The sequence below is a fragment of the Cyprinus carpio genome, chromosome B3 (assembly GCF_018340385.1).
Source record: "Cyprinus carpio isolate SPL01 chromosome B3, ASM1834038v1, whole genome shotgun sequence".
NCBI classification, from domain to species: Eukaryota; Metazoa; Chordata; class Actinopteri; order Cypriniformes; family Cyprinidae; genus Cyprinus; species Cyprinus carpio.
In genome coordinates, this window is record NC_056599.1 from 24,016,998 (window position 1) to 24,161,176 (window position 144,179).

The 144,179-nt window shown below is 37.6% G+C and overlaps 4 protein-coding genes and 1 long non-coding RNA gene across 5 annotated transcripts in view; 1 reads left to right on the forward strand and 4 right to left on the reverse strand.

Annotated features, from left to right (window-relative positions):
* Positions 1 to 9,061: 9,061 nt before the first annotated feature.
* LOC122136556 (voltage-dependent calcium channel gamma-2 subunit) lies at positions 9,062 to 79,785 on the reverse strand. Its single transcript, XM_042720351.1, has 4 exons — positions 78,040 to 79,785; positions 35,873 to 35,956; positions 13,960 to 14,100; positions 9,062 to 11,130 (listed from the first exon to the last, which is right to left on the reverse strand). Exons 1-4 carry the CDS (start codon positions 78,263 to 78,265, stop codon positions 10,586 to 10,588), a joined length of 996 nt encoding a protein of 331 aa, XP_042576285.1. The 5' UTR covers positions 78,266 to 79,785; the 3' UTR covers positions 9,062 to 10,585.
* Positions 79,786 to 94,636: 14,851 nt separating this feature from the next.
* On the reverse strand, positions 94,637 to 98,304 carry LOC109082237 (GTPase IMAP family member 4). Its single transcript, XM_019097132.2, has 3 exons — positions 98,111 to 98,304; positions 95,797 to 96,555; positions 94,637 to 94,958 (listed from the first exon to the last, which is right to left on the reverse strand). The coding sequence occupies exons 1-3, from the start codon at positions 98,142 to 98,144 to the stop codon at positions 94,870 to 94,872; spliced, it is 882 nt and encodes a 293-aa protein (XP_018952677.1). The 5' UTR covers positions 98,145 to 98,304; the 3' UTR covers positions 94,637 to 94,869.
* Positions 98,305 to 98,609: 305 nt separating this feature from the next.
* LOC109082234 lies at positions 98,610 to 100,145 on the forward strand. Its single transcript, XR_006154373.1, has 3 exons — positions 98,610 to 98,910; positions 99,577 to 99,702; positions 99,808 to 100,145. It is a non-coding gene; the product is annotated as an uncharacterized LOC109082234 (long non-coding RNA).
* A 7,037-nt stretch (positions 100,146 to 107,182) lies between these two features.
* On the reverse strand, positions 107,183 to 114,998 carry LOC109082233 (eukaryotic translation initiation factor 3 subunit D-like). Its single transcript, XM_042720352.1, has 16 exons — positions 114,860 to 114,998; positions 112,649 to 112,774; positions 112,478 to 112,523; positions 112,252 to 112,388; positions 112,057 to 112,142; positions 111,909 to 111,962; positions 110,888 to 111,019; positions 110,661 to 110,793; positions 110,382 to 110,529; positions 108,986 to 109,116; positions 108,809 to 108,894; positions 108,343 to 108,472; positions 108,120 to 108,262; positions 107,837 to 108,029; positions 107,426 to 107,519; positions 107,183 to 107,322 (listed from the first exon to the last, which is right to left on the reverse strand). The coding sequence occupies exons 2-16, from the start codon at positions 112,769 to 112,771 to the stop codon at positions 107,309 to 107,311; spliced, it is 1,650 nt and encodes a 549-aa protein (XP_042576286.1). The 5' UTR covers positions 112,772 to 112,774; positions 114,860 to 114,998; the 3' UTR covers positions 107,183 to 107,308.
* Positions 114,999 to 129,582: 14,584 nt separating this feature from the next.
* The window catches only part of sstr3 (somatostatin receptor 3), an 18,003-nt gene continuing 3,406 nt past the window's right edge, over positions 129,583 to 144,179 (reverse strand). Inside the window, exon 2 of the mRNA XM_019078607.2 lies at positions 129,583 to 134,190. Within this exon, the coding sequence (XP_018934152.1) occupies positions 132,714 to 134,147 (1,434 nt within the window). The 5' untranslated portion in view covers positions 134,148 to 134,190 and the 3' untranslated portion in view covers positions 129,583 to 132,713. The remainder of the gene's footprint in view (positions 134,191 to 144,179) is intronic.

Below are 144,179 nucleotides of genomic sequence, written 5' to 3' on the forward strand. Positions count from 1 at the left end.
GTGATAACTTGAAAGCTAGGCTGCCAGTTAAATAGGGGATGTCATATAATTAAGGAAATTAGAACCAAATGCCAGATTAACACCAATAACTGGGAGGTATCTGAAAATGATAAATCATCAGTGTTCTTTTTCAAAAATCTCCGTAATATTTTACTTCATATTATCTTTATGCATATCTCCATAGAACTTTAACAAAGCGTAAATTACAGTTCAAGGCAGTATACCACTCTTTTTCCTGTTTCAGTATTTGAGTCTCATTTGAAGAGACTCAGCTGAGCTCAGATCCCAGCTGAGCATCACAAGCTTGAGATACCCTCAAAAAACAGACACAGCACAGCTCTGTGTCGTGTCTCCTCCCTGACCGTTTGAAAGGATGATAGAGATACACTGAATTTTAGGCTTGTTGGACAGTTGGCTTTGTGGTCTGGGCTTATGTAAGTGTGGTCAGGGGCTGGAGACACAAAGGCAGCAGCTGTGGGATTGTGCCTTTAGTATTCCCAGCCAGAAGGGGACAGCATATTCCTCGGGTCTCTGAGAAACCAACCACACACACAGTCTCTCTCTTTTGTGCTCACTCTCCACTCTGATCACACAGCACTGCAGAGAGACACACAAGGCACGTTTGATCACCACAACAGGAGAGAAAGAGAGAGAGAAAGGAAACAGATATGCGTGGATAGACATACAGAGTGATGGGGGATGAGAATGGAGAGAGAGAGAGAGAAGAGACAGAGTGAGGTGTCAAATGGAGAGGTAGCAGGAAAGAGAAGGCTGGAGATAGGTAGACAGACACTGACAGGTACACAGCAAGGGGCTAATACCTAACATCATGTCTCACAGCAAGATGCAGATATTGACACTCCGGGTAAGAAAAAGAGAGAGAGACGGATAGAAAAAAAAGAGATCTAATGCAAAGACAATATTTGAAGATTCAAACCTCATTTCAGTGATTTTATTGATGGAGGTCACCAGGTCACTGTTGTTTCTTGCTGGAGTGCTGCATAACTGGCCATAGGTTTTGATAACCAAAAAGGAAATTTACCGCTGATAAAAATAAGATTTATTGCTGCAAATATTAAACGGGTCATATGACGTTACTAAAAAGAACATTATCTTGTGTATTTGGGGTAATGCAATGTGTTTATGCAGTTTAAGGTTAAAAAAACACATTATTTTCCACATAATCTACATTATTGTTGCTCCTTTATGCCCTGCCTTTCTGAAACTCGATTTTTACAAAATAAAACTTCATTTACAGCGATATCGTTGACTTGATTGCAAATTATTGCACAGATACTATTTCAACTGAACTGAGATGATGACATCACTGATTTCAATGATGAACCGCCTTTAACTGTAATTTTGCATTATTGACACGGTTTTCCTAATTAATGTTGTTCAGTTGCTTTGACGCAATATTTTTTGTTTAAAGCGCTATATAAATAAAGGTGACTTGACTTGACAAAGCTCATCGTTCTGAAAAGGGAGGTGTACGCTGATTGGCCAGCTATCCAGTGCGTTGTGATTGGCTGAATGCCTCAAGCGTGTGACGGAAATGTTATGCCCCTTAACATACTGTGATGCTGTGTCCCAGTGCGACGAGACAAAACCAATAAAACCCATTACAAACGAGCCATTTGTTGCATCCAGTGGGGACATAATTACTGATTTTAATGACTTATACTGTCTTTTTACGTGTTGCGTATTGCACCGCGTAAACATAAAACCATGTCTGCATTTGTGATCAGAGAAACAGCAAACAACAAGCTCTACTCTACACTGCTCAAAACTTGCGTTTGAATCATCAGTGGCAAATTCTTTAAATATAAAACATGTACTTACAGGCTGTGAGTCAGAAGTGCCCGACTGTCCTTGAAAAATTAGAACTGCCCCACTTTATAGAACAGCCTTTGAGCACAGACCCATTTTTGGCTACTCTGCAGGTTCAGGAAACAGTCCTCCATAAAATGTGTCACACAGCGCCGCACTGCGGGCTTAAGTGAGGAACAGCCTGTGGACTTGAGAACGGCGCGGCCGGCGGATTCGATGAAGGAGCGGCAACCACATGTGATGACCCCAGGCTGGAGTCCACTTCGTCCACGGTGAAAGCCGATCCGCCGATCCACAGTGCGAAGTTGATGTATTTCCTCAGTAACTTGCATGGATCAGCTCAAGGCATGACGAAGCAGATGTCGTCCTCTTTTGGAAGGCCAAACAAATTAATTTCGCTTTCACAACCAAACACACAGCATCTCCACAACATGGCGGCATGGCAGCAACAGTACTACAGCGAGAATAAAAGTTATGCCTCTCTTTGCGTGAACATTTGGGCAGTGTTATGCAAATCTTCCCACACAGTGATGTAGACATGCGGGGACGTGTTTAAACGAGGCGAAAAATTTAAATCGCATCATATGACCCCTTTAACATTTAACAGAAAAAAAAGAATTGTATATATACTGTAGCAGTGAATAATGCAATGTAAAGTTACAGCTCAAAATACCCCACAGATCATTTATTATATCATTTTTAAAATGCCTATTTTGAGTGGAAGCAGAAACACATTGTTTTCCGTGCCTGTCTCTTTAAATGCAAATGAGCTGCTGCTCCCCGCCCCCTTTTCCAGAATCGCTTGGACCAGCTAAAAACATCTGTTTTGGTTCTGATTATCATGTTTATAGCGCTGAAATCATGCGTTTTAAAACATATTAGTTTAAGCTTCTGATACAGGGTTGTCTGAGTGCACACATCTAAAGCACATGGACAGTAAGCGGCTGTCACAGCATGTGAGTACTAAACTAAGTTCTTATTCACACACAAGTTTACGTCAAAAACACACGATTACAAAAAAGTCGGTTATGTCTGTGAAGTTTTTAGATCTGTGTGTCAGCAGCACTATACAGTAAATAAATCAATAAATGCACTGCTCTGTTGTCTCCTCTGAGGATGGGTCTCTAAATAGCGTTCTGTGCTCATCTGTGCTGCGATGTTTTGCTCAAACTTTCACCATGGCATTAGAACTGCTACACCGTTGTTGCATGCAGAATCAAAATGAAGGCACCGTGGGTGGAGTGTTTGGGATTTTGGGTATTTAGTGTTGTTATTATATCCCTTTGCCACATCACCAAGGGAGCAAAATCAGACACGCTCCTTTTCTCAGACTCTTGCAGAAAAAGGCTTACCAAAACAAAGTTACTGGGTTAATCTTTTTCACGTTTCCTTGGTTGGTAGATGCACCGGGGACCTGATTATAGCACTTAAAACCTGTAAAAGTCAGATTTTCATGGTATGTCACCTTTAAAGGGTAGTCTGGCCAAAAATAACAATTCTGCCATCCTTTTACTCACCCTCCTGTCGTTCCAAGCAGTTTTGTTTCCCACTGACTAACATTCTATTTTTTTTGTCTATACAATGGAAGTCAATGGGAACCAAAACTGTTTCTAACATTCTTCAAAACATCTTTTGTGTTCAACAGAAAAAAACTCATACAGGTTTGGGACAACATGACGATGAGGAAAAGATGACAATTTAAATTTTTGGATGAAGTGCTCCTTTCAGAGCCATCCAAAAACTGGAAAAACTTCATAATATAATGAAATATGTGCAATTTACTTGGAAATGTTTTTCCATTCAAAGGGTGGACCATACATGAATTAGAAAATGATCAATGAGAACGAACAGCTTCTGGTCACTTAGTTGATGTAGTTCGCTGTAAGTGTGAACAGAGCTTCAGGCGGTATAGAGGGAAAAAAAGACACACTTTAGATATGGAATATCTCTACTTTTTATTACTCTTTTTAAGGGCTGACAGTTTTTGCCTCCCAGCCACAGAAGGGGATCGTTGGAGAGGGAAATGTAGGTCTCGCTGTATGCCTTCAGCCACATCGCCAATGTCCACACACATACACACTGACATCCCTGCAAACCCTGCACTCAAATCACCGCCTCCATCTCTGCATTACTGCATTCTGAATAAAGGATAGGGTCTCATTTTCTTTAGCCTCTTGTTTGGTATACATATTTGAATTGTGTACAATCCCAAAGGAAATGAAAATCATAAAGGAGACGTGTTTGAAAAAGTGCATTGAATGTGCATAAAAAAGTGCATTTGAATAATTTTTCCTCCTTGTTAAAAAAAACAAAACAACAACAACAACAACAAAAAAAAAAACACAATACAAAAATAAGTATACTTTTGAAAAATCCATAAAAGGCCAGTAACCAAAAATACTGAGCTCCCCTCTAATGTCTCCTTTTCCTAGACAGCAATACATTTAAAAATATATTGTATATTTAGCTTAAGTCTAATATTTCTTAATTATTTCTCATCATATTCTTTTATTATTTATGATAATTTTTTTTTTATGAGTTTGTCATATTTATTGTGTCACCAGTTTCTTGTTTCATTTGCATTAAGGAATTTTAGGGGGAAAAAATCTGAGACAAAAATTATTCTTCAAACTTTTACTGTGGGATTTACAGGAAGTTCTATTGTTTGTCTAATGTCACTAAAATATAACTCACATAAAATGTAATGGATATTAATTCAGTAGTTCTCAAACTTTTTGATTCCAATGGCCCTAATTGTCCACAACCATATTCAATGGCCCCATGACCTTTACAGTTGTTTGTAATTTATTAGATAAGATAAGAAAAAAAAATTCTAAATTTCTACCCAACATGACCTTTACAGTTGTTTGTAATTTATTAGATAAGATAAGAAAAAAAAATTCTAAATTTCTACCCAAATCAATTTCTTGTTGATTTGAATGTAAGAACTTTGTTATAATAATGTTAATATTAATATTCGTATAAAAGGGCTTCATCCCCTCCCTAGCCCCACCCCCAGTTCTGCTATCTCACATCTGCATTTACAAGATCACAAGTGAATTTTGCTACAGGAATATCATGAAAGGAGTAGCAAAAGTCAAAGCGCTAAGATCTGAACTTGATCTGCAAGATCTGAAAAGTTGTAAGTGCAGACTTGAGGTTGTACAGGGAAATTGAAGTAAAGTGCAAAAGTAAATATGTTGTACATTTGTGTTTCATTTTGTTTATGTGAATGTAATTTTACACATTTGTAACTCTTAATCTCCATGACCTTAGCACACGTGTGGTTTTGTTTACAATTTTTGGTTCACTTGCAAAAAGGGCAGTGTGAAAGCGAACCGCACCAAACAAAAAAATCAACATTGTATTTGGTCCGGACCAAAGCAAGTGAACTAGCGGACTTTCCTTGTGTGAATACACCCTTAGTCTAGCGCAGTATACGTAGCTATAGTGTTTTTTTTAAAGAATAGAATAGAATAGAGTAGAAAAGGTAAGTGCTAGTATTAGTTGGTCAAGTGCTAAAGGTGATGGTCCTTGTCCAATGCAAGCAGCTACCGTCGGATCATCTGGTTGGAATGAAAAGTAGAGTTGAGTGTCATCAGCATAGCAGTGATAAGAAAAGCCATGCTTCTGAATGACAGATCCTAATGACGTCATGTAGATGGAGAAGAGAAGTGGTCCAAGAATTGAGCCTTGAGGAATCCCAGTAGCAAGAAGTTGTGACTTAGAAGCCTCACCCCTCCAAGAGACCTTGAAGGACCTACCTAGAGGTAGCACTTGAACCACAGGAGTGCGGTTCCAGAGATGCCCATCTTTCTGAGGGTGGACAGGAGAATCTGGTGGTTCACTGTGCCAGAAGCAGCAAACAGATCCAGCAAGATCAGTACTGAGGATTTGGAAGCTGTTCTTGCCAGTCGCAGGGCTTCAGTAACAGAGAGCAGGGCAGTCTCAGTTGAGTGGCTGCTTTTGAAGCCAGATTGGTTGCTGTCCAGGAGGTTGTTCTGTACAAGAAACAGAGAGTTGGTTGAACACAACTCTCTCAAGTGTCTTTGCAATGAATGGAAGAAGGGATATCGGTCTGTAGTTTTCTAAAAGTGCTGGATTTTGAGAGGGTTTCTTAAGCAGTGAGCTTACCTGAGCCTGCTTAAATGCTGTGGGAAATGTACAAGTGTGAAGAGAGGTGTTGATAATGTGAGTAAGTGAAGGTATGACTGAAGAAGAAATGGCCTGAAGGAGGTGAGTGGGGTTAGGATAAAGTGGACAAGTAGTAAGATGATTGGAAAGGATGAGTTTGGAAATGTTCATCTCCGAGAGTGGAGAGAAGGAGGAGAGAGAGTGTGTATTAGTCGTTATGAAGTTATCATCAGTCTGTGGTGTGGGGAATTGGTCACTGATGGTTCTTGTCTTATTTGAGAAGAAAACTGCAAAGTCATCAGCTGTAAGAAGTTGATAAAAAGTGTGTGAGAGTCAGAACAGTTGTTAATTTTGTTGTGATAGTATGTTGTTTTCCAACTTCAAATTATGTACCCAAAGGAAAACTTTGACAACATTTGTTTTAACTAAAAAGAAACATTTCTGTTTGTTTATTTCACTTCAATTTTATTGCTGCAGTTCAAAATGGGATTTTCAAACAGACATACTGACCAACACTTTCATGAAAACCTGTCATAATGTTGTATGCACCTGGCAAATTCAATTTTGTATTACAGTCTAATCTAGTCCACCTTAATTAAATGTAGACAGGTATGCACTGCTGTGCTACTACAGGTATTTTGAACAATGCAACTTGAACTTGTAAGAAAAAAGTTGTGCAGGGTCAGACCCTTTTGCAATTGGGGCATTTGAAAGTAAATTACTGTTAAATTTAAAATAAATAAAAAATAGTCTTACCTCTGATTTAAACGTGGACGGGGCTTTCCTGATAACTTTCCACGATGCCACCATCTTTATTTTACTAACTTACTGCATGCAGAAGGTGACCCAGCTGACCTCACCAGAAAAAAATTCAGCACCACCATCCAGTGGGCTGTAATGGAATTTATCTTATTATTCTACCAAATAGTATAATAAATGATCGATACTTAGCGTCCGTGTATCGATACAGTATTGCCGTGGAAAATATTGCGATACTATGCTGTATCGATTTTTTTCCCCCACCCCTAAAAGTCATGCAGTCCGTGACTAACAGATCGTTAACACCTGGTGTTTGTGGTAATATAGGCGAGTTACATTGGGCAGGACATCCAAATGCTCGCCTATCATTCATCTACCTCAAATATGGCTTATCCTCTGAAAAGTATTAGCAACTTTACATGGCCAGTCAATCTAATGTTAACCCAGGAATTACAAATATGTCTAGCGAAATGTCTACTTTCAAATGAACCAATTCAAATGGAAAACAAATATTCTCAGATTATGTAATCCGTGTGAAACGTGCACACAGGTGCATCAATACTGTGGAGATGACGAGTCAGTGTTGCCGACTTCATCTCTTAAACCAAAAACAAAGAAAGCTAGTTTATCAATGAATTATTAAAATGTTAATGCAGCCTCCTTACTGTTTTTTCCTGACTCATTCATAATCATTACTTCTGCCGGTGCGTTGTGGCAAGCTTTATGTGTGCGCTTGAACGCTTAGGCTATGAAGGCAATTAAAGGCTGGGTATTATGATTTAAATGGTCTATTAATAAATGTGTGATTAGTCGACTAATGCTTCAAATGAACAACTACTAGTCGACCAGAAAATTTGTTATTAAATGTTTGATTAGTAGAATGAATATTAATATGACAAGTTATCATGTTTAAATCAACAAGCAACAAGGAGTGTTGCTAATGTTTTACCTGGTTGCAAACTAAAATCTGTCTAAAAACACAAAAGCACAGAGAAATCTGAGCAGACGCAGCAAACATGCCGCTTCAGTATGTACTGCTATCTCATAGTCTGTGAGACAGCGGCTCATTTAGAGGAAACTAAAGAGTGAGCTTGTTCATTCATCAGCCAGTAATCTTGATCTCGGGAACAAAGAGGCTATTACCTGATGATTGATTTGTCTGTTTAAATCTGTTGATTTTTTCCCCTTTTTCCACAATATTGTAATGAGGAGAGAGGGAGCTGGGGGGGGGGGGTTGAATTTGATTTGCCGGATGAGAAGAATGGGAAAGTTGATGTGAGAGACGTCGGAATGTGATGAAGGAGAAAAAGGACAGAGCGAGTGATGAATGTGCAACGGAGAGGAGGATAGATGTAAAAGAGAACGAGAGGAAAAGAAAGGGGCAAGAGCGATAGATGGGGGAGGGGGTGTAGTATGCAAGTACATGATTCACAGAGGGAGGGAAAAATGAGAGATTGTGCAGGGGAGGCAAATTAAGGACAAGCATGTTGGCCCAACAAGATGGAAGGAGATGGATGAGGGAATACATGGAGTGGGAGAATGAGGGAAGCATTTTAATTCAGAGAACTGAAAAAGGCATAAAACACAGCTTGCGTGTGATTGTAATTTCGCACTCTCTCTGCCTCCTTAGTCGAGGGAAGACTCGCAAAATGGCTGTCGCTTATAGACGGCGGATCAGATTTCGGCATATTTTAAGAAGGCATGAATCCAACATGTATAGCAGCAAAAAAAATTATCTGCCTGAGAAAATTCATTCCTCACAGGAAAGCTTGTTGTCTAGATTGACATATTCTCTTATTGAGCATGAATTCATGCTTATATGAACTAATTCTGAAAGTAAAACTCAAGCCCTCTGCGGCTCTCTGAAGCTATTCTGTCCTACGTGTAAATCCGAACCTGTTATGCGAAGGTCTTCGGAAATGAAAGTGATGCTTTAAGCATGCTAGAACGCTTGAGTAGGTCACATGTTTTATTACAAACCTGTGTTCTGTTTCTCTGGAACATGGCACACTTTCCCGTCACATCCTTTTTCCCTCCATTTTTCTGGGTCCGCTCCATCAGAGCAGAGCAAAACATGCCGAATCATTCACACTCATTATTAGCGGAACAGATACATTACATACTTAAGAGACCATTTCCCACATATAGATGATGAGCCTGGAACAGATGAGTAATTACGTGGCCTGTTACTTCACTTCCCTACTGTTACTTACTCACGTCTGACTCATTTGGAAAGCCTCGTGCTCGCTCACAACACGGCCTGCTTTCCTGCTGGTTTGAATGGCGCTCGAGACTTCGTCAGGTGCGTGAGGGTTTGCAAACACAGAGAAGCATCGAGTTTGTTCCCCCTTGGGTTTGTCTGTTTATTCATCAGGACTTGATGCATCCAAGTTTAGGATCATTCTGTTTTGGCACCTTTAGATTTCATTTCAAAGAAAATGACACATTTAAAATGAATCCATAGAAATACGAAATGACTAAGGCGTGTGATTCCGAGAAAAAGAAATTAGTAAAAGAAATACACGTGGATACAAAGAAACAACTCAGAATTAAAAAAGCAGTTTTGTCATAATTCCTTTGCTTGGTTTATCACCAAAGTATATTATTATAATGATTAATTATAATAATAATACAATTAATAATAATAAAAACAAAAACAGAAAGAGTACACAAAACATTAATATTTAACTTTTTTAACATTGCTTTTCCCTTTATAATTATCATTATCCTTTAAAACTTAAGTTTCAAGAGCAGGTTTGCTGTAAATTTATAGCATGCATTTAATCTTTGTATTCGTGAGTCACTTAGCTTCGTTTCTCGTAATGTTTCGTACTTTATTTGTCGCTTGCGTTCTTGCAAGTATTTATTAAGAGTTCAGCATCCTCTTCTTTTCCTCCCCCCTCCTCCTTCCTTTTTTTCGTCTTGGCAGTCGTTTCTGGAGTCTTTCAGCGAAGTCTGACCCCTTTTTGTCGCTTGTGCCAGCGAAGGGGTTTGCGTGTTTTTTCTGTCGTTCGCTCCCGTGACGACCGAATGCGAGAGTAGAGAAAAAAAAGGAAGCAAACAGGGACTGAGAAAAAGATGAGAAGGTTCTTTTAAAAGAATAGAATTTTGTCTAAGGTTGAATGTCTTTGTCAGTCTCGTTTTACAGCAGCTTTGCAGTGAAGATTCTCTGTGATTTCGTCAGTTGTCCAGCTACAGTTGTAGCTCAGGGACAGAGTCTCTTTTCCAACAGATCATTACCCAGCAAACAGTTTGACTTTTTTTTTGCCTCAGAAAAGTCTTGATTATTATGTTGATTTATTTATAAAATTAATATATATTTACATATATATATATACTATATGTATATATATTGTACCGTTTGTAAGAGATTGCAGACCGGGCTATTTCTTACTGAATACCTTAGCCTACTGCAGTAGTTCACAGTTTTTTTTTTAATGCAAATAACAAATGAGCAAATAAATAAATTTGATGAATATAGTGGCGAGGGGAAGAAGACTTATGAGGGAGCAGTAGCTTGCTGATCCATGTAGACCGATGGGTGGTGAAATGCTTCCTTAACAAAAACATGACAAATCAATGCCACAAGCTACAGCTCCCGTGTCACGGGCCGAAAGAACCCCTCTGCATATCTCTTATAGCCTTTCTCCATTTCAGAACAGCCTCATTTTGTCAATGGCAAATGGCAAAGTCATGCATACATGTGTAATCTTGATCGAAATGTAAAGATCCTCCCGGTTTCTCCAAATCATGAAAACGCATGGTACATGAAGTTTTATCTGTAATATTTCGGGCCTCCGCCCCCTCTCTGCCCTGCTCCCGTCTCCCTCGCCCAGCTATCTATATGGGGGGAGGTTGTGCCTCATACGGGGGTGGTGCGTCGGTTGGCTGTGTTAGTGTGGGATGAGTCTTTCAAGTCCTTCTGGATGCAGTTGTGGACCTGCAGGAAGTTGTGGTCCCTCTCCGAATTGTAGGTGGCAGTGGGAGTGCCGTGGCCGCCCTTTAGAGTGTCGCCCCCACGGGTGAGTGTATACATGGAGATCTCGGTGGAGGGCAGCGCCCCGAAACCCTTCAAGCCCACCGGCGAGGCGTCGCGGGAATGCGAGGGGTCTGTGGAGCGGGATGAGGAGCGGGAACGGCGCCGGTAGCGGTATCGGTAGCTGGGGATGCGTGTGATAGCCGAGCCCTGCAGGTAATCTGCGGCCCGCGCACCTGCCCGCAGCTCCCTGTGCCGGTCGATGAACATGTGCACAGCCAGCACGCCCACCATTTCAGCCATGATAAAGGACAAAGCACCAAAGTAGAAACTCCAACCATACGAGTAGCTGTTCTTCTTGGAGTCGCTCTTTGAGGGATCCCCTGCATTGGCTGATATGTACACGATCATGCCAATGATGTTACTTAGGCCTGTGGGGAACAGAGGAGATATTTTAACCCCATAGTCATGGCTAAAATGCTTTTTCACAATCTTCACTCTCAGAAAAAGGGTACAAAAGCTGTCTCTGGGGTGGTACCCTTTTACCATATTTGCCCCTAAAAAGTGTATATTAGTACCTATATAATATAGGTACTAATATACACCTAAATGGTACATATTGTATTAATACCCCTTGAAAGGGTATCGCCACAGTGACAGCTTTTATATCTTTTATTTTCAGGGAGTGTAACACGTTTTCATGTTCCTTTTATAAAAATTGCTAAAAGTGGCATCCTTTTGCTACAATATAAAGTCTCAGACTAAGGTTAATGCATGCTGTACAGTGATACGGGTCAATGACACACAAGCTTTTTGTGTTCTCAACATTTGAAGACATGCACTAAATAAACATTTGTTATTAAGCATTTTGCAAGCTTAAAAACAAGTAATGTTAAAAAAAAAAAAAAAAACCTATCATATAAAATGTTTTATAAATATTTTTTAAATAGTATATGCAATTTACCTGAGCATAGCCAGTTATAGTACAAAAAAAAAACAAACAAAAAAACACTCCCTGCCAGAAAAAATTTATCATAAAGTGTGTTTTATGTCTTATGTTTTATGCTTTTGAATAGATCTTAAACATAAGATTATACAGGGTTTGTCATATGAAGATATACAAACTGAGTTTTCTAAGAAAACATTGTGTGTTGTAAACAGATTATCATCAGAAGTGTATCTTTGATTTTTAATAACTCCTGTGAACTGCATGCACTGTGGATAAAACAAAGGATGAAATGGCTTAAATTAGGCCATTTTAATGAGAAAAAATATACCATTTAAATAATAGTTGAAAATAAGAGTTTCACAGCTGATACATTTTCTCTTTTGACTGGCAAAAAGTTAAGTTTAGACCCTGTATGCAGCTGAGGATGACAGAACCTTACTGTCATCTCTGTGCCTTACAAAATAAAGTGTAACTGCCCTCTAAATGGTAGGGTTAACACAGCCGGTTTCACAATATCCTTAACCCCTTAGCCATAAACTAAACGCTGAGTGCCTTAATTTGTCAGAGTGAGCAAGTAAATGAGGAGATCAGAGTGAAGAAGTGAGCTTATAACCGAGACTGGAGTGGGTGACCTCACAGGAACATGATCTGTGGCTCACCGCTGACTTCAGTCACACTCTGGTGGAGTTGTCTATGACAGAGTGAAACCTCCATGATGGATCACTGGGAAAGTGTGTCAGGGACACCATATTTTTAGAGTTTACTCCCAAACGGCCTCTCTAAGCCTAGCAACAGAATCAGGACCAAAGAGAGTGAGAGAAAAAGAAATCGACTTGCTAACTGGCTACTGTATAGCACTGAGGCAGCTTGTTCGAAAAAGTGTAGCGCAAGACTTTGTGTCTAAGTGATACTGCGCTGATCTGGGCATTAAGGCCAAAGCTGTTGATTTCAGAAAATGTTTGTTTTACAGAACTGCACTGTTAAACAGTATGCGAAAGAACTTTGTGTCAGCGGACTGAACAGCGCTACACCTTACACGGTTTGATCATGTGTATGTCTTCCAAAATTAAGCATCAGGTTTTCTTTTACATTTAGTTGCAATTTCTGATTGTCAGCTTGTCACCTTGGTAAAATTGACTAAGTTAAGGTTGAAAATAATTTGTGGCAGCACGAGTAAGACAGGTACGAAAATGACAAACTAATTATTAATGGTTTTATGAACTCAACTTGGAGTTTTTGTGTAACTGTATAATTTCCAGCTACTAATGCAAACTTTATCTTTAAAGAAATCTAAACATTTCATAAGAAGAAATTATATTGGTGAAATTTTCATATTTTAGTATATATTTTAAAATAAATGAATCCTTTAATTCAGCAAGGATGCATTAAATTGATCAAAAGTGAAAATAAAGACATAATTGTTACAAAAGATTTCTATCTTGAATGCCATTCTTTTGAATGTTATTCATCAAAGTATCCTGAAAATGTTTTAGTTTTTACAAAAATATTAAGCAACACAACTTTATAATAATATATAAAGTTTATAATAAGAAGAAATTAGCACCATATCAGCATATCAGTGATCATGTGACACTGAAGTAATGATGCTAAAAATTCAGTTTTGCCATCACATGAATAAATTACATTTTAAAACATATTAAAATAAAAGTGATGTCAAATAAAATAATAATGCTTGACAATATTACTGTTTTTACTAAATTATTTGATCAAATAAATGCAAATAATAATAATAATATAAAATAATAATAATAATAATAAAATATATATATATATATAAATGACTTCTTTCAAAAACATTTAAAAAAATCTTACCAAACCCAAACTTTTGAATGTTAGGGTATGTTCAAATCTAAAATGTATACATTTAACATGACAAGTATTAAAATTGGAGATGTAAAATTATGAATTAGCTTATAATATTAAGTTTTCATTAATAAAAATGAGTATTAAATCGCAGGCAAGTAGAAATTTGCTGAGTCCTTGAACTGGTGAGCCCTGATTGAGCTTTATGCATTATGCTGAAAACCTGTTGTGAGAAATTATGGTATATTTGAGTTGTGCAGGTGTTGTAGGAGTTGTAGCATGTGAGCATGTTGCATACTTTATTTCTAAAGAGTGTGTGTGATGCTTATCAGTGACGTACAGAGGCTCAACAAAGTTTTAAAATGGTCAAATACTGCTCAGAAATGAAAACAGATCAGAATGCAAACAAAAGCAAACAACAGAATCTGGGTGTACAATGTGTACAGTGACTTTTGTATCTCATCCTTGATTCATTCCATAGACTCACCTGCAGACACAAAGAGGATTCCTGCACTGAGGATGATATTGTGACGGGACTTGTAGAACTCGCTGGCAGCTATACACAGGCCACCCATGAAGAGCAGGATGACGCTGAGGATGGGGAAGATACTAGACGCTCGTACGGCTCCTACAGATGGAGAGAGAGAAGAAGAAGGTGAGATGAGTATAAGATACTTTGAATTCCAGACTGTTACTTGTTGAACAAATCTGTGTAAAAGGCAGTGAGAGAGGGAATGAGACGGATGAAGAAAGCTGTCATTTGGGTTGATTTTAGCATCTGTTCTCCTCTGAGCACATAGAGTACAGCCAATCAACACTTTGCCAGTAGAGTAAACAGCTCCCACACCCTGTAAAATGCTTGTGGAAGAGCAATCTGAGGTCAAGAGTCTCACCAAACACTTGTGCCTAACACAAACACTCTTGTACTCCAAGACTGAACAGGACCAGAGACATTTGCAGATGCTGCTATTCACGCGCATTAACAAAATATGTTCGTAGTGAGACTTCAACAAGAGTTGGCTTCATTCGAGCCTTGAAATGACAAGTGAATGTGTTAATGAATGTTTTTAGGACAGACTGCCAAGCCTTCAACTCACCAATTAGTTCTTCAACTCGACGTTTGTGCAGCCTAAAGGGACAGTTCACGCAAACATGACAATTCTGTCATCATTTTCTTATATTTTCATTCTTCCGTGGAACACAAAAGGAGATATTTTGCAGAATGTTTCTCATTCAATGAAAGCACAGTGACTAGGGGTTGTCATTTTATATTTACATTAGGCACATACATTGCATTCAAGGTATAGTAGCTTTGAATGAGTTTGATATAACAGACACCAGACCTTTTTATTTAAAAGGGTCATGTGACGTTGCTAAAAAGAACATTATTTGGTGTAATGCAATGTGTTTATGTGGTTTAAGGTTCAAAAAACACATTATTTTCCACACACTGTACATTATTGTTTCTCCTCTATGCCCCGTCTTTCTGAAACGTGTAAATCTTTACAAAGCTCATCGTTCTGAAAAGCGAGGTGTGCTCTGATTGGCCAGCTATCCAGTGTGTTGTGATTGACTGAATGCCTCAAGCGTGTGGCGGAAATGTTACACCCCTCAACTCTGTGATGCAGTGTGTCCCGGTGCGATGAGTCAAAACCATAAAAAAACAATTTCAAACAGGAAATAATTTCCCAACCATCCACTTCAAATTGCCAAGTAATTTCATATTTGGGCTGTGCGATATGGCAAAAAATTAAAATCTTGATTTTTTTTTCAGAACGTTTGACCGATTCTCAATTTTTATCTTTATTTTTTAACTATTCATCTTGAAAATGTAACTTCAACATTATTCAAGAAACTTCTTCTTTATTAACCCTCTAGTTAAAGAAAATTCTATTCCAAGTGCAGCACACATGAAGTTGTCAACATGATGTAAATGTTAAACAAATCACTTGTTAAATATCTTTGAAAAAAGATGGATGAACTACAACTACATCTTGTACAAACTTGTCTTATACATATCATATGTTCAGAAATAATATGAGGAAAATGCTTTAAAAAATCTCTAAAATAAATTTAATTCAAATTCAGAATGACTGAAGGTATAACACCAGTAGACTATTATTAACTATACATGTTCTGTAAAAACAACAGCAGCTTTTAGTTAACTATACATGTTCTAACATAAAATATCATTTTTTTTCACAGGTAACAGCAGCTTTTAGTTTTTTGTGCTGCTTTTCCATTGTTTTTTTTCTATTTTGACTTTTGCACTTTTGACTGTTGCGGTTGGATCTTTTTTTTTTGTTTATTTTTTTTATTTTTATTTTTTTAATTTGTCTAATTCTAACGTTGGTAATATTTCTATAAATATTTTATAGAAACTATTTATATTTATAAATTTTATAAAGTCCAGATTCCTCAATAAAAATAAAATTGTGGCAAAACATTAAATTCTAATTAATGGATAAAATCAAAAATATATAAAATAAGACAATTTTTTCTCTCTGTAGAAAGAACAACAAAATATGCACCTGCATTGATGCAAACGGTTCTGGCAACTGAAGTTTAAACAAGAACAAAAACACTTATCGTTCATAACTTCAGGAGAGAAATAGTGCAGATACTGGACAAATATGAAATTTTCCATGTGTCGAGTGCGTGTGTTTCCTCATGTTATTAAATGGAGTATACTTTGAAAGGTTATGCATCAGGCTGTACACATACTGTGTTCATGTCAAAACTGAAGTACTTTAAACTTTACTCTGCTTTCATCATATAGTAGTGTCGTCGTTTTCTCCTGTCCTTTTCCTTTCACCAGTCTTTCTCAATTTTTACTGCTTACACATCTCTTACCTCTCCTCCTTTCTCTCTCTCTCTCTTTCTTTGAAAATACTTGACATGCAAAGTTATGCTTTCATCAGGCTAGTTAAATTTTCACCACCCCATCTAGTCTGCAAGCTCAGCAGTTTTTTTCTCTCTCTTTCTCTCTGTCCCTCCCTGCTCTTGTGTAAATGCTGATGTGTTACAGTACTGTGAACTTTTGCTGGCTAAAATGGGGACTGAAGTTCCCCTTGAGAGGGTCATCTGCCCTCCTGCCCCCCCTGTCCTGCCCTCACCTCCACCCTAAAACCACTGCACTTGTGCCATCTTCTGCAGATTACACAAGAAGCCAAAGTCAGCTACCACAAAATTGTGTTTGTTTCACTGCTAAAGCAACTATTGTGCATTTAAGCTCATTTCAGTCTTTAACAAAATGCCACAAGATACACAAGATCCTACACTGTTAATTTATGAATAGTTCACTATGTAAATGCATTGAATATGTGCTTCGCTAAATGGCCATATCTCATTTGCTGCATGTGTTATATAAGGTGAGATTTTTCTAGTGCACTTGCCGCAGTTCTTCTCTCCCTCTCTGAGAAACCTAAACGAGACTTCACTCGAAGTGATGAATGGCATTTTAATTTTCTTGCGCTTTGTTCCGTCCTCTCCTATCGGTCTCTTTCCCTCTGTTTTTCTCTCTATCCACTCAATCTAACTGAGTCCCTAATAATTCCCGGTGTCTTGTGCTATCTTTTCCCACCGTGATGTTCCACTAGTCAAACCATATGAGGCCAGGAATTGCAATTTGTACATCTATTTCTGTTTGTATTCAGTTCATTTGCATCTAAGGCAAGGGTCTATTCTGAGAATGATTTGTTTGTCACAACTATGCAAGAAAGAATAAAGAATATAAGCTAGTGATTATTTTCAATAATAATTATAATTAAAAAATAAAATAATATATATATATATATATATATATATATATTTAAGAATATAAGCTAGTGATTATAGATATAGAGAGAGAGAGAGAGAGAGAGAGAGAGAGAGAGAGAGAGAGAGAGAGAGAGAGAGAGAGAGAGAGAATTCCTGACCTTTTACCAGAGGAAAGCAAAGCTTTGCCCAGCCTTACACAAAGAATTCAGTCAAAACAAAACTCTTGTGTTTCAGCGATGACTGTTTTGCATTTTTGAAATATTAGGCATACAAATAACAATAGTGAAAGTCTGCATATTATTAAATTTAATATTCTTTGCAAATAGTTTAAGTAGATTACTTAAATTGAATTAGCTTAGAATTTAGATTTTCTTATTTCACTTAAATAATCATTTAGTTGTTTAAATAGTCTTCCTCCTAATTTTCAAGACATGGTTACAGCCTTGCATATTAGCACCTTAAAGATACATTTTATTAACTTTCAGCTTTTGTACCTTATAGAGTATCACCCCAGTGACAGCTGTGGACCTTTTTATATTAATATAAATATTTATTGAGTGTATACACTTTATATTTATTATAAAGTCTCTTTAATATGAAGGCTCTAAAATATGTATTGCAGATTTGACTTGTATGCCAAAATAATGTAATGCTTTTAAATTGGCTTGATTTGGAGGCTTAGGGTTAGAAAAGATTACTATTTGCAATTAACTGTGATTGATTTGATTTATTCATCAGGATATTGTTTTATTAAATCAGATGCATTGATTGCAGTTTTGATCAATTGACAGCATTAGCATGGCCTGTAAATTTTCTCTATTCCGCTGCATTCAGCAAAAAGGTTAAATTTGGACACTGTTTGCAACTAAATAAAGGTGAATTTTTTTTAGATGGATGTCCTTGCAAGCTCTTTTTATCCTGTCTTCCTCTCTTTTTCTCATCCTTTTCTCTGTAGGGTGTAGAGTTGCTGGGAATGGTCTGATTAAATATTAAGGTGTGCTGGGTTTTGACCCCGGTCCTCTTGCCCTGTAGCAACCTTCTCCCAAATCACACTCTCTCTCTTACACACACACACACACACACACACACACACACACACACACACACACACTCACACTCACTCCCCAATCTCACATTAACCTGGGGATATTGACATGACCAGTCACAGCACAGAGAGGACACACCACTTCTTCTCATCCATCAGCCTCATTCACAAAGACACCACATGGGAAGGAAAGAATGTGAGGCAGGATGTGAAAGTGGGAAAGGAAAAGATAATAACCTAAATCTATTGATTGTTGACACAAGCGTTTAAAACGACGGGCTTGAAGGTGACAGAGGTGTCCTCAGAGACCAGGATGCCATCTTGATTTTCAACTACTGTGAATAAGAGTCTCAGCTAACGTTTTGATGCTTTAGAGTAGCAAATATTTTCAATAGACAGAATATGCTTTACAAAAATACCAGAATATGCATAATATGTTCTTAGAGTAAAACTTCTATATGGTCAGTGAGAAGATGAGATGGACAGGTTGTGGACGTTCCTAGAAATGGAGTGAATCTCGCACACATACTTCATACATTTCTAATCCGCCCTGTGGACACATGTGGGCTCATAGAGACATGCTTTCACTCATAAAAATCTCCAGCCTGCACACTTGCAGCTCTGTGACCTTGGCTTTGACCTTTCGAATCAGGCAGCAGCGCTGTATCCATGGCTGCAGAGGCTCTGGAGGAGGAAGAGAGTTTAGCAGATTCTCCCCAGGCTCTCTGCGCTGATCACAGACAGAGACTGACCAGCCTGAGGGCTTTTTCACACAGAGAACGAACATTTGTTGGCGAATTTTCACTGCAAACAAGATTTTGAATAGATATAATAGGTTTCTATTTTACATCATGCACAAACATTCATTCGTCATCAAAAAAATTTTTAGCCCATTAAAAAAACCTGCCTGACCAGTGAGATATGAGCTTTTGATCTATAGCAGTTGCAATTGACTTTTTGATGGATTTCATAAATGCTTCATAAACCTGGTCTCTTTTCAAAGTTTGCTAATATACACTATTACATTTATTAAAGATATTTATTATTTATCTATTGCTGTTTGATTGATTTATTAATTTTCCCATAAATACAGTGGTGTGAAAAAGTGTTCCTGATTTCTTATTTTCTTTGCATGTTTGTCACACTTTTTTGTTTTTGGTAAAAGATAACACAAGTGAACACAACATGCAATTTCTAAATGAAGGTTTTTATTATTAAGGGAAAACAAAATCCAAAACTACATGGCCCTGTGTGAAAAAGTGTTTGCCCCCTGTTAAAACTGTGGTTTATCACCCCTGAGTTCAATTTCTCTAGCCACACCCAGGCCTGATTACTGCCACACCTGTTCACAATCAAGAAATCTCTTAAATAGGACCTGCCTGACAAAGTGAAGTAGACCAAAAGATCCTCAAAAGCTAGACATCATGCCGAGATCCAAAGAAATTCAGAAACAAATGAGAAAGAAAGTAACTGAGATCTATCAGTCTGGAAGAAGTTATAAAGCCATTTCTAAAGCTTTGGGACTCCAGCGAAGCACAGTGAGAGCCATTATTCACAAATGGCAAAAAACATGGAACAGTGGAGAACCTTCCCAGGAGTGGCTGGGCGACCCGAAATTACCCCAAGAGCACAGCGGCGGCTCATCCAAGAGGTCACAAAAGACCCCACAACAACATCCAAAGAACTGCAGGCCTCACTCGCCTCAGTTACGGTCAGTGTTCATGACTCCAGCATTAGAAAGAGACTGGGCAAAAATGGTCTGCATGGCAGAGTTCAAGACGAAGACCGCTGCTGAGCAAAAAGAACATAAAGGCTTGTCTCAGTTTTGCCAGAAAACATCTTGATGATCCCCAAGACTTTTGGGAAAATACTCTGTGGACTGACAAGACAAAAGTTGAACTTTTTGGATGGTGTGTGTCCCATTACGTTTGCCATAAAAGTAACCGCATTTCAGAAAAAGAACATCATATCAACAGTAAAATATGGTGGTGGTAGTGTGATGGTCTGGGGCTGTTTTGCTGCTTCAGGACCTGGAAGACTTGCTGTGATAAATGGAAACATGAGTTCTGCTGTTTACCAAAAAATCCTGAAGGAGAATGTCCGGCCATCTGTTCGTGACCTCAAGCTGAAGCAAACTTTGGTTTCGCAGCAGGACAATGATCCAAAACACACCAGCAAGTCCCCCTCTGAATGTCTGAAGAAAAACAAAATGAAGACTTTGGAGTGGCCTGGTCAAAGTCCTGACCTGAATCCTATTGAGATGCTGTGGCATGACCTTAAAAAGGCGGTTCATGCTCGAAAACCCTCCAATTTGGCTGAATTACAACAATTCTGCGTAGATGAGTGGACCAAAATTCCTCCAGAGCGCTGTAACAGACTCATTGCAAGTTATCGCAAACGCTTGATTGCAGTTGTTGCTGCTAAGGGTGGCCCAACCAGTTATTAAGTTTAGGGGGCAAACATTTTTTCACACAGGGCCATGTAGTTTTGGATTTTGTTTTCCCTTAAAAATAAAAACCTTCATTTAAAAACTGCATGTTGTGTTCACTTGTTATCACGTGTTATCTTTTACTAATATTTACATTTGTTTGATGATCTGAAACATTAAAGTGTGACAAACATGCAAATAAATAAGAAATCAGGAAGGGGGCCAACAATTTTTCACACCACTGTATATTAAACAAACACAACTGATTTTTACATTGATAATATTGTGAAATGTTTCCTGAGCTCTAAATCAACATATTAAAATTATTTCTGAAGGATCGTGTGACACTGAAGACTGGAGTAATGATGCTGAAAATTCAGCTTTGCATCACAAGAATAAATTACGTTTTAAAATATATTACAATTAGAAGTTATTTTAAATTGTAATAATTTTTTTTTTCAATATTACTATTTTACTATATTACTATTTTTTTTACTGTTGATCAAATAAATTGTGAGAATATCAGTTTTCTTTCAAAAGCATTGTGTTATTTTTTTTTTTAAAAATTATATATATATATATATATAGAGAGAGAGAGAGAGACGTAATCTGGCATATTTTTTTCACAGATTGATATGAATTGATAAGTATTGATAAGAAATGGCATTAAGCATGTTAAAATGTTCATTTTGACATTCTGTAAACTGAAAGGTGCATGCACCTGTTGTAAAAAGACAAAATGTATTTGTCGGCCTAGTGTACAGGAGTGAATTTCATTATAATTTAGCCCTGTGAATATTTGTTTCATCTTGGTGTGCATGTACTTTATGTTTTTGGTCCAGCTCGCTATTTTGTCTGTGATCCATTGCATGTTTCACATTTGTTGTGGCTTTGGCTCCAGCCTGCAATGTGTCATCAAACGCATAGGGCTCTCCATTTACAATATGTATGAATATGTACATTTTCTTTGTTTTGTACGCTCTGCATGTGAGGCTATTGTGGACCGAGGGCTTGAGGATGGAGGTTTCTTGGGGAGCTGGACTGATAATGATGCCCCAGGGTAAGCGCGTCTCTTTCGGCAATCTGCCCAGACTCCCCAGGCATGACACTGGCACGGAGCACAGGGAAATTTTCACACAAGCCCTGTGTAGCGTTTGAGGGTCTGTCAGGGGCAGAAACACTGCCTGCGGGGTTGTTATTAACATGGTGGAATAGGCAAAGAGGAGAGAGGAGTCAGGGGCAAGTCCAGCCTGAGGCAAGGAAAAGAGAGGAGCAAAGCTGCAGTGATTATTGTTATGCTGCCTTCTATTAAAGCGCTCTGTGCTGGTGAATCGGGGCTTTTATCAGAGACTGTTCTCAGTCGCAGAGCTGCACACAGCCGGGGCTATTGCTTAAGTTTTATTACCAGTCCATTGTTTCATTTATGATTTTCAAAAAGGCCCCTGTAAAAATTAATCTACCCTTATAAAAAAGTACTGGGCCTGGGCTGTGTGCTATCAGATAATACCAGTGATTTAATATATATATATACCACAGTGCTGATTGATTGTCCTGTTCATGGGCCATGGTAGTTCAAAGAATATCATGGACACCCCTTACGAAAGTTAACCATGGTTTTACTACAAATAAAACCAAAAGAAAACATGGTTACTATAAGTGAACCATGGTAACCACAAAATGAACTATGCTACACAAATGTTTTGCTACACTAACCACAGTTTAATTATGGTATTTGTAGTAACACTGTGGTTATACAAAGGGTAATCAGTAAGTAAACCTATCTATCTATCTATCTATCTATCTATCTATCTATCTATCTATCTATCTATCTATCTATCTATCTATCTATCTATCTATCTATCTATCTATCTATCTATCTATCTATCTATCTATCTATCTATCTATCTATCTATCGTATCTACCTATCGTATCTACCTATCTATCTATCTATCTATCTATCTATCTATCTATCTATCTATCTATCTATCTATCTATCTATCTATCTACTGTACCTACCTATCTATCTATCTATCTATCTATCTATCTATCTATCTATCTATCTATCTATCTATCTATCTATCTATCTATCTATCTATCTATCTATGTCCTTCTGTCTGTCCATCTGTCCGTTTATCCACATGTCTCACTGTCCATCTATCCATCTGTCTGTCCGTCTAACCATCAAATCAGCTTTAAACACTTTTTAAAACTTTCAAACAAGGCTTTGTCATATCAGCAAAGTTTGGCTTTAGTAAAAAAAAAAAGAAAATACAGTCATTACAATTTCTTTGATTTTCAGTTACTTTTAATTTTATTTCCTTACGCTCAAATGGGAATTGTAATTTTGAATTGCTACCCGAAATTCAAATGCATTTCAAATTTAAAAGCCTTTCTCAATCCAATTTCTAAATGTCACACAACTGTTAACAATCTAATAAAATGTCCTTTAAGTGGCCCTTTTTCAAAAAGACAACCCTCATTCTCAAAGCAGTGAGAACGTAGTGCGCAGTGCGTGGAGAATGTCCTGTCACTTGCAGAGTCTGTGCCACAGCTAACAATGACCTGGGCCAAATTAGCACTCTCACCTCTCACCCTGCTAATGGCTGGTGAGGATGAGAGGGTGTGAACGGAGGTTCTTATCCCATTGCAGACAAGAGGATGAGAGATCTGATCAGGTCACGGTTTTGATTTAAGCAGAGGTCAAAATGCTGCCGGCTTGGGCAGACCCTTGAGAGTGAAGTACACATGATGATCAGTAGCTTTTTTCTTTCTTTCTTTTTTTTTTAAAGCACAGGACTTCAGGTTTAGCTTTCTGTTCGGAAAGCTATCTGATAGCATTCTCATGCACCTCAAGTTCTGATACTTCACAGGGCTTACCTGGACTATGCTTACCAACCAAACCCTGATCCCTTGAGTGCCGCTTAACCAACCAACTCACAGATGTGCCCTCATAATGCTGCATGTATGAAATATGTGACCAGCTGCTTGAGCTGCTACACATGGGGCATATATAGTGCTCTCTCACACACTGACATGAATGCACACACTTTCTTCCTGACAGTGGCTGTCTTTGAACTTTCGTTCTATCCGTTGCTCTCAGTCTTTCCTTCAATCTCTCTCTCTCATGCTCATTGACAGCATTGTGGAAGGAAATTAGCATTCCCTCTTAATCAGCCTCCCACAGGCTTGAATGTGCTGATGTGCAGGACAGGGTCATGCTAATCAGGTGCTTTAGCTTGCAGGCAAATTGATTGAATACTACAAATGCTTATTAATCTAGCTCTGCCCCAGCATCTTGCCCTCTCACCACAAACACACACACACTGCAGATCTATCATCACCCATCTACCTATTAAGGATGTGCAAAATTACATATTTTTCAAAACCAACTAGTCTGTGGGTTGTCTGAAGACTGGTCAATGACTCAGTGTCTCAAGACACCACTGTATAATTAGGTTGATTTTGGGTTTGTCTTACACTAAATGGACCTGAATGGTTTTTCAAGGGGTGTTCACACAAGATGCGTTTTAGCATCCAATACCATCTAGACAGGTTGCAGTAGAAGAAAACATAAAGCAAGGATTTTGTGACTGGTTTTTAAAAGTTGGACTATTTTTAACTTGAAATAGTCTGCAATGTTTGTGGCATGGACACAAAAAAAAAAAAAAAAACAGTGTCAGATTTGTTTGCTTGCGCAGTTAGAGAGGCTTAGATAGTAGATCATGTTGGTTGTCTACTTAGTCTATGTTGATATTTTATCTGTGCTGCTTTTAATTTGCATATTGTGCTTTAGCTATTACACACTTTGCTCATAAAAACTCTATTAGAAAAGTCTTTAAATCTTTCAGTAAATGTGAACTATAATTGACTCCATGCACCAACCCAACACAATATTTTCTGTCTCTTTATAGCTCTACTATATATACATTTACATTGTAACAAGTTTTTACTGTCATTCTTGATTCATCCTTGTTAAGTATATATATATATATATATATATATTTAAAAAAAGAGAAATCTTATTGACTCCACTCAGATATGTGCAATAGTTATATATTTAAAAAACTCTTGTCAGTGAAAGTGCAATTTCTGTGAACACAGCTTAAGCTCTTCTTGTCAGTTATTTCTGAGTAAGTGCGAACAGACACAATCGCATTGACAGTACTTTTGCATTAAAGCATTACACACTTGAGTTTGTTTTAAGGCAAGTGGTGAGTATTGCACTCAAGAAAACACAATTATAGTGAATTTCCTTTGAAGGTTCCTAAATTATAAGCATGCAGGACAGCCCACTACATATAGCACATGAAGGTAAAAGCTCCAGAAGCTGATTTGTAGTCCCTGAATGATGACATCACCCAGCTTTACTGGTCCACAATCTACTAGTCCCTGCTAGTAATGCCAAAAACATCAATAAATGCTATAAAATGTGCTTCATTGTCATTTTCAGGAAACTGTGCTATTTGTGCTTTGTGATGCTCATCTGTGTCATCATTAATTGCTACTAATATAATTAATCGTTTCCCAACTTTCACGTTACTTGATATATTTTTACTCTGATTTGTAATGTTCCCCAATAAAATGATTAAAAAATCATTTAAAGTAATGTATGTAATTTTTAGACACAAATGGCTAAAAATGACATGGCTGTCATCACACTACATTTTATGGACTAATTTCCTTAAAATTTCCTTCAGCTGACATAAAAGAAGTTATTTAGAAGAATGTTGGTAACCAAACAGTTGCTGTTGGACACTGAATTCCATAGTATGGAAAAAATGCCGTGGAAGTCAATGGCTACCATCAACTGTTTGCTTACCAACATTCTTCAAAACAGCTCCTTTTGTGTTCAGCAGAAGAAAGAAACTGGAGTAAGAGGAGGGTGAATAGATGACGACAGAAATTTCATTTTTGGTTGAACTGTGTGAAGTGGTGACCAAACATGAAAAGTATGAAAATCGTTGAAAATCTTAAAAGTGTCAACAAAAATCAATATTAAATTTGAAAATAATGGTTTTTAAAAATAAGTGGATGTTACACAACCTATCCGGCTTGTTTAATCAAGTGACATGTAAATGCAAAATGGCAATGACAATTTGCAGCAAAATACCAGAGTTTGATTTGATGCATTGCCAATGACATTAAGCAGTTTCTCCTTCCTTTTGAAAACATATTTATGTTGTTATATGGTAACTTCATTTTATTATTTGCATAAAAAAGAGCTGTGACCCATTTCGCCACCCACCAATTAAGAGGCACTAATGTAAATGATCTTTTTTTTTTTTTGATGCTCATTTCACACTAGATGCACATGCAGAGCGGAAGCAGCACATGAACTTTGTGCTTTCACATTGGCACTGTTTCTAGAACGCAAATGAACTGCTGCTGAGTGTGTAGCCCTCGATCCACAAGCTTTTGTTTATAATCATTAACACTCATGCATAACATGTTAAACCATATAACATGCTGTGTAGTGTAGTTTGTATGAGATTATGAGTCTTCAACTCAAGCTATACTTGTAGTTTAAATAATTTAAACATGCTTTTGTGGGTACAATAGAGCTTTTTCATTTACATTTTCTTTTTAAGTCATAGGGTGACTGTGAAACACGGTAGACTTCTCTCAAATGCTTTTATGGTGAAATTGCTAATTTTTTGTGTCAACCTAAGTTTAATTTGACCATGAACAATACACTGTCACTTTAATTTAGTGTTAACAGCCCAGCAAAAATAGATTCTGCGCTGAAAAAAATGCGCTGCTTACGTGGCTAGTGTGAAACGGGGCCTATAGCACCTCACAACTTTTTTCCCCTACTAGCCTAGAAATCATTTAATTAATAAATAAACTTGGAATTACTCCAAGCCCCTGTCACAATCATATCCTGTATTTACCCCTTTCAGTTACAATAAAGCATTTTATCTGTCCATTCAAGACCATTACATATCCGCTAATGCCTTAAAACACCCATATCATTACAGATTGCTCAGTGTACCTACTTTCTTTAAGTCTCCTTTACAAAATGATTACAAAAAATCCTTCACCTATTTCCACTGAGCTCCACTGATCTCTATCACAATATGCAGGATCATCCTGTATTTCGCCCCTCTCTAGCTCAAAGAGCAGCTGCTGCGGTCCCAGTAATGCTGTGAATCCGGTACAGTACACAGTGATGCAATTCTCATGACCTACAGGACAATTGTGGTCTAAATATATCAATAATGCAGATTATGGCCTTTGCTATTATGATCATGCGCCATTCGGCTGGGCGCGTGGCCTCTCTATAGGTTAAGCGATGTCATATCAGGTGACATAGGCAGTGGCCTGGACTCTCATGTGTGTGTGTGCATGTGTGTATTTGTGTGTGTGCTCTATACCCAGTGCCTTAGGCTTCAGAGGCATGTGCCCCATCCCCCCTGCCAGCCCTATGATGGATTGTCATGTTTGGAGTAAGAAAATGAGAGAGAGATAGTGACTGGAAGAGAGAGTGGTTGAACAAGAGGGAATGAGGATTCATTAAATCCCGCTTGCCCCAACAATCAGGCCATTCGCTGTGATGCCGGACGATGTATTCCTCTTTTATTGCCATCTACTATCGCACCAATCCGTCCTCTGCCTTGAGCTAACCTACTGCAGCCTCCGCACATGCAAACCCGTTGCTGTTCGGCCAGCCTCATTGATTTTATCGGGCAGCGTTTCGGCATTTGTGCATCTGTGTGTGTGTGTCTGGGTCATCCAGTCACAGCCAGTTTTGGCCACACCGTGTGCCCGTGAGGGTGAGAGCCGTACAGACACTGATACTCCAGAGCGCCTACTGTTAGTCGACATGTAGGTTCAGCTCTCTACACCATCTATGAAAACTACAAAACACTTTGTTTCTGAAATTTGCAAACACTTTGCCTGTAATGGTTCCTTTTGCGAAATTCTGTAGTGTACTGTTGTTGTGATACAATTAAATATTTTATTCAGTGTATTTTAAAAGGATAGTTCACCCAAAAATGAAAATTCTGTCATTAATTACTCGCACTCATGTCGTTGCAAACCTGTAAGACATTCAACACAATGGAACGGACGGAACACAAATGACGATATTTTTGATGAAATCTGAGAGTTTTCTGACCTTGCATAGACAGCAACGCAACTGGTAATAAGGACATGGTTAAAATAGTCCATGTGACATCTGTAGTTCAATCGCAATCTTATGAAGCTACGAGAATACTTTCTGTGCGTAAAGAAAACAAAAAAAAAATTACTTTATTCAACAATTCTTCTCTTCTGTCAGTCTCCGCTTTATGTTCACGAGAGTACCATGATGCGTGTGTGTGATGCTGCTGACGCCACTGTTCTGACGCAGAACCCAGATGCGCTGCAGCTTGTTTACGAGCAGAGGAATGCACATGCATGGTATTGTTGTGAACGTGCGTCGTCTGACCCGCAATATTTTAGCTTTCTTTGCTTCATAACATTATGGTTGAACCACTGATGTCATATGGACTATTTTAACAATGCCCTTACTACCTTTCTGGGACTTTTTTAGTTTAGTTTAGTTCTGGGTCTTTTTTAGCTGTGTTACTGTCTATGGAGGGTCAGAAAGCGCTCAGATTTCATCAAAAATATCTTAATTTTTTTTTCTAAAGATGAACAAAGGTTTTACGAGTTTGGAACGACATGAGGGTAATTAATGATAGAATTTTCATTTTTGGGTGAACTATCCTTTTAGAAGTGGCATTCTTTGATGATGCCAGAGCAGGGGTTTTCAAACTTTAAAACAGTGTATCTGATATCTGAGATTATACTTTAAATTATCATTTATTTCTGTGATGCAAAGCTGAATTTTTAGGATCATTATCACATGATCCTTTAGAAATCATTCTAATGATGATTCATTATCAAAGTTGGAAACAGTTCTGCTGCTTAAATTTTTTTCAGAACATGTGATACTTTTTTTAGGATACTTTGATGAAATAAAAAAAAAAAAAAAAAAAAAAAAAGAAGCTATGTCTTTTAAAATATAAATATTTTGTAATAACAATATACACTACTGGTCAGTAATTTGGGGTCAGTAATTTTTTTTTCTTTTTTTTTTTTTAAATAAAATCCATACTTTTATTCAGCAAGGATGTGTTAAATTGATAAAAAGTGATAGTAAAGAAAATATATTATTAGAATATATATTATTAGAATTTTTTTTTTTTATTTTGAATAAATGCAGTTTAGTTTTAACCTTTTATTCATCAAACATATTAGACAGCAGAACTGTTTCCAACACTCATAATAAATCAGAATATTAGAATGATTTCTAAATGAGTCATGTGTTAGACTGGATGTTACATGTGACACTGAAGGCTGGAGTAATGATGCTGAAAATTCAGCATTGCATCACAGGAATAAATTATTTTTTTAAAGTATATTCAAATAGAATAAAACTATTATTTTAAGTTGTAATAATATTTCACAATATTACTGTTTTTTTCTGTATTTTTTGATCAAATAAATGCAGGCTTGATGAGCAGAAGAGACTTCTTTCAAAAACATTAAAAATAGTAATGTTTCCAAACTTTTGACCTGTACTGTATATATATATATATATATATATATATATATATCTATATATATATATATATATATATATATATATACATATACACACACACACACACACACACACACACACAGACACACACAGACACAAAGGTCTGGGGTCAGTAACATATTTTAAATGTTTTTATAGGGGTCATCGGAAAATTCACTTTTCAAAATTCACTTTTACATGTTGTTTGAACATAAATGTGTGTTGGCAGTGTGTGTACACAACCCCCCTATAATGATAAAAATCCACCCAGTGCTTTTTTTTTTTAAAATCCCCAACAATAATGAACCCTTTCTCAGATCAGGGTGTTCTGAGATTCTTGGCAGAGTGATGTAGTTCTGCACAGGCCCCTCCCACGACTATTGACTGACATGGCCGATTTGTCACAGACCCACACTGGGTGAACTGGAAACAATCTGCCATTGTTTTGATGCCAATATATATTTAAAAATATATCAAAATATATTTTAACGTTGCAAAAAAAAAAAAAAAAAGCATGACACCCCATATTTAAGGATCAGTGTTTGTTAATAGAAACATGGTAAAGCTAATTGCTAATGCTGTGGCTCCCATTAGCTTTATGAAGGCAAAACAAAATTGCAGTGATAAAGAGAAAAGGAACAAATTAAGGGCATAATAATAAAAACACGTGAAATTAATTCAGCCGCTATCTCTTTTACCCTTTTCACCCTTATTACCCCACTCGTCTTTCTACTCAAACATGTCCCTTCTACTGGCTGGCTCTTTTTCTCAAAATTTCCCTCTATCTCACTCTCTCAGACCCTCTTATTCCTGCTTTTTCGTGCTCCCCTCCCCCTCTACCAGCACTGTTTGGTCCTTGGTAGCTCTGTGGAAGATTGCAGCTCTGACACGGCATGATCTAAAAACCCACTGGCGCTTCAGAATGCTTCAGCACTCTTATATAACTGTGTGTGGATGTGTGAACTGCTTGATTCCACTGCCTAGGCTGCATACCCGTGATCACTCCAGCAAAGAGAAGCCTGCCACTGATAGAGCCTGTGCCAATGTGTGTGCGTGCCTGTGTGTTTTGCGCATGCTGTAAATACATATGCAGATGATGCGCTGTTACTACGTCGTAGATATTTCTTTCATGATAACCCTCTGAGCGTATGCCTGCGGGTGCTTGAGAATCAGCATGCAATTCCCCCATAATCAAATGTGCATGAATCCATACAGTAATTTTGCATGTAAGTATGCAAATGTTTGGATCTAAAAATACAGGCATGAATATACACACGCTTTGATGTGCAGCGTTAGAACGGATGTGAACGCTGACCTGTTTTTTTCCCCCCGGTTTTCCCCATGTCTTTATAAGCGCAGTGTGTATTTTCAATAAACATCAATTCTTTGGTGTATCACTGAATTGCATGACGCTCTCTATGACATCACTTATGTGGCACTTCACTAATGTGGCTCCTCGGTCGAGGCTCAGATTTCTTACATAACTGTTTCAATGAGTGGTGGAGATGACAGTGTCTACTAAAGCACATGATACTAGCATAAATGTGAGGTGCATCTAAAACCATCCTTTTCAGAATTAATCTGGAAGCTCCAGTCTTTCTTTATATATTTGCTTATAGGCATACTGTAGATCCACAATTGTTTGCAAGAGGGTGAATTTTTGAAAGACCTTCGTTTGGAACATTTCAGTTGTGTTGCTGTCTATGCAGGATCAGACAGCTCCAGATTCCATCAAAAATATCTTAATTTGTGTTCCTAAGATGAACAAAGGTCTTACGGGTTTGAAATGACATGAGGGTGAGTAATTAATGACAGAATTTTCATATTTGGGTGAACTAACCCTTTAATTGGAATGCACAATAAAAACATGATTTTTGAAAATGGTTAAAAACTGAGTTATATTGCTGGATCTTATAGATCTTATGACAAATTGCTTGTGATGTTTCTCATTTGTAAGTCACGTTGGATAGAAGTGTCTACTAAGTGCAAATGTAAATATTGCAGAATCAATAAGAGTAGTATGGTAGTGAGCTATTCCAAATTCAGTCTTAGTCTTAAATCATGAGAGTATGGTAACTGTTAAAGGGATAGATCACCCAAAGATGAAAATTCTGTCATTAATTACTCACCCTCATGTTCTTCCAAACCCATAAGACCTTTATTCATCTTCAGAACACAAATTAAGATATTTTTTGATGAAATCCAAAATGAGGGTGAGTAACTAATGACAGAATTTTCATTTTTGGGAAGCTATCCCTTTAATGTCTTTAAAATGACATATTGGAAAAGCTAAAAATGTCCAAATTTAACATTTCCCTTTGTGTTTTCAGTTAGGAAGGTTAAGTTAGTAAGCTAACATATAGCTGCCCACTGCTCCGGGTGTGTGTTCACATTGTGTGTGTGTTCACTGCTGTGTGTGTGCACTTGGATGGGTTAAAAGCAGAGCACCAATTCCGAGTATGGGTTACCATACTTGGCAAATGTCATGACTTTCACTTTCACTTTCACTAACAGCTTGCCTTATTCTATGTGTGTAGTATAGCACTAACCTATGAATGGAAGTTGTCATAAAAGATAACATGATAATGTGCTTTCATTTTTAATTTATTTAACAGTCATAGAGAGAAGATTTTTTAGTATTTAGAGTATTTAGTATTTAGCTACAGGGTTCCTGTAAGTCATATACAGTAGGTGATTGGACTTTTATTTATTTTATGTGTTAAGTGCATGCTTAAAATAAATAAAAATAAATAACCCATGCAAATATGATTGAAATCAATAACTGCGTCAATCAAATATCTGCAATGCACCAAACCCAATGAATAAACGTCAGTATTTGAACTGAATGTCACCATATACACTATCATTCAAAAGTTTGAGGTCACTACTTTTTTGAAAGAAAGAAATTAATAATTTTATTCAGCAAAAATATATTAAATTGATCAAAAGTGACAGTACAGACATTTATAATGTTACAAAAATACAGTATCTATTTCAAATACATGATCCATATTATATAAAGATTTCACAAAAATATTTAGAAGCACAGCTGTTTTGAACTTTGATAATAATAAGAAATGTTTCTTGAGCATATTAGAATGGGCATATATCAACATATAATAATGATTTCTGCAGGATCACATGACACTGAAGACTGGAGTAATGATGCAGAAAACTCATCTTTACTGACCCGAAACTTTTGAACAATAGTGTAGATAACCACTTTGCAGGCCTATTTTAACAAACTTTCTGTATTAAAACACACTCTTTCTACAAGTAAGTATCAATGCTAAAGTTCAGCTAGACAGTTCTCGCAGCAATGCATATAGGCTGTCCTTCAGTGACTGCACTGCTCTTGAAGGATTCAGAACAACTTGGTATTAAGGTTAGCTACAACACCTATTTTTCACTCATAATGTACTGTTAAAAATGAGAAAACTGATTTATTTACTGATGCATGACATCCTATTGAATCCTACTCCACTGTATCTTCTCACTTCGTTGATCTCCCATCACTCTACTTTAACCCACAGTTGGTGACCAAAACTTCTACAGAACAGATGTCTGAAAGGATAAAACGTGCAAGGAGAAGAGAAGTAGGAAGAAGAGGAGAGAAAGTGAGAGAGACAGAAAGCTGACCTATATAAGAAAGAGGCTGAAATATTTATGGAAGTGAGTGTCCTAATTCACAAGCCACTGGGAGCGTTGCGGCCTATTCGTCCAATTGCAGCTAAGGAAAAGGACAAACACACATATGCGTTCATATACGTGCGCTCACACACTTATAGAGAGCGAGGTCTGTGGTAGTTCTCTGTCCCGTGTCGTTTTGACCACTCCCGGTCCAATGGTGGAGATTTTGTCAGTTTTTGTCTGTTTTTTGTTTTTTTTATTTTTTATATTATTTATTTTTGTTTATGGGTAGGCACAAGTGCTCAAAGCACCAAGACTCACTGGCAAGACTTTATTTGTGGAGTTTGCACGCAATGTGACCGGCTCAGCATCCACCTAGCAGCTCAAAGCACGAGTCACGAAAGCGAATGCATCATTATGACAGTGTCAATTAAGGATGAACCGCAATGGGGTCAATGCTGCCGCATTACTGCGTAATCTGCACTGTTTAACTGCATGAGCTATAATCACAGGCTCAGTGAAGAGTTCATTACAGCAGGTCAGCCACCTGTTTGGGGTGATGCATGAAGCTTCGATATTGAAGAAGGATCTGTAATGGGATAACTGTATGGTCTTTTATCTGATATCATCATCTTACCAATGGGTGCTTGGTTAAGTAGGTTAAATGGCTCTGACTGGATGGGCAAACGCTGTGAAGGATAAGCCTGATTCCTTAGCTGTGATTCTAAGACTTTTGGCTGAACGTAACATTATTGATAAATGTTACAGTCTGAGCTGATTTAAATAATAGTTAAAAATGTTGTGTTATGTGCTGATTTGGATCAGCAGGTGGTCATTCAGTGAGACAGAGCACAAGAAAATAGTACAAAGTGCAGGTGTATCGAGCTTATTATGATGAAGCAGTTGTTAAAAGTGGTGGTGGGTGTGTGTAAAGACAGTGTTTTTTTGTTATTTGTTTTTTTTTTTTATCTGTTATTACAGAGAGTATTTACAACGTGACTTACACATTCTGCATAAAGTTTATTTTAATGTGCATTTTAACTTATTCAAAACAGTCCTATCTTTAATGATTTTTCTGTTTCAGATGTTGCTAGTTTGTTAGTCCTTTGCTAATATTTTTATTTTTTGCTTAGACTACCATTCAAAAGTTTGTGATTAGTATAATTTTTGTTTCTTTTTTCTTGTTGTTGAAGAAATTAACACTTTTATTCAACAAGGCTACATTAAATTCATCAAAAGTCTTTTAAATTATTACAAAATAAATGTTTTTTTTTTTTTTTAACTTTTTGTCTATAAACCTGAAAATATGTATCAGGGTTTTCACAAAAATACTGAGCAGCACAAATGTTTTCAACATTAATAATAATTTTAACTTTTTGTCTTTATACCTTAATATTTGTATTAGTGTTTTGAAGAAGAAGAAGAAGAAGAAGAAGAAGAAGAAGAAGAAGAAATGTTTCTTGTTCATCAGTAATTTCGTTGATGACATTAACTTGGCTTTAGCAAGGTTTCAAACAATCCAAAAACAGTGCAGATGGACCAGGATGTACCCTGTATAAATGGACCCTTAGACTAATTTTCCTTCTCTCTCCAGTAGTCTGCAATTGTTTTCCTGCACAACGCTTCCAGAATCTTTAATTACTCTTGGTTGTTACCATGTTGTATCTGGTCAATTCAGGCCCTTGTTTTGATGACAGTAACTGATAGTCCTGCTTGTGAGTTTAGGATTGATGCATGTGGCTTGTTTGACACTCACTTCCCGGGACTGTTTGCTCAGACGAAAAAAGAGTGGAAATCAATGCTCTGTGTTTACGAGGGAGCCAGTGTACTATAATCGGGCCTAGTTGAGCCGTACTGTACAAGCTAGAGAGTCTGCCGCTGCTGAGAGTCTAAACAGAGTGAGGAAACATTCACACGTTCCCACAGAGACAACAGACCATCCTTACGTGGCTGAACAGTGTGAGAAAACCAAAGATAGGTGGAACAAAGTAAAGACTAGGAGATTACTTGAAATACAGCTCTATTGCATTAATTTTTTTTTTTTTTTGCATTTTCTCCTCTGATTTAAAAAAATAAATAAATAAAATTAGAAAATCTGCTGCATTTTTTTAAAAACAGTTTACAGTAGATATTGTAAAATGTGTTATATAAGATCTCATTCTAACAGGTAGCTTCTTATTTCAAGTTTTTCAATTGTTATAAAAATATTTATATTACATTTTTACATTTTTTCTTATTAAAGAACAACTGTTTATAAACAGCAGTTATAGTACTACATTTTTATTGGTAGTTGAAATCTAGAAATATCCAATATAAGTGTATAGCCAATATAATGTTTAGAATTTTTAATTATTATTACAATTTAAAGAATTTTAATAATTTTTTTAAACAGCAGTTAGAGTACAATTTTATTGGTTGCTAAAAGAATCCACAATATTTTATGACAAAATGAACAAGTTAAACTATATAAATGGTGCTTAATTTCATGATACGCGTGCAATTTAAAAATTTTAATCAATTGGCAAGCCCCAATTTTAATTATTAATACAATTGTAATATTTTATTTACATTTTTAATTAGAAAATAAAAAAGAATAACTATTTTTTAAACATTGGTTATACTACTACATTCTTATTTGTTGTTGAAAGGTGAAACTATACAGCATATTTCATATTTTTATTTCAATAATAAAACAATTTTAATACTTGATTTAACTATTAGCAAATAATACATATAACTTTTTGAATAATGGTAAATCTGCAGAGTTCTGCAAGCCTGGTAATAACCTTCTCCAAACTTTTGGACTTTGTACATATAGGTTACATTTTTTCCCTTTTGTTTCAGCAGTAACAAGACTTGGGCAAAAATAGCATATCTGATACTACTTGAAATGCCTCACAGATTGAACAAGAAAGAACAAGATGGTGAGAACATGAATACTGTCACAGAAACACTAAGGAGGCACTCACGTAAGAAGTACTCTGAGGCATCTGCTTCATAATCTGTGTCTTCTGGAAAGTGATCTATCTGCTTACACAATCCTTTGAAGTTTCCTGTAACAGAGAAACATAGTTGCAGAGTTAGGTTTGCAAATTCAAACACCACATTTCCACATTCTTCTCAGCAGCATTTCTGTATGGCTTTACACTTATTCGGAGGGCACCGAGGGACACAGACGGACGTTTAGACCCAGCACACATGCACTTGGGTTGGGCTCGGCTGCTCAAGCGAGCTCGAGGATGCGGTTGGGAGCGGAGGCCTGTCACAAAGCCGCTCCAGCAGCAGCAGGCGGCAGCTTGTAAACAAGACCAGCACAGCTGGTGAAGACCTGGAGCTGCTCCCGCCACTGTGCTATGGGACGCTCATCTCCTAATGTTCGTTCATTAGGCGTACTGGCGTTCCAGTGCCCAGGTTCAGACACTTCTTGGCCTGCTCAGTGAGAAACCAGCCGTCTTTGAGCACTGCTCTGGCCTGTAGCGTATAACAGGCCAGTCAAGGTGAACTGGAGATGCGGGCCTGCAAACAGCAGCGATTACCGCAGCCTTTGATGTGTGTGGACAAAAACAACGGGCACGGCACCAGGAATGCAGTGCCAAGCTTATGAAGTTGTTCATCCCTCCCCCTGTTACGTCTTCGCTCTCCCTCCTTCATCTCCCACTCTCTCTTTTCCGTCCTCCCATGTGTTTCTCTAATGATTTAATCAGTTTTTTTCTTCTTCATGTTGCCAGGTGTTGCTGGGGATATTTTGGCTGGGAGGCAGAACATTAGTGGCATGCTTGTGGAGATGAGATGGGAGTAGAGGCCTATCAAAGGCGCTTTCATGTAGGAGACAGATTTACACTAGTCTCTCTGCTCCTAACAGTCTGTTTCACTAGGCTTTCAGGTCGAGAAGAAAGATAGCAGGTGAGCAGTACCTTCTGCTTTCGCAGGGTTAGTCAATTAGGGGTCGTTTTTTTTTTTTTTTTGGCTGTCATTTTTAGTTTCCGTTTTGGTTAAGTGTGCAATTTGTGTGCCAAGCATAAAGGCTGTTCTCAAACCAAGCAGGTCTGTAATACCTGGAGAAAGCTATCCGTTAGCATTCCCGTTCATTTCAATGGCTGCTTATTAGCTGTAGGGCATGATTTAAAATGTGGAAAAACAATTGCGTCCAGAACTGAGGAGGCATGAGCAATCACTTGAGTTGTAAAATGTCATGTGTCTGATCACAATGTAGGTGAGTGTTTCTGATTTAATTAGAATGCTGGTTGGCTGGTTTTTTAAGTGTGTATGATCAAGTGTTATGTGTGTGTGGTGTTTATTTTGTCAGAATATATATATATATATGTGTGTGTGTGTGTATATATACACACACACACACAGTGCCTTGATAAAGTTTTTGATGTACTTTAATTTTTTTTAATGTTTTACGGAACACTGTTAACCCTTTTTATTTTAATTACTTTGGTGGTTCAGTTGCATTGGTTTTTTTATCCTTATATGGGACAGTTGAAATTTAGCTCAGGAGCATTCATATTGCTTGTAGATGTTACTACACTTCAAGTGAAGTTAACCTGTGGCAAATTCAATTGAATGGGTATTATTTGGAATGGCACACAGATCTTAATAAAAGGTCTAATAGCTGAAAATGCATATCAGAGCAAAAACCAAGTCCTGAGGTCAAAAGAACTGCCTGTAGAGCTTAGAAACAGGTTAGCGTCAAGCCACACATCTAAGGAAGAGTTCAGAAAAAAAGAATCACACAGAATCATGTAGCCTTCTTTATCCATAATGGAAAACGTTTGAAACAACTAGAACTTCCTAGAGCTGGCCTCCTGGCCAAACTGAGCAACTGATGGAGAAGGGCCTTGTCTAGACTGGTGACCAAGAAGCTGATGGTCACTCTAGTTGAGGTCCATGATCATATATGCAGATGGGAGAAACCTACAGGAGGACAAACATCACTGCAATACTCCACCAATCTGGGCTTTATGTTGGTGTGGCCAGACTCAATCTTCTCCTCAGGGGAGACACACAAAAACCCACTTGGAATTTGCAAAAAAGCACCTAAAGAACCCTTAGACTGTGAGAAACGTCACTAGATTACATATGTAACCCTAGCTCCCCGAGGGAACGAGACATTGCGTAGAAACGCTTTGGGAATGCGAATGGTGGTGTGGGCATTGTCATTCCCAAAGCGTTTTGATGCCGCATCTTGTTCTTTCGGGGAACTAGGGTTACATATGTAACCTAGTGACGTTTCCCTTCAGGAACTCGAGCTGCTGTCTAGTGTGAAATCATGGTGAGCACAGCCAAAACAGAAGCACCTGAGAGCCTGGAGTGGTACCATACTTCTCCTGGCCTCAAGCACCATGATGGAAACATGTTACTGAGGGTTTTTGCACAATGTGGTGTTGTGAGGATATGTGGGCGATGTGAACACTTTTGGTGTAGGGGGTCAACCCTATGTGGAGAAGTGTAAGAGGGGGATTTTTAAATGTACCAACTGGGCAGTTAACTGGGAACAGCTGACGATTTCCGCACCATGGAGTGAACACAATACTCTTCAAGGAATACAGTTTCCTTCTGAAGGGAGCTCTGGAGTGGAGTACGGTCTCAACAACCTCAGTTGAGAGACCGGAAGCTATGAGATGTGCCTCCTCAGGGGCCACACCCTCAACTTCCACGACACCGGGTGGGGTGATATATGGAGCCCCCCGCCTGAGATAGAAGGTCCCTCGTAATGGAAATCTCCCATGGAGGGCCATCTAGAAGGGCCACTAGGTCTGAGAACCATATTCGGTCCGTCCAGAACAGAGCTACTATCAGTAGATGAATTCCATCCTGGCGCACTCTCTCCAGAACTCCTGGGAGCAGAAAAATCATGGGAAAAACATACAGATGCAGCCTCGGCCACATCTGTACCATAGCGTCCAGTCCAAGAGGATCTGGGTGAGTAAGGGAGAACCAGGTGGTGGTTGATATAAGAGACCACCACTGCATTGCCGTATGAACCAGCACATGATGGCCTCTCAGGTCTGGGGGAAAAATGTTTCAGAGGCTGAAACACAGCCAGCATCTCCAGGAAATTTATATGCCATGTAAGATGGTCACCTCCCCACTAACCCTGGGCAAAGTGGCCACTCATGACCGCTCTACAGCCCGTGAGGGAGGCAGCACTGGGCCTGTGACAGGAACCATGGTTTCTTCCACATGTCTGATTGGATGGTTAAACCCATCTTTGACACACACAGAGCACTTGCTGAAAACACAGAAGCTAACGCTGCTCGTTTTAAGATGCGCTTTCAAGCTCTCTGGTCTCTACGTCACCCCGCCCATGACGTTTTGCCATTCCATTGGACTAATTCAGAGCGTGGTCACACAGACGCGTTCCCAAAGTTTTTTGATGCAGCTCAAGTTCATGAAGGAGAACAAGATTCTCTGGTTTGATGAACCTCAATTCCAAGCATAATGCTTGAAGGAAACCAGGTAACGCTCATCACCTGCAGAGTACCATCCAAAAAGTAAAGTGTGCTGGTAGCAGCCTCATGCTGTGGGGCTGTTTTTCAGCAGGGGGGGTCTGAGGGACTCGTCAGAGTAGAAGAAAAGCTGAATGCATCAAAAAATTGAGATAGCCTTAATGAAAACCTAGTCCAGAGCATTTAGAGCCTCACACTGGGCAGAAGGTTTACCGTCCAACAGGACAATTAACCTAAACACAGCAAGAGTGGCTTACAGACAACTCTGTGAATGTCCATGTGTGGCCCAGCCACAGCCTGAGCTTGAACCTAATCAAACATTTCTGGAGAAACCTGAAGATGTGCATCTGCCCTCATCCAACCTGACAGAGCTTGAGAGGTGAAGAGATGAGGAGAAGGATGGCAGATAATTTCCAAATGCTGATGTGCAAAGCCTGTCGCATCATACCCAAAAAGACTTGAGGCTGTTAAGGTGCTTCAGCTAAGTAATGAGCTAAGTAATAAGTAATGAGGGTTTGAATACTTATGCAATGTACTTGTTTCAGTTTTTTTATTTTTAATAAATGTACAAAGTTGTGATAGTTCAGTTTTTCTTTGCCATTATGGTGTATGAAGTGTAGATTGATGTGGAAAAAAGTAATTTAAAGCAGTTTAACATAAGGCTACAACATAACAAAACATGAAATAAATGAAGGGGTATGAATACTTTCACAAAGCACTGTGTGTGTGTGTGTGTGTGTGTGTATATTTACTATGTGTGTGTGTGTGTGTGTGTATATATATATATACTATCAGCTGGGATATTTTTTTTTGGATTATGATTTGTATTGATGTATTTCTAAATATGATTGATTGTTTGTTTTTGTCCATACAGTGAAAGTCAATGAGGTCAAAACAACATTGAGAAATTCTTAAAATATTGTCTTTTGTGTTCCTGACTCATACAGGTTTGGAAGGATAATGAATTCAAGATATATTGAATTAAAGTATATATTGAATTCAAGAAAATTATGACTGAATGATCATTTTCAAGTGAACTTTCCCTTTAACTGCCCCGTCTCAGGAGTCTCAATGTAAAAAGAAACCTGAAAAAGTTTGCTGATAGATTTTTATAGCAGTATCAGCCTTTTACTCTGTTGGATTTGTCAGTTATTGCATTTTATGCAGCTCAAAGCTATTTGAGGTTGACTTTAATGCAATAAATGAATAATATGCATGCTCAAATATAGTTAATGGCATTATGGTTAGATTGATTCAAGGCTTTAGTCAGGGGTTCTGTGGGAAGCTTAACACAAACACAGTGTTGTGTGAGACACCTCTTAATCATCCGAGGATCAGATATGCAAGTGCTGAGTGTGTATGTTTGTGTATTTGTGATGTTTATTGCTCTGCTTCACCTTCCTGTGCTTTGGCTCACAATCAAACATTGCACATTGATTTCTATCAGTGAGCTCTGCGGCAATTAGCTGGAGCAGGAGTGGGAGAAAAGAGAGAGAGACAGAGAGAAAAGGTGAAGATGAAAGGGAAGAACAGGACAGAGAAGGAAGAACTGAACAAAGATTACAAACAAAAAAATGAAAGGGAAAAGTTATCCTCGAGGTAAAACAGAGAATAAGATACAGTGCGTATTGATACTGTAAACAGTTACATCTCCAAAGTACAAATCTTCTCATGTCTGTAATGTTCTGTACTGTAGGCTCTTTGTGTCTAAATACATATAATAATATTGTAAACAGTTACATCTCCAAAGTATTCATTCATGGATATTTTCCAACAACAAAAAAAACTTACTTCATCATCCCCATATATATAATTTATAAAAACCATTATGAAAAGGAGGCAGGGTGAATAATATTGTTTAGTATCTTCAAATTTCATGTCTTTAATATCAGAAGAGAAACATGAAAATATGACTGTCAATCACAGTTTTAAAATATTTTTATCTTTTCTAATTCAGCTATATGTCTTTCACATATAGACAAATGTTCACTTCCAAAAATTGTTTTTGACTTGTTTTCTAGTACTTAACTCATGTTTCCTATCAATCAAAATATCTTTGAGAACCAAAATGACAGAAGATATTAAGTCTTGTATTCTGTAAAATGTTAAGCTTAAAGTAAGAATGCCAGTGGGGTCACAATAATAAACGTACCTTCCTTTTGAATTAAGTTTATTTTTCTTACCCCTTTGGCAGATTTTTTTTTCTTTTTCTTTAAGCTTAAACATTTAATTTGGTACATTTTTCAGAAAACAATAATTCATATTTTTTATGTCATGATGCTTGTATCTTGATTTATGAATGTTTAGAAATTTATATTGGAAAACAAGACAAAATTACTAAATATAAAAATCCTTTTTTGCAGTGTAGGAGTACAATGACAAATGGGCTAATTCATGAAATGGTTTCACCATTTAAAAAATGCTGCTTCATATTCACATGCCACCCACAATGCCATTACTATATTTACTGAAAATGGACTATGCTCTATTTAATTTAAGTCATTGTGTTCAACACAAGCACACCCCCTTTCTATATAAATTAAGCACATTAAAGACTGTGCCTTCACAAAACACAAAGTTTTATAAAACTATATTTGCTATTTGCCTGGTGCAATTAATGTTGCATGGGGGAAATAGTTTTGTGCATGTTTACTGATTATTGTAGCAGTTATTGATCAAATAATAATCAAATGGACATATATGCAGAAGTGCAGTGCAGTCAGTTTTCAAGACCTGATTTAGATGCCTTAACTGTAGAATCCTTACGTTCTGCCCATAATTAATTTAGCAAAAAATAGTTTAAATGGAGGAAAGCCATGCTTTAGCTATGTTTTTTTTAGAATTCTTGATGAATTCTTAATATGATGATGAAGTTATTGTTGTTATTTATTTGTTTTTCACTAGTAGAGTTGTTTGTTTTGTCCTTCCTGTACTAAGGGCTGAAGAAGCCCATGATCTGCATCACAGATATAGGGACAGAGTCCATCTTATTTAATCACTGTAATGGTTGAGAGGGGTCGTCGTACCCATCCCATCTTGTGATGTGAAGTTGAGCTATGCATTGCCCTCCTGCTTCAGTTCCTCATAAAGCATGCAGTTATCATTATGCTTAAGGGGAGGGGGTCAGGAATGAAGAGAGAGAGAGAGAGAGAGAGAGGGATTGGTATGGAGGGAAGATAGCAAATTTATGAGTGCTTGTGCGGCAGAAACCCCCGGTCAGCCCACGCACCAGGCTTTCCCAGTTGCCATCAGTCGATGAACCTCCATCTCTTGTGTTCTCCATTTCCTAGCTATTTCTCTCTGTTCACGTCAGTGGATATTCGGTTTCCATAGACACTGCCTGAGAACTGAAGCTGCTTGGGTACAATCACATGAATGTGGGTGTTTCTTCAAATACATGCACTTTTATGTCCCAGAGGTGTATTTTCATCAAAATATCAGATTTCTTATGGCAGTAACCATCTTGAAAACTTTAGCATGCATTTATTTTTGATTATTTTTTAAATGTATTTTATATATAGAAATTATTTTATTCCTTTCCCTGACCCACAATTTCAGCTTTAACTATGAATTAAATATGAAAAGTACTACATCATTATATTTTTAATGCTATGATGATATAAATAAAAGGCCACAACAAAGACAAAATCCATTTATCCATCCACCCTTGACTAACAATTTTGACCAATTAAAGTTGTTTTTTCCTACTGTACTGCTTCTTGAGAGAATATATTTTGGATTATATATTAATGGAGGAATAAAATGGAAAATATTATTTACATTATTTTTACTATGTAGGATTTTTGCAGGATTTCCAGTTAAAATGCCCTTTGCCCAAATGTTCCAATACTGTGAAAATATTATATAGTGTATATACAATAAAATGCTAGCCATGAAATGAACCTAAGCAAGAAAAAAGACAGTGAATTCCAAAATAAATAAAAAACATATGAAATGATTTTTTTTTGAGAAATATTACGAAAATTGTGAAATTCTTCTTTGATGCACACACATGACCATTGTTGGATATTGACAGTGGACAAATTAAACAAGTTAAAGTGCACAAAAAGTGTGTTAAGGGTTCAAATATCAAGAGCTGAAAAATAGCTGAAAAAACATACAAATAAATGAAATGAGTTTTAAATGTCAAAAAAAAAAAAAAAAAGATGAACCCTGTTTTTTGAGAGATTGTGCGTTTTATTAATGAATGCAGTTGATGTCGAGATGTGAAGTCAATTCCAGCGCACTCTCCCTACAGCAATGTTTTCATTTTGTGCTCAAGCCATTGGAGCATTTACGCACCTTCCCCCCGGTCTTCTCTCATCCGTCTCTCTGAGTAAGTGCTGGATTGTAAGGCTGTGCTGCGTGGGATTTACTGCTGGTTAAAGTGGGACAATTTCTCCCTGCTGAAACTCCTCGCTATTCATCTCTTTACTTTTTCCTCCCCCTTTCTCTCAATTATACTCTTTTAATTCAAAACAAGCCCTCAGTTCATTTCAGTGCAAAATTAAGGTTTATAGATTGCTTAAAAATGTTTATTTTGGCGAAATGGCAATTGCCAACATGGCCATTGATAGGCAGTTTTGCTTGAAAAAAAACAACAACATATAGTTTGGTATTACCTAGTATGACTTCTTAACTAACCCTAACCAAGCAAGACATCTCTCTCTCTTTATCTCTCTATCTCTCTGTAGATAGATAGATGATAGATAGATAGATAGATAGATAGAAAGAAAGAAAGAAGAAAGAAAGAAAGAAAGAAAAAGAAAGAAAGAAAATATTGTATATTTTGAAATATATGGTCTTGGTCCCCAATCTGGTATGCTTCCTAACTAGCTTATTCAGGCAAGACATCTTTGGTCAACCAGTATCATTAGAAATGCCATGCTTATAAACCAGCTTCACCAGCTAAGTATTGCCACATGTTGGACCAGCACTATCCAGTATAAACTAGATTTAAGCTGGTGTTTTCAGCAGGATGTCTACTGGAAAATATCACTTCTGTAACTATGCTGTCCTCCCTCTTTTGTCCTCATTGTTTCATTCTCCCTTTTTATTCCTTCCAGCTTCTTAGAGATGAATGACCGCCGAAAAACCATAAAGCTCATTGCCCAATGATGGCAGATTATTGCATGGAAAAAAATGTGATTTTTACTTTAATTGTAATCTTTATCTTCCCGTGCATTTCCCTTCTGCACAATTTCCATTCAGTGTGAAAGATTACAGAGGGATTATTAAAGATAATTGGGAGCATTCTCCTGCAGTCCTCCTCCCTTCTCATCTCCACCCTTCATGCAGCTCATTAGATAGCTGAAGTTGCCTTCCCTATTAAGTCAGTGTCACTACGCTGCCCTTCTCACTCACGGTATGTGAGCGTGTATGCGTTAATGGTCGGAAAAACAATAACTGATCCCTTTCACAGCTCTTTGTCTCTCTTGCTGGAGAAGGATGTTCACACAGTCCCCCGCCTGACACTGACCCCTCTGCGGCCGGTGTCCTATCACCGTCCGCTCGACTAAAGACAGGCATGCAGAAGAGCCGCCCACATGCTGCTCCCCTCGAACAGTGATGTCATCCCTTCAGCTCAAGAGAAAATCAATGCCATTGCCCACACAGTTAAAGACAGTGCTGAAGAGGGTTCATGTGTGTATGTATTTGATGTGTTTGTGTGTGTAGGGGGTGTCAATCAGTTCAGTTCAGCTAGGTGGAGGAGTAGGCCAGATTTTTTTTTCTCTGTGATAGGAAAAGCTTGTCTTTTCCAGCGGACTCCACCCCATCTCATCTTTTTTACTGGCGTGCTGCAGGTGGGAGTAGTAGTTTCAGAAAGTTTACCAGCAGCCTCGTGAGCCATGCATTATTAGTCTGAGTTTCCATGGTTACAGTTTAGGCCTTTTAGATGGTTATATCAAATGGATATCTAAGCCTAAAATGGGGGGGGGGGGGGGTTTAGATGGTTGAGGTTTAGGGATTTTAGATGTTTTTATCAGTTGGTGATTTAAAATTGCATGACAAAGTTGTAGTGACACATTTTAGGTAATATAATCAGACTACTTTTAGATTACTTTTGACCTATCTTATTTTTCACATTAATTTAAATAGAATAATCTTGTACCATATTGATATAAAAATATAAAGAGTAAGAAAATATATTCCATTTGTTGTTATCAGCAACATGAAGTGCATTAAACATTATTACGTCATGGTTTCCCAAACTGGGTTTGTGAAGGAACTGCAGGGGGTTAATAATTTTAACAAAAAGCTAATAATTAATTCAGTCATTAAAAAGTTCAATTAAAACAAATAATTTTAAAATGAATCAAAATAAAACACTTACTGAAAAAATGAAATATTTTATTTATTTACCTGCATGTCATGTGACCACAACCAATGTCAGAGAACCGTGAACATGCAAATGTGATACTTTATTATTAAAATATTTATGTTAAAATCTCAGGGGTACTTCAAATAAAAATATAATAGGTGAAAGAGGATCAAATGACAAAAAAAAAAAAGATCTTGTGCATTTTAATGTGAAAGACAATCGCATTCCAAAGTAATACATGGTAAAATAACCGCCTGAGTGATTATTCAAATAAAAATGAATATGTTTATCAGTAGTTGATGCAATATTGAAATGCTTCTTAAACCTGCTTTGTAGCCATCTGACTAATGACTGATCTCTTTGTGTCTTTTTTTCAGCAGGAAATTCACTGAACAATATGAATGTTGCCTTACTTTGGCTAAAGAGCCTCTAATGTTCATACTATATCTTAATAACCACAGACTTTATACCAAAACCACAGCGAGGTGTAGCGAGCATGCCACGGTTACTCTTGCCCTCGGTGATGGGGATGGATGGGTATGGGGTTAATATCTGCTGGTGGTGCGCTAACGATATGGCCTTAATTAACGACAGTGGCAGCATAAGGCACAACAGACATAATCGGTGTATTCATCTTAATAATCACCGGTTATTAATCTCAATAATCCTGCTGGTGAGGTGCACGCTGGAGTACATCGAGAGGAGAGCTCTGCCCGCACCAGTCCCAGCAGGTGCTCTGTCTGTGTGTGCATGTGCCCTGGCATAAATAATGATGCTGGATTGGTGTAAAGGTGGTGTGTGTTTTGGACAGGTTAGGTGTAACAGCTTAAAAAAATTGATGCTCAGTAAATGCTATAGCCATTTTCCTGGTTTAAAAACAGCTGAAACCAGCTTCGGATGAAGTCGCTGGTTAAAGCGTTGGTCATTTATTAGCCTGTCCAACTTGATTTGGGCTGTTGATTAGATGGATTACCAACCAGTAGGGCTGGGATCAACTTGGTTATACACTTAAACTGTCTTAAACTACCTTAAACAGGTATGGCCATTTTTTTTTTATTTTTTTTTATTTTTTTTATTATTTATACTATCTTGCATGAAGTTTTTCCATATGAATCATACGTGTGAAACATCAGTTTAGTGGTATATACAGGTTAGTTTTTTAAGGATTCAGGCAAATTTATATAATGCTTAGTGCTGTCGATTTGATTAAACAATTACGTATACAGTATATCAATATTTGCTGAGAAAGCCCCTAAATTGTGGAAGCACTGAACATACATCATAAAACGTGTCTTTAGAACTCATAGCATTTGTTTTATTTGCAGTCAACATGTTTATCACAGCTATTCATTTTGCAATATAATTGGTCATTGTTAGTCTGTTCACACAGGACACCATGATGTATCCTGTATATAATAAATTGCTCATCTATGCATACATGCAAATGGACATCTTTGGCCACTGCATCATGTTTCATGCTTTTTAGTTTCACTGTTCTTGTTAAAAAGAGTTAAAAAGGTCTTTCCCCTGCTTCATTTCGTTATGCATTATATTTGAATGCAAGAAAGTTTTAACAGACGGAGTCTTTTTATTCATTCTCTGTCAAATTTCTCAGAGGTAGGACAATTGTACAATAGTTATTTTACACATAGCTCAGGACACATGATTCATTTTGCATTTTTATTTTTATTTTTTATTAATTTTTCATTTTTTCATTGACTTATGTTAATTTATATTGGCTAATCATATATTAATTGTAAATGCTAAACAGGTTTGGTTTTTTTTGGCTTGTTTTCATAAAAGTATATAACTGACCTCTAAATTCCTTCCTAGATTTAACTATAGAGAGAAAGGGAATAGTTGGTGTGCAAAGTAGGTGAAGATCAGAAGAAATGGGCTGCAGTTTCCAACCCTTTTGGATGAAATGCTCCTTATGTGCTCCTCCTGAACTATTAACTTTAAGTTCCAAAACAAATGCATCTTTGGAAGGTTTAGACAGTGATTTGCAGTGCAAACACAAGCATACAAACACACACCACACACACACATCCTGTCAGTATTTGTGTTGACTTTTTGAGGATCAGAGATCCCTGGGCATTAGCTTTGATGCTCAGCTAAAAGAGGCCTGCACCCCACAGTCATTTTTCTATCACTCCATCACCACGGTGTTCTCTCTATCTCCACACACACACACATATCACCTCTTTCTCCGGCTGCCCATCCCCCTTCCCCTGGCGGACCTCCTTTCTCAGCCGAACTTGATTTTAAGCTCTTTTTTCTTCCCTTTCTCATATGACCTATTTTTTCCTTTTCAGTTATGTCACTTATATCAGCTTCCTCTCTCGTACGTTTCTTACCCCCCCCCCTCCCCACCGTGTCTCCACCTGCCCCTCACGTTGGTGACAGCGTGTGAAGTGTGTGAATTGTGTGAATTGCTGATGTTCTATCTCAACTAAAGCTTATAAATTCCTAAAATGTTATGCCTTTGGTACCGCTGTGCAGCAAATACAAAACGGGCTACTCTGGGACTGCAGTCAAGAGTATCTGAAATTCACATCAAAGCTATAGAGATGATCCTTCACTCTTTCCCTCCACTGGAGAGCTAATCTAAGACTCCAGACCAGTTACCAAGAACCAGGTCATCAGAACTGACAGGATGCAAGTAAAGAAAGAGAGGAAGAGGAAAAGCAATGGAGAGATGGAAAGAATGTTTAGGAAAAGAGAATGCTAGATTGGATGGCAGAGAGCAAACGATAAAGTGGGAAAAGTAGAGATTTCAGAGGAAAGTTAAAGCAAAAAAAAAAATAAGATCTCACAAATGAAAACTGACAATCAGTGTCAAGGGACTAGTCGAACTGTCATTCCCATGTAAACTGGTGGAATGTGTCTTAAAATATATAATATTAAAAAATATATATTTTAAAAAATATATGTATAAATTAAACAAATTAACAAATTATAAAGTACATTTGTTGTTATTAATATAATATATTTACATATATTATTATATTTATGTTTATTACATGTGACCCTGGACCACAAAACCAAGGGTCATTTTTTTTATTTTTTTTTATTGAGATTTATACATCATCTGAAAGCTGAATAAATAAGCTTTACCTTTATGTATGGTTTGTTAGGATAGGACATTATTTGAATATAACTATATATAACTTGATATACAACTATTTGAAAATCTGGAATCTGAATGTGCAAAAAAATCTAAATATTAAGAAAATCACCTTTAAAGCTGTCCAAATGAAGTTCTTAGTAATGCATATTACTAATCAAAAATTAGGTTTTAATATTTTTAGGTAGGAAATTTACAAAATATCTTCATGGAACATGATCTTTACTTGAAGGGGTCATATGATGCGATTTCAAGTTTTCCTTTCTCTTTGGAGTGTTACAAGCTCTTGGTGAATAAAGAAGATTTGTGAAGTTGCAAAGACTAAAGTTTCAAATCCAAAGAGATATTCTTTATCAGAGTTAACACTCGTCCACGCCCTCCTGAAACGGCTCGTTCTAACACGCCCCAACATGTCTACGTCACTATGTGGGAAGATTTGCATAATGCCACCCAGATGTTCACGCAAAGAAAGAAGGTGTACCTTTTATTCTCTTTGTTTTGTAGTATTGTTGTTGCTACATGTGGTATGTAGTATGTGTGGTTTTGTTTTTAAATGTGAAAGGGAGAAGGATGTGTTATATGTTGTAAGGTTTAAGTTTTACGTTTGAGGCATTTTTGGCCAATCACAATGCACTGGAGAGCTGGCCAATCACAGCACACCTCGCTTTTCAGAACAATGAGCCTTGTGAAAATCGACGCGTTTCAGAAGGCGGGCATAGATGAGAAACAATAATGTGCAGTATGTGGAAAATAATGTTTTTTGAACCTTAAACCACATAAACACATTTAATTTCACCAAATACACAAAACAATGTTCTTTTTAGAAGCATCATATGACCCCTTTAATATCCTAATGATTTTTGGCATAATGGCTACAAATATATTCATGCTACTAATGACTGAAAATTGAATCAGGGTCTGCTTGCATGCAAAATATAAACAGTAGTTCTTTCAGAGTAAAACTCTAGTGCAGAGTATTTAAAAAGCATTTTTTTCATGCTCATCTCATGTAGGGTACCAAGTGAGTCAGGAAGAAAGATTCTGGTGGCCCTCAAAAATAGGTATGAGAAGCGTGTCTCTGGTCAAAGACTCCTAAACCAGCTTATTCCTTTCTGTTTCTCATGAACATGTAAATAAATGAGGGAAGAGGGAACCATGAAGAACTTAGACTTCAGATGTCACCCTGTCTATTTACCGCACATGGTGCCGCTAGTAGGACAACAGTTGTTCTTATCCTAGTTTCCAGGCAAACTTTTTTTGGGTCATCCTCAATTCATTTTTCACCTTCAAGAAAAGCGCAGAGAACAGAACAGAACTCCAAATGAATGATATGGACAGATTCATTCAACAAAGGACCGCAGGACCCACATGTGAATGAGACAGAATAAAAGGTCAAGATGCGTCATCAATGAAGAAACTTTTGAGAGGTCAGTATAGATGTGGAGTATTTACATCTTTCTTAACCAAACTATGGGAAACCGGGTGAGGAGTGATGGGGTTAAAACATGTGAATAAACTCATGGAGAGAGAGAGAGAGAGAGAGAAAGGGACAGGAGAGGAGAGGAATGGGGCGTACAGCCAGTGGGGACTGGAGGGCGTTCTAAAAACAGCTGGTCAAAGATCTGCATGTGCTGTTCTTTTCTCGCCTCTCTCTTCTCTTTCTCCTTCTCTCGCTATCTATATCAGGCTGCGGCACACCGTGTTCATGTCGCCTGAAAGGTGTTTTAATCCTACATACACACTAGGAAAACAATAATTTCTTAATCTGTATTTTGGTCTTGTTTTCCAGTAAACACATCCAAGCTTCCTTAAAACAAAATACACACTTGAAACAAAATCTTGAGCTAAGTTTATTTTTCCTGCTCCAAAGGCAGTTTTTTTTTTCTTGTTTTAAGATTAAACCACATTAATTCGGTTAGATTTATGCAAATGCATGCAAATATCTCATGCAGCTTTGCTTCTGATTCTGATTAGGAAAATTTTTTTTTTTGCAGCACACTACGCAAGTCCTGATTTATCACATATCTGAATTTTGACTGTTAAAGAATGATGTGACGAGTCCTGTAGGCATTTATTTACCAAACTTTAAATCTGCACTTGATCAGTGACAAAGATCTATGGAAAATCAGATAAAAAATAAAACAAAAACAACAACTAAATTAATTTTACATTTCCTTAAGAGAATATCATACCATTCTCTGGTTCTGCCTCATTCACTCACTCTCATATTCCAAACCTGTAGGACTTACTTTCTTCTAAAAACACAAAATAATATTTGTTGGACCAGAACAAACAAAACTGATATATATATGTATGTCTTCACAGATAAAGGATAATTACACAAGCCTTGTTCAGACTGTCAGTCCAAATCAGATTTTTGTTCATATCCTATTGGAATCTGGTTTACGTTTTTGACTGTCCACACTGTGTATTACATCTGTTCAGATCTGATTTGTGTGTCTATGGCGCATTTTCTATGGCAGTTGGTATGCCTATGCTAAAAGCAATAACAGCAATACAGTTTGCAAAAAGGATGTTGTCTTACATTGTGACAACATGTTGCTATTGTGCTAGATTATATTTTGTCTTGATGCAGTGACAGAAACGTAGGCAGCTGGAATGCGAGGCTTTATTCCATGCTGCCGTCTCCACTGGTCTCAAAACTCAGAGGTGTGTAGAGCAGCAGTATTGCTAATATTGCTAAAATTCAGAATTGTGAGAAGTTGCAATTACCTCTTACTTGTATATTTATTTATTTTATGCAGAAACAAGCTTCTATACTTTAAGCATGCAAACAGCTGTAGAAAACAACAACTGTAATTCAGTATGCCAATATTATGATGACATCAACTCTATTGTCTACATTTTGAATGTCTGTTATAAATATTCTATAAATGTAAACATCTTCTTTAAATAGTATAAAATTTAAGGGGAAAAAAAGATAATTATCTGCAAATCAAAAGTTTCTATGTTAAGCAGTATGGCCTGAATTAATTGACTTTTTTTTTTTTTTTTTTTGCACTTTAACAAACTCTTACCAGAATGTTTGAAGATCATCAATACAGTGCTATCTTGCACTAATTGTAAATTATATTTACACATATCTATTCTAATTCTACAGAAATGTGTGTAATATTACCTTTTTGTCATGCAGATGTGAAGTGGTCAAAGGGAAAACACACACATGTTTAGCTCTGAAAACACATGGTTCATAGGGGGTGTGTTCACACTTCCGTTGCACAGCGTGTGTATGTGTGTGTGCAGGCTCACTGCAGTGCATGCTTTGTAAAACACACCGAGTGACTGAGGCTGGGCTGCTCTCATTAACACAGCCACTGGCCAGCCAAGAACTCTCACTGACCAGGTGCTAATTTGATTTAGCTCACAGCGGCCATTCCTCTACCACTGAGATGCAGTCCGTCAAACCTGCTCCATATTCTAATATCACAAATGCACAGGCCATATAAGACACGCTTACATATTTACAGACGTGAATAAATAACACCTATTATTATGGACTCCCAATTGTACTTTCCCTAACAAGAAGGTACTATGGCAATACTATTCTTTTTTTTTATATATGTACAATGGTAATCAAATTTATTTTATTCCTTTTTTGGATATGTTCCATAGGAGTACCATCTAACATTTTTAATCTTCAATTCATTGTTAGTAGATGTAGTTTTCCCCCTTTGTTTGTTCGTTCAGTCATTCATTTATTCATTCACTCATTATATTAGTTAACTAGTTAATGCATCTGTATCATTTAAAAGCATTTACTGGTGTAAAAGATTTTATTATTGTTTTTTATTTTCCATTGATTCAAAAAAAAAGATACTACAGTTAATTTGTAGACGTTTACATTTAATTTGCGTTCAGTTGTGTGTTATGTACACTACCATTCAAAAGACTTTTACATTGTTATACTGTTATATATTTATTTAAAATATTTCTATTTCAAATAAATACTGTTAATTTAAACTTTCTAGTCTGAAAAATCTCAAAATGAACATCCCTTTTTCATTATAATGTTGAGATGTCTAGATTTACTTGTAGCGTTTTATTTTTAATGAAATTAAATTTACTACCATTCAAAACTTTGTGGTCAGTAAGACTTATATTCAGCAAGAATGAAATAAATTGATAAAACGTTACAGTAAAAATATTTATAATGTTACAAAAGACTCCTGTTTCAAATAACTGCTGTTCTTTCCAACTTGCTATTCATTAAAGAATCTTGAAAATATGTTATCACTTTTTATTTCCACAAAAATATAAAACAGAACAACTGTTTTCTACATGGATCATGTGACACTGAAGATTCTGCTTCACCATCACATGAATAAATAGCATTTTAAAATATATTCAAATAGAAAAATATAATATTTCACAATATTACTGTTTTACTGTAATTTTTGGTCGCATAAATGAAGCCTCCATGAACTTAAAAATTCTAACCGACCCCAAACTTTTGAACAGTATTGCGAGTTCATTTTAGTTTGGCTTCGTTTCTCCCAGTTTGTATTTTTATCTTAGCACACTAACACTGATTGTCATGCAGTGGAGGAGCGATTGAGTACCAAATGCACCATTCAGTAACATCAGCCTCTGAAAGCGTTCCCATGCAGTGCTGGAAGCATTGGGACCCGCTGCGGCCCTTGCAAATATTGATATACATCATCTTGGTGAGGAATAGCTTGAGTTATCATCGTTAAAATGTGCACAGTTAGCGCAGGCACCTACCGAGTCCCATAAATCGCCATTTAAAACAGCCAGCCTTGGATCACGTTGTGGGCTCTACTCATATGTAAATCAGCTGGATCTCTAGCCTCCTTTAATAGCAGCAGGTATAGGCTAGAGCATGGATCTGCTGGACTGCTTTTATTAGTGACCATAAAAGATCACAAATCAAAGACAATCGATGTTGCTGTGTCCCTAGATTATAAAGATTACTGTAAAAGCAGCCACCCAGAGGAAAAGAGGAGTAGAGGGAAAGCAGGGAGATGTCATGCGAGTGTGAATGAGAAGGAAGGGAGGGGGAGAGCGAGGGTGAGAGAGGAGTATAATTTATATACTTTATATTTATTTATATATTTAACCGTGCATGCTGATTTTCCATATTTTGACATTTAGATAACTTCTGCTGTCATCTAATACTCATTTTAATTTAAAAATGCTTCTAATTTAATAAAACTGTTCAATGCAAATTTAGAAAACCTCAGTATGAATATCCATTTTCAATGTTCATTTAAAACAACAGATTTTTATTTTTAGTGCTTTGTTTTTAATATATATAGACAAAATATACTACCATGCAAACGTTTGGGGTCCGTAAGAATGTTTTTGAAATTATAATGTTATTTCTTAAAAAGTACTGTTCTTTTGTATGTTCTATTTTATCAAAGAATCAAAGAAGATTTTTTTTATCATGTGACACTGAAGACTGAGTAATAATGCTGCACATTCAGCTTTGCCATCTCAGAGATAAATTACAATTAAAATCTATTCAAAATGAAAAGTTATTTTAAATTGTAATAATATTTCACAGTATTACTGTTTTTACTGTATTTTTGTTTAAATAAATGCAGCCTTGGCAATCAGAAAAGTGTTCTTCCAAAAACATTTAGAAAAATCTAATTGTAATATCAGCTATTATTGGAAATAACATATTATTTTTTATTATGACAAAAATTATTGGCAGAATTTTTATGTAAGTGCATCCCTATTTTGATGTTGACATGTTAATACTCACACAAGAAGCTCACCAAGAAAAACTCATCACCAAGACAAATGCTGGTGAATTCAAAAGACTGGCACACCAATATAATGACTTCATTAGACTGTATTGTGATACATCTGTGCACATATTCAAACCACAGAGGAAAAAAAAAACCCTATTAAAGACCACTATTAAAACACTATTAAAGATCTGGTTCACTATTATGAACCAGATTTATCAGAGCCATGTGATGTTACATGTGTGAGTGCATTGCTTCACCTCCTGTGTGTGTATAAACATCCGTGATTCTGTGCGCTGCTTTCCGTGCCCTGTGGTGTGTGTGGGTTGCAGGGTGGCTTCGCTGCTAACCAGGTGCTGGGTTGAGGGGGTGGATCAATAACATCTGCTCTTATGCCTCCTGTGTAATTTTCTCTCAGGTAGAATAGCTCATTTGCAGTCTTTCACTTTTACACCGCAGCACTTTTAAAGTGGAGTGTGTTTAACTTTGTGTCACACACATTTGCTGAAACCTTCTGAATGGCATGACTGTGTATGTCATTATAGCGCCTCCTTTAAAAGGTATGCATTAGTGTGAGCTTGTGCATTAATTACGTGTGTACATTCACTTTAAACACACGTTTCACAAAAGTCACTGTACAGTTTTCTTAAAAAAAAAAAAACTGTAATTCACTCTTCACGCTGTTATTGATACAAATATGCCAGTAAGTTCCAATCAATTCAAAAGCTCAATTACATCATATCCTATAAATGAACCTGTGCAAGGACAGGACCACTACCAGTGAAGCGGGGATGCAAATGCAGAGTCCTTCTCTTTTAGAGCAGACATTGATTATAGTACTGTACATCTCAGTATGTATAAATATTCACTGTAAAAAAAAAAAATAATTCTGTAAAATTTATGGTGAAAAAAACAACAGCTGTGGTGGCAAGAACTTCACTCTAAAAAATACAGCAGCAGCATTTTAAGCTTTACAGCCTGACCTTAAATTTGCAGTACAAAATTTATTTCATTAGCTGAGAACACAGGTAAAAACACAGGAAAAGCCACATGATGAATCAAAGTGCATCACAAGCTTTTCCACAAGCTGTCATAACACTTGGCATTAAAATAATGCAATAAACATCAATTTAACAGCATATAACGCAAAACCAAAAGCTTAATGTATATGCACAATAATAACAACAACAACAGTATTTATTAATTTAATTTAGTGCTGGGCAACGATTAATCACATCATAAATAAAAGTTTTTGTTTATATAATATATGTGTATGTAATGTGTATATTTATTATGCATTTATAGGATATACAAACACATGCATGTATACATTTAAGAAAAATGTTATGTTTATATATTAAATATATTTATATGTAATATAAATTACATGAATATAAATATATACATGTAAATATTTAAAAAATATATACTGTATGTGTGTGGCTTAATATACACAAATATACACAGTACACACACATATTATATGAACAAAAACTTTTATTTTGGAATGCGAATAATCACGATTAATCATTGTCCAGCACTAATTTATTTATTTATTTATTTCAATGCAAACTCATCAAATTGTCAGTTTATGATTTTCACTGTTAATTATGATAATTACTTGTTCTTTATCGCTTGCAAAAAACTGTACATTTAACCACATTTTACTGTAAAATGTCATGAAATGAAATGTCCATTACATCTATTACAGTATTTCACTATGTATAGTAAAGGTACTTACTTTCAACAAATTAACAGTTTTTCACCATAGTATTTTTTGTAAGTTTTATTGTTATTATTAAAAAATATTTTAATGTGTTTATAAAGTGTTTTGATTTTGGTATTTTTTCACTCAATTAGTAATACCCATAAATAATCTATAAATTAAAATTAATATAAAAATATTAAAAAAAAAAAATTTCTGTATCTAGTATTCCAGTGAAAATATATAGTTGATGGGTTAACACACAGGGATCAAAAAATAGATAATGATGAGTTATACATGCTACTAGTGTTGTACTGACTGGACAATTAGCTCTATAATAATAATAATAGTAGAAGTAGTTTGCATAACTCGTCATATTTTTATTTATTTTTTATTCCTGTGTGAACCCATTGATGATGATGATGCTAATAATAATAATGATGACAGTAATGCACTTGTTGTTGTTGCTATTATGTTTAAAGTTATGCAGAAGTGAAAATAAAGTGAGCCCGGGATGCTTCACAAAGCACGTTATGAGCGCCCGCACTATGTGGGCTGCGGACAGAAGTTAAAGTGTTCACATTCACATACAAGCCAAAATTCTAGCAAACTGCTCTGAAACTAATCAAGCGTCGCCCACAGGCTGACAGAAACTACAAGTGGGGTATGACTTTTTACTCTGTTTATGACAGTGGAAGCAGAATGAATCTGGCAGTGAAGATATGAGTGTTTCCGTTTCTCATCTCATTCTCTCCGCTCACACGCTCTCCATTAACAGACTTGCCAGAAACCGCAAAGGCCACTGATGTTGCATGGCGTATGATGAGTCATTTACATAAGGTAAATATTGAGCCACCTCTTAGTCAGTCTCTTATCTGGATGACTAGTAAAAATGATTAATCGTGCAAACCTTACCTGCTATATACTTATATAATACTCTTATTTTTCCCTGTATGACATCACATGTCATGATGAAAAGATGTTTTTTTGGTCTTAGTTGCTTTAGGCTGGTCCCATACTGCACTCTTAGAAAAAAAAATAATATATTATACTGTTTTATTATATTATTCTGTATATTATAAATATTATATCGTTAGGGGTACAATAACTTGTCACTGAGGCAGTTTCCTTAAAGGGAAATCCTTGTTCCTTATTTACCTTAGGAGTACATATTTCTACACTATAAAAAGCATTTATTGAAGTTATAAATAAAAACAGATTATTGGAGTACATTTCATAAGAAAATATTACTTCGGTCATTCTACTTCAAAATTTCATTTTTAATTCAGTGTTTTACTTGCAGCTTCTTTGTATTTATTTATGAAATTTATTATAATTTTAAAATGAAAATTATGAAAGCCAGTTTCCACCACGGAATAAAACAAATTAAAAAGGTAACCTTTTTCCTCCCAAATCTTTTTATTTTTCTCAGAATTGTGAGATTTTCTTTTTTTGTTCTTTTTTTTTGACTTGCAATTCAGATTTTTATTTATTTTTGTATTATTTATTTTATTTATTTTTTCACTCTTTCTTTATTTTATATCTCGCATTTTTTTTATTTTAACTGGTGTACATTAAGGTACAAATCTGTACCTTTTAGGGGTAGATAAGGTGCAAGTTCTCCTATTATGGGTAGTACCAAGTGACAAGCTGTCAAAATGTATAATTATTATTGTTATTTTTTAAACCAGCAGCAACGTGAAGGTGTACAATTTCAAGTCAAAATGCAAAAGTATCCTGATCTCCTTTCCTACATTTGTAAGTAATGCTGACTGACATGTTCTGAGCAGAGCAAGAAAAATGAGCTCAATAACAAAACACCACAACAAGCAAAATAACCGTTAGGGTAACGGTATCAGTTCCACCCCCAATATGAAATAATGTTGGTTTAGCCATAAGGATAGCTTAAATCAAATGTCAGAACATGTACTACTGCCAATTCTTCCTCAGCAAATCACACACACACACATACACACACACACACACACACATACTTACGCACACACACACACACATACACACACACACACACTCACTCACTCACATGCACACCTCTCCAACCCTCCCCCTTTCTACTGGATTGCCTTAGGCAGAATGATTAATTTGTTGCTATTGATTTCTCTTCCTGAGCTGAGAGAGCGACCAAGGGGGCACATGGAGTCTGTTTGCATGTATGTGAGAGAGGCAGAGGAACAGAGAGTGACTTGAGAATGATGGACAAGTTGAAGACAGACTGAGTATGAGATGTACAGGTATGAGGAGACAATGGAAATGTTACAGGGATCGTTCACTTAAAAATGACAATTCTATCAGCTAAATGTCATTCTGAACCCATATCACTTTCTTTTGTGTTTCTTCGCAAAACAAAATGAATTATTTACTGCAGTAAAATGTTCCAGCGGCTGTTTTTCATGCAATAAAAGTGACCACTTTTACCACCGTGACTGTGATCCCCATCCTCTTGTAAGGTAATTAGAGATGAAAGTAGTTCTGTTCTGAAGCCTAGTGTGCTACTTTGCTGCCTACCTAGGCAGTTCAGTTCTACAGGTACGTTCAAACAGAACAAGTTTTTGCATTCCAATACACTGCTTCCATTGTTTTTCTACAGTTTTCAAACATGTGCTGGATTAGCATATTTGACCATTGTGCTCAAACTATTGCAGTCACACAAAGGACATGGTGTTCCAAAAAACATGGCTCTCAAAGAACTTCAACTTAAAAATAAAAACAAGGCATTTTTGCATTTGCAATAACATTCTTTCCATTCCACTTGCCCGCATATCATGTTCTGTGTGAATGGCCCCTAAATCATCATAGAACTTCATAAGTGACATTTGGAACACTCTACCAACTCTGTGTGCCACACAAATAGCAACTGATTTCGGTATAGTTTGTTGTTATTATTATTATTGTTTCTAGGCTATAAAATATGATTATTATGCCTAAATACACAGTGCACACATGAACATTGGGTAACAGTCAGTTTTAATTACACTGAACTACTTTTATTCACACCTTTCACTTAAGTTTTTAAATGAAGGAATGCATCGCAAACCACTCTAGCATTGTATTCTGAATGAGGACGTTAAATTCTGCCTTAGAAATCGGTCTAAACAAGCTATCTTATGAGCCTGCATATTTAGGCAGCTCACTAGGATTATAAAAAGAGCAATAGATAGACAGGTTTGGAATGACATGAGGGTGTGTAAATGATGACAGAATTTTCATTTTTTTGATGAACTATCCCTTTAAGGAGTGTGTTAAGATAAAGAGGGGGCTGAAAGAATGAGACAAAGAAATGGAAATGTTAGTCATGACAGTAGATGGATGTGCATGGATGGAAGTGAAGAACAAATAGGAGGACAGAGAGATGAATTCATCCAGGATTCAGTGCATTGCTTCGCTGCAGTTTTTTCTTTCCTCTGATCCCCAATAAAGAAAAAAGCCAATGGTTGCAGTCTGGATGCGTCAAACCACCTCCCCTCTGCCTCACTTTCTCTCCTCCACTCCACTTTCTCCTACTTTCTTTAATCCATACCTATTTCCCTTTTGCACACTCTCTTTCAAGAAAATACAAGAAAAAAGTGGTTTAAATTTTATTTATGAAATATTCTCTGATTGTTTAATATCTTAACATATTAATTGTGCATATTATAATAGTGCAATATCATATTTATATAATTATAACAATTTTAATATAAGATAATAAGACATTAGACTTTTTTACAAGTTCCTTATAAGTTCAATATCATACAATGCAATGGTTTTAATGTGGTAACACTTCACAATAAGGTTGAATTTGTTTACATTAGTTAAGTACATAACTTCTAAAGCAGAGGTCTCAAACTCAATGCATGGAGGGTCACAGCTCTGCGGAGTTTAGCTCCAACCAGCTGCAAATCCCACCTGCTTAGAAGTTTCCAGTAATCCTGAAGACATTGATGAGCTGCATCAGTTGTGTTTGATTAGGGTCGGCGCTAAACTGTGCAGAGCTCTGGCCCTCGCGGAATTGAGTTTGAGACCAATGTTCTAAAGTATTTATTAATTTTTGTTAATGTTAATTTCAACATTTCCTAATAATTTATAAAATTAAAAAGTTTTGTCTGTTAATAATATTTAAAGCACTTGAGCTAATATGAACTAACAAACTTTTAATTACATGAATCAAAGTTAACAGATTGATTAATACTATAATCAATCTGTTACTTATTGTTAACATATTTAATGCATTAACCAACATTAATTAATGGTACTCTTTTTTTTAAAGTGTTACCTTTTGTGCTTTAAATTTTTTAACTTGTAAAATTATCTGATAATATAATAATTAAAATTATGATATTCAACTGTTTTTATAAGAGTTTATTATTTTAATACATAATAATTGTAATGTTTTAAAACATTTTTCTAAAATGACCTTGTTTTAGGGATATTTTTGCTGGAAACCAAGCAGAAAAAGTACTGATTTTGCAGCAAAGACATGACAAAACACTGATTATTCAGCCATTTCTGTGTTGCATTACATGCATATTTGCTTCGCAAAAAGCCACCCCACATCTGCCGTACGTATGCTGCATTTCAACATGTTGAATTTTCTTCACTACTATCAATATGCCTGTTTCTTCCTTCATTACGTTGTCTCAATCTCCCTCTCTCTTTCTTCCTGTCTGCTTTTCTGCAGCCTTAATAGGCTGCTGCTGTTAAAGGTGTTAATTCATTCTCACACTATCTTCCTCACTCCCTCTCTCCCTCCTTCCCTCCCTCCTCCTACTCCTCCTCCTCCTCTCTCTGTCCCTTTTCTTGCTGTTGCTATGAGCCTGTGACTCGTGACGCTGTCCTCTCATCTGATCACTTCCTGATAGTGACACAAAGCAGCTTGACGTAGTGCGTCTGCCATTGGTCCCCTCCAAACACAGAGACACAATGTCTAAGTCACGCAGAGACACACGCACACACAAACCGAGTTTTGAGATGGGAATGTGTTTTGCCAGCACCGCCACTGTGACCCTCAGAGCATGTTGCGTGTCTGTGTTTGTATGTAGGGCTGTGGGGCTGCAAGAGAATGAGCAAATATGAGAGCGAAATAGAGCAAGATATGAAACCAAGATGGCTGCCTGTCACTCAAGCCTAAATGCTCTACACTTCACTACACTGCTTGGCATTTTGTATGGATGTGTTTGTGTTCGATTTTTTTTTAAAAATTAGCTCGCCTCATTACTTTTAACCCCAACAAAACTGATGTCTCTGAAGCAGCAGTTCACTTAGCTTGAGCATCCACACTAGCTGTGGTCACTCTAGAGCCCCCAAGGGAGCGGCTGGTGGAGCAGTGTGAAAACTCAGCATAATTCTGCTGATTAATTGCTTTAATTAGGCTCATGCAGGGTTTAGTAGGGATGCATTGCACGTAGTAACACCTTGGACAGTCAGAGGTCAGTGTCTCTGGACCCCTGTTACTCCTGGCTCTGACTTCCTATCCATCTCCCAGCAAAGATTGACAGTAGCCTTTCGGAAGTAGCTAGATTCTGCACCACTAAAACAATAATAATGACTGTTTCCAGACAGGTGTGGTGAATTGTAGACTTAGAAGTAAACGTCCACTGCTATGATTGGTTGTGATTTATTGTTTTTGCCATCCTACATCCAGATGGACGCTACTGTGATTTAGGCTAAAAACCATAGACTGTATAAAAACATGGACGAAGTGTCCGTGACATCACCCGTAGATTTGTGAAAAGCGTTTTTGAAGCTCAAATTGGGCAGAACGGGCCGTCGCCATCTTGGCAGCACGTCACTCTGGGATAATCGAAAATAGACAAAGAGGTGGAAACTGGTTGCTGAAAACACGCCCACCTAGTGCGATGGAAGTGACAGCAGCAGCAATCTACCTGTCACTCAAGTGGCCACACCCTAAAATATGCAGAACTTTAAGGGGTAATGTAATCTAAATGGATGAGTTATAAAAAAATTCACCCCCCTCACAGTTGTCATAAAAGTCAAAATTAGCTATATAGACCAAAACCACTTTTTGTACCAGGTTGTAAACACATTTTTTTCTGCTGCAAAGTTACAAAGTTATTCACACTTGTGTGTTGCGACATTATTGTCAGATCCAATATAGTCGTCACAGTATCGTCTTTTAGTTTCAATCTTTCTCAAAATCCTGCATTGAACTGTGTCTTGTTTGTAAATGAACCCACAGTAAAATAAAATGAACTAAGGAACGTCTCGGTTACGTATGGTAACCCTCGTTCCCTGAAGAAGGGAACGGAGATGTCACATCAGTGACTGACGATTTGGGATATCGCTTCGATAGACCAATTTACTTCGAGTGTAAACTAAATGAGCATGCAATTATTGCATGGCATGCAATTATTGCATCCAGCTGCCGCTGATCACAGCATGAGTATAATAAGGCAGCAGGTGCAATGCATACCAGGTTTTCGCTGAAGAGCCGAGCCAGTGACCATACGTAACCGAGACATTCCCTTTCAGTTGGTCACTCTCGACTTCACGTCGGTGACTGACGAATTGGGATCCCTACCAAAGCGCCATGGGTGCTGCCCCTTCCAGTGCCCTGTGTGAGCCACCTGCACCCCTATTTGGTGTAGGCCAGGGCTCAGAACAAGCAGTTCCACTCACCATTGTCAAAGCACTACCTCACTGGGTGAGACTGGATAACACTGGGAAAATGTACCCATTCCACTTTAAACAGGGATGCTGCAGAAGCCAAATCCTTCCCGAAGGAGTTTTCGAAGCAAATACACATATAGCATCCGTTTAGGTGTATATGGAGAAATTGGAGATGATTGAAACCCTCTGCGAACACCTTGCTCTCTGAGGGGACAACAGCCGCTTCCGGGACTTTCATGAAGACATGGGGAGATAGGGACAGCCTGAAGGGCAGGACCATGTATTGATATGCCCGTTCTTCGAACACAAACCGCAGAAATGGTCTGTGGCGTGGAAGGAACGACACATGAAAGTACACGTCCTTCAAAGATTGGCCGTAACCCACCGTCTTTCTTGGGTACAATGAAGTAAGCGCTGTAAAACCCAACCTAATATCGGCTGGAGGGACCGGCTCTATCATGTCCTTCGCCAGTAGGACTGCGGTATCTGCCCGCAAAACAGGGGCATTGACCACTTTCACTGTAGTGAAGCAGATACCGTTGAACTTGGGGGGACCCCAGGGCAAACTGAATCGCATAGCCGAGGCTGATGGTTCGCAGAAGCCAGTGAAACAGGATGGGTAGCGCTGACCAGGCGTCTAGAAATGTACAAGTGGGACCAGTGGAACTAGAGCCGTACCAGCAGTGGGGCAGCGAGATGAAACACAGGGACCCAACTCAGGCGGCTTGTGAGTGGGCCTGAGAGGAATGTGAGTGTGGGGTGCAAGGCTCACCTGGTTCCACAGGTTGGCAGAGGGTGCGTAGGGCCTTTGTTGATGCTCTCGAACTGCCTGGTGCTGCCATCTGGCGAAGGAGGAGGATAACTGAGGTCCGGTGCTTGGCCGTCCGCAACTTTCCGTGCCCTCCTGGGACCCAGAGATAAAGAAAACCTCTCTTTCGTTGAGATTTCCAGATTCTCCACCTGGGCCTCCTCCAGGGGAGGGAGAGGTGCCTTCACCATCCCCCAAAAAGCAGCTACCTCTCTCTGGGTCGCCTGTCCCGGGGCCTCTTGCTCTTCTGCTCACCACCAGGTTTGACGGGGGCCAGGACAGTCTGGGGCGGCCTGCCTACGCCCAGCTCTACGGCGCCACTTGCTGGAGGCTGCCCTCGGCGACGAGCAGGATGGTGCGCTGCAGCCAGCGGATGGGTGGAGGCAGCAGCTGCCTGCCGGGCAGAAGGTCGGACCGCCTCAGTCTGCTCCCATAAAGCTGGGAACTGCTGGGCCAGGTTATCGACCGCATCGCCGAAGAGGCCGGTCTGGGACACAGGGGCATTAAGGAACCAATCTTTGCCGGCATCTCTCATATCAACCAGACACAGCCAGAGATGGCGCTCCTGGACCACAAGCATGGACATCGCACGACCCAGGGAACTCGCGGTGAACTTCGTCGCTCGGAGTGTGAGGTCAGTGGCAGTTTGGAGTTCTTTCTGAACTTCCGGATCGTGACAACCATTGTGAAGGTCCTTCAGTGCCTTGGCTTGGTGCACCTGCAGAAATGCCATAGCGTGTAAGGTGTAAGCAGCTTTCCCGCAAGCCATATAGGCACTGCCGGTTAGACCAGATGAAGGCCTACAGGCCGGGGAAGGAAGCACCGGGTCTCCCCGCCAGGAGGAGGTGGACTTAGGACACAATTGCGTCGCTACCGCCCGCTCCACCAGTGGGATTGCTGAATACCCCTTCGCTGCACTGCCGTCGAGGGTGGTGAGGCCGGCCGGTTTCTGTCAATAAACGGTGCCATCCATGACCTGGTGAGCTCGTCATGCACTTCCGGGAAGAAAGGCACAGGGGCAGGCCACCCCGAGAAACCAATCATCCAGCCTCGAGGGCTCGGGACAATGCTTTCCCGGACCCTCTCAGCGGCCTGGGAAAGCATTGCCGTCATTTCCGAACTGATTCAGGCTTTTCCACCATCCCGGAGGGCGGCCGCACGGCCAATCTTCATCGGACACCTCTCTCTTCGATGCTAAGATCGACATCTGGTCGGGGGGAGGTCCACTGGATACCGCTGGTACGCTCTTTAAAGAGGGCCCAGTGCATTCCCTGGGTCACTCCACTGGATCGGAGATGCAAGAGGAGTGATGGTCCCCAGAGGGTTGGTTCTCTGCGGGGTTTGCCACCACTGTAATCCTCAAACCGCCCGCGCTATTGCTGGAAATGGTTCTCATCTGTCGGCCACCAGAATGAGCCCCAAATCGCGGCAGCAGCAACTGGACTCCACCCCCCTGAAGGTAGCAGAGCCTGGTTCATAGCTCCGAGATGGTCATCTTCCCGCAGTGGGAACATGACTCATCCACGAAGGCAACCTCAGCGTGCTTGATGCCCAGACACGTGAGGCAGCGATCATGACCATCACCAAGGAGAATCCCTCGTCTTTATAAAGACGAACTGCGGAGCTCTTTAAGAGAAACTTGCTCTTTAGGAAATCCTCTTTTAGTCTTGAGGCGCACAGGGGAATTGGCCACTTGCAACACGACAGGGGGTAGTTTAGTCTGAAGTGCACAACCCACTTGACTCGAGAACGTCCATGGCTGAAGCGCCGTCTCGCCAACACACATTTAGTTTACGCTCAAAGTAGATTGGTCTATCGAAGCTATATCCCAATTCGTTGGTCAATGACGTGACGTCGAGAATGACTGACTGAAAGGGAACAAGTTCTAACTGATGTGGTCTGGAACTTCATTAAAAATAAAGTTCATCAAATAAAGTTTTTTCTTTTGATTTCTGCGTAGACCTGTGTTTGCTTTCATCATTTACCAACTACCCAAACAGTGGGCGGGGTTAAACAGACAGTGATGTAGAAGCAGGCGTTGATCATCTTCCGCAGAGGTGGTGCTTATCCACACTATTACATCATAGAGTAAAACATTCCAAAATCTGTCATTTTGGCAGACTGGCTTCAATATAAGCTGTTTTTAGACTAACAACAAAGATTGGAGTTCTGAAATTTAGAGGATGTTTTTATAGCACAATGACCTCTTCAAAAGTGACCTGTTCAAAAGTTTTGGTCAGTAAGATTTTTTTTTAATACTTTGATTCAGCAAGGATGCATTAAAATGTTCAAAAGTGACAGTAAAGACATTTATAATGTAACAAAATATTTCTAATTTAAATGAATGCTGATCTTTCTAACTTTCTATTTATTAAAGATTTGTGGAAAAAAAATGTATCACTGTTTTCTCAAAAATACTAAGCTGCACAACTGTTTTCAACATTGATAATAATAAGAAATGTTTCTTGAGCAGAAAACCCACATATTATAATGATTTCTGAAGGATCATGTGACACTGAAAACTGAAAGTGTCAGCTTTGCCTTTAAAGAAATACAATGAGGATGGGATGTGCAGTTCTCACTACGTTCTCGTTGAATATCTTTTGTCATTTATTTACAGTTTTCAAATATTTTTCAAATTCGCATCAAATGTTGTGGTGTTTTCCTATGGAGAAAGATACATTGCTGTGCTCTTTACATCTAAGCTACTGTGTTTATATTTTTCAGGAAATCAGTATACGAATGGCTTACTTATAGCTGACTCTGTGCATTGAACCGGGATAGGAGAAAGTATTATGGCACACTTAAAATTTAAGCTCCACAGTCTGTGTTGATTCCTTAGCATGTTAATGCATTCACACATGCATACATATACATACAGGCAATGTGAAGATTAGAGACTCCTTGTCCTGGAAAGCAATCTGAGAGAGTAAAGAGAAGTCATGCTGCTCCTCATTAAAAATTCATATTGTTCCTTATTACTCTAAGAAAAAGACACAGGAACACACACACAATGGCCTGTTCCAAAGTTCTAAACTCAGCAGAGATCTGAGACAGGTAGAGGAAAGTGGGAATAGAGGGCACAAATGACACAGCTGACAGGAAGTTCATCATCGTCATCCTCCATGACCCAAACTGCATACTTATCTATGAGCACATCTGCACAAAAGAGGTGATAGCAGCAGTCTCATTTGACACCTTGTGCAACCTGTTCCTGAGGTTATCTTCAGATGAGAAGCTTTTTTGTCAGCAGTTTTGTTAAGTTTGTGTCCTGGCACATACAGAGCCCTGAATGCTTTTAACACATGAATAATTTGATGTCTGCAAAATTATGATAACAGGTGCACATCAATTCTTGCTATGAACTCAGAGCAGCTTTTACTTTCAGAATGACTTAAATCACCGGCCCTGTTCTTCATACCAGTTAACCCTGTTCATCTCCTGATTTCATGTTTTTGGACTTATAACACACACACACACACACACACAAACACAAATGAACACAAATGTAAAATATCAACTCTTTTGGTCTGCTGATGTATACAAATCTACGCCACCACATTCTGCCACCATTTTGGTATGCAAAACTCACTTTTTACAATCCAATCAACCAATCATATTGTTAATGAGTGTTTGTCTTATTTTACAGTTAGAATAAATATATTATAAGAATTATATATATTATATATATCTAAGAATTAGTTGATCGGAGATGCAACACTATATAAAATATTAAGGCCAGTTAAGTGTTTGTTTGTTTTGTTTTTTGTTTTTGTTTTTTGCAGTGTTTCAGTTCATTCTCTTAAAATGACTGCTAGCATCACTATTAAGAGCACTTTAGCAACTATCGAAACATGAATAAACACTCAGAACACCTAAGAAAACCACACTAAAACCTGCCAGAAAGCCTAACCAACAACACAGAAATGCACTAAAATCACTTAGAAGAGCTTAGCAACTACATGAAAACATACAAAATTCCCCAAGAAAGCCTTAGCAAGGGGGGAAATTTGTTTTTACAACCACACAGAAATGCACGAAAATCACTCAGAACACCTACATACTACAATAGCAAAATGTTCAAGCTCAAACTACCATAGCAATAGCAACTTGTAAAAAAATCCCATTTGTAAGAAATTAGCAACCACATAGAAACAGGCAAAAGCACTCAGATTATCTTCATACCAGCACATTAATACCCTCCACAACGCCTTCGAAACTACACAGCAACACCCTGGCATCATGGCGGTGAGTTTCGTATGGTCAAACTGCATTAGGATATTCTTCTGAAAAACTTAAGTCTAAAGATACAAGCTTGATTTTTAGGCTGAACATTGAAATATACAGTGCACCGCAAGACTTTGGCTTCCCTGAGATTGCCGGTCTTGTTGAATTCTCCCAGATGAAGTTGACAGTGGCAGTCTCCTGACAGCAGTATGTTTAGCCAACAGCACCATTTGCTGTGACTGGAGGCTTTGCCAGCACTGGTGCCTGGTGTAAACACAGCCATCTGAGCTGCTCTGCTCAACCACAGCACTGCTTGGCCCCTTTGGACCCAGACCACCATACAATGGCTTTGAGAATTGCTACTAAAATTGGGTGCGAATTTTCAGCACTGAATTGGTTGCTATTACCCAAGAGAAAAAGACAATGTGGGACACACACACACACACTCAAAAAACGAGGAGGGAGGAGATACTCATACCATCAGAATGAGACACAGGGCACCATTTACTTCCCATCAATAGTCTTCAAAGTCCCTAGCAGAGCTGGAATCAATACAGACACAATGTGGACCGTTATACCTGATCCCCACTTAGAGAAGGAAAGGAAATAGGAGTAAGATGACTATATATTTGTATGAAACCAGATACTATAGTGCATCTCTTGTAGTTTCGGTAATTCATGCCAAACAAGCGCATAATTTAACTAACTGCAGTTCAAATGGTCATGTGGATTCAGATTCAGGAGGGACATGGAAATGCACCGTGTAGCTCAATGCACATATCTTGAAAGCCAACTAATAAAATGTAGTTAATGAGCCCTGCTGCTCTGTACCTAATAAACTAATATACAGATTGAGCTAATGTTGTCTTTTGGGATTTTTCCTTTTTTTGTGTGGGAATGAACTCACTTTGTCATCTCATTGAGGCTAAAGAACTTACTGTGCAACTTTGTATGACTTTAGAAATCACTTTCATTATTGCTTCTCTTCTACAGTTCTCCCTGTGCATGCGTCGTCCTCCATCTCTCCCTCCCCCCATGCACACAGCCACAGACGGGGGTGGATTTGGCCATTTGCTCCCGCCTGGACCAAGGAGTGTGACTGTCAGCACCTCGCCAGCTAGGTGCTAAGCACGGGTCTGCAGAGGTGGAAACATCTCAGTCCATCCTCCACAGAGCCAAAGCCTCAACTAGAAGACACATGCTCATTATGTGAGTACCCATGGCACGTAATTAGATCATAAATGAATGAACATGATGTTACACATGGTAATGTTTAGGGACATCTTAATGGACTGTCTGAGTGTTGTCCTATATGAAACATTACACTTGAGGCCTGTAATACATCAGGACCAAAGCAAACGCTAAGCAGCGTGTGCTAAGATATGATCTTCTCCAAGGTGAGACTCACCCATAGGATAGAAAAAAAGATCTCATTAATTTCTCCATTGACAGCAATGAGATTCAACGGCAATAAGAGAAAATGGAGAGCAAATGGAGTCTTCTGCTTCTTAAATTGCTCTCTTGAGTAAAAGACTCAAGTAATCTTACATGTGTCTCCTTTAGAGTGTCACAAGAGATTCAGTGTCACACACTGCACTGAGGTTGTCACACACACACACACACACACAAAATATTCTATATATAAAATAAAAAACAAATTGTTAAATGCAATAACAGTATATATGCAGAATATTTTGTTTATATATTGATGGATGGATTGATGAACAAGACAAAAACTAGTGCTCAGCAGATGCTACACACACACACACAGACACACATATATATATATATATATATATATATATATATGTATGTGTATGTATGTGTATAGCAACATCTGCTGAGCACTATATATATATATATATATACATAGAAATGAATCAGCATATTAGAATGATTTCCGAAGGATCTTGTGACACTGAAGACTGAAGTAATGGCTGAAAATCGAATAAAAGAAAACAAATAAAAAACTTACTGACCCTAAATGTTTGAATGGTGTATATGGTGTATATATTCTCTCTATATACTATATATACTTTTCTCTGTATGTCAAAAATGGCAAAGACAAAGGTGATACATAGACGAAGCATAACTGAGATCTCCATTAAGTTTCCTAAGCTATAAATTAGCAACCCCCCCCCCCCTTTTTATTCTATATACTTTCTCCATTAAGTTTCTTTCAACATATTTTATAAAAAGACTAATTGAAATTCAAATGTGCTTTGCAAGTCGATTGTATGTGGGTGTAAGTTGGGGTCTCTGATCGCATCCCCTCACTTTAGTGATGCATGGTGTTTGGGTTCCTCTCTGACACCAAGCTAATGTGCTGTAATGGATTGCAAATGAACTGTGCCAAGGACACCACCAATTCATCACACCTGAGAGGGCTGCAGATTCCACCGCCGCTATCGGGGGAAAAAAAAACAGCAAAAACACTTTGACTTAAAATGAATGGAGCAGATATAGAGTTAATCAGCATTTATGGCGGGTTTTTCCTCTCGCTGCTTTAAATCTGCAAAATGGCCGTCAGAGAAGGGGTGGGGGTGTTGGGGGGGGTGGGGGGGGGCCCCCCCTTTTTATTCTATATACTTTATCACAGAATTGGCCTAATGTCTACTGTGCAGTGAAAATGAGATCAATTCTATATAATTGGTCTAATATCACTGAGATTTTGGCAATACACGCAAGAGTACAGACAGAAATTCTAAATTACCACATGCCTCTTTGTGTAGAAGTGCATGTTGAGGTCTGCATGGCAAAAAGCAGATTGTGGTAATTGGAACCATAAAATGAACTGCGGTATAGTCAAATACCTTCTGCATCTTTACTAAACATTTCAAACAAATCCTCTCTTTATTTTAAATGAACTATGTGCTGTAGACAAAATCTCTTTAAAGGGATAGTTCAGCCCAAAATGAAATTCTCTCATTATTTACTCATCCTCATGTCAGTCCAAATGCATTTTTGATTTTTCTTTCTTCAGCACGTGATGTAAGACATTAGAAAGGAACTGATGCTGTAAAGCAACATGATGCTCTATTCTGTATTCTATAATTAGTAGATGGAGCTCTGTATCTTAAAAAAAAAGTACCATTAAAATAATCTATATAATTTATATTCCAGGTCTTCTGAAGTGATGAGATCAGTGAAGAACAGACAGAAAAATCTTCTCTTACACCTTTGGTCTCAAATTTCAAATTCTAATAGCATCATAACATGTTTTGCTGCACCATATTTGAATGCATTAAAAAAAGTAGTTTGGAGTCAGTAAGATTTTATGGTTTGAAAGAAATTAATAAATATATTAATAAAGGATGCATTAAATGGATTAATAGTAACAGTAAATAATTTTACATTATTACAAAAAAAAAAAAAAAAAAAAAACATCTTGGAAATTTTTGGAAACTGGAAAACAGCAGCCTCAAAATTCTGCTAAACGTTTCCTTTTGGCCACAAAGGCATGTGGCTATATGGTATGAAGCGCAAAATGTTGTATGTTGAACATCTCTTTTTAGTTTAACGTGCCTGTGCTTGTCTGTACTATTGCATTCATTCATCAGCTATAATCAGATAGAGGTCATTCCCACACACACAGATCCTGTGAGTGTCCTCTATTGATCTGTTTCCTGGGTTAAAGTGCAGAGAAATCACACGGTGCACCAAGACCAAAAGCAACCAGGAAGCCTGTGTCACTCAATCATTCCCCTGATGAAGGCAGGCCACAGCTCTGGAGAAGATGATTGGAGGAATGATGAATAACATCACTCGGCTCCTCCTACCTGTGACAGGACTGTCAAACACCATGTATAGTTTATTCCAAGGACTCTATGATCATTTAGCCTTCCATTAGTTTGCAAATAAAGGAACCAAAGCAAAATGAATGCAGAAAAGCTCTTAAAAGGAGATTTTACTCATGCAGATGTGCTTCCTCAGTAGAGGGTCAACTGAGTGGGGGAAACAGAAGTTCCAGAATAGCATGAGTACTCCTACACATAAACCTGCCAACCATCAGGTAGAAAGAAGCAAAGGCAGGAGAGAGAAAGCAAGCGATAGAGAAGAGAGAAGGCAAGAAGTGAGATGTGGAACAGACTGTTCTGTTGCACTCTGATCACTGCCGTCACATTCAACCTGCTTTCAGAGCTGAATCAGAATGAGGATGATTCAAGTGGTATTCCACCCGGGCTGTCTCCCAATCCAATATTAATAATGCCCCTGAGACCCTCATTATGTTCTCTCCTATCTGAGCGGCAGAGGAGAATTTTGTCCTCTGATACTGGCAGAGGTTGTCTAGATGTCGCAAAAAAAAAAGAAAAAATATCTGCTGTTTCGTGTCCTGCATTTGAGAGGTTCAAAATGAGAACTGGCTTGCCAGTACATTAGTTCTAAATAAGATCATTATTCTTTTAAACAAATGGCTTCTGTCATTGTTTAAATGGACAATGCACCAAAAAAATTAAAGTTCTGTCATCATTGACTCACCCTTATGTCACCCATAGGGGCATAAAATTATGTCCCAATTTGGAACTACCCCTTAAAAATATAGAAAAAGATACACTACTGTTTAAAAAATGGGTCTGTAAGATATTTTTAAATGTATTTGGTCAAACAGTGAAATAATGCTGTGAAATATTATTACCATTTAAAATAGCTGTTTTTTTTTTTTATATTTTAAAGTCCAATTCATTCCCACAAAGCTGAATTTTCAGCAGCCATTATTGCAGTCCTCAGTGTTACGTGATCCTAGGATTTTTATAACAACGTAAATGTCTTTACGGTCACATTGTTCAGTTAAATGAATCCTTGCTATCTATCTACCTATTGAACTTTTGTGAACTTCCACTAATAACTTTTTCATTTTATCAACTGTCATCAATTAGTCACTTTGGTTCTCGGTTTAATGTCCCAGCTGAATATATCAAGCTAGAAATGTGACACCTTGAAACTGTAATGATCATCTGACAAGGCAATGAGAAAAACAGCTCTTCTCTTACAGGTTAACCTGACAGGATGTTTTGGCAGTGTATATGCTGCTCTTCCAGGATGTTTTTTTCCTCCTACTGTTCATCACATCACTGGTGTTTATAGGATAAGTGGATCATAGTATTGAAGTGTTATAGAGAGTGGGCATGCCAAAGAAAATATGGCTGGACTTTTCCTTTGGTAAGTGTAGAGCTGAACTAGGATGATTGTTTTTGGGCAAGTGGCCTGTGTGAGCGAACTAAAGCATGCAGTAGTGTTGTAATACTGCGTAATGCCACTCTGGACCTGGGTCATTAGCTGGGCAGATCCATATGCCAGGCTGGTAATCCTTATCTGATCAGTTTATGAGCATAATCCGTCTCTACAGCAGCACCAGGCATGGCTAAGACCCACAACTTGTCTGTCTATATCACACATACATAAAAATATGACCTTTTGAAACCAAAAAGTCCTACACATGAGCATTCTGATCATATGATTCACAAATACTAGCACAACACGGCAACACTGGTTCAGTCGACCTGGATGAGACCTCACACACACTTGCTTACAAAGAGCAGATTTGTGAGTATGAACTGGCGAGAGGTGAGAAAAATGCACAAGTATTTTTCACCCCTCCTGCTGAGACGACGCTGGTTATCTCTTCAAACACACACTTTGGCTGCATGCGAGCGGAAAACTTGTGCAGGAAGTCCATTCATTAGCAGCAGCCCCCCCGTGGCCTGGAAAATATTCACAGCGACTCAAAGCATTCAGGAGAATGATCTGTCTTCTTGGGAAAGTTGCTGTCACAGAGATTCAGAATGATAAGTGTTGGGTATGCGAGGAATATAACTGTGCCTCCTTTGTCACTGTACTTTGCTACGCTGTTTCTGTGCTCTCGCTGTACTGTACCCTCACATCCATTGTTAGCGTAATGAAGATTAATAACCCAGATTACCTGTAGTTCTGCTGAAGTACTCTTGGGTCTGAGTCACTACGGTAATGGTGGCCCACCTTATACTAGCTTGTGTTCTTTCATGGCAATGTTTGTTCATGTGTACATGCATGCACTGCAATGTCATGCTGATTCATATTTGCTTCCACTCACTATAGGGACACATTCTAATCTGCAGTGGCACTATAATGGCTCTGTGGGTGTCCAGAACAAGACCTTAACAAGCTGTCATCTTTCACTGAGAGGTGCGATAACAGAAAGTGCATTGTGCTTTGCTTTTGTGTTGTAAAAAAAAAAAATTGAAGAAACTTCACCCTAATTATCTGGTTTGACACTTTTTGCTTTGTGATTGAGGATGGAAATAAAAAAAGTTGAAAATAAGTTGAAAATGTGCAGTGGCCATTAAAAGTATTTGGACATTTAAGCCTAGTTTAAAAGTTTATGAATTATATTATATAACAAGGTGTCGAACTAAGTGACATCTGCGAACAAAAGATGCTAGACTTTATTGCAGAAGTAACTTCACATTTCTTACTATAAAAATGACTTTTAATTAGCTGGATTCATGGTCATTTATGATTTTTCGAGTCAGTTTAGCTCAAGATTAACCAGAGGTGTAGTTCATAATCCACTAAATTTAAAATCCACTAAACGTTGACACTCAAAAGAAAAGGCCCATTGTACTGTGCTAATATAAAGGAATTTTATGTGCTGATGTTTCACTGGTGTTTTACCTGTGTTTTAAAATATGCAGCGTGCATGGTGTGTTTTAGGCTTAAAGTAAATGCCTGTAAATTTAACAGGCAATTTTCTGACAGGACATCCATTTCTCTACAGATTATTTTCTAGCAGTGTACATTTTGTCCTCATTTTTGTCTGTGTCTATTATATTATCTTTTAAAACCAAGGACAAACTACATGTTTTTCTTAAAGTGTGCTTGTGCTATTTATTTTCATAAATGCCTCTTGGTTTTTATCTTAATGACATCCATATGTTTTTAAGTATGCCTTTAAGGTGTTGAAACATTGCAAGTTCATTAAGAACAAAATAGATCTGCCGACATTAGAAATAAATGCAAATTAACTGAAAGAAATATATGAGAATAAAAAGTGAATGGATACATGACCCAGCTACAAGAATAGTTTTAAGATGCTATATAAACAGGGCTCTCTATAAATTATTTGCTCAAAGCAGACTGGTGTATATCTCTATTATTGACACTAGCTTTCTTTTAAGAATTGCAAGAATTTGATATTAATCTAATGGATATACAATATTTTCTAGAAGATTTTTTAAAAGAAATTATTACTTTTATTTAGCAAGGATGCATTAAATTTATAAAATGAGACATTAATAATGCTAAAAAAAAAAAAACCCCACACAATCATTTCAAATAAATGCTGTTCTTTTGAACTTTCTATTCATCAAAGAATCCTGAAAAAAAGTTTATCCACAAAAATATTAAACAGCACAACTGTTTTCAGCAATGATAATAATAAGAAATGCTTCTTGAGCACCAAAATCAGCGAATTGGAATGATTTTTAAAGGATCATGTGACACTGTGGAGTAGTTTACATTTTAACATGTATATAAAAATAGAAAACTGTTGTTTTACATTGTAATAATCAGCATAAGATACATTTTTCAAAAACATTTTTAAAAACTAACTTTTTAAATTAGTGTACAGTAAGTATGAAGATGCTTATGCTTTCCAAATGCTGGCACCAACTGAAAAGAACCAATTCATGTAGATAATGTAATATACATTCTGTTGTTTCAGGAAGTTATAATGCATCTGATTGAGCCAAGATGTACAAGATATACAAGTCTTTTTGTAGGTGTGATCTTCTGGATTGGTCTATAGTGTACTTCATACGGGGGTGGGTGTGAGAGTAGATGTTAAATATCTGAAGCATTGCTAATATTGCTGAGGACAGTCCAGTGAGGGTGTTTCCCCTCTCTCATCAGTTTGGAGCACTCCAGGGACAGATTATACTAACACGCTTGCCCACCTGCATGCTGTAAATCCATTCCTCCCCCAGCAAATCATCTTCTGCACTGACCACTGAGATTTACATCCTGGCCTGCCTACACACAGTCTATGAGATGGCAGTGCAAGACGGGCTCTGAGAGGCGGCACCTGATGGATACAACTGTGTAGGTTGAGGGATAAGTGTTATTTACTGTTGCAGCTAATTGCTTTTGTCATAGTCTAAACGTGAGATCTGTGTGAGCCTGAACTAAAAACAGAAGGAATAGCGACGTTTCACATTTAAGCAGCACAATCCTCTTCTAATTAAGACTTATCATAGACCCACACCTAATTTTGCAAATGAGCTGACTGTAATCAACAATTTAAGTGTATGTTCTACTATTTAAGTTTGTTGTTTATCCAGTGATCACTTTGCCTGTTCAAAAACTGTAGGATTTTGTGACACACATACAAAGGCAAATGTTTCATTCTTCAGGGTTCAATTATGCTGGCAGTTTATTAGCTGAATTGCTATTCCAAAGAATTTGACCTCAGTGTACAATATCTGTGTAACTGAAAGCTAAAATGAATCACAAATGACAACTGACTGACTACAATGTGGAATTTTGTGGTGCCAGTGACACACAGACGCAATACAAAACAAGCAATTAGGAAATATTTTACATGGAAATGTTCATCAGGCCCCACGTGGATGGTTCTCGTGAAGCACCTTTTGATCCAAGAGATTCCTGCACATCAAGGTTGTACGCCTTGAGTCTTTTAGGTCATTTGACAGATGAACCTTAAGGATAAACTGACAGACAAAATTAAAAAGCAGATGTTAAGGACACACTCACAGATGTGGTCAAAGTCACTCATCTTGCCTTATCAACATATGGCTGTGAGAACTCATGCTGTCATAATGATGATCAAGATCAACATCCAGTCTCCCCTGTCTATATGCCTTGTAATTTAACTCATTTGATGGTATATATTGCTACATGGGTTTTCCTCAATAGGTCTTCCTGTGCTTTAGAAGCAGCAGAGGATGTGTACAGAGAGCTTATGACCGTGTGCCTCAGAGACCCAGGCCATCTTGTGTGCCTCCCCTGAGCCCTGGTGAGGATGAGGATTTGTTATGCTCTGTGACCTCACAAGGTGACATTGCTAGGCCAAAGTCAGCAGTCAGTGCAACCACTGAAGCATGACAGGAAATCAGTAGTCTGTGTATGTTGACCTGACTTACAGAGAGCATTTCTAAACATGGTGCATGCGAGTAGCGATTTCTTTTCCAGGTGTTACCTAGTGGAAGACCCAGTAGTGCACACATGCATTTATATGCTTTTACATCCATAACTTCCCCTGTGGGAAAATCCATCTTAAAGGGATAGTTAACCCTAAAATCTAAATTTTGTCATCATTTTTTCATCCATTAATAGAAATAATGGTTCCCAAAAAAGTTTTTTTTTTTTTTTTTTGGAACCTTTTAGAACCTTTTCCCACTGCAAATAACCTTTTTTGGAATTAAAATTATTTTTCATGGAACCATAGATGCCAATAAAGAACCTTTTTTTAATCTTCATTTTAAATCTGTATGACTTTCTTATGTAGAACACACACACAAAAAAATATATTTTGGAAAAAGTTATTTTTTTTGCCCATACTATGCACATCAATGGGGTTCAGTGTTGCTTTGGGCTATCATTGTATGGACAAAAACATTTTCCAAAATATCGTCTTTTGTGTTCCACGGATGAAGGAAAGTAATTTGGGTGAGCATATGATGACACAATTTTTATTTTTGGTTCAACCCCAAAAAAGCTGGTAGCTCTAGTAGCTGGTCATTTACTGGTTCAAGTTGGTCATGAGCTTCAGCGAGAATATATTAAACAAGTTAATAATAATATGTGTTCAAACCGGTTTTTAGATCGATCTTAGACCAACAAGAAACCATTAACAACTTAATAAGAGACAGCAGTGTGTTTGGGCTATCTGGCAAAGTAGACCCCGTTTAACATCTTTACGCATCAGTTTTAGTATTGTGCGCCGCTGTCGCTGTCCGTGGTTCTGAAGGCGGAGCTGTTCAACCATCACGAGAGGAGCAGGCCTAAGATGCGTTTCCGTAACAACCGACAGGAACACGTGTGCACATGCTGAGATGGACCCTCTAATGCAAATGGGGGACCGCTAAACGTCACCGGGTGTATAAACGAGAGTATGATGAGAGTCGTCTTACCTTCCAAGCAACATGTCCTCCACAGTCCCGAGTGGGTCATCACCTCTTCGTTCTTCTTGCTGGTCTCGTTCTCGTTGTTGCTCTTGATCTTACACACGCCGCGCGAGTACAGCCAGTAGTCCGTGCCCACCGCGATGGTCATGAGACTGAAGGCGGCGAACGCGCCCACCGTGGTCAATAACATCTGAACTCCGCGGTCAAACACACCCATGTTTCCGCATTCCATGAAAGGGGGACCCCCTTTCCTCTTGATATATAGGAAATAAATATTTGAAAATTTACGGGACCAAACCAAATTTAAAAAATGGGATATATTTGAGCGAAAGGAGGGGGAAGGGGGAGGATGCGGTAGGAACCTTATGGTTGCGTTTGGGTGAGAACCGATTAAGGAAGAAATAGGTTAGCCTTTCTGGCTTTTTCGTTTGTTTTTGGAGTGGAACGGTACGCTTTCCGCACTGTTCCAACAAAGAGCAATTTTACCGTCCTAAATCGTTTCTCCTTGTCTCTCTTTTTTTTTTCTAAACGAGGTAAGATATGCAGCAGCTAGTGCTACAGCTTAAACTTACACGAACATTCACGCTGCAAAGCCACTAATCAAAGATAATAATTAATTGCCGAGGCCTTTAATAATGGCCTGAGCATGTCATTCAGACGCCACAGCAGTTAAGCCAATGTTGAACAATACTCGGTTTTAATTATGACAATTTAGGCGCGTAGATTTGATGTGTTAGGGATTGAGGATAAATACTGGTTTAGGAAGAATGTGGAATTCAGACTGGCGTTGATGGAGCAATGGAAGGCGTTGCTTCGGATCGGAATATATCTAAACAATTCGATGTGTATCAACAACTGTTGACCTACGTAGCTGCTTAACAAACGCTGTTCTCTCTTAATATGGCTAAGCAAATCCTAGTCTATTCTAATCAAGAGGGAAAGACGCAGAGAGGAAGAAAAAACAAAACCCCAGAAAGGACAGGAAAAAGCTCTATTGAAGTGCAGGAGCAGAAAAAAATATATAGGATAGATGGATGGATGGCCAGGATAGTCCAGTTCAAAACCAACAAAAATAATGTCCAGGTTCATCTAAATCTGCTGCTGCCGCTCTCGCATCAATTTGACAAATCAAGTCAACGATGGAATGAGAGAATTCATCAAGAACGAAACATAAATGAGCAAAATTCAATAATAAAATAGAGCACTACTATATATCCTTTTTCCTAAAATTCTGATCCCCAGTTTCCATATGTATCTCCTAGATCTTTGAAGGTCTCTTCCGAAAATGGCAATCTGCTGTTGAATATGGTGCCGCTGAAGATCCGGTTAGAGCAGGGAGCATCCAGCAGAACAAGCCGACCATTACTCGTCATAGAGCCGGCTAGAAGAGACCGAGAAGGCGGAGGCGTCGGAACTGCTGTGGTCTACACCCGCCACTGACGCTCGCTTATCCAAATCCGCGCTGGCTTTCTCGCACCCAGAACCGTCCCGCTTGCAGAGCCCTTGCGCCATGTAAAAGACAAAAAGACCTGAGAATGAGGAACGTGGTGTGCTGGGAAAGGAGGATACGGGTCTGCTTCTGTCCCCTTTGCTTGTGTGCTAGTGAAGATTTGGGAGAGGGATGTAGGCAGGCGTGCTGTGGCTCAGAAAGAGGGAGGGAGAGAGAGAGAGCGCGAGAGAGAAAATTATACAACAGAGAAGGATGTGCGGCGACAGAAAAGGGTGCAGTTAAAAACTCTTATTTGGACGGAGCGAAACATACGGATATGAACTCATTCTCGAATTAATGTAGTGGATTTGAAACGATGCTTACATGCTGGGTTGTAGCAGACTACGTTATGTGGATTATGTAATCAGGTTTTTTGACAAAACAAGATCCTTTTATTACAGGAAATCTACACTCGACCATGTAGCTGATCATTAACTAGCCTATTATAAAGACGTTTCAAAACACATTTTTTGTTATATGTTTGTCAGTTGTAAATAATATATATATATATATATATATATATATATATATATATATATATATATATATATAAATGATGATGGGGCTTCTATTTTGTATGATTCTAATCTTAACGAAAAGCGTTCGATAACTGTACTGTTGCCATGGTTACCAGCTCAGACGATCGCAAATTCTGTTCGCGAGCGTCAGCGCATTCTTTTAACATATTGCAATTTAACGTATTTGCACTTGCTGAAACCTTTGAGATAATAAATTGACATATAAAATGACATAAATGTATGATTTAAAGAGTGTCGTCCTTGCTTTTGCAGCATTTTTAATGCTGTTCACACAATGCATTATTATAAGCCATTTATTTTCGATGCTATCGCCTCCTGCACCTCCAGCAATACATTTTTCTTGGCTCATTTGCTATTCATATTGATTGTGTAATCTTAATATATCATCCTTATTCATTGTCCCATTGCCCACTTCATAAAGCATACATGTCTCTCCTGTCATCAGTTAGTTCAATGGTTCACAATAAATCAATTATCTGATGAAAATAACACGCAGTGTTGGAATAGCTTTGTCTAGTAAAAACAAAAGTGAGAAAAAGGCTTATTCCCTAATTTGCACCAACTCCTGTGCAAAGGAATGCGAAGCCGCATAATATAGCTCGTTACCGTGCTAGAGCCTCCTTTAGAGCCCTTTTAAGTTTCATGCATACAGCAACCGACTCTACCGCCCCCTTCTCCTGACCAAAGGACATGCTTAAAATTCTAGTCTGGTACAGTGCTGGACCACTCCGGATTCAAAGCGCAGACGACAGATGAGGAGAGCACACTGACAGATACAGAGGGGAAGAGGATGGGAATATATAGGGTAGTAGATTTACTGAAGCAGGGAATTGGGGAGTGTGTTTCCAGATTTGTAGAAAAGAAAAATACAGCATATAGGACATTTGTTTGTGTTCACAAGCATAAATACATCCAAAGCTGTGGTTATCAGTGGGGACAGAAGGATGGGTGTAAATGTAATGCATCTCAATACCTTAGTAAACATAATATGCACAAACTAATGTCAGGGGCAAATATGATAGAGGTGGTGTTAGTGCATGAGAAAGTGGTGCAGACTGGCTGGTCTCCATCATTAGTCTCTGTGTGTTTGCCCGCTCTGTTCCTGCACACTAATCCGGCCTCTATTAGCTGTGTCATGATCACTGGAATGAACAATGAGCAAACAGGAGTTCTGGCTTTGGCCACTGAGCCTGAGTTTGTGATCTACTGTGAACCAGTAGGGAATGATTAAATGGACATAAGTGATTGGGGATTTTAGAGACAGAAGTATGTAATTAATGCTGGAGCATATTGCTGCGTAGCATCAACGTATGATATAAAATCCCAGTCATGTTAGTGTCACAGAAATCTGCCTGAAGTGAGCCTATCGTAGGCAACAGAGTATATTTACTGTGAAATATTACCTGAGCTACCGCTGTGTCTATTATCAGTTTATGGCTAACGTTTTGAGGTGCATGGAGTTTAATATCAGAGGCTTTAAAGTGATACTGAAATTCAGTGTGGCTTCATTATTCCTGAGCAGTGGGGGGGCCATCATGTGGTTTTGGAATTGCTGCTAAAACAGTTCTCTGATGGTGTGGCTCCTGCTGGTTTTGGGCTTCACTGGCACATGGAAATCTCTGGAATCCATTCCCTACCATTGAGGTCTGTGTTCACGGTACATACTTCCCATGTGGACCTTTAATGTCAGCTAAACATTAGCCTGCAAAATACCAGCGCTAATCAACTGTTTGTTAAAACACCCCTTGAGCATTAGCTTAAGCAATGCTTAAAGTGAATTGTGCTCTGCAGAAGAGAGAGAGGGAGCGAGAATGAATCGTGGAAATGCAAAGGATAAGGTAGCTCTTTGAACTGCCTCCTTTTTTGTGGTTTCATTAATTGGATGTGATTATGTGGAGTCACCCGGTAAAACTCGCCTCAGGGCACACTCTGTCTTAGGGGTTGACATTATTTCCCTCTTCTGAAGGTCCCGTAGATAATTGATACACTGGTTTCGATACACCATGTCTTTGTGTTGCCATGTGCATTTGGTCTAACACAGGAGTCTAGATCTAGATTTTTTGAGGTCTGAATAAATCAATCAGGAACTAGTCCCTGTATAGTCTTAGTGACACACCTTTCATTTTATGTATGCAACATGGACGATTTGGTTAAAAATGCAGGTTTTGGTTGGCTAAAATTACATGTTCAAACATGCATTTTTGTGACAATATTTTGCAAATGTTATTAATTTTTGAATAATGAATTCTCAGCTTGCAGTCCTTATTAAGTCCTATTTGTAAAGGAGCCAGTTCAACTAAAAATAGTGCTGTCAAACAATTAATCGCATCCAAAAAAAAAGTTTTTGTTCACATAATATATTTATTATGTAAGTAAAAATGCACACACATACAGTATATATTTTGAAAGTATTTTCATGTATTTACATGTATATACTGTACTTATATTCATATAATTTATATTATATATAAATATTAATATTTTAACAACACTTTTTTCTTAAATATATACATGCATGTGTGTGTATTTATATATATACATTATAAATATAAACAGTACATTCATATATGTTATGTAAACAAAAAAACAAAAAACTTTTTTATTTTGGATGCGATTAATTGTGATTAATCGTTTGACAGCACTAACTAAAAATAAAAATTCTGTCAACATAAACCTGTATCACATTATTTCTTCTATGCATCACAAAAGACAATATTTTTGTTTGTATCTGTGCAATGTTTTTATTTTATTTATTATTATTATTTTATGTTTTGTGAAAGCCAATGGGGTTCAATGCTGTAGTATTTTTCAAAATACTTCTGAGTATGCAGAAGAAATACATTTAAATTCAGGTTAGAAAAAAATATATAATTGTTATTTTTAGGTAAACTATCCCTTAAAAATTACACAAATATGTAAACAAAGAAAACACATTATTTACTTTTTGTGATGGTTTCCATTTTGAGGAACATAATTTTTTTTTTTTTTTCACATAAAAATGTGGTTCTTCAGTGGTTTTTTCCCTTAGTTTAGTTGGGGAAAGTGTATTTCCTGAAGATAACATGTACTCAACCTTACTCAACGTTCCCCATAAGTAAATATTCATTTAAAAAAAGCATACAAGTGATTTAGCTTTTGCCATTGTAGTAAATTTCCATTCACAGCAAACATATGAGAGTGGAATAACATATTTAAAATCTGAGGAGAATGGGGCTCCTCTTATGTTTCTACATAACACCATTTGACAAAAGTGCTGCATAGCACTTAAAGTTGTTCCCCTATGATTACAAGCCAATGAAACACTTTTAATGCTATTTAGCACTTTTTTAGAGTGTTTTTTTAATTGCTTGACTAGAGTTTCCATGTGTTGTGTGACTTTTGCTGCTATTGTGTGCTCTACTGTTCTGTTAAGCACCATTCATCTGAAACTTGACAATAGTTAGAAACAACCAAACAGTCAACTATGCTGCACTTTAAGTGCATGGCTCCATCAATAGGTTGTGTTTGGTGGCTATATTTTTTTGCCTTACACATTGTCACCAGCAGTATGTCTGACAGCAATGCCCTGAAGCAGTTCTTTATGTAGTTCTTTCTGTATTTGCACTGAGATATACTGCTTTATTCCATTCCTTTTCTAAATAAACAAATACAAATCACTTTTCTTGTCATTGGAATCCTGAGGATTGTAGAGTGGTGATACATTGCTGTGGATGAGGAAGCTATTGTATTGCCTGAGGGGAGACACTGACATACAACACAGTAGATGACTGCATTTGACAGCCTCACACTTCTGACTTACCATCTGCCTTCACCAATTCTGCTCCTATTTTGGTGCTTGTACCCAGACACACACATACACATTGGACCTTAGCAATCTTCCCTCTAGCGAACTATTTTGCTGTAACTACTTCCCCTGACGTCAGTACAGTGAACTAGAATGCCCTCTTTTCATCTTATGTGGGGCAGAATTTAGCTGAATGAACAGGCGGAGCTATTTGCCTGTCAACCCAAACTTTTAATAGAAAAATCCTTGCCGTTTCTTTTTCAGAATAAAAAAAGTCCAGTGCATGACGTAATCTCCTTCCCTCTCTCTCTCTCTCTCTCTTCCATATTCTATCAATTCTCCCACCAACCCCTCTTTCCTGCTCCCCGTTACCTTGTGTGTGAATCTCCATCCTGTTCTCAGGCTAGGGAGAACAGAGCTGAGGGAGAATCAATATGTTTTCAATTTGCAGCAGCGACTTGCTCCCTCGCATTCTAATTACAGCTTCTGCTCTTTCTAAGTCTCTCGGCAAGAGAATGAGGGAGAAAGACGCCACGCTGCCACCACCGTTCACGGCATCTCTGAAACATCCAGCTGCTGGAGTCGGTCTATCTATCTATCTATCTATCTATCTATCTATCTATCTATCTATCTATCTATCTATCTATCTATCTATCTATCTATCTATCTATCTATCTATCTATCTATCTATCTATCTATCTATCTATCTATCTATCAGGATACCTTAGCAAACACCTACCAACCACTCAGAATAGTATAGCAACACCATAGCACCCATTCAATATACCTTAAAATATCTCAGCAAACACCTAACAACGCCCTGGCAACCACCAAAAACACTTTTGCATACACCTAAAAAACACCCAGAACACCCTAGCACAGTGATGCTGAAGTTTGTATGGGCAACCACTATTTACATTTTCTTTGAAATTAAAAAAAAAAAAAAAAAACTAGTCTAAGACTCTCTTCTTTAAAACTAGTTCGAGTTTTTTGCTCCCATATTTATCTAAGAAATCCATACTGTCTACTGTTGATTCTTTGAACCATTATGGAAATAAAGGAACAAACCAGCGCAACAAAGAATAAAGTTACTGGTGCTGCCGTGTGATGCAGTCTGTATGAATGAGAGAGAGAGAGAGAGAGAGAGAGAGAGATCAGTGGAACAAAGAAATGAAGCATCGGTATAGGCAAAATTTACACAGGGGCTCTGTTTCCATGGCAATGGCAGACATAACCTTACCCCTCCACACACATACACTCTCTCACACAGACACTGATAAATACCAGGTATTACATGCCTATTCATGTGTGTATCATAAAGGATCTCTTCATTCTTTTTCTTTAATGTCATTGATGCCCCAAGAGAGAATATCTTTTTGGGTGTGCAACACGATTCTGAAAGTGTTTCATGACAGAAATGATGCTGCTTGTTTATGAGACAGTGGCTTCTCAAGATAAATAAGACTTTGCAATTTACAAATTAACTGTTACTGCTGTCTCCTTGGTTTTTATTAAGTTGACTAAATTGATTAAGCTGACCCCCAATGCTCTACAATATGCAGAGACATGAGGTTGGATGTTTAATAAAGCCTTCACGCTCTTGTCCATCTGCAGCGCTGTCTCTACTTTAAAACAAATGTGGACTTGCCATCATTTACCATCTGCCAAAATGTGAAAGAAAGAAAGATGAATGTTCAATACCTATTTATCTTTGTACATAAAAACCAGTTAAACATATTGATGCAGCGATCCAAAGTAATGCATATTATATTCACACATCTAATATAACAAAATAAGCACTGCTGCTGACATTCTTAGTTTGTTTCTATTTAATTAATAATAAGATTGTGGGTTTTTTTAAGGAGGGTGGGGGTTTTGAGGTGGTGCTAACATGCACACAGGCTGTGACCAATCAAATTCTGCTTGCTTCAGTGATATTGGGATACTTGACCTTCCCAACTACTCCTTTCCCAGGAAGACTTCTCAATCCAATCCAATTAGTCTAACAGTGTGTCACCACTACACCAGCTCTGAGTACCATAAACACACAGCGGGAGGCCTCCACGCATACTCTCACACACATATAGCCAATCATTCACATGCGTAATTCATTCTGTTTAAGTGTAATTCACGTTTTTAAAGACAAAGTTTTCCATGCTTCTCTGTCATGACGCTTTTCTGCGGCTTCTGATTTATAAATTCTCAGAGAGTGATTGATTTTTTTGTAAGTTCTGCAGGGTTTAAGAAAAAAATGATAACAGTGAATATTTAACGAATACAATGACAAATGTATCATATTTGAATATGTATCCTATGAGGAAATACTGAACTCGAAAGATAATTTTGGTTTACAGTTGTGGTGCATGCTGCTGTATAGTTATTTTACAGCGCCCTCGTGTGGACTGTATTGTACAGTTCAGTATACAGAAAACAAATGACAAATCAAATAACTCAAATCAGAGATGCATTTGAATTATAACTGTAATATATGAAATACATATTGGTCTGTATTTTTAATTGAAGGATGTCATAGTAGCAATAACCTATGAATTCATACGGAATGATTCTGCTCAACTAGCCTACAGGTTATGATTAATTATTAAGATATTTAGTCAAATATTGGCATCTGTGGTTGCCAGTAGTAGCACAGATCATTGGATCCGGCCATTTTGTAATGATTATGTCAACATCAGTAAATAACTATCTACATCTGATTGTGTATCTTGGTTTTTATTTATTATTTATTTATGTATTTAGCCATAGCAAATATGCTTCATAAACACACATTTACAGCAGCCAGGGGAAAACGCATGTTAAAAAGTCAAGAGCCCAACTAATGCAAACACTAACCGCCAAAATGCTAACTATAAACAAAATATTATTTTCAATAAACCTCAACATTTAAAGTTCTGTTAATTCTAAATAAGAACTTTTGTATGACAGAAAAAAATAATTCTGGTTAGAAATAAGTGAAGCTGGTAATGTGGTTTATGGAGCTGTTAAAACGTCCTCTGCTAAAATTTTGAGATATTTAATCCCTTTCTTTTATTTCAGTTGATGTCACGTAAAGTAGTGGAAGCTTCTCTTTCCTTCAGTGAATCTTTTTAACAGCAGGTGTTCATCAGTGTCTGAATTCACTCGTTTGTTTTCATTCAATCTGTCAAGAAGACTATATAAGTGAACTAATGTACAGAATAGTGAATGAGGGTATAGGGTGTGATTTGGGACACAATCTTTGAGTGTCGGCTCCTTGGCGCTTATAATTCACATTATACTGCAGTTAGTTACTTTCTCAAAAACAACAAATATTATCTAGAATGATTGTTTACAACAGTATATTACTGTTTTAATGGAAAACAATATGCTACTGTCAGAATTTGGCAGTTTTTTAACAGCAATTTTTAAGAGTGTAACAGGATAACTTTATAATCACATTAGCAAAAACTTGTGATCAGTACTTGAGTGAGCTCTTATTGCATTATTGTCGTTCACATCCACTACGATCTCAAAACTCTGGCCATTTGATAATACCTAGAATATCAAAATTAACTGTGAGCGGCAGATCCTTTTCCTATTTAGCGCCCAAACTCTGGAACAATCTACTTAACACTGTTCGGGAGGCAGACACACTCTGTCAGTTTAAATCTAGATTAAACACCCATCTCTTTAACCTGGCTTACACATAACACACAAATACGTTTCTAATTTTCAAATCCGTTAAAGGATTGTTAGGCTGCATTAAATACACTGAATGAAATTATAAACCCAACACTTTTGTTTTTGCCCCCATTTTTCATGAGCTGAACTATGCACACAAAAGGCCTATTTCTCTCAAATATTGCTCACAAATCTGTCTAAATCTGTGTTAGTGAGCACTTCTCCTTTGCCGAGATAATCCATCCACCTCACAGGTGTGGCATATCAAGATGCTAATTAGACAGCATGATTATTGCACAGGTGTGCCTTAGGCTGGCCACAATAAAAGGCCACTCTAAAATGTGCAGTTTTATCACACAGCACAATGCCACAGATGTCGCAAGTTTTTGAGGGAGCATGCAGTTGGCATGCTGACTGCAGGAATGTCCACCAGAGCTGTTGCCCGTGAACTGAATGATAATTTCTCTACCATAAGCTATCTCCAAAGGTGTTTCAGAGAATTTGGCACTCATCTCTTTGTATTCAAGACCACGGGAATGCAAAGAGATGAGTCCTCTGCACAATCTGACTCTGCTGCAGCCTAGATTTAAACTGGGTTTGTCTGGCCAGAGGAGAAAGACACACTTTTTCGACACACTTTTTCCCTATTTAATACTGTATAGCAGCTTTGACACAATTTGCATTGTAAAAGGCGCTATATAAATAATGGTGACTTGACTTGACTTAAAGGGGCTTACTGTGGTTGATATCATTACAGCTGGAAAATTGGTATTTCGTGCTATAGGTTTAGGCAGTAATATTGGATCCCTGGTAGATAAAGCACTATGAATTGAGGAGGGGATTGTCACAGCAACCAAAATTGGCCTCAGTAATGCAAAAAGTGCACATAATATTACAAAGCACACTACAAAAATGTCCAGAATTGAGCAGCTGGCGAAAGGGATGCCACTTGCACTCTCAAAGTTTGTTAGAGGTGGATTCATCACTCTAAATGCCCTCTTTATTGGCTTAGATGTCTGTTTTATTTGCAAAGAAAGTAAAAGTCTGGCCAAAGGAGCAAGGGTGAGATATCTCAGTTCATTTGCTTCAGAGCAGCTCTGTGGAAATCTGAGCTGGAGGCCTGGCAGTAGATCCATGATTCCTTATGCATTGGAATATGGAGGTTTAGGAAAAGCCAGTATGTGTTGGAGCAGTCTTTTCTTTTTTAGAAAACTTTAAAATGTACTTTTCTAGATTAAGAACAGTTGAGATGGGCATAAAGTGAGTACATTTCAAATAGATTGCACAGCCATATTTAATACAGCAACACTGCATTTAGAGCAGTTATCCTGGTGGTTTTCTGAAACACTTGTAACTGGTTACTCATACATTTTTATCATGTATTCTAGAAAGGAGGAATCCTAAATCATATACTAAATTAATGAATTAATAATGTTTGTTGAGAATGTTTGCGAGAAAAAAAAGATGTAGCCTACTTGATTTTCAGCACATAGTAGATCTAGAGTATGGATATGTATTTAAAAAAAAAAATCATTGTTGTTTTGGAGGTAAATGCTTGTAACTCTTCAGTACTATATGGCTACATACATACAAATTATCTAGAACATCAGATCAGATAACTTTAATTTAAAAATTGAACTGCAATTGTGTGTTTCTTGAATATGGGTTGTGTCGAAGCCTTAGGATTCATAATGCAACATGTTCTATGTTTTAAGAAAGTGATCTGGTTACATCTCATTTGTAGATTAGAGTGAATTTGGGGTTTGTTACACTTATTATGTATTCATATCTGTGTTCGCATACACATAATTCAGGTAAAGTGGGACAATTTTTGTTAAACTTGTAATTTAGATACCCAGATGTGTATTTCTTGTCTTTTCTTTATTGGCTTTTTTAACTTTTTAGATCCAGCTGTAATATTTCCATAATGTGTTCGTGCATTCAAGACAAATGTCTTTATAGGTAAAGTGGGCCATCATGATTTATCGAAAATTATCTTGTATCATAATTAGATATGGTTTATTTATTTTTATTTTTAATGTTTATTACCACATATTATCAAACAAACATATTCAACAACATATAACAAACCCCCCAAAATTAAGTAAAATTCTCAGTTAATTCAGTCCATGCATAAAACATTAAATTTGATGAAATCTAACATATTTTTTGATGCAAGTGAACTCTATAGCATATTTAAAAATGTGGCTTACACATACAACAACTGAATAAGAGAGCACCATTTAGAATGTAACATTGTAAAACTAACATTTTTTAAATTTTAGAAATTGTTAGAACATTTTTTAAGACTTTAATTTTCTTACATTTTTTTAAGACCAATTTTACCTTATGTCCCACTTTACATAAATTCAACCTACTCGTTAATTAAAAGCTTTTAAAAATAACTCTTAAGAGGAGATTTGAATTTTTTTTTGTATTCTATCCCAGATATGTGCCTTGACACAATCCTATTTCTGAGCATTTCTTTCAACCGCCTGATCTTTTTTCCCACTGATATGAATTTTCTGCTGTTAAAGACCTTAAATAGACAGATGTATGCCTTTTCAAATTATATCCAATCAGTTGAATTTGATTCAAATTTAAACTACACTGTAGAAATTACATTGTAGAAGTGCAATGATGATCCAGAGATTTATCAATTTCTTCTTTATATATATAAATTTGTAATAAATTTACAAAATTGGTTTATGGTTTTGCTTTGTATTATATAGCATGGAGTGAACAAAGATATGGAACAAAATACAATTCAAGTTTATTTGTACAGAGCTTTCCAGTTAACGTTCTGCATAATAATCATGTGCAGTGATTACAGCTTATGCTTGTAATGCTTACAATCTAAGGATAGTATTGGACAGTTTTCTATTATGTCAATCCAATGTTGGCATGATCTGGAGTCATGTGTTGGTGTTGTCTGAAATCTTTGCAGAAGCTGTATCCAGCTGAAGCTGTTACAATCTGTAGTTACCTTTCTGGGTTATTAGACTGTATTGTTTGCTTTTGTTTTTATTTCCTAATGCATAAGTCTTTTATATTTATACTTTTATAATGGCTATTATTGTTCATTATAACTGACGTTTAACAAAAAAGGCAAAGTTGTGCTTGTCATATTTCATTTTATGATACATACAGTGACGATAATCAGAGTATATGTGTAGATACAGTATTACCTAAACCACATATTAATGTTTTATATTTTGAAGAAAATGAAAAGGCAGTGGTGTTTGATATCATTTCGTTTTATTGTAATGCATGAACAAAATTAATTTTTGAGGCTATTAATATTTTAAATGAAACAGAAAAGAGGCAATGCTGTTTAATATAATATTTAGTTTCACTGTAAAATATGTACGGTCACCCTAACTACATTTTGCAACTAATAATATGTTTAATTGAAAACAAAAAGAGGCAGTGTTGTTTGATATATTTCGTCGTATTGTAAATGCATACAGTGATAACTGGAGTCGCCAAGGCAAGCTGACTGACGTTATCAAGTATGGTGTTGTTCCATTTGCAGAATTACCGGACTTGTGTCCTCCCGTCCTCAGGAGTTTGCACTCCCGAGTCGAACTTGCAAAGTCCGGACTACAGAGGAAGTCCGAACTTTGCATACTTTCTTACATTTATTTTGGTTGTGTTTTGTATTTTTTAGTTAGTGGGTTAGAAGTGTTTAATTTTTTTTGTTTGTGCTTCGAAGGGTTGAAGGGTGTAGGGGACCAAACAACTGTTTCTTGAAGTGCCCTTCTGCGTCATCATCACGTGCCCACATGGAGGTGCCATCATCATCCAAAGAATCTGCACAAAGGATCATGGGAGCCTGAAGTGTCCAACAGTTGTGCCCTTTGAAATCCTTCATTCTGAAGGGCCCTTTGAAGGGGCCAGTTTTGAGCACTCCGGTGTGGAATGACCCTTCAATATGTCGGCCATGATTGTTTTCACTCTGAAGTGCCCTTCAAAGGGCAATATATCCCGTTTGGAACACACCGTAGGTATTCAGAAATGGTGCATTCTAACGGTGCAAAATCAGAGCGATGAGCTTTGTAAAAATCAATGCGTTTCAGAAGGCGGGCATAGAGGAGAAACAATAATGTACAGTATGTGGAAAATAATGTGTTTTTTTAAACCTTAAACCGCATAAACACATTTCATTACACCAAATACACAAAATAATGTTATTTTTTGCCACATCATATGACCCCTTTAAGTAATGTCTAAGTATAACAAGAGTGTTGCTTTCCCGAATGTCAGCGGGATCGCAAATTAATTGATTTTATACAACAGCTCAACAAACAAGATGCTAGTATTAAGTGTGTTATATTAGTCACAATGCTATCTGTTTATCTCTGTTTCGGGAAGAAAACGTTTTTAACAAAGCCAAAGTAAGACCAATTGTGCATCTCCAAGCAGCACTGTGCTCATTCACAGTTACGAATGAGCTCATTCATTTGTTACTGAATGAATCTGTGTTTCTAAACAAATCATTTGAGTCAATGATTCAGTGGCCCATTCTTAAAGACAATCATTAGCTTGGTTTCTAAACGAATCAGCCGTTTTGAATGAATGAGTCAGTGGGTTACTCATTAAGACGGAGACTTGCTGCCACCTACTGGTGGCTTTAGTATCATTTATTTATCCATGACAGGCTTAAACCAGGGGGCAAGGAAGTCGACCGGAAGTTGAAGTCGGCCGCGTGCCGCCATCTTGTAGCAGAACTTCACTTGCGTTAGCATCCCATTGACTCCCATTCATTTTGGCGTCACTTTGACAGCGAATAACTTTACATCTGAGGCGTTTAAAGACTCCATTTGTCCATTATTTATTTCTAAAGATACACGACAATGTATAAAGGGCTCCATTACCTTCTATGTTACATTATGGCCCCGTAGAAACAGTTTTTGTAAAAATAGGCTAACGATTGCGTCATAACCATTCGACTCTCTGTCGCACAGTAGAGAAAATTACCGTACAGACAGGAGGAGAAGCTCGCAGGCAATCGGGGAGACGTCAAGAGATATGGCGTACTGGCGTTACATTTTAAATTACTATACAAAATAATTAATCAGAATACTTACTCCTGCTCACTCACGCCAAAGAACATCCCGCTCAAGCTTGCCGTCTCTGCAAGATTAACGATGGCAGTTTGCACGCACAGCTACTAGAAGATTTACATCTGTCAGACAGGTTGCTGACGTCATCTAGCTTAGTTTGAGTCTGTGCGTCAGAAACGGAAGTGCTAAAAATCGCTAAAAATTGGCTTCACTTGTCTCAATTGAGTTCCAATGGGGTCGCTGTGTCCATTTCTTTTACTGTCTATGGCTTAAACCTACCAATGTGCTATCTCAAAAACACATTCTGCAAAATATGGTAATTATCACTATCAAAAAAAACAAAAAAACAATTGTGTCAATATTGCACACCCCTAAAATAACTTAGCATCAATTTTCCAGATTTTTTTTGTTTGTATGGTTAATATTAATGTAATTGTGAGCAAACTAGGGTTTAACAAAAGGTAACTCGGCCCGCACAAGGGGGCATTTTCTCCAATCCGGCCCTTAACCTAAACTGAGTTTGAAACCCCTGGTTTAAATGATTCAGTTTAATCACAATGAATCACTTATTAACAGTGACTTGCTACCACCCTGGCAATCTTTATATATATATATATATATATATATATATATATATATATATATATATATATATATATATATATATATATATATATATATATATATATATATTTTTTTTTTTTTAATATAATTTTAAATATCAGTATTCAACGTTTGATGCTTAAAATATCAAAACAGTAATAATGCATTTGTAACTGCAGGTCAAAACATTCATGTCCTGCATTAAACAGTGTGTAAACACATCTAAATGTCCCTTCGAATGCAGCTTCTGAGTTTTCTCTGCATTGCAAAGATTTTGTCAATACTGATTTCATTTGCTTGGTAACAGCCCAAATTACTTATTATTGTAATTGACTGATTCAATTTAAAAATTTGACTTAAAAGATGTTACACACTTTAAGAAAAAAAAAGACTTAAAATAGGTAAAAATGCCCATAAAAGGTATAGAAATCCAATTAATTGGAAAAGATTACTTTCTATCACTGCTGTAAACTGACCAGTACACAGAATATGAAGAATATCAAAAACTTTAGGAGTCAGCTGTCAACAGTAGTCCTTAAGATACCAGCACAATAACACACTCAGCAAAATATTGTCTAATTATCGTTATCAATAAAATCCCATAAAATATTGAGATACATTTTTTAAATATTGCACACCCCTAATATATTTAACATTTTATTTAGAAAAAAAAAATATATATATGAGAAGTGCCCACATGAGCCCTTGCCCCTCAAAATGTCTGTGCACGCCCCTGGTCCTGGAAGACTAACCAGTTATCGACACTTATGCCTTTTCAAGCTTTCTGACTTGTTAATAATTCATGTTAGTAAAAATGTATGTGAAATGAATGTTAAAAATCATTACTTTTAAAAAACTTAAAATTATTACATTATATTTAAAAATCTGTTTATTATGTACATATGATTTATATGGTCAAATCACATTTGTACAGTATATGACTAGTTAAAAATTAATTGCATTAATGTTTGTGTCTTATGTGTCATGGACTTTTATGATCAAGGACACTTATGATTTATAATGGAGCGTTTATACGTTATACAAGTGTTTATATTTTAGATTAGGGGTTTGATTACATCTCATTTGTAGATCAGAGTGAAAGCATTTGCAGTTTATCACGTGTTATTTGCTCTCAGGGTGGTGGTGTGAGTTTCAAGTGCTTCAGTTAAACACTGACAGATCAAGTGATATGATAAAGTGGGGGTATAAGCATAAAGGGGAATTTTGAAAGCCACCGACTGATATCAGCAAAGAACGCTTTAATCTTGCAAAAAAAAAAGTAACTTGTCTTTTTTATTATTCCCCAAAAATCCTAGTTTCATTTAGCATACACATTTCAAGATTTGAACATTTTAAATTGTTTTAAAACCCTAAAACTGGAAAAAGCAGGAGCAGAATGTTGTGGGTATTGTTTTTTTCAAGCTCTTTTGTTACCATGAGAGTATTTTCACAGCAAGGAGATAAGTCTGAATGCAAAATATTGCGACAGTTTATTATGACTAAGCTTTGCTAATATAAATCATCATCTAAAGTTACAAAGTGCTGTTAAGATCATGTTCCTCATTTGTCAGTTGGTTTGGTGGCACAGGTTATCACTCTGTGGTGAATGGAGATGCGAAGTGTTGATGGCCTCTGGTGGTGAGTTGTGGAAGTTGCAGTGGTGGATGTTAGTGTTTTAAGCGAGGTCCTGTCCGTCGTTCACTGTTGTTTGCAGCTCTGACGAAAGCTTCCTCTGCCACTCAGAGGCTCGTCACTGCTCATATTGTACCTAGCTGAATATTTCTGTTCTGTAGAAAACAAGAAAAACATCCTCTAAGCATGACTCTGACACTGTTGTTAAGAAAATCGGACGGACTCAGGTAATCATCTAGACGCCATATTTATTTTAACGAGGCTGTGAGGGACAGACAGACTGACTTTTAAAAATCTTTACAGTGGCACTAGAAGGTCACGTAATTTTCACACAATTCACAATTTTAAAAATTGTTTAATTGAGGGATTTTTTTGTTTTGTTTTTAGCTGAACAATCAGAATATGTTAAACAACAGTAAAAAATAAATTGAATGAACTCGTTCGTCACAACCTCGTTTTTCTTTCAATAATTAAATATGGCACTACTTTGACTAATATTGCCATTGTTTTGTTGTGTTGTTATTTCTTCACCAGCAAAATTAATTCAGAGGATCTCAAGCAATCTTTCGAAGCAGCTTGACAGTATTAAACAAGTAACAGAATCAGTGATAACTTTCTTTAAATATGAGGCAAATACAACTTCAACAAACAATAGTGTCAGTATTCTGCTCCAGTCAATTAATCTGCTTATCTATATGATTTGAAAATTTTGAATTATGAATTAAAACATAAATGGAAAGTAGCCTAAATGAAACCACTTCTGAAACTTAAAAAGTAAAAGTCTTAAAACAAAAAATAAGTAATTTAAAGTTTTACAGTTTACTTAAAATTATGATTGTTTTAAAGTGGTTTTATTCTCTCTTAAATTGGTCATTACGTTTCACACAAATATAACTCAACATATTTTAATTTTTCAAAACAATGAAGAACATTAATATCCTTTAATGTCAGTGTTTAATATTTTGAGCATAAATGACAAGAACATTGTCCTACCGTCCACTGTCCGTTGGTTCATTTTCCTTCCCGACCTTCTTAACTCTCTCACTTTTTCTATTTTCTCATATCTTTTTTGCTCTTCCTCCAATCTTCCCACCTCTTCTTTCTCCATTTCTCTGGCCCGTTCCAACACCTTCTCACTGGAGAGCATAGTCTCCCCATTGGTAGCCATCATTTTCTTGATCTTAGCCAGAAGACCAGCCACCTGGTCCTCCCCTGCTTTGGGATTGCTGTACAGAGCACAGAATCGGCCTCCACATTTCACAATCAGCTTGTGTAGCTCGACGTTCAACATCACTTCTTGCTTTAAGGTGGAGCCACGTAACTGCTTTCTGTCTAAGATGGTGAAGAGCACCAAGCTGTAACTCCAGGCTTCTGGACCAAACAGCTCTACATGTTCCTCCACGGCACGACGTTCACGCTGGGAGAACGAGAATGACAGTGGCACCACCAGCAGCAGGGCATGGGCTCCAGGCTGGCACAGACTCATACTTCTCATTATCTCCATCTTCACTGACCATGCAGAGGAGCCATTGACATTGAACCATTCCCAACCTGGGGTGTCAACCACCAGCACCTGCTGTCCTCTCACAAGACCCTGACATGGGAAACTCATTCGGGTCTTTATCCCAACCTCGTCAAAGGCTTTCTTGCCCATAATGGCATTACCAGCAGCACTTTTCCCAGATTCTGTCACTCCAACCAGGACAATTCTCAGTTTAGGACAGTCAGAAAGACAAATGCCTTGTTCTGTGGCTAAAAAGATAAACATGACAAAAGGCAAAATTTAGGATTTGTGTATTTAAATTGCATATAAAAAATTTATTAACTTCATTGACACAGTTTTAACATAGAAAAAAAAATATTGCATATTTTTCTTGCATAAATATCATGGCATAGTTTATTATAAACTGTTTGCATCTCTTTGATTTTATATAAATAATCACATTTTCAAAATGAGAATGAATTTGTTCAAAACAATTAAATGTATTGGAACAATACATAGCTGTGGAACAGGCAATATTCAGTTACTTAGAACATATGCGATTGAAATGAATTAGATTAATTGATGACAAATAAATATTCAGTTACTTAGTTTATTTGTGATTGAATTGAATTTGTTTATTTTGTTGAGTTAATTAGTTTATGTTGAAACTGTAAATGATGGAAATTGTATATGTAATTCAAATGCAGAAATCCTAAATTTAGGTTTAAATTCTTAGATATTATACAGGTAAAATTATAAAACTCTTTCACTGCAAATTAATATTTCATCTCCATGCATTTATTTATTTGGCATCAGGATTAATTTTACAATCATGACTGTACAGTACATGATAACATGGAAGGGTACAGCCAAAATAAATATAATACTATAGCCATTTAAGGGAAACAGTATAAGCATAAATAATATTCTACCATGTGACATTTCATTTACCATGAACTGTGTAAGTTACGTGACAATTTTATGTTGCTTGGTCTGAATTGGTAGCAGTAAAAACAGTAATAAAAAGGCTGTATGAATATCACCTGCTGGATATTGAAATTATTGCTCGCTCGATAATAGTATTATATAATAAGCACACACCAGACTGGTCTGTAGACACTAATTGGTTCATTAAATTTTCATTTGGTGCATGCCTTATTGATTTGGAAGTTTAGGATAGGTCTTTTTCATTAAGTGTTACAAATATCAAACACTAGACCTCTGTTGACATTACCAAACATCTGATGAATAACTTTGGCCTTAATTCACTGCCATGACTACCTATTGACGTCAGAGCTGTTAGGAAAAAAATAAATAAAAAATAATTGCAGTAATGAAAATATTTTTTGGCTAAAAGGGCAAAAAACATGTTACTGTACTGCTGGCTGTCACTAAAAAGATCAACACAACAGAATGTGAAATTAACTAATACATGTCTTAAATTTACTATAATCACTGAACAGTCTCTTTAGAAAATGTAATAAAATTGGCAAGTTCTGTATAATGAAATAAATCAATTTTCAAGTAATAACACTGATTGTAATAGTCTATGTGTAGTATAGCAGTTATTTGGATTCTTCCTTGACATTTTTGGTTAGTAGAGTGAGAGAATTTTATTTTTAACTAACTGTAATAGTCTATTTTCTAAATTTCATAACAAATACATCATTTGCATTATAAAACCAGCTACACTGAACAAACCATTGCAGTCTATGTTTTTACCTGTGGTTACAATGATCTTGCAACAAATAATACATTTTAACTCATTACTATGCAGTAACTTGTACTTTAGTAAAGGCAGTCTATCCAGAAGAGTGTACTGACCATGACGGTGGGGTATTTCTATAATCTCATCCATTCTGATCCAGTCTGTTCAGTGTTTCTTGGTCAAATGTGCTGCTCTCCTTACAAAATTTTCATTATTTCCTGATGACTTGATTGTCACAGCTGAAACGATTGGACTGGGAAGTATTTCATCCGTCTTCTTATCTAAATATTGTTTTCCCTGTATATTGTCAGAGCAGTCCTGTATCACTTCTGATCAGGCTGTGTTTACAGCCTCTTTTACTGTCATACATATCCAAAGTACGAAGTATGAAGACCACACCTGTTGCTTACTAACTTTTATGCTGTTTAAGAATTTATATATGTTATATTTTCAAATCAATTGACAGTTATTATTCACTTTTAAACTAGTTTTTCTCAAATATAAAGTCATACTTTACCCTACAGTGTTCATATTATTCTGTGTTGATGTGTAAATATGCATTTTTAGTTATAATAATACAGTTTAATATGTGATATTGACTCTATATTTTTCTATGTTATTATAATTAATTATTAACATCCAACCTGGGCTGAAGAAACAGGTTGACCACTTTTTGCACACTAAATTCTGCTTCCACACTGATTCCAAAGGTCATCTGCTTTTACTGGTTTCTCCTCATTGCATGTGGAAAGAGGTGCAGCATTATAATGGAAAGACTTAACAACTATATATGTAAATATAAGGGCTATGTTTTTGTGAAAGGTGAAACCACAGCAGAGTACATAGACTCTCTTCAGCTTTTTGAGATACGTGACAGTGATGTTTTTTTTTTTTTTTGTGACGTATCCAAAGTCAGGTACGATTAAGAATTATTTCAACCTTTCCATTTAAAAATGTGTTTTTCTTGACATAAATTAATTTATTACACTGGGTTTCACCAAGGAGGGGCAATGATTACAGATTCTGTTTACTATGAAAACCTCCAAGGGTACAGAAATTTGTCTATATAGGCACATGTAAGTGTTATGCCAAAAAAAAAGATATATATTTATTTATTTATTTTTATTATTATTATTTTTTTTTTTTTTTCTGAACGTGGAAGTCACGTTTGACTCTTAACCGGAAGGATGCTTTGCATTTCCGGTCCCCAGTATTTCTAGTCAAATTAGCATATATTCTATTTAAAGACGGTTACGTGAGTGTTACACGAGTAAGTATAGTGACACAAAATAAACAGTGGCGGTTTTTCTAAGCGGATAAAAATGATGACTATAATGTATGGCGGAAGAGCACTTCGTAGCACTTTGACCTCGGCGCATTAATATCATCACTCCTGAGAGTGGGAGTTTTCAGGAGTGATGATATTAATGCAAAATGTAAAATGAATAACTACTTCAATAATAATGTATTATTTTGTGTGAGCAAAGTAAATGTCAGCCACTTGTTTGGTTGTAAAATCAAATTGTAGAAACATTTTTGTTTGGTCTAAGCCTCACTGCTCTTCATGTCTTTTAAATAACAGATCGTGTATGTTCTTAGAAATCCAAAAGACAATGCAGTGTCATATTATCACTTCAGCCATGTCTGGGCCTAGCTTGAGACACCCAGGAGCTTGAAGAATTTCTGTAGCAGTATCTAGCAGGAAATGGTAAGACTTACAGCACATTAGAATATTTTTAACAACGAAAACAGTTGTTTTTGTACAGTAGATGTCACTTTTAACAGAATTATCAATTAATACCTCATGTTTTAGTTGGTGGAGGATCTTGGTTTGATCATGTCTGAGAGTGGTACAGTAAAAGAGACCTTTTCCTGTCATTTGAGGACATGTTCAGGGTGAGTAATCACAGCCTCAAAATATGTCAAATGCATTTGCAGGATGTTCTTTAATACAAAATATTTAGAGGTTTAAGCGTGTAGCACTGAAACCCTATTATAATTGTTAGAATGTCCAAGGATCAGCATCCTCCCCTAAAACTAATCAGGCAAACAAAACTGTAAATAGGGACTTGAAATTTGGAAGGGTGCACTCTTAAATATAAAGGTGCTTCATGATACCATGGTGTACAACATGTTCCTGGATCAACATCCTTGTTGATCCTGGAATAACATTCCTATCAACCAATCAGAATTGAGGAATAACTTTTCAGGAAATATCTGTTTTAGGCTTACGATCAGGGTTAGGTGCTTCTACACCCTTGTTAATCAGCTATCATTTCACACTGATTTTAGGAAAAAATTATTGGTAGGGTTAGGTTTAGGGGTAGGGACTGTGTTAAGTCTATATTTTTAGACAGTTATGTTGATCCAGGAACATGTCTTACTTGGCAAAATCACAGTGACCCGATACCATAGAAGAACCTTTTTGTCTAAATGGCTCCATAAAGAACAGTTAACATCTGAAGAACCTTTCTGTTTCACAAAAGGTTTTTGTGGAGAAAGAAGGTTCTTCAGATTATAAAAAGGTAAGAAAGAGATGGTTCTTTAAAGAACCTTTGACTAAATGGATCTTTGTGGAACCAAAAATGGTTCTTCTATGGCATCGCTTGTGAAGAACCTTTTAAGCGCCTTTATTTTAAGAGTGTGGTAGTATTCACACTGTCTACAACATCACAAAGGCTCGTCCCAATTGGCCTGATGGTGGCACTACAGTGATCAAAAATGCCCATAACTCCTAAACAGTTGTGGGCTCAAGTGTCTTATATTGTTGGAATCCTTGGCTCACGACAGACAAAATGCATGCCTTGGATTTGGCACAATATTCAGGTGTTTTAAATTTTTGGAAAAATCTACTTTTGCGAACTAGTTCTAGGTTTTTCAGTCAATCGGGACCAAACCAGTACAGAAAGATTTGCTGGAGAGTGAATATCAGTAATCAACAACAAACAAATGTTAAACTTTCGACTCACCGTCATGACGGAGCACCAAGACCTTCATCGGGGCAGACTCACTTTTACTATAACTCTTGTATAGTGTTTTTTTGAGATTTTTGGAAAACTTATATATGGAGCGTTCAATCTCAGTTACATGTCGAGAGGATGATAACGGAATTTGAATGTCCCAGGAGTAAGTTATGCGTGGAATCGCACAAAATGCCAAACTTGGAACACATATATAAGAGTTAAATATTAGGTAAAAATAAAAATTATTTAAGAGTTTTAAATGAAACTTATAGGTTGTTTTGTAGTATTTGAAAATTGTGATAAAAAATAAATAAAAATAAATTAATTCAGAGTTTGGCCACTTGGTGGTGTTGGATTGACTCGAAAATGTATAGGCCAATAAAGTTTCAGCTCCAATTGGACAAGTTTAATGGAGGCCAATCAGAATGAAACTCTGTGTTCGTAATGGCTAACTTGGATCACATGAGGCACCTCAGTCAATGTTAGTGTGGAGCTTTCACAGTTCTATGACAGTCAGTTACAGTTCACGTTGTCAAAGTCGTCAAGTCACCATTATTAATATAGTGCTTTTAACAATACAGATTGTGTCAAAGCAACTTTATAGTATTAAATAGGAAAGTAGTGTGTAATAATGCAAAAGGACTTTTTGGTTTTGGTCTGTTGTTCATTGGTTCATTTTTGATTCAATTATGTCATCATTGTCCAGTTTATCATTTTTTGTTTTGTTTGTTTATTGTCCAGTTTAGATAATTTTTTTCGGAAATTATGTGTATCCCAACTAAGCAATCCAGAGGTGACAGCGGCAAGGAACCAATATTCTACTGGTAACAGAAATGGAGAAAAAAAACCTTGGGAGAAACCAGGCTCAGTTGGGAGGCCAGTCTCACCTCTAGTCAGATGAAACCAGCAGTTTAATTCCAGGCTGCAGCGAAGTCAGATTGAGCAGAGGACTCATCTGGTTCCTTGGGTCTTGTGCAGATGGCCATCTAGGTGACGAGGTCTTTGCTGGGGATCTGTCTCTGGGGCACTGGCCATCTAGGTAACGAGGTCTTCGCTGGGGATCTGTCTCTGGGGCACATCTCACTTATGTCATGTCCAGCTTAGTTCAGTTCATAGTCAGACCAACTCTCTAGGTGCTGCTCCACCATCTGTACTGGATACGGACTGGATGGCTATTTACTGGTAACAAAAACGGTGAAAAAAAAACCCTGGGAGAATCAAAGAACAAAACCAGACTAAGGCTGCAGCGAATTAGTGTAGATGCCATTCTTCTTATGATGTAACAAGTACATTGGGTGTTAAGGGAAGTGTTCCCGGTTCCAGCTGACATATTTAATGCAGCCTAGAAATCCTTTAACAGATTTGAATTATAGAAATGTGTTAATATGTTATGTGTAAATCAGGTTAAAGAGATAGGTCTTTAATCTAGATTTAAACTAACAGAGTTTGTCTGCCTCCCGAACAGGGACATATTGCCTCCCGAAATATATATAAACATAAGGAATATGATCACATAAAAGTAATTACAATTAAAGTCTAATTTCAGGTTAAATCTGAAAACCAAAGAAAAGAATAACATCAATATTTTAGACAAGAGACAATGTTACATATCTTTTATTAAATAGTAATGTGACACATTTGGTGGTTATAATGCTGTAAATGAGTCCTACCTGTCATGACATTCCCTACTCTGTCTTCTCTTAAAAAAATAGCATTACCATGGTAAAATTTATATAGGTCCCAATGAAAGTATTGATTTTTGTAAAACATATTAAAGATTAACGAACAGGTTGTCGATTCATTAAATAGGCTGATTCCTCACAAAAGCTTTTTTTTTTTTTTATTATATTGAAGTTTGTCGAAAAGGTTGTAAAGGCCTCTGGTCTCCTTCCCTGCACATCACCAAAGTCACAGCATTAGCCATTATGCTTTTTTGGCTAAAGGTTGCAAGCTTGCCTTCCAATTTGGTTTGACTCATGGTCCTAAAGGTCTGTAAGAATTTTGAAAGAAATCGGTCACCAGGTGGCACTAACATGTTTTAAGCCTCTGTAATCACTTGGTGTTTCACACATCCACACAATATTCATATCATAGATCTCCTCATTCTAAAAAACTTTACCTCAAGAACCACTGCTATCAAATAATCGTTTATCGTTGTGATTATGTATAAAAAAAAACCCTGCTTTTGTGAACTAGTCCTAGGTTTTTTGCTCAACCTCAATAAAACCACTGCAGTACAATTCTCTGGACTCTCTAGATAAGTAATTATCAAAAAAAGTAAACTTTTGAAATTTACCCTTTGGGTAGCTATAACAGGGTAATTTGAAAAATGGGCATGGCCATATATACCCAAAAGCCTATAAATCCTAAACAAAAACTAGATGAGCACATGTGACAGATGATTCTAAAAAAGCATGCAAAGTTTTATGGAGATCAGACCATAGATGGCATTATAACAGCCATAAATGTTAATAAACATTTCTATTGTAAATCACCTGGAATTGCAAAAAAGCTCTTTTTATTTATTGAATTAGCTGGTTACAGGCTTGTTAAATAATACACAATGTCTTTTTCATAATGTGCTTAAATCGATTCAACCCCAGTAATCGCTGCTTGCAGCTATATTTAAGATTTATCGTTATACCTTCCTTACACTGATGTATTTGGCACCACATTCAGGATCTCAAGACAGAAAAGCAGTGGAGAAAATCTGCTAGTTCTTGGAGAAAAATCTGGATGATGCTGCTATCGCACATATTGTGGAGAAGGCCACTTGTAAAAGGAAGGACCCAAGGGCAAACTATGAATTTGTTCCTGGAGATCTACTACTTAAGCCCCAATTCATGTGCAATGGTCAGTATTCAAAGATTACAATCCTGAAAAGTGTAGACAGGCTGTATCCTTCACTTATTCTGTTGTTTTAATTGGTTTGCTGTTGCAGGCACAGTAGGAGATTGGAAAAACACATTAACTGTGGCATAAAATGAAATATTTGACCAGATCCTCAAAGAAAGAATGAAAGACTTACTACTGAACTTCATCTGGAACTTGGACACCAAAACAAACTGAAAACATTCACAAAACAAAAGAACCAGCATGTCTTGCCACTGGAGATTAAACACTGTTTTTTAAACATTGTTTTCCCACCCCCACAATAATTGGACTGCTGAAAAAAAAACAACAAAAAAAAAAACATGTTTTATCCCCCCTCTCATATACAAGCCCTAAAAGCCATATATATAAAGTATGTTTAAAGTTTGCGCGAACCGGAAGCCGCTGCTGACTATTTCAGTATGATGACGTATTTCCAACTGAAATGGAATATTGAGTAGAGGGCGGGGTTTTATTTTTGTGCTCCTTCTCTCATCTTTCACTCGCAGCAAACTAACAGTTGGATGGCATGGTTAAGCAAATTCTGCCCAAGCCGTCAGTCATCAGAAGAGGAGTGTACGGTGGCCGTGAAGGGCAAAACAGATTACAATTCTGAAAACAAAATAACAAATTACAAATGCAAATGCAAATCTAAAAAACAAAATAACAATTCAGAAAGCACAACAACAATTCAGAAAACATTATAACAAGCCAGAAAACACAAAGACAAATTCGAAAACAAAATAACAAGTCAGAAAACACAAAGACAAATCAGACAAACCGGAAGAGATAGGTATAGTTTGAGACAGCGCCATTGGTTTGGGAATACTCACCGCTGACTGGACGAGACATCTGTCAATCAACGTATACTGAAAGAACCAGCCAAAAACAGCAGAGTCCTGGTAGTAAGTTCGGAGATGGTCTTAAAATAGCTCGGTTTAAATTTATTATATGAATTGCGCTTACTATGGAATAAAACATATAGCGTTTCTATTTATACTTTATATATACCTTTATTGGCACTTTGGCAGCAGCATTTTTGTCAAAGTGGTGCAGGTAGTGTGTGTGTTCTTGACTTTTTTGACGCGATCGACCTGGGGTTTGATCCCACCTTTTGCCGAACTTTTTTCACCTTTTAAAATCTCGTATAAATTTAAAGGCATTTATTTTCAATAAAGATTAGGGAAATAATCAAAAAGGTGAAAATAAAGTGTAGGGTTAGGGTAGGTGAAGGGAGGGCTTTATTGTACCAATAAGGTGGCATCCATTTAATAATTTGAATTAAAATTATAATTTACACTCAATACGTTATTATTGCATACTGTTTTATATTGTACTACAATACTGGAGAGCAGACAATTGACACTATTTGCAACAAGTAGTATACATAGAAGAAAATCCTTTTTTTTAACAGTGTAAATTGGAATTTGCACTTACTGTAAATAGCATATTGCTTAAAATACGGCTATTTTCACTTAGTGTAAATAGAATCAATTGCTAATATGAAATTTGAAAAGGGAGAAGGGAGAGTTTGGCAGTTTGTGGGATGTGGGATGGGTCGATTGGGTCGATTGAATCAAAGGGCAAAGGGTTGTTAATTTTTCACCTGAACCACTAAAGCTGACAAAGAACCAAAACCAAAATGCTAATAAGTCAGGTTATTTGGACAAAGTGTAAATAGACACTCCGTATGTTTTATTCCATAGTAAGCACAATTCATACAATACATTTAAACTGAGCTACTTTAAGACCATCTCAGAACTTTCTACCATGACTCTGCTGTTTTTGGCTGGTTCTTTCTGTATATGTTGATTGACAGATGTCTCGTCCAGACAGTGGTGAGTAATCCCAAACCAATGGCGCTGTCTCAAACTATACCTACCTCTTCCGGTTTTTCTGACTTATTTTGTTTTCGAATTTGTCATTGTGTTTTCTGACTTGTTATAATGTTTTCTGAACTGCTGTTGTGTTTTCTGAATTATTTTGTTTTTTTTTAGATTTGCATTTGTAATTTGTTATTTTGTTTTCAGAATTGTAATCTGTTTTGCCCTTCATGGCCACCGTAGGAGTGCCATTCCGGAGCAGGAGCAAATGATCATATCCGGATTAATTTACATGGATTAATTGTTCACTGTAAGACTAACATTGTGCACTAACAAAATAAATATTGTAAATTTAGATTTCATGCAGACTTTAATAATATGGCAGACTTTTTTATATTTTTATATTCAAATGGCAGACTTCACAGGTTTAAAAGGTTAGTTCACCCAAAACCGAAAATTCTGTCATTACTCACCCTCATGTTGTTCCAAACCTGTAACACCTTCATTCATCTTTGGAACACAAATTAAGATATTTTTGAAGAAATCTGAGAGCTTTCTGACCCTCCATAGACAGCAATGTAACTGCAATGTTCCCAGGTCCAGAACTGTAGCAAGGAATGTAATCAATGAGTGTTTACATTCAGCATGTGCACACTGTCTACTGAACATAAATGATTACGTTCTGGGGTACTCTCTAAAATGGCGGAAGACGGTAACTCGGGGAGAAGAATTGTTTAATAAATTACGTTTCAATTATTGTTTTCTTTGCGCACAAAAGGTATTCTCGTAGCTTTGCAAAATTGTGGTTGAACCATTGATGTCACACAGACTATTTTACCGATGGGGATTTTTCATAAATGAGATTTATACATCATCTGAAAGCTAAATAAATAAGCTTTCCATTGGTGTATGGTTTATGATAAATTGTGGTTTGGCCGTTGCTGAAAATTTTTTGATGTTGTGGTATTAATGGTTTTTTTGTGCAGGGTCAAGTGTCACATATGATTTAAAAACCCTTGCTACGTGTACTGCATTAAGCTGAGTCTTGTTATAGCACTTGCATATCATTGCTCTTTCATTAATTTTGATTGCTTCCATTGTCCTCAGTCGCTTTGGATAAAATGCTGCTAAATTACTTAATGTAACAGTGTTTATTGAGCATCAAATCATAATATTAGAATGATTTCTGAATGATCATGTGACGCTGAAGAGAGGCGAAATGATGCTGAAATTTCAGGTTGGCCATTAATAATAAATAACATAAATATTCAAATAGAAGTTATTTTAAATTGTAATATTCCACAATGTTTTTTGTGTTTTTGATCAAATAACTGCAGCCTAGATGATAACTTATTATGCACTTTAATGTTCCCTGGGAATCAAACCCATTGTCTTGGCATTTCTAACACAATACTTTAACAATTAAGATTAAATATCCAGATTTATCAGCACAAGTTTTTAAAAGAAGGGCCATTTATATTGCCCTCAAGCTTCAGAACCAAATCTATAATGATTAAAACAGGAAAGGCAGTCAAACCTGAATGTGCTCTTTATTAGACAGACACATCACCACAGTGAATGAATAATCAATTATCTTTATTCAGCTCTGACAGCACTGAAACACATAATACCGACAGCTGTGGAAGTTAATGACACCTTAATTGTCTTCATCTGTTGGGGGAAATGAAAAGTGCATCAGAAACAGAGGTAACCAGATAAAAACAAAAAATTATGGAAAAAGGCACTGAAGTGAGAAACAATCCGTTATCCTCACCCTCTTCGTCTTCTTCCTCGTCCTCATCATCCTCCTCTTCATCTTCATCCGAGCTGAAGGTTCCATCAGGCAAGCTGTACACCCTGATTACTTGCTGTTAGGGACACACACACACAGAGTTATGCATTAATAATCTTGATTGCAGAAAAATACTTTGAAGTTGCCAAGGTGATTCCTACTGGCACAGTATTGCAACTAAAATTAACACCACCGATACCACGCAGTATATTTGATTTCTACTCAAGTTGTGTTTGTAATAAAAATTTTTTAGATGGGTTTTATATATCAGTCAGATAAATAAGAGAAAATGTCTCCTCAGACATTTGGAGCTTCCTGCTTTGTTGCAGTACATATCAAATATCTAAATTCTGCAATGCAACAGACTTGAAACCCAGCACAGCTTCCTCTTGCCTTATTAGGGTCTTTGAGGATGAGGTATTTGCCCTCCTCCAGCTTGCGACAGATGTCGATCACGCAACGCAGGATGCCCCAGGCGTTCTCCATGCTCAGGTTAATTTGGCTGGCAAACTCGTTGGGCTTGAACTGCTGTGTGCCCAAGATGACGTGCCTAGATGAGTCCTTGACATGATAACGGGAGACGTACCTAAAGAGAGAAGGATGTGCAGTGAGAATTCCGATAGGAAATGACTTGAAAAATATCGACATCACGTAGAAAAGGTTTTATGCTACTCACCCTAATTTGAGGTACTCAGATCCTGCGAGAATGGCACAGCAGGTCCAGCGGGCCAATTTGTAACTGTTGTTCTTCAGCTCTGTGGCCAGAACTGCTCCTCTCTGGGAATCCAGTTTCTGTCTCCAGTCCACTCCATTGCAGTACTGTAGAGAGCACAGAATTATATCACCTGTATCTCTGAAACAGCCAAATACAATTATCCAGCTCTCTTTCTGTGTCTTACTCTGGAGTCCCACTCATTCAGGGCCTTGACATTGATGAAAGAGACTTCTCCGTTTGCACCAGTCATCACTCCATCATGCTCACAGCGCACGATGAGGTCAATGTCATCCCCGAGCTTCCACCTCCGGTACCTGAAAATCAGTCAGATAAGGTCACTATTTCAAAATTTACATCATTTGTTAAGAATTAGTAATGATCATAATAATTCCTTATAATACATTTCATCATTCTTAGGCTGTTCAAACAGCACTCAAATATATCTAAATTTTAGGCTCAAACACCACGCATAGTCAAAACAAGTCAAATCTGATTTAAAGACACATATGGAAATAAAATGAGGAAAATTAAAGAAAAAAAACAACAAGGGAATTTAAAAGGATTTTTTCAGCCTGTCTGAACAAATTTCACAATAAATGTTACAAAAAATGATATCTATCTGTATCTATCTAGGAAAGCTCAGCACAAACCTGTAGGCAACAGAAGCCACCTCACTCTTCTCCGTGTCCTCCTCAACAAATGGGTTAGGATTGGGGAACTTGTACCTCTCTCCTCCCTGACACCAAAGCAACAAAAAAACATTCACACAAACATCTTTGTCTGAAACAGAAAATGGATCATTCATGTCTCGTGTTAATGGCTGGTACCATTCTGAGGCACTGCTGGCTGAAGTTGTGGTTGATGTAGGTGGCCTCCATGGCCAGGTTTCGGGGGGAGTTGAGGGAACTGCCCTCGTCCTGAGGCGGCTCATTCGCAGTCTCACTCACAGTAAGCAGGTCTACAAGGGAGAAAAAGTTTAAGCTTTAAAACTGGACACGTGCACAGATATTACTTTATGCAACAAAAACACAAATAATTGAATTATCAGGGCTTGACTTTTTTTTTTTTTTTACCAGTAATCACAGTAATTTTCAAAAGGAAAAAAAAGTGTTTTCATCTTTGTATAAATGTTAGACCTGAGACTTGAACCCATGACCTTCGGGTTACAAGGCCGACTCTCTATCCATTAGGCCATGACTGCAGTATCTACAGTAATTGATAGTGGTAAGATTTTATCCAAAGCGACTTACAGTGCATTCAGGCTAACATTTTTTATCTAACGTGTTCACTGGGAATCGAACCCACAACCGTTTGAGCTGCTAACGCAATGCTGTACCACTGTGCCACAGGAACACAGTTTAGAGTGACAAATCGTACCAGCGTACATTGAGGTCAAAATTCGTTCAGGTTGGCAGGTCTGGGAATGAACGAAATGGTGTCAGTGAGTTTGAAGTTCAGTGTTTATAAACAGAACAATCGGAAAGAGAAAGTACAATCTATATTATTATAGCTCTCTATATGAACCACACAGACTTTATTCAAGCTAGGGCTGAACAATATATCGAACGATATGACCATGCCCATCTCGTCAGTAAAGCCGGTTCCATGATTAGCGGTAAATCCCAATCAGCTGCTTTCAAATGGAGCTGCAGTTAATACACAGAGCCGTAGTTCACTGAGAAGCTACGCTATATCGAGTTCATTATCAAAGGCGATTCATCTTCAGTAATGAACTCGATATAGCGTAGCTTGTCAGTAAACTACGGGTCTGTGTATTAACTGCAGCTCCATTTGAAAGCAGGTGATGGGGATTTACCGCTAATCATGGAACCGGCTTTACTGACGAGATGCGCATGGTCATATCGTTCGATATATTGTCCAGCCCTAATTCAAGCCACAGATGTTTTGCTGAAAGATTCACAATACACCACCTTCCAGACTAGGGTGAATTCATTATGTACATTAACAACAATTTGGCATAAATATACGATAGAAAAATATGTGGGTGGCATGGCAGAATTTTGAACAGCCTGAATTGGTGACGCCGAATAGTGCTGCCAATGTTCATACACTCATAGAAAACACCGCCTTTCAATTTTAAAGATGTGGCATGATGCGACACTGCTTCAAAAATGCAAGCGCTCTTGAGTTAAATCAGAATATGACTCTACAGACTTTGACATCCATCGAAATGAGGCACACTCATCTGAAGCACATGCTTACCAAAATCAGAGTTGTCTCTCTTGTCAAAAAAGAGCTTGTTGCCCACACGCTGAACAATGATATCCCAGGAGTTCACTGAGCGTGTGCAGCACATCAGGGTTGCCAGGATGGCATCAGTGGCAAACACATTGCCCTGGGTTTTTGCCAACTGTGGATGTCATTTTCAGAACAAAATACATTAGCATTGCCACTTACAATAGAAAAAAAGACATATACGATGGTCAGACACAAGCAGTAATTTCAATTAAAGTGATCATGTGTGAGTGTGCTTTGGAGTACCTTGCGGATCACAGGGTCATCAGTGGTGGTAACGGTGTGGAAGATCCTCTTGATGCTCTTGAGTTGTTTTTCATTGCGTGTGGTGACGCGATCGAAAGCCTTGTCGTAGTGCTCAAGAGCCCCACAGCACTCACTGAGAAAAAGAAACTCAGTGAAGGACTCCCTCAAGAGCAACACGCTCGTACAAAATTATCGGTCAGTGACATGATTAACGTCAGAGTGCTTACATGTCAGCGGGGTCGGCCACATCCATGTATCTCATTTTCATGAGCCTGGGGAAGTCCATCTCCTCCTTCACCTCCCAGTCACTGCGCACCTCCACAGAAGAGTCCCTGGGTTTGAGCTGCGCCTGAAGCCACGGGAGAAGAGTCCCAATGAATTTAGCCAATGAAGGAGTACGAAAGTGAAAGCACTGAGAGTTTTGTACCTAGTTGATACTGAAACTCAATACTAAAACTAGGGGCGGCCAATATGACTAAAATCTTATGTCAAAGGGAAGCATTTCATTTCATGATAACTATCATAATATAGCTATTTTTGCTTGAATTATGTTGTTACAACATCTAATATTTTTATGTTTTTTTTTTTTTTAAGTTTTATTTGTTTATTTTTTATTTTACATTTAATTTTTGTTTAATTTTATTTTAATGTTTGTGTTTGATTTTACATTTAGGTTATGATTAGGGTTTGGTTTAGGGTTACTTGCATGAAATTATGCATAATTTATTATTATTATAGTAAGTACATGTAACATGCGTAGCAAGGACACAATAAAATAAAGTGTTACCAAATTTTTCATATAAATTTAATTATTCATCTTGGAAATTGGCACAAAAACATCATAGTCTTAGTCTAACTAAAGCAAGCAAAAACAAAAAAAAAAAACCGGTTACGCTTATTGAAAACAAACAGTAATAACATAAGAACAAACACTGTACCAAAAGAAACTAATTACGAGCAATAGAACAAATAAACATAACAGAACAAAGATGCAAATGAAATAGAAATTTTAGATTTTCAGAAAATTCTAGCTATCAGAAATATGAAATACTTCAGATATTATAGATTGGGGGTGATGAATGAAAAGTCAAATGCTGAAAGAAGACTATGGTAAAACACGACAGTAACAGTGTGCAAAACAATTAAGAAAATGAAAGTGGAGGTGAAATGCTGTGGTGCTGGAGATCAAAGAAAAGATGAAAAGAGATGAAATGGATTGGTTTAATTTCTTTGATTTGTGTTCTGATCTTATTTCTGACTCCAAATTGCTTCTGGAATTTCTTCTGCAAGCGCATACGGTCCCTATTCCCAAAAAGATAAGGGTGAGTGCATGTTGACAGGTCACAACTAAATGTTTTAGTGCTTTTTCCTCCCCTACTGGGTAAGCAGAACTCACCTTTCCTTCTGCTTGGCGCTCTTAGGCAGGGTCTGCATGTTGAACTGAGTAAGAGTCCTGCGATCTTTGTCTCTCCGAAGATTCCTCTGTAGAAGAAAAGCACAAAATATGATAAAGAATTAAAAATGAGAGAACATGGAGGTTAAGAGGGAGGTTATAGTAAGAGAGCAAGAATGTAAATGTTCAGAAACCCACCTGAGCGAAGCGCATACGGTTCCTCTGATAGGCGGTCTTCTGAGTCTTAGCAGTATCCACCAACTGGAAGCTGGTCTCATCCTCCTCATGGAAATAAGCATACTGACTGCCGCCTCCAAACTGAGATGAGTATTTATCTAAACAGAACAGAGAACAACCATGCTGACTGATAAGTGACTTCTGCTGTTGGGTGAACACAAATAAAAATAAATGTGCAAACACTCACTTGTGTATCTCTTATCTTGGTATGTTGCACCAGTCCAGTCTGCTACCTGTGTACAAAAATAATTGCAATTAACTTTTTGGATGAAAAAAAAAACAAAACAATTATGATCGTCCACCTTTCACAGTTATACAACGTAATAGGATTGACCAGGGAATATTAAAGCGAATTCACCTTTCCCAGTCGGTCTCCCTTACTGAAAGGCTGGTAGGGCATGTCTTTAAACTTCTCAGGAACAGCACAAGGACCCCATCCTGATGGGTTGTCTTGAATCACAGGTGCATGGAACTTTGCCATTGCCTTAAAAAATTTACATAATTAGCAGTATAAAATAAGGCACCACTTAAGAACATTTCTATATATTATATTTTATAAATATACTTCTATTTATTTTGTACTTCGAACTTCGTCTCATATAACAGAGCACTGGCTTTAGACTAAACATTACCATACATGTATGTATGTGTGTATATATATATGAGAGCGAGCGAGCGATATAGCGTACGTGCTTTATGTACATAATAAATTGTAATTTTGTGGCAAAACATGGAAATATTCTGTCGTTTTTATCTCATTGCTTAAGTTAATATATTTATGTGTTTGGGCAGTGTTGTTGTGGGTTTGGTTATTTTGATGTTGTAAGACCTTTGAAATAACCACTCATATAATAGAAACATATAATAGAGAACTTTAGATTTAGATCAGTGGAAATAACTGAAATCATTTGGCGAAGTGATATGGAACTGTAATGTGGTCAAGACCTGCCTATTGCACGCCTTAGAACGTTCGTCAGCCAATCAGATTCAAGCATTCAACGGATTGATATGGCCTACTGTAAGCAATAATAAAAGCAGAACTACAAAAATAATAAAAACACAACTATGTAATAAATGTTGTGTTAGGTAAGCAGGTATTTAAATAAAAATTATAATAATCACAACATGGCTTTTATCATTGGAAAAAAAGTGCAATACCCAACACAATACCTATGCTTTTTTTTTTTATTTTTTTTTTACATCCAACCCCTTTTTATTCACTTTCTCTTTGTATATATTGTATCTGTATATAGTTTATTTTGTCCATCTGTGTCTATCCGGCTCCACGTCTATCTGTAAAGCCAGTTCTGGACAAACGACTAGGCCTGTTGCAATAATCAATATATTGACTTATCACGCAATATATGTACATGTCATGACCTTAATAATTTTTGGTGATGCAATATATCAGCCATTATATTTACTCAAAAATGAATGTCACCATGTTTTGTACGTTCCACTTGTGCCGGTGTCTTTTGCAGCTTCTCATACATAACGTAGTGTAGTCATGAGGCGCTAGTTCTAGTTAAAAAAAAATGATTATTGCTTAAAAGTTTTATCTGCAGATATGGTCTTGTTTAGGGATCTGTGCCTTTGTGCACACAGACATCTGACTGCTAAGTAGGGATTGTGTTTTTCAGCAATAGTGTGCACCCTTAATTTACAGAGAAAACAAGATCAGGGACAAATCTCCTTACAAGTTATTTGTGCATTTTTCTTTTTTTCTACTTGTTACTTTGCACTTTTTGTTAGAAAGTGTTTATTTACCATTTATTGAGTTTTTTTAAGGTATCGAATATTTTGATTATTAATTTGCATAATCTAAATATTCTTAAAAATTAAGTTTGTTGTCAGTTGGAAGCATTATTATGCTGTTACATTATGATTATATATATTCAGTTGCATAAAATGGTCTTTAAAATGACAATAATACAGCTTATCGCAATTATTTCTGGGGCAATATATCGCACAACAAAAAGTTGTTATCGTGACAGGCCTACACGTGACCTAAAGCTTTGTTCTCATTGGTCAGCGAGTATTCTTTTTTACTGACGAAAAAGAAAAATCGAATTACACTACGAAAAGAATGTTAATGAATACATTCGATTTAAAGAATAAATTAGTTAGAACGAAAAAATAGCGCTCGGAATGAACAGGCCTTCGGATGCTCACTCCTGTGATCAGTGTGGCCCCTGCGCAGTAGCATTTCTACGACATCCTCCAAGATTTTACGGGCGGCCATGATGAAAAGTCTCACCGTTAATGCTAAGTCACACACAAGAACCCTTCCATCTTCCTTTGACTTTTTTTACATTTGTAAAAGGCATATGTTATTACTCTACGAAAGTCGCTGACACGGTGTCAACATGATAAGTCTTACTGATAAACAGCAGCGCGGAGGATTGAGCGCGGAAAATCAGCTGATGCATTGAGCAGCAGCAGCGCACATGCTTCCCCTCATTACACACGAACGAACTGATCTCAATCGTTTTCCGCGAGCTTCGGTTTTTTTGCGTTTGCTCTTGACTGTTGTAATACACTATCTGAGATCATATCACGTAAAACATACCTTTGCTGGAGTACAAATTCGTATTGATTCAAAGACGTACGACTACTCCCAGACGGTGCGGTGAAAACCAGTGCCGTAAAGGAACGCGTCACTCCAAATTTACGACACTTCACAAATAAAATAAAAGTCTGCCGTATTTGCGGATGTATCAGAAATAAAAGCCCACACGTTTTAAAAGGAATAACATCGATTTAGATGCGTACAATAAGTTTCCATTAAAATTTGTTTACATTTACCTTTTTCATGTTGTTGAATTAATCTTGGACTTCAGAGTATACTCTTTTTAGACTGTGCAAAAAAAAAAATAAGAGAAAATTAAATACAAATAATGAAATATACGAAAAAAATAATAATAAGAAGAGAAAAATAAGAAGATGATTAAATACAAATAATGAAATATACACAATATATTAGACTACTACACAGATGATGTGCAAAGATGCTACACAGAAACTGCTACTCAGATGATGTGCATAGATGTAAACAATGTACAGTGAGGACGAGTTGCTTGAATGCACAAACAAGCCATTCATATTTTAACCCACTTAAGTATAAATGGATCAGAAGTCTGTACATTACACATCTTTATTATATATGTTTAATGCCAGTGTACCTGACTTATTATTTGTTGGATAAAGAAATGAATTCTATTGACCTCATCTGTGTCCTGGCTTCTCATTTCTCATCCCATTTTCATTATAACTAAACACTTACTATAAGCCCCCCCCCCCCCCCCCCCCCCCCCTTTATGTACATGTTGTTTTATCAAGTTGGTGTATCAGTTACATATATAAATATGTTTTTTTTTTCAATGACTGAATTTATTTTAACAATTAGAAATAAAACTAGGAAATTTGTGTTTTGTCTTGTCAATGGACATAATTATCAGTAAATTTGCAAATCTTGGTGTATTTCTAGAGTGTGAAAATAATAGAGCAAGTCACTCTTATTCACACTTCTTCAGATTGTACAGTGCGACACATAAAATATGGAAAAATGCATCCCCTACTGGCAACTGCACATGCTTTTCAATTCTCTTTAAAAAGTGCAGTGTTGTTTAAAATTTTATTAACATTTTTTTTTCTTTTCTTTCAGTAATTAATATATTAGGTAGAAAGTGATTACTCTGGAGAGCCTCAAAGTGCGTTTAAATAAGTTATTTGCTCTGCAAGTTGAGTTAACTGTAGTGTAGGCGGCACAGTTTGAGAATATATTTGAGCCAAGTTCTTGGACTCCTGGAGATAAACACTTTCACACAAAAATCAAGAACTCCCAAGAAGGCATCATGCAAATGCAAACAAAAAATAACAAAAAATAAAACAAAACTTTGATGATACTTCTACGCCACATATTAATTTGCAGTGTGTTTGCACTCTTATATTGTATGTATATATATATATATATATATATATTATATATATATATATATATATATATATATATATATATATATATATATATATATATATATATAAAATTCTCTGCCAGATTACAGTTCTCTTGTTTTTTTATTTTTTTATTTTTTTATGTATGTGAATTGTAAATTTGTCATCCTCACTACTAGCCCCATTGCATCAGGGACATTTCCTTTCCTCTATACTACACACACACACAGTGATAAAAGGCTAAATACTAGGCTGAGTTTATACATTTCAGATCTCAGATTGTGCCCAGAGCCCCGGTGGTGTGAAAAGCTTCATGCATTTATTCATGGGGAAGATGCTATGATCCAAGATGAGCAAAAACATGTATAAAAGCGATGCTGAGAGCTCAGTTGAGTACACTACTCAGCAGACGGAGCCAGCACCAGCGCTGATGGCTGGCCGACAAACACACAAAGGTCCTATGGGACACGCTGACATTTCAATATAAATTGCTCTGTCTTTCTGTTCATTCAGTGTGAAACTAATGAAGGCATTCATGTACAGACCCTGTCAACTTTACAGACCGGTGGTATTGTGAGACTTGACAGCTTTGATGGGATCCTTGCTGAGACTTTCAGTGTTAATTCTATTGAAGAAACAGTTCAGATTCTATTGAACAACAAGAAACTGCAGATCTGGAGTGATTTAACAATCCCATTAGGTAAACTAGAGGAAGGTATATATGCTTTTAGACACTGAAATGGTTTCTCTTTTCTGTAAATATTGTTTCTCCACTAGGTTTATTTAGATTTGGGCCTCACAAATCCAATTGCTTCCCTTATTAACCCAGATCGACCGGTGACGTGTTTCTGGGCTCCCTGATGTCGTCCCCCCTGCGTCTTCCTGTACACATCTTCAAGAGTACCTGCTGAGTGCCGTCTCTCATATCATTAAACTATTTTAGTGATTCTCTCTTCTGGTATTTTACATCTGTTCTGTTTTATCTCTTGCATGATAGAAATGAGGCATATTTACTCTCTTGGTCTCATTAGGATAGATTGGGAGTCCATTTGATGTTTCAGGGAGCGTTTGCTTATGAAAGGAATTCCTCTCTGGACTGAGCACCACTTTATTTTAGTTATGTGATGTTAGACATTGAAATGAAAGCAGATCGATATCATCCTTCTTTCTTTTATAATTGCACATCTGGGTCTGCAGTCACGTGATGAAAGCTTTTGATTGCACCCCGAGGCAAAGACAACACATTTGTGAGTGATACCTTTATACTGAGTGAGTGGGAAAGACTGTCAGTGTTCATATTTTTATATTCTCTTTAATGTGCCTGCTTATGCCATACATGTGAAACTGCAGCAGCTTGAGCGATATAGATTGATATAGCTTGAGCGATAGTGATGTAGATTTTGTACAGTTTGTACAGATAAAGTGACGTGCTGAGATTTGTTTGACACATTTAACATGCCAGTTGTGTTAGCCTGGAACAGTAGCTTTGAAAGAAACATTAAATTCTCATACTTGTATATGAAAGATGAAACATTTCACTTCTCCTTATCTCTTTAGTGTCTATGCTAAGAGCAAAATGGCATAGACACAAAAGAGTACATTATCTGTACTCTCTCTCAGACTTCTGTTTATTAATTGCACAAGTTATGAAGTGAAGTCTGCTGTAATGGCCTTCAAATAAGAATGAATGTTTAAATGTGACCATAATGGTAGAAGTGAGAGTACATGATGAAACCACGATTTGATTCAAAACATTTAATTTAAAGAGTGTCAGTTAAGTAAGAGGCCATGCTCACTACACTTTCAAGTGAATCTGGGAAAACAGTGACAATATTTATTTATTTATTTATTTATCGGGGTAATATTGCAGCAATTCATATTTACACATGGCAAATTAAACCTCAGTTCGCAAGCTCAAATAGTTTAATTCTACCAATAAAAATGTCTAAAATATCCCCTTAGGAGGTTTTTGATCTGTCTGGATATTTAAATAACGTCAAATACACATTGGACGCACATGTCATATTACACACTAAGTCCATACAAACAGTAATTTTTGGAACAGTTCTCACTGTTAACTAGTTGCTTATTAGCAAGCATATTTCTAGGATATTGGCTGTTTATTAGTAATAATAAAGCACATATTAATGCCTTAATCTGCATGACCATGTTGTAGATCCCTTATACCCAATAGCTAAATATTACAACTACCTTACTATCTATTAGTAAGCAGCAAATTAGGAGTGTATTGAGGCAAAAGTCATAGTTAATAGTGAGAACTGGTCTCCAATCTAAAGTGTGACCGCACTAAACCTGTCGGCATGTGGAATCCTCATTCCACATTTTCGAGGTAAATCAAAGCTGATGGCTGGTGAGGTGTAAGATCAGAGCTCTGACCATAAGGTCATCACTGTGCACAGATGGTTGCAGGGGGATAATAGGTGCAGAGAACCAATCAGACATCAACTGATTAAGAGTAATGGAAGTGTCTTGAGCTGAGCCAGTGAAGAAAGGTCAGTGGATAATACAGACACACAAACAATTACAAACCAGAATTAAACGCAATTGTTTCCTCCTCAAGGTGTGAGTATGTATTACTTTTTATTTCAAATAAATGCTGCTCCTTCGAATGTTCTATTTATTAAGCTTTTTTTTTTAAACAAATGAATACTTTTAGTAATCAAGGCACATTCAAATGATCAAAATAGACAGTATAGACATTTATAGTGTTACAAAAAAAATAAATGCTCTTTTCAACTTTTTATTCATCAAATTAATACTGTATGTAGGTTATATATATATTCTGAAAATATTACTTTTATAAGTAAATATTACTAACATCCTCTGTAACCTTAAAACAGGTGAGTCTGATACTCTAAGAGTAAATGGGAAGCTGATTTGGTTTGTATATTTGACACAGAAACCTGATTTATGTAAACAAGCCCCTTTGTGTTCTAGTCTCTATTCTGAATGAGACAATTAAAAATTCTGTGCAGACTGTATATTACATCTGAGGTTAGACATTAAATGAATCCAAGTCTATCTGATCTGTGTCTCAAATGTAAATGTGAAACTGGGATATTCTACCATTGTATGTCCTCAACAGTTCTGGGACTTGATCGGCCTACAGCTCAACTCTGCCTTTGAATGTCAAATTTGGGTTGGAGCACAGACTGCTTATTGGGTTTAAATGAAAAGATACCCTCAGCCTTTCAGAACAGAGACCTTCTCCATATTTTGCTTTATTCAAGCTCGGAAATGTATCCTGGTTAGGTGGGTTAATGAGGGAACCCCCCCCCCCCAAGTGTAGTGTAGTCTGTAATCTGTCCCAACACAACACTCTGGACTTGATGTAATTGTTTATGTAAATTCTCTGATTGTATATTATATGCATTTCCTATTTCCTTGAATTCCTTTCTTTGTTTTGTGGGGGAATTTCTATTTCTTTCTTTCTTTTCTTTTTTTTCCTTATTTTCTTCATTTCTATTTGGATTCTTTATTTTTTTCCTTTCTTTCTCTTTTTCTCCTTGTCTTCAGCCTTTTGGTCTCTTAGCAACATGACTCATTTCCTTTGAGGCTAGAGTGAAGTTGTCTAGTTGCAAAATGTATGTGATTTAAAATTGGATTTCTCTCTTTCATCTTCCATTTCTGTGCATGTGTAAATGATTGTTGTTATTTTTGTTTCTGTTTATGCAGGGTGTTAAATTGAAATGAAAATTTTCAGAACAGTCTTCGCAGAATGACTTTGGAGTGGAAATGAACATGTGAGGACTAAAAGTCCTCTGAATCTCTGCAACTGCTGCAGAGACCCAAACCTTTCTCGTAGACTTCAGTGCTCTGCAATACAATAACAGTCTTTCCATAAAAGCCACTAGCCTCTGTGCATCTAAAGAAGGAGAAATCAATCAATCCTCGCTATTCAAAGGTTGCTGCGCTCTGCAAATACTCGAGCCGCTGAGAGACATGATACCTCGAGTATACTCTCAGTATGTGATACTGAGAGGCAGCAAATTAGGGGTGGTGACATTTAATTTGGCTCCTTTGGTGAAGCGTCTCGTAGCACTTATGAAGGATTGCAATTAGGGTAGATGAGCTGTTTTACATCTTGGCCTGTCATTCATTTCCAGGTCGTCCACAGGTCGCACAGCGGTACGCTGTACCTCACTAAAAGCCAAGGCAGCTGCAGAGCCTGTTATTACCATCCCTGACACGGTGAGGATAAAAAAAAAATCACATTAAAAATGTATCACTATGTAATGAGAATGATATTTAGAGTGAGAGGTAAACATGTTTTTGCCTTTGGATACATGTCTGCTGCTGCACCTGTTTCACCGAAAGCGAGTCCTTAACAAAACAAAAAATATTATGTGCAGAAATGCAGCATAATGGCATAATTGGCGTAATTTGGTTCATAAAAGAAAGATATCTAGGCTACACCTGCAAAGGTAGACGGTAAATTAATATTAATGCAGCCTCATTTTTCAAAGTGTTTTTGAGGAGCTGCCTGGGAGAGAAACCCAAATAACCTTTGAGATAATTGTGAAGAAAAAGGAAAGCAGGAGCTGAGATTGACACTTTGAGGTAATGTCCTCTCAGGGCTCCATATCCTGCAAGTATTACACTACACCTGCTTTGGCATAAATGTAAGAATTTATACTCAATTGGAAAGACTAATTGAGTTGCTGGCGTCTCTCCAGTGTTCTGGGAGTGAAATGATCAACAGCTGCTGTGTATTAAAGGGCTCCATAAAACATTACTTCCTGTAGCATACTTACTAGCTTTGGTTTTCTGTTGAATCTTACTATCACTTTCTGTTGTCTAAAGCAATAAAATATAAACTTAATTCCCACCATATATCCGCTATTATCTATCAAACTAATCTGACTGTTAGCTTTAAGTTTTTAATCGCAAGTGCAGCGCGCGTACAGCGTTTTAGCATTCATTAGCCAGTTAGCTTGTCATTCACGTTGTCCGGATTGGGATGCAACTAGCTCAGGGAGTCCTGTACATTGTTTGCTTCCAGTTACAGAGCCTCTGCAGCAGGGTGACTGTGAGGCGGCATATTCACAGTTCAAAACACAGCTCTTCCAATCTGATCCAAACATTAAATAGGTTCTCCCCACTCAGTGATGCACCCACTGAGAAACCAGTTTAAAGTGCTCTAGTTATTGGCGATTCTGTTGTACTTAACGTGAAAATAGAGACACCAGCCACCATAGTCCAATATTTACTGGGAGCCAGAGCGCCTGACATCTTGGCAAATTTAAAAGTGCTGGCTAATGCTAAATGTAAATTCAGTAAGATTGTTATTTACGCCGGCGCTAATGATGTTCAACTTCGCCAGTCGGAGATCACCAAAAATAACATTAAAGAGGTGTGTGAACTTGCAAGTACGATGTCAGACACTGTAATATGCTCTGGTCCCCTCCCTGCTTACCATGGCGACGAGATACATAGCAGACTGTCAACACTCAATGGCTGGATGTCTAAGTGGTGCCCGCAGAATAACATAGGTTTCGTAGACAATTGGATGAGTTTTTGGGGCAGAACTGACCTGTTGAAAAGAGATGGTCTTCATCCCTCCTGGGGTGGTGCCGCTCTTCTTTCTAGAAATATGGCACATAGTCTTAGAGTTTGCACTTGACTTAAACTGCCAGTTCTAATTCTTGTTACAAGTATGGTAGAACCATCACTTCTACCACAAAAGACTGCTTTGTAGGTAATCTTCCTGATTTATCTCAATTCCTCAGCATATCCAATAGTTTAGAACAACTTGATGATGTAACAGAAACTATGGACTCTTATAGCATTTTAGATACGGTTGCTCCTTTACGCTTAAAGAAGGTTACGGAAAACTGTCTGACACTATAATGAGCACACTTGCACCCTTAAAAGAGCAGCCCGGAAAATGGAGTGCAGCTGGAAAAAACAAAACTAGAGGTATTTCGTATTGCTTGGCGGGAAAGTACCCTATCCTACAGAAAAGCATTTATTCTCTTTTAGAAGAAAACAAACATAACCCCAGGTATTTATTCAATACAGTGTCATGAGTCCGGACCCGGTGTTCCTCCCTCTCACCACCCAGAGGGCGCCACTTCCATTCTCCCGGACTCATTACCTTCACTCCGCTCAGCTGTGTCACCCACTCACAGACTTACACTCACACCTGGACACTAGTTCGACACACCTGTCACATACTCATACACAGCTGTCCCCCATTTGTTCACTAGTATATATTGTCCACACTCCCACCTCTCTGCCGGCCTGAATTAATGCTATTTGCTAATGTTTGTTGTCATTACGTGTCTCTAGTGCTTGCATTTTCGGCTTGTTCCCGGTGATTCGTTTCTGTTTTGTTTTTGCCGTGTTGGCCTTTTTGTTTGGTTCTTATTAAAGTAATAATTTTCCTGCATTTGGACCCAGAACTTGTTTTTTCCACGGCGCTCTTTACCGCGCCGTGACATACAGTGGCTAAATTAACAAAACATAAAGCATCAACAGCACAACTTTACTTCCAAGATCGATACTATATAAGATAAAATTGTAACCATGCATCCGTCACCTACAGTATCACATCAGATAGTGTGCTATAGATCCCCAGAGGAACATTTCCACTCATTCTCTTCTATAGGAGAGGAAGAATTGTATAAACTTGTTAAATCATCTAAACCAACAACATGTATGTTAGACCCTATTCCATCTAAGCTCCTAAAAGAGGTGCTTCCAGAAGTCATAGATCCTATTCTGACTGTTATTAATTCGTCATTGTCATTAGGATATGTCCCCAAAACCTTCAAACTGGCTGTTATTAAGCCTCTCATCAAAAAACAAAAACTTGACCCCAAAGAACTAGTGACAGACTGATCTCAAATCTCCTTTTTCTGTATAAGATACTAGAAAAGGTAGTATCCTAAAAATTACACTAAACAAAATTATAAATGCAATACTTTTGTTTTGCCCCCATTTTTCATGAGCTGAACTGAAAGATCTAAGACTTTTTCTATGTACACAAAAGGCCTATTTCTCTCAAATATTGTTCACAAATCTGTCTAAATCTGTGTTTGTGAGAACTTCTTTGCCGAGATAATCCATCCACCTCGCAGGTGTGGCACATCAAGATGCTGATTAGACAGCATGATTATTGTATAGGTGTGCCTTAGGCTGGCCATAATAAAAGGCCACCCTTAAATGTGTAGTTTTATCACACAGCACAATGCCACAGATGTTGCAAGTTTTGAGGGAGCATGCAGTTGGCATGCTGACTGCAGAAATGTCCACCAGAGCTGTTGCCATGAATTGAATGTTCATTTCTCTACCATAAGCCGTCTCCAAAGGCGTTTCAGAGAATTTGGCAGTACATCCAACCGGACTCACAACCGCAGACCACGTGTAACCACACCAGCCCAGGACCTCCACATCCAGCATCTTCACCTCCAAGATCATCTGAGACCAGCCATCCGGACAGCTGCTGCAACAATCGGTTTGCATAACCAAAGAATTTCTTCACAAAGTGTCAGAAACTGTCTCAGGGAAGCTCATCTGCATGCTTGTCTAACTCATCGGGGTCTCAACCTGATTGCAGTTCGTCGTCTTAACAGACTTGAGTGGGCAAATGCTTACATTCAATGGCATCTGGCACTTTGGAGAGGTATTCTCTTCACTGATGAATCCCGGTTTTCACTGTACAGGGCAGATGGCAGACAGCGTGTATGGCGTTGTGTGGTTGAGCGGTTTGCTGATGTCAATGTTGTGGATCGAGTGGGCCATGGTGGCAGTGGGGTTATGGTATGGACAGGCGTATGTTATGGACAACGAACACAGGTGCATTTTACTGATGCCATTTTGAATGCACAGAGATACCGTGACAAGATCCTGAGGCCCATTGTTGTGCCATTCATCCAAAACCATCACCTCAGGTTGCAGCATGATAATGCACGGCCCCATGTTGCAAGGATCTGTACACAATTTCTGGAAGCTGAAAACATCCAAGTTCTTGCATGGCCAACATACTCACTGGACATGTAACCCATTGAGCATGTTTGGGATGCTCTGGATCGGCGTATACGACAGCGTGTTCCAGTTCCTGCCAATATTCAGCAACTTCGCACAGCCATTGAAGAGGAATGGACCAACATTCCACAGGCCTCAATCAACAACCTGATCAACCTGAACCACCCCCCCACCCACCCCGGACCCACCAATACAGTAAAACTGCACATTCTAGAGTGGCCTTTTATTGTGGCCAGCCTAAGGCACACCTGTGCAATAATCATGCTGTCTAATCAGCATCTTGATGTGCCACACCTGTGAGGTGGATTGATTATCTCGGCAAAGGAGAAGTGCTCACTAACGCAGATTTAGACAGATTTGTTAACAATATTTGAGAGAAAAAGGCCTTTTGTGTACATTGAAGAGTTCAGTTTAGCTCATGAAAAATGGGGGCAAAAACAAAAGTGTTGCGTTTATAATTTTGTTCAGTGTATATTCCATCTTAGAGAAAAATGGTATCTATGCGGATTTCCAGTCAGGATTTAGACCTTATCATCGCACTCGGCGGTTGTTCTGCTCAATAAACAAACTCCAGCTGGTCCAAAATGCAGCAGCTAGAGTTCAGACATAGACAATGACCAGGACCAGGCCTGTGGCTGCTGGTCAAGCATGAACCAGGAAGTATGACCATATTAGCCCAGTTCTGTCAACATTGCACTGGCAGCGTAAAGCCCTGAGTGGTTTAGCACCTCAGTATTTGAACAAGCTCTTATTGAATAATAGTCCTCCACGTCCACTGCATTCTCAAAGCTCTGGCAATTTGATAAAGACTAGAATTTCAAAATCAACTGTGGGCGGCAGATCCTTTTCCTATTTAGCACCAAAACTCTGGAATAACCTACCTAACAATGTTCGGGAGGCAAACACACTCTGTCAGTTTAAATCTAGATTAAAGTTTCATCTCTTTAACCTGGCTTACACATAGCACACTAACACATTTCTAATATTCTAATCCGTTAAAGGATTTTTAGGCTGCATTAATAAGGACAACCGGAACCAGGAACACTTACCAAAACACCAGATGTACTTGCTACATCGTTAGAAGAATGGCATCTATACTATTATTAGTCTGTTTCTTTCTTATTCCCAAGTCACCGTAGCCACCAGATCCAGTCTGTATCCAGATCAGATGGTCACTGCAGTCACCCGGATCCAGTTCGTATCTAGCCCAGATGGTGGATCTGCACCTAGAGAAGATCTCTACAACCCTGAATGTCAGCAGAGACCAGGACAAATAGATGAGCCCCAGAGACAGATCCCCAGTGAAGACCTTGTCTCCTAGATGGCCACCAAGACAAGACCACAGGAACCAGATGAGTCCTCTGCACAATGTGACTTTGCTGCAGCCTGGAATTGAACTGCTGGTTTCATGTGGCCAGGGGAGAGCTGTCCCCCCGACTGAGCCTGGCTTCTCCCAAGGTTTTTTCTCCATTCTGTCACTGATGGAGTTTTGGTTGCTTGCTGCTGTTGCCTCTGGTTTGCTTAGTTGGGGACACTTAATATCCAACAATATCCTCGACTTGATTGCACATATACTATCTAAACTGGAATAAGCTGGATGATGACATAACTGAATTCAATGATGAACTGCCTATAACTGAAAATTGAGTGTTTACTATTGTCATTTTGCATTATTGACACACTATTTTCCTATTTAATACTGTGAAGTGCTTTGACACAATCTGTATTGTTAAAAGCGCTTGTGACGAGTGGGGCCGGTGGAGTAATTGGAAATGAGCGACACCTGCGCCACTCACCGGTCTCGAGTCCCACGGAGGAGCTCCAGAAGGACAAAAAGAGGAGTTACGACAGTGAAGGATGAGAGAGGACCAGGCCTGGATTTTATTTTGTGTTTTGGTTTTGTTGGTACACGGCAGTCGTCCGCCAGGGGCTGTCTCGCTGTTTTGTGTTTATTTTATCATTAAAGTTTCATTTAAATGTTTGCCGGTTCCCGCCTCCTTCTTTTCGTGACTACGAATGTTTTTATTTTGTTACACTGGTGCCTTAACCCGGGAGGAAGGAGGGACACGTTGCAGAAGATCCCTCGCCGCTGTGGTGAATCCGCGGTGCCATTGTCTGCCGCCGTGGACACTCGAGGTGGTGGGCTGGAGTGGGTTGCCAGGGGGACGGACGAGCTCGCTGCCGGCCACCCGAGATGTGGAGGAACGGCTGCCATCCATGAGGGAGCGGAGTCGCCACCGTTCGCCTGGAGGCCGGAGCCTGCTGCTGTCCGCCATGATGGGGAGGAGCAGGGAACAGGGGACTCCTGCTGGCTGCCCAAATCCGGAGGAGCTATCGCCATCCACCGGCTGCGGAAGAGTGTTGTGCCATCCACCGAGGGCTATCCAGTGCCGCCGCCAGGCACTGCGGAAGAGTTCACCCAGCTAGTGGAGGGCCGAGCGGCAGTGTGTCTGGGAACCGGAATTTTTTTTTTCTTTTTCTCCTCTCTCCCCTCTCTCATCTCTGTCCCTCCTCATCTTTCCATCTCCTTTTCTCTCACCTCGTCTGTCTGTCCATACCCCCAGGTACCCACGGCCACTGTGATCGGTTCCCCCAGAGGGGGGAGGGGGAGTAGAGCGCAGTCTCTTGAGTACCCCCCGGCCTGCGAGGGGCGATGGGGGTATGTGACGAGTGGGGCCGGTGGAGTAATTGGAAATGAGCGACACCTGCGCCACTCACCGGTCTCGAGTCCCACGGAGGAGCTCCGGAAGGATAAAAAGAGGAGTTACGACAGTGAAGGATGAGAGAGGACCAGGACCAGGCCTGTGGCTGCTGTTCAAGCATGAAAAACACAAGTTTTATTTAAATTCTGAATATATTATCGTATACAGCATGCAAAGAGTGCTCCTTTCAAATTTATTAAAAACAGTTGCTCATTCATCATGATTTCACAAAGTTCAAAAAAAAAAAAAAAAAACCCACCAACAAACATGACCACACGATGAAACTTTTTTTAATGTCTTTGTAAGAAAGACGTTCCGAGCATGATAGAACTCAGCACTGGAAAAAAAACGGTGACTGGAGCGGCGAGTGCGTGGATTCCAACCTAAACTTCTCTGATTGGCCATTGCATTTTAGAAATCAACAAACGTCTGTGATTGGCTACATTGCTCACCTCTGCGAAAATGCATTGTAAAATCATTTGACGCTTTCCAAAGAAGAAGATACACTGGTTTGTTTACAAATCTATTTCGTTATGCTATTATTATGAAGAAAACAGAAGTTATGGGCACAACAGCAGGCAGTTGTATGAGTAAGACTATAAAACACGCTAAACTCAAGTCAGACCATCGCCCTCGATCCGAAGTGGGGGGGCACAGGGATGTCCGTGGGGGGGCCAGGCCTGCTGACACGTATTATTTAGTCATACACAAATGTTTTTAGATTGCTTGCTACAGCTCACTATGCTATCTATGGAGTCTTTAACTAAAGAGATATTGAATATGTAATAAAATTATACAAATCAAATAAAAATATTAAAGGGGTGGTTGATCAGTTTTTTTTTTTGATTGTGTTTATGGGGGAAGCAGTGTAACGTGTTCATGCTTTATACATTATTTTCACATATTTTACCTATATTCTACACCTGTTTCCATTCTTGTCAAAACGGTCTGTTGAGTTCCTGGTTCTATGAAGCCCCTCCCTCAGAAATACACAATGGGTTCTGATTGGTTAGCGGGCTCATTGTAATTGATTCGCTAACTGCCTAGTGTACATTGTCCGGAAACATCACGCACTTTTACCATTACAGGTAGTTGCGTGTTCCCGGGGGCGGGGTTTATGTAAACATTGGGGTTAGTGATGTCACAAACCCAGGAAGAAGCTCGATGTAGTCCCTACCAGCCGTTTTATCCGGAAACATCACGCACTTTTACCATTACAGGTAGTTGCGTGTTATTTTTTGGAGTCCTTAAACAATAACTTTGCAGATGTATGCTCAAACAGCAACAGTACACACTAACTAAAGTGTATATCCTAATCAACCAACCCTTTTAAATATTACATAACAGAAAAAAATATTTGAAGAGGCACATGTTAAGTGTGGGCCATTTGTGTCATGTTTTGATAGCATTACTGATCCTGCTGAGAGATGCAGCCAGATGTCAACCGTCAAGCTTGTATTTAAACCCATTCAGATCCACATAATATACTTCTGCACTTACAGTACAAGTGCTTGACCTCTAGCTCTGCCATTTTCCTGTTCACTCCTCCGCTTTCTGTCTTTTCGATCTTTCATGTCATAATACAGCTTCAGGAAGTTTGTATACACTTGGTTTCCAAGAATCCTGCACAATGCCCCCCCTCCCCACCCCTTTTCTTTTCATCTGTGATGCCTGTGTCCCAAACACCAGCGTAATGAACACTGTTACACAAAAGAGAAAATTAAAGAGAAGGGATTCAGGGAGTTTGTGAGTATTTAATTGAAAGAGAAATTACTAGACCTTTCCTGCTGGCTGATGAAGCAGCCCACATTCTCCATTTTAACAACGTCCTCGCTATAATTGGCCAATGAGTCACTCCGCTGAAAAATGCCTAGATAGATTAATTAGGAAAAATGTTATTAGGAACAATCTGACCAACCCTAATTGAGTATTGACAACAGAAATTATTTTAAAATACTGGCTTGTCTCCTTGGGACAGGGGCAACTGAATGTTTTTACAGATACTATAAGACTAGATGTGATTTTTTAGAGTTCATTTAGAGCACACTAATATCTTTAAATGGCTGTATCAAATAAGGAAGGCATCCAAATTGGGCTTCCAGCACTCATCTGATCATATCACTAAGACATGTACACTTAACACATTCATATAACAGCACATCAAGGACTTAATGTCAGCCTATAGTCACAGATTTGCTTGGGGTGCTGCAACACTTTTGCATATTTATTATTAGGTTTAAAAGAAAACAGCAAGACTTCGGCATGAGTGATTGAATGCCTTTGTAACCTTAAGCCTATGACGGGAACTACTATATCTCACTTTCCCCTCACATCATCATTTCAGCCTTTAGGTCTGAATTTTCTTCAAAATAGAACCTGGCTGGCATTGTTGTGCAATCACTGGCTTGCTCATGCTTAACCATAAAAAAAATATATAAAAAAATAAGTGCAAGGCTACACGATGTTCCACTCTGGTGCTCGGAAATATGCATTCTGTTATGTCAAGCCAAATTTAGTTGCAGGTCATTTTGAGAACAAGTTCCATGTAACTATGTCCATCTTCAATGGCTGCAGTGCTTTTTGTTAGAACATTTATTTGTAGTAAGCAAAGCCACTATGTCTTAATTATGATTAATTTAACAAATTCAGTCAAATGCAAACAACCAACATAGCCAGCAGCTATGATTAAAAAGGAAAAAAGAAAGAAAAAAAGAAAGCAAGCATAAAAAACACATTCACAGAGACAAAATATTTATTTATTTATAAATCTAGAATTTGGTAAATATCAGACTACACACACAGTGATTTTTCAAATGAAAGAACTTGTTTAATCTAACACAAAATGCACCCTTCAGCGTTAGCAGAACTTTTTAAAGAGAACATTTTAGATATATGAAAGTAAGTGAATGCAGACAAAATTGCTTTGCCAACCCATATTTTTGTGGTGGCAAGAGAGCAAATTTTTGGGGATCCACGTAAAATATTTCCTTATGCAGATTTTGCAACAGGCTCAAATTAGTCATACAAATTCAAAACATTTACTAGTAGAACTCTTGGTTTGACAGTGACTTCTGTGTGAGCCGTGCTTCTTATGTTGCTACACTACTGGCAATAGTCAACTGATAGGCTTTTTTGCCCACAAAATTTCAGGGCGATAGAATACAAAATTTGGTTGCCTCTGACATTAAACCATATGTGTTATTATTTTGGTAAACTGCTAGAAACATACTGACTTTAACAGCTGACCTAAAAGAGAAAACTCAGCTTAAAAGGAGACATTTAACTTAGACGAATGGTGCATTCAAGTCTTGTTGTAAAAATTGTATTTACAAGTTGAACATCAATACAAAACCATGATTATAATTTCCCAGGAGGACCTAAACTCACTATAATTCCAGCTATAGCACCTCTTGTGGCAATGGTGAGAATGCAGCCTTCGCTTGTGTGAGAAAATTAAACTTTTGTAGCAAGCTACATCTGCATTCAGGTACTTACATGGTTCAAACATTTACACAATTGAAAATAAATAACCTCTCACAATGTTTTATACAATTTAAGGAGCTGAAACTAACCAAAGATTATATACATTTGGTGTTAGAGAAAAAACCTTTCTTTGCACTTATATAAATGCTAAAGTACTGACCAAGGACACATGGGCAGCTATGTATTTTTATCCTTGAGCAAATGGCTTTGTTTGCACAAGAGGCCTATATAAGTCTGCGCCAAGAAATGAATAATATCACAGCATTCACAAGCAGCCTTCAGCACTATTTGCCTCTTTGTGGATCCATACCGTGTGTGGGTGGGCCCCGGTGGGTGTCAAGCGTCCAGTGAATCACAGAGATTCATTTAGATACGGAGAGCTGTCCAATCATAAGGTCACAGGATGGGCGCCTCTCTTCCCACAGCCACAAAGGGCAGCTTCTCTGAGCGGGTCAATAGTAAACACAGTGTGCAATAAATTTTATATAGCTATAGCACAACAATTAAAAATATCCCTAGTAAACGGCAGACTAACATTTTCGCACAGCTTTTTACACATTCTTTTTTAATATTTAAACAATCAGTTCTGAACGAAAGCTGTGAAATCCACAGAGTCATTATGGAAATGGTGGTAGCTCTCTCTTTCTCTCCATAATGTGTCTGCAATGGCTTTCATATATACGCCTCCAAACCAATCTGAGTGTGAGCTCGTGCGTAGGAGGAGGTGGCGTAGGGCGGTGGGGAGTGTAGTTGATACGTTAGTGCTTGCTATGATCTCAATAGTTAACGTTTATTTATAACACTCAGAAAAGGGTATCTGAATGTCACATAAGCATATTACGGCGCTGGGAAGAGACACTGTGGAATTTTAATGTATGTGTAGCTTATGTTGTCTGTCTGTGGAATTCGATTAAATGATATTATAATTGGAGGCACTTTAACCTCTTTAGCAAGTGTCGGATAAACCCAGTGGCTCAAAGACCATGCTCTTTAATTATGCTAAATACACTTATTTTCATTATTTATTCACCCTCATGTTGTTCCAAACCCACATGCTATTGTATATTTCATTAGAACACAAAAGGAGCTTTTTAGATGAATCATCACACGGCTCTTTTCTATGGAACGGAAGTAAATAATGACCTTTAAGTCCCAAAAATTCTAAATACACTAAAATAATTTCATGAAGTATTCTACAGTATATTGCATGCTCTATATTCCATGTCAAAGAAAAGTCCTACAGCTTTAGGTGAAGAGCATTTATCAATAAATAATGACTTTTTGAGATTAGTCATACAGGCTACTGTATGTTATGATGCGGTCATGATGTTTTTTTATCACTATAGTCACTATAGTTTTTATAGTTTATAGCTAAAACTGCTCCTTTTCTGTTTCTTAGAAAAAGAAATCCATACATTAATGGATTGATATAAGAGTGAATAAATAATGACAAGTCAATTTTAGGTAAACTATCCTTTTAAGTTCAATACCTGAGTGTATATGTTTGTTTTTGGGTGGTAATGGGATAGTTTTGATGGAATTTACCATTGGTTAAATCTGGGTGTTAGTCCCCCTGCACAAAATAATTCAAGAAGTAATACAAAACAGAAATTCTTTCGGACATTCATTCCAACAGTGGTATCACAAAACAATATAACAATGTGTATGTAGAGTTTGAAGACCTATTTGCAACAGATTTCAATTAGTGTACACTACTTTTACAAGTAAGGCAAAAAGCACATACAAATACATTTAGAGAAAACTACAAGATGATGTATAATTATTGACCTGTTTACATTTACAAAATCTCTTCCAAAATCTCTTCCAAATTGTATCACTTAGTAGTATGCTACAAGTCTCACTATGTGCACAGCTAAAATCGAGCAAAAGTGCATGTAAATGTATTTAGTGATCTAGTGCCCAGTCAGTCGTAGCCATAGATTTACTGCATTGATTAAATCTCCTAAACAAATTTAGAAAAAGGCACATAGATGCTTCACATATTGTGGTGCTGGTCCCATAGGTATTGATACCATGGAATGCTGCTGATGACCCTTGTTTTGATTTGCCAAGTCCTATAAATAAGGCAAAATTCATTGTGACTTTTCAAATTGTGTTGCCAGATTGTACACTTCCATACTACAAATTCTAATTATTAGGAGAAAATTTCATAGACATGAAGACGAGTTGTACTGTTACTACAAACTGAATAGAGCTCAGTGAGGCACGTACAATAATACTGTTTTTTTTTTCCAGCTGACACAAATCACACGTTTACAAGTAGCTGATCTCTAGTGAGTTGTTTTTTTCCACTGGTTCCTCTGGCAGTGTTTTCACATTCCCATTTTTAGCCCCGTTCAGGAGGGTTGCAGCAGTTCCAAAGCCTGGTCCTTTAGCATCCCCACCTGTGCCTCTCTTGTCTGGGGAACTTGTCTCAGAAACCCCTGTACCCGAGGGTCTCTCTAAGAAAAGCGCTCGGGTACTTTCAGGTTGTCTGCTTCCGTTTCCATTCTGAGTAATCCTGCAGATTTCCGTCATCTCCGTCACTTCCTCCCTGTACTCTTCTTCTTCCTCATCCTCTTCCTCTCTCACTGCTCTTCTAAGGCTTTCCCTGGGCATCAGCACTCTTCTTCGTTCCTCTTGATTCTGTTGCTCGGTGGGCTCGTGGTTCTCGACTCTTCGAGATGAGCGGCACAGAGCCTTTCGAAATCCCCTCTTGAAGTTGTCCGAAAGGAAGCAGTAAACGATAGGGTTAGCGCAGCTGTTAGCATAAGACAATACCACCACAAAAAGATGCAGACCTTGGGGCTCATCCCGCAGCGATTCCACCAGGTTTATGATGTTGAGGGCGTAAAATGGCATCCAGCAGAAAACGAACACAGCCACCACTATCACAACCATTCGCGTGACTTTTCGCTCTGACTTGCGCCGTTTGGTCGAAGTGGCATGAACCTTCTTTCCCGAGCTGCGGATTTTGATCACAATGAGGAGATAGCACATGCAGATGACTAGCAAGGGAAAGAAAAAGCCAACTGTGGAGGTGTAGATGATAAATGCTGCTCCCCAGATGTTGGCTGGCTCCGGCCAAATGATGTTGCAGATGCCTCCTTCCCGCTGCACGTTTGCAAAAATCACCACAGGCAAGACTACCAAAAACGAGACGGCCCAGATTGTTCCATTCACCGCCTTGGCCACTTGCGGTCGCCTCCATTTTGAGGACCGTATAGGATGAACCACGGCCAGGTAGCGATCGATGCTCATCACGGTGAGGCAGAAGATGCTGGTGAACTGGTTAATGCCATCAACGGTCATGACCAACCTGCATGTGAATGAGCCGAAGGGCCAGGAGTGCATGGCGTTCTGCACGGCGAGGAACGGAAGGCCCAGCATGAAGAGCTCATCAGCTATAGCCAGATTCAGGATGTAGATGTTGGTCACTGACTCTGTCTTGGAGTAGTGCAGGACGATGTGGATGACCAGTGAGTTTCCTCCCAGGCCGACAATGCAGACAATGATGTATATAAGAGGGATGAGGATTCCTGCCATGCTTGTTCCTGCTCGGTTCCCCGCATCTGTCCCATTAGTGCAGTTCAAAGCATTGAGGAAGCAAGAGTCATTGAGAATGCTCTCGTTAAGGAGGAAACCAGGAATGGAGCCGTTGCCCCATAAGTCCAGCACAGCAGAGGCGTCTACTGAGGTCAGCTCCATCTCAGTCTCTTGCCGTCACTGCCTTCAGCTGGGGGCCATTGTCCTGCACAGAGAACAACCACAAACTATCATTTCTCTCTCAATGCACTCTCACATTCAATAAATGCATAATCTACAGACAAAAGCAGCATTGTTAGGAAGTTTGTTTCACACTGTTTTTTGCAAATCTGAAACTAGCTTACCATGTGAAAACATACAATAGACTAGACCAGTGGTTTTCAACCTTTCTGAGTCCAACAGCCAAGACAATATTCAACAGCCCAGACATGACAAAGACACCTTTTTACAATTCATAAATTTATACATAAAACATGAAATCCATGTTTTGTCTTTTTAAACAAAATGTAGCCTAAATAATGATTATTACATGCAGGATTGCTGAATCAAGACTGAAAAAAAAACAGGACAAGACAGGATTAAATTCATTGTAAGCAGGGAACGTGTGTACCGCTCCGCAGGAGGGGAAAGGTGTTGAATGAAACTTGGAGTACTAGGAAAATTGGTCTACACAGACCTCTGTGCTGCATTGGACAAAAATGTGTGAAAGCGCAGTGCATGGCACATTCTCATCAGAATGAGAAATATGTTCAGTTGACATGGTGAAGGTCTTGTTTTGTGTTTTTAACATTTAAATAAAAGCAGGAATTTTAATAATACAATGTTATTATTTATTTTTAAAATGACTGTTTATATTATATTATTTATTATAGAGTCCTCCTTTGAAATGTACTTTCCAGAGGCACCCTGACTGAGAACCACTGAACTAAACACTGGTCAAATGACATAAAAAGATTGGAGGATTGCAGAGAACAGTTTGTCGTAAAAACACTCACATGGCTCACAGGGATTCGGATGGTGTTATTTTTGTCCCTTAGGCAATCAGGCATGCCAATTATCCTGTGTATGTGAGATGCTCAGTAGAGAAAAGTCTGCCTCAGCAGTACCTTGCTGAACCATTAGAATGGCAGCGTTTCAAAACATTAGCACTGCATATATTTGAACTATGGAAAAACAAATATGGACAATGACAATTAAATTGTTAAGCAGAGCATAATAGAACAGAAGAAAGGCTTGCCATACTGGGAATAGTAATTTAAAATACAAAATTAAAATAGAACGAAGGAATAAAGGGTGAGAGCTGTTATATGTTGTGTCAGATAAGAAACAATTGCAGTGATGGCAACAGCAATGAGACTGACTCCATAGGGATGCTTGTGTTTGGCTTGGTGCAGACAGACAGTACAAATACTGCACTTTCCCACATGTGGCTAATAATTGACATTTTATTAGCAACAGTGCACATTGGGATTTAGAATTGACTGAGCAGATGATTAAAAGCCCATTCATGGTGTGTGTGTGTGCACATGTTCTAAGGATATATACTGTCTTTGGTTATCTAAAAGAGATATTTCACTCAAAATAAAAAATTCTGTCATCATAAAAAAGGTTTGGAACAAAACAAGGGTGTGTAAATTACAGATTTTTTATGTTTGGCTGAATGAACTCTAATATATAATCTATATAATGGCATATTATATTAAATAATTATGTAGCGATATATAGTGGTGTTTGAGAGTGTAAGAATAGTTAGTCGTGGGAGAGAAGAGTAAATAGGATCAGGTGATCAGGTGTCTTACATTCCATATGTCTTTGTTGAAATGGAAAAGCTTTGTATGTAAGATATTCACACCTGCCTCTCTCCGTTTCTATTGAATTTCTTTTCTCTCTCCTTCCCAATTACATCCAGAAGCAAAGAATATGGAAGATAAATTGACTGTAGACCACTGTGGCACTCACACAGAGAGACAGGGGAAAACATGCAGAGAAGAACTGCCATCTTAATGCTCCATATAGGTTTAATGTAATCTAGGCTGAGATATGACCGTAAATTAATTACGTTAGATTACAGCTGTAGATAAAATGGGAGACACTGGATACCAGCAAACCTTTTGATTAAAGAACAACCTGTTTGTTGAAAGATCTTATGCCATTGACTTTTACTGTGCTTCTGCTATTGAACATAGAAGATAATGTTTTGGAACATTTCAGAATGAAGGCAGCCAATGATGTTACATGAATGAAAGCTAATTCATTATAAAAATATCTATAGAGTTGCAAAGTTTCGTTCCCTAAAAACAGATGAAAGTAGTATTCAGTGTCAGTGCAATGTTGAAATGGGTAAAAAAAAAAGAATGCAGAATAGAATAAAAGTGTGTGTCGAACAAAGAGGATAATAAGTGAAAAGAGATAAAAGCAAGAGAAGAAAAGCTATGACATTCATATGGCTGCACACTCGTAACCTTCATGATTAAATAGCTATCCAAACCATCAAAACATTTTTCTGGCTCCGGTTTTGCTTAAAAAACTTCTCAGATGATCAAATGATTGATTTCATTAAGACAAAGTGTGCAAGCAATGCTCTTTGCAGTATTTTAAAGTTAATTGGTTCTTTTAAAGTAACATGAAACAGACATGCGGAGAGGAAAAAATCTTTATATGTCTTTATAAGCTTTATAATGATTGCACCACAGGCTGATTTTGTAGAAACCATTACTAGTTAGTGCTAATAGTATATTTTAATGCTTTAAGCCCACCATTTACATGATCTCTATACTATATTATTGAAATGGAGTCTGACAGACTATTATGCCATAACTGTACTTCTCATTATATTTTAGTTTGTGTTTCTGGTGTAGAACCAAACTTTGTTTACCTTAATTTAATGCTGTATATTGAGCAGCAGCCAATGTTAAATCCATTTACTAAATACATATCTGAGGAAAAATGCATCGTTGGGCGGCACCACCTAGCATGCATGTGTGAATTAGAAGAAGGCAAACAATCGATTTGCGCTCGGTGTGAAAGCTCCATTCGTCGGCGATTCGCCTCGCTTTTTCACATCGCGCTTTGTGTGGAAAGGCCTTAACGGTGTATCTTCTATCCCCTAACCCTACTCCTCACACAAAACATTCCGCAATTTTAGATAAAAAAAAATGTACTGGTATTACCATCCTACCATAACATAGGGAATACCTTGCCACCCGTTGCTTAAAATATGGAATCGTCCCATATTTAAAGGTGAAATGATGTGTCCCATATCAAATCAATACAAAGGCCATTTTACAAAGGCCAACACATATTTGAATAAACAAATAAGTATTTTGCACTGTTTATAATACTAATAGCAATTACAATGCAATAAATTTCATAAGAAGTATTAGAGAAGCTCATTTGAGCATGATTGCATTTTGCCGTCTTTGTTTCCATTGTGACGGGGTCTCCAGAACGTGCACCATGTAAGCCCTTTCACACGAGTGCAGCACGCAGTAAACCTGCCCATTGAACACAAGGCTCTCCAGATGTAGGGCAGAATGGGAAAGTTATCAGTGGGTCTGTCCTGTAACTAATGATGAACACTCAGTTTGCAGAGCAGCAGTTCAGTTGTTCACGGTGGACTGTCTGACTGGACAGGTCACCCAAAAATGAAAATTCTGTCATAATTTGCCCAGGTTGTTCTAAGCCTGCATAAAGTTCTTTCTTCTGTTGAACACAAAAGAAGATAATTTGAAGAATGTGGGTAACCTAACAGTTTTGTTCTCTGCTCTTCACCAAAACATTTGCACAGTCAAGTTTTCTTTTCTTTTTCTGTCTAGAGCATTAACAGCAACATTGAAAACTCTGACCTCCGTGTTTAGCGCAACAGCTGACACGATTGCCACCTTGCAGTACAATCATGCTGTGTAGCAGCTTTGACACAATTATCAGGTTAACTGACTTGTACCGTGTGCAAAAGCTCACAACCTCCCAAGTGTCAGAACTCGCATGGGCTTTAGACTATGAAGTCATTTTAAAATTACTTTACATAAGCTAAATATATAATTCGATTTTTTTTTCTCTAAACTGAAGAAGATACTTTTTTTGAAAGGCTTTGGAAAATGGTGAGAGCAATGCATAATTCATCATTCAACACTGTGCACGTCTCCCTGTCCTTTTCTCCTTTCCTTCCATCTCATTGCCTTGTAGACAGAGGCCTGCTCTGCTCCAGGAGGTCAGCATTGTTTGAACGGATGCTCACTTTAATCTATCTTCTCTCTCCCACGGCCAGGGACCCATGGGAGCCATTCATCCATTCAGTGGTTCATCTAAATATATGGCAGCTCCTGGGACAAGATAAGAACAATGACGTTTGTATACTACAGCCAACAAAACCATCAATTAGCGGATGCCACAGTTTCATTTATTTTATTTGTTTTGAGAGATGCTTGACTCAATGCACTACGGCTGGACAATTAATATAATTAGCTAATTGCTAAAATTGTCAATTACAGCATTCCATTTACATTCATTCTCATCAATACAAAATGTTTACAGCATATTTTCTTGTAGCAGTAACCAATCACAGACATCTTTGTTGTATACAGATGAATGTGATTGCCAGTCAAAGGGCTTTTACATGAGTATTTAAGCCTATCAATAATGACAACTGGTCCTAATGAGTGGGTTTTAAGCAGTCTGCTCCATAGAAGCGTGTTAAATGTTTCCTTTTTATGAATTTAGAGACGAACATTATCAGAGAAGCACAGAAAATATTCTAGTTCCTTCACTGATAAGAGAAGGATAATACTTTATTGAACAAACTTAAAAATCATTTTAATGACTGTTAAAGCATTGATTCTGAGTGAAATAACTTCAGACAGTTTACTGCATCTGCTGTTTTAAGCAAAGGTGAAGAGAGATCATCTAATCACAGATTTCAAGGGTGCAGACAGCTCAGTTAATTGCAGATTTTTAGGCGGGCTGAGATGAAAGACAGGGGGTCTAGCAATACCACTGCATGTTACTTTAGAACTAAAGTGAAAAGCATTGGTAGTAATCTGATTTGATACATTGTACCGCTCTCTTGCAATGTAGATGATGTAACACCCAATCAAACTGCAAGTGTTCCTGAGACTGCAGAATGTGCTGCATGTGGTCTCAAATGGTAACATACAGCTTTACTACACTCTCATAAAAAACAAAAGCTGGGGTGGTACCCTTGCAAAAGGCACTAAAAAAGTGCATCTTTTAAAGGGGCACTGCCCCAGTAACAGCTTTAGTACCTTTTGTTCAGAGAGTGTATGGGATGGGATCATCAAAATGCCATTATATTACCTAAAATAAATATTAAATGAAAATTTTATTAATTGAAATTAACATTTGCAATTACAAGGGGGAAAATATTTGTCATAATCATGCAGCTTCCATGATCTGAATGATCTTTATTATCCTGACTGATTTCAAATGGACGCTCTTTATATGCTCTAATTGTATGTGATAACAGCATGCTTCTCATTGCGAGGAAATCCAATCCCTGGTTTTTCATGACTTTTTTTTTGCCACCTGATCCCGTGGGGGGTAGCATAAGTGATGTCAGTGATGTGCTACCCTCTCTGATGTCAGTTCTTTAACACATAGTTTTGCCAGTATTTACACTGAAAGATTATACTTCTTAGAGGTCATTATTCTGTAGTTGCTTTGTTTTTTCTTTTTTACTAAGTAGGATGTCTGCTACATAAATTCACCATGAACAATATGACTTTGTATTTTGTATCAATCATTGTCTAATGAAAAATGTTTTGGGGGGATAAATAAAAAAAAAATAAAAAAAAATAAAAAAAATCTATAAGTGGCATTTGAAAAAATAGAAACATAAATAATTTATTACAGTGTGAATCAGAAGGTGAAAACAATCATTTCTGTTGAGAACTTTTCTCTTGCCATAATCACTTCTATGATTAGAGATGCTCTAAGCAACTTAACGCAGGTATGCAAGACACAAAATTACAGTCAACACAACTTAGCAAAAGAAAAATGCTGTAGAATTACCTAACCTCTGTATCACAAATAATCATTTTTATAGTTCATTGCACTCCCATTTGTGAGAATTTGATTGCATTACCCAAATAAATGGAGATGAATTCACCTATAGACATGGAACAACAGATATGACTAATTTAAGTGGGTCCAAATTGATCTCAACTGAATTAGCAGGAATTTATCATCTGAAAAGCAGAACTAATGTTTTACAGCCATAACAACCGTGACCTAATCAACTGCAAAAACAAATTAACTACATGGAGATATTTAATCGTCCTTTTTTTTGTGAGGTTGGTTTTCTATCTTTCCCTACAAGAGTATGTACTTTATCATTTTGTTAAGGACATACAGTACATACATTTGCACATCTGCAGTGAATATAACTGTCTGATTATGTAAAATGTCAGATATGACATGGAGATTATGATAATCTTGTAATATACTTTAAGTAGAGACTCACTTTTTCATCATATAAATAACTTAATGTGGCCTTTCCATGTCTGTGAAGTTCACCACACCATAGGGTGTCCCATTTGTCATGTTATGAATCATTTGTGAGCTCACGAGACCCCCCAGCCCCTTGTGGCCACTCTATGTCCTCAGAGTGTGCTCTTTTGCTGACCCTGCAGTGTTATGCACGCCACAGCAGACTACAAACCCACAGTCTCTCTGCCATTAGCTCACCAAAGTGTCAGAAAACGACTGCAATGGGTGTTTTCAGGATGGGGCTAATATGGTTTTCTTCGTGTAAAGAAGTGACTGTCAAAAAGGAGGAAGCTTTGAAGAAAAAAAGCAAACTTTGACATGGAAACATGCTGGATCAATGTAAAAATGATCAGTTTACGTTAATGTTTCCTACTTATTAATAGATGCACAATGTGATGTAATTACAATATTTACAAATATTTGCATTTTTCCAAGAAGCAAAAGCCCTGCTTGCTTTTAATAAATTAATTAATAAAGAACATTTCAGTTCCCGAACAGATGCACATGCATTATACAGACAGTGAGAGACTAACACATAATCTTGCGTTGTAGGATACAAATGAGCTTTGAAAAGCTTGAAATCAGTTTGAAAATCACTTATTTTTGGTGTCATTGTGTCACATTAATCATAAATATTAGCATTGCACTGACCAACACTGAAATATGTTTTTCTATAGAGTTGTAATTTTATTTAAACATTATTTTAAATATGGTTGGAGCCTTTGTGTTATGTATGCAACACCAAATGAAAAAAGAAATAATGACTAAAATGTTAATTTAATGCTTAATTTAATTGTTCATTTAAAATTGTTGATTTAAAAATCCCTCTGACTTCAGTGTTGTCTTCTAGAGATTAAAATGAATTTAATGGGAACAACAAAAAAAGAATAATAATTCATTACATGAAAGGAATGGTAAAGGGAAACGGGCCCAGTTACAGACGGGCGATCTCTCTTCTCTGAAAAACAAAACTGCTGAGAAACGTCTGATGAATATTACTCAAGCTCGCCTATGAATATTTTATAAACATCTGCTATGTGGTGTCACCTTTGCGTCCCTATGCAATGCATTCTGTTTTAAATATTCTTCTCCATGTCCATAGTGTCCCCATCAGCTAATCAGATCATTGACCCTTGCTGCTCATATCAGCAGTAAATCTGCTCTCTGGTGAGGTTTGCCAGATTCAATCACATTTAGTTGTACACATCCATCTCATACATATCACATGAAACATCCTAAGATGTTTGATCCCCAAAACTGCAATTATACACCCATGATTAAGATGATGATTTTACTTCAAAATGCATGCCGTTTCTTTCTCTCTGTCAAGGTTAATGCATTGGTCATTAGTATTTTCATTCAGTCTCGTTTGCATTACTTAATAAAATATTTGCTCACTTGAAAGAAACCGTTCTCATGTCATTCAGACTGCTGATGACATGATCTGTTAAAATAATCAGTGTCACTGGGTACTGGCATTGTTGTACTTTCACTGACAGACGCAAGTAAATCTACAATGTGTGTGTCACTGCCACAAACATGAATACATTCATATTAAAGCAGATCACATAATGCTTGTTGAAGGTTTGCCATGCATTTACAACTAAAGTCCATGTTTGTGCTGATGAGCAACAAGGACCTTCCATCTGGGAGCTATCCCATCATCCTTTGTAACTCTAACCACACAGAAGGCCATGAATTGCTCCTAAATTCATGATCCAGAATCTCCTTAAAGTATATATACTGCTTCCATATATATATATATATATTTCGTTTTCAGCACGAACCATATATGGTTTATATATATATATATATATATATATTATATATATACTCTATATATATATATATACACACACACACACGCGCGCATATATATATAGTTGGTGTATGTAGCAGTTTGTTTGTGCTCAAAGAATCTTGTTTTTGTACTTGAATGTTCTGAGTTCAAAATTGGTTGGTTTTTGTGAAGCACTGTTATAATTATTTGTTGAAATTACTACCCCAAAGCTGTGGTAACTGATTGTACCAGTCCTGAGAGAGATTGTGTCACTCCCCGCAGGCTGGTTCAGAATCAGCGCCTGTGAAATGGGTTAGGTCTTATGGGCCACATATTCGCTGTTCATGCCTGTCAGACTGTTTCTAAACTGAGGGGCCTCTGATCTCTCAAAGACTTGCAATCTCCACTCAGAGCTTAGTAGCAACCAACAAACAACACACTTATCACCCCTGAAATGCTGCAGACTTAAAACACTAAAGACTGCAGAAGTCACACAGCAGGAGACCTTCTCAAACAAAAATCCCTCCATATCACCAGATCAAATTCACATGCTTACTTTGCCACCGTAAGCTGATCTGCTTAGTTCCTCCCTTGATAACATCAAATATCTCGGACTTGTCTGAAACAATCCCAGTCTACATTCAAGCTTTGCCTTGAAGACATAGAGAGACATTCAATCACCTGGGCACAGTTTCACTCTTTCAACGTCAATAGCTGACAGCCTTGCTGTTATTTCTACCTCTCGGAGAATAAGCAAGTATTTAAATAGCAAGCCTGCTTTTTATCAGCCTCTCATGATTCAAAAGGAATGATGAACTTTGCCTTCTGTCAGAAAATAGGAGATTGAGGTTACATATGAGTGAGCTAGAGAAGGAAAAAGAGACAGAAGGACAGACAAAAAGAAAGAGAAATTCATTATATATGACAGCAGCTATTTGATCTATGCATCTCTACTGCATTGATCTGAATGTTCATCATATGATATATATATATGATTCATCAAATTTAATATATGATTCAGTAATATTAATAGATAAATAGATAGATGGATAGATAGTGTTAAATATAACTAGATATAAATATAATTTAAATATAACTGATTGACAGATCTGGGTAGTAACTGATTACATGTAATTTGGTAGTAGGCCTACTTGTAATTATATTGGATTACATTTTAAAGTACTTGTAATCATACAGTTACTTTTTTATCGATTACATATGAGTCACATAATTTAATAATTCCTCCTAATTCCTCTTTTTAACCTTTTAAATGTTTTTTTTCTAAAATAACCTACACATGACATGCAGGTAAACAAATTTTTTTAGTAAGTGTTTTATTTTGATTGATGTCATTTTAAAATTCTTTTAATTTTTACATATTTCTGATAGAAATAATTAGCTTTTTATTAAACCCACAACCCCCCTGCCGTTTGTTCCTTCATGAGTTTGGGAAACTTTGACATAATGTAATGTTTAATGCATTTCATGTTGTTAATAATGAATGGAATATATTTCCTTTCTCTTTGTACATCTGTATCAGTATTATCAGGGGTGCACATACGTTTTTCAGCCTGGTTCTCATATGAGAACCTGGAGATTTGGTTTGGTCCTCACACAGCGTCACATGGTGTGACCCATCAAATATAACTATAAAAAATTAATAATAGTGATAATATTCAAGTTTCAAGTTTTAAATTTATTCCAGGAATACATGGCCTCTAGGCCCAGAGTTCCACAAATCATAATGACATGGCAGATAGTCTTTTCTTCATTCCATGATATATATACACTGCCAATCTCCATGCATACCCAGAATCACAAACACTTGACACATCAATACAAACATTACCAACAAGAACAAAGTCACCTAAGTATTTCTTCCTCATATAAAGAGCAATCATATAAAAAAT

Bases quoted from the DNA above. Each gene is read 5' to 3' on its own strand.
- LOC122136556 (XM_042720351.1), bottom strand. From the start codon at position 78,265: ATGGAATGCGGAAACATGGGTGTGTTTGACCGCGGAGTTCAGATGTTA. The intron at 14,101-35,872 runs GTGAGTGCCTCC...CTCCATCTGTAG, and splicing joins TGCCTCAGAGTACTTCTTAC to GAGCCGTACGAGCGTCTAGT. The intron at 11,131-13,959 runs GTGAGTCTATGG...TGTTCCCCACAG, and splicing joins AATCCTCTTTGTGTCTGCAG to GCCTAAGTAACATCATTGGC.
- LOC109082237 (XM_019097132.2), bottom strand. From the start codon at position 98,144: ATGGATGAGATTATAGAAATACCCCACCGTCATG. The intron at 96,556-98,110 runs GTCAGTACACTC...TTATCTTTTTAG, and splicing joins AGAAATACCCCACCGTCATG to CCACAGAACAAGGCATTTGT. The intron at 94,959-95,796 runs GTAGGACAATGT...TGTTTTCTACAG, and splicing joins GAACCAACGGACAGTGGACG to AACAGAAATATTCAGCTAGG.
- LOC109082233 (XM_042720352.1), bottom strand. From the start codon at position 112,771: ATGGCAAAGTTCCATGCACCTGTGATTCAAGACAACCCATCAGGATGG. The intron at 111,020-111,908 runs GATCAGAACACA...GACTCTTCTCCC, and splicing joins CAATTTGGAGTCAGAAATAA to GTGGCTTCAGGCGCAGCTCA. The intron at 110,530-110,660 runs GTACTCCAAAGC...TGACATCCACAG, and splicing joins ATGACCCTGTGATCCGCAAG to TTGGCAAAAACCCAGGGCAA.